This window comes from Drosophila novamexicana, unplaced genomic scaffold (genome assembly GCF_003285875.2).
Source record: "Drosophila novamexicana strain 15010-1031.04,08,12 unplaced genomic scaffold, DnovRS2.1 tig00000870-arrow-arrow-pilon, whole genome shotgun sequence".
NCBI lineage: Eukaryota > Metazoa > Arthropoda > Insecta > Diptera > Drosophilidae > Drosophila > Drosophila novamexicana.
Window position 1 is genome coordinate 1452067 of NW_020824830.1, and position 140499 is coordinate 1592565.

General features: G+C 40.2%; 19 protein-coding genes across 28 annotated transcripts; 13 read left to right on the forward strand and 6 right to left on the reverse strand.

Moving 5' to 3' along the window:
• Positions 1-2426: 2426 nt before the first annotated feature.
• LOC115764659 (protein lifeguard 1) lies at positions 2427-3615 on the forward strand. The gene has a single exon (XM_030707845.1). The coding sequence runs from the start codon at positions 2606-2608 to the stop codon at positions 3392-3394; it is 789 nt and encodes a 262-aa protein (XP_030563705.1). The 5' UTR covers positions 2427-2605; the 3' UTR covers positions 3395-3615.
• A 9500-nt stretch (positions 3616-13115) lies between these two features.
• On the forward strand, positions 13116-13663 carry LOC115764833 (the record flags this gene model as incomplete). The annotated part of the gene is made up of 1 exon (XM_030708081.1): positions 13116-13663. A coding segment is annotated over one exon (447 nt), but the record flags the coding sequence as incomplete, so codon positions are not given.
• Positions 13664-15173: 1510 nt separating this feature from the next.
• On the reverse strand, positions 15174-19167 carry LOC115764609 (DNA-directed RNA polymerase II subunit RPB2). Its single transcript, XM_030707760.1, has 4 exons — positions 19022-19167; positions 16739-18907; positions 15748-16682; positions 15174-15680 (listed from the first exon to the last, which is right to left on the reverse strand). Exons 1-4 carry the CDS (start codon positions 19041-19043, stop codon positions 15276-15278), a joined length of 3531 nt encoding a protein of 1176 aa, XP_030563620.1. The 5' UTR covers positions 19044-19167; the 3' UTR covers positions 15174-15275.
• A 557-nt stretch (positions 19168-19724) lies between these two features.
• LOC115764734 (RPII140-upstream gene protein) lies at positions 19725-20783 on the forward strand. The gene is made up of 4 exons (XM_030707947.1): positions 19725-19981; positions 20041-20206; positions 20268-20356; positions 20416-20783. Exons 1-4 carry the CDS (start codon positions 19809-19811, stop codon positions 20771-20773), a joined length of 786 nt encoding a protein of 261 aa, XP_030563807.1. The 5' UTR covers positions 19725-19808; the 3' UTR covers positions 20774-20783.
• Positions 20784-21012: 229 nt separating this feature from the next.
• On the reverse strand, positions 21013-22367 carry LOC115764733 (twinfilin). The gene is made up of 4 exons (XM_030707946.1): positions 22267-22367; positions 22125-22202; positions 21249-22024; positions 21013-21192 (listed from the first exon to the last, which is right to left on the reverse strand). Exons 1-4 carry the CDS (start codon positions 22289-22291, stop codon positions 21034-21036), a joined length of 1038 nt encoding a protein of 345 aa, XP_030563806.1. The 5' UTR covers positions 22292-22367; the 3' UTR covers positions 21013-21033.
• A 160-nt stretch (positions 22368-22527) lies between these two features.
• Positions 22528-24873, forward strand: LOC115764749 (abl interactor 2). 5 transcript variants are annotated; one of them, XM_030707971.1, is made up of 7 exons: positions 22528-22644; positions 22886-23252; positions 23317-23933; positions 24000-24087; positions 24177-24188; positions 24252-24439; positions 24506-24873. In XM_030707971.1, exons 2-7 carry the CDS (start codon positions 22897-22899, stop codon positions 24667-24669), a joined length of 1425 nt encoding a protein of 474 aa, XP_030563831.1. In that variant the 5' UTR covers positions 22528-22644; positions 22886-22896; the 3' UTR covers positions 24670-24873. The 5 variants fall into 5 exon arrangements, with proteins under 5 accessions (XP_030563831.1, XP_030563828.1, XP_030563833.1 ...); XM_030707968.1 differs by having other exon boundaries at positions 23997-24087; positions 24506-24669; XM_030707973.1 differs by lacking the exon at positions 24177-24188 and having other exon boundaries at positions 24506-24669.
• A 7709-nt stretch (positions 24874-32582) lies between these two features.
• LOC115764790 (kinesin-like protein KIF19) lies at positions 32583-35509 on the forward strand. Its single transcript, XM_030708033.1, has 5 exons — positions 32583-32693; positions 32755-34156; positions 34601-34749; positions 34816-35159; positions 35226-35509. The coding sequence occupies exons 1-5, from the start codon at positions 32583-32585 to the stop codon at positions 35440-35442; spliced, it is 2223 nt and encodes a 740-aa protein (XP_030563893.1). The 3' UTR covers positions 35443-35509.
• A 1331-nt stretch (positions 35510-36840) lies between these two features.
• On the forward strand, positions 36841-42082 carry LOC115764791 (dynein regulatory complex subunit 6). The gene is made up of 3 exons (XM_030708034.1): positions 36841-37083; positions 38978-39141; positions 39782-42082. The coding sequence occupies exons 2-3, from the start codon at positions 39058-39060 to the stop codon at positions 41543-41545; spliced, it is 1848 nt and encodes a 615-aa protein (XP_030563894.1). The 5' UTR covers positions 36841-37083; positions 38978-39057; the 3' UTR covers positions 41546-42082.
• A 3477-nt stretch (positions 42083-45559) lies between these two features.
• LOC115764834 (pyrokinin-1 receptor) lies at positions 45560-47239 on the forward strand. The gene is made up of 3 exons (XM_030708083.1): positions 45560-46436; positions 46770-46987; positions 47063-47239. Exons 1-3 carry the CDS (start codon positions 45560-45562, stop codon positions 47237-47239), a joined length of 1272 nt encoding a protein of 423 aa, XP_030563943.1.
• A 3495-nt stretch (positions 47240-50734) lies between these two features.
• On the forward strand, positions 50735-51467 carry LOC115764642 (10 kDa heat shock protein, mitochondrial). The gene is made up of 2 exons (XM_030707815.1): positions 50735-50817; positions 50889-51467. Exon 2 carries the CDS (start codon positions 50893-50895, stop codon positions 51199-51201), a length of 309 nt encoding a protein of 102 aa, XP_030563675.1. The 5' UTR covers positions 50735-50817; positions 50889-50892; the 3' UTR covers positions 51202-51467.
• A 144-nt stretch (positions 51468-51611) lies between these two features.
• LOC115764640 (neuropeptide CCHamide-1) lies at positions 51612-58207 on the forward strand. 3 transcript variants are annotated; one of them, XM_030707808.1, is made up of 4 exons: positions 51612-51969; positions 55919-55954; positions 56031-56077; positions 57223-58207. In XM_030707808.1, the coding sequence occupies exons 1-4, from the start codon at positions 51906-51908 to the stop codon at positions 57586-57588; spliced, it is 513 nt and encodes a 170-aa protein (XP_030563668.1). In that variant the 5' UTR covers positions 51612-51905; the 3' UTR covers positions 57589-58207. The 3 variants fall into 3 exon arrangements, with proteins under 3 accessions (XP_030563668.1, XP_030563670.1, XP_030563669.1); XM_030707810.1 differs by lacking the exon at positions 57223-58207 and adding an exon at positions 56187-56244; XM_030707809.1 differs by lacking the exon at positions 51612-51969 and adding an exon at positions 54205-54488.
• LOC115764641 (ecdysteroid-regulated 16 kDa protein) lies at positions 57947-62427 on the reverse strand. 3 transcript variants are annotated; one of them, XM_030707814.1, is made up of 3 exons: positions 62340-62427; positions 58730-58815; positions 57947-58662 (listed from the first exon to the last, which is right to left on the reverse strand). In XM_030707814.1, the coding sequence occupies exons 2-3, from the start codon at positions 58812-58814 to the stop codon at positions 58268-58270; spliced, it is 480 nt and encodes a 159-aa protein (XP_030563674.1). In that variant the 5' UTR covers position 58815; positions 62340-62427; the 3' UTR covers positions 57947-58267. The 3 variants fall into 3 exon arrangements, with proteins under 3 accessions (XP_030563674.1, XP_030563673.1, XP_030563672.1); XM_030707813.1 differs by lacking the exon at positions 62340-62427 and adding an exon at positions 59882-60021 and having other exon boundaries at positions 58730-58838; XM_030707812.1 differs by lacking the exon at positions 62340-62427 and adding an exon at positions 59882-60019 and having other exon boundaries at positions 58155-58662.
• Positions 62428-63894: 1467 nt separating this feature from the next.
• On the forward strand, positions 63895-76491 carry LOC115764664 (kinesin-like protein Klp98A). Of its 2 annotated transcripts, XM_030707851.1 has the most exons (12): positions 63895-64657; positions 68100-68323; positions 72229-72542; positions 72609-72778; positions 72847-73282; positions 73353-74099; positions 74161-74334; positions 74476-74598; positions 74705-74818; positions 74881-75868; positions 75933-76108; positions 76163-76491. In XM_030707851.1, exons 1-12 carry the CDS (start codon positions 64611-64613, stop codon positions 76403-76405), a joined length of 3756 nt encoding a protein of 1251 aa, XP_030563711.1. In that variant the 5' UTR covers positions 63895-64610; the 3' UTR covers positions 76406-76491. The 2 variants fall into 2 exon arrangements, with proteins under 2 accessions (XP_030563711.1, XP_030563712.1); XM_030707852.1 differs by lacking the exon at positions 74476-74598.
• Positions 76492-77387: 896 nt separating this feature from the next.
• On the reverse strand, positions 77388-79549 carry LOC115764835 (putative gustatory receptor 98b). The gene is made up of 4 exons (XM_030708084.1): positions 78529-79549; positions 78390-78466; positions 77713-77752; positions 77388-77527 (listed from the first exon to the last, which is right to left on the reverse strand). Exons 1-4 carry the CDS (start codon positions 79397-79399, stop codon positions 77388-77390), a joined length of 1128 nt encoding a protein of 375 aa, XP_030563944.1. The 5' UTR covers positions 79400-79549.
• Positions 79550-94451: 14902 nt separating this feature from the next.
• Positions 94452-95456, forward strand: LOC115764836 (putative gustatory receptor 98a). Its single transcript, XM_030708085.1, has 3 exons — positions 94452-94962; positions 95028-95263; positions 95325-95456. The coding sequence occupies exons 1-3, from the start codon at positions 94452-94454 to the stop codon at positions 95454-95456; spliced, it is 879 nt and encodes a 292-aa protein (XP_030563945.1).
• An 812-nt stretch (positions 95457-96268) lies between these two features.
• LOC115764837 (putative gustatory receptor 98a) lies at positions 96269-97573 on the forward strand. Its single transcript, XM_030708086.1, has 3 exons — positions 96269-97097; positions 97158-97393; positions 97457-97573. The coding sequence occupies exons 1-3, from the start codon at positions 96269-96271 to the stop codon at positions 97571-97573; spliced, it is 1182 nt and encodes a 393-aa protein (XP_030563946.1).
• A 14758-nt stretch (positions 97574-112331) lies between these two features.
• Positions 112332-112764, reverse strand: LOC115764838. Its single transcript, XM_030708087.1, has 3 exons — positions 112705-112764; positions 112497-112653; positions 112332-112441 (listed from the first exon to the last, which is right to left on the reverse strand). Exons 1-3 carry the CDS (start codon positions 112723-112725, stop codon positions 112332-112334), a joined length of 288 nt encoding a protein of 95 aa, XP_030563947.1. The 5' UTR covers positions 112726-112764.
• Positions 112765-127957: 15193 nt separating this feature from the next.
• LOC115764839 (dynein regulatory complex protein 9) lies at positions 127958-129070 on the reverse strand. Its single transcript, XM_030708088.1, has one exon. It carries the CDS (start codon positions 129068-129070, stop codon positions 127958-127960), a length of 1113 nt encoding a protein of 370 aa, XP_030563948.1.
• Positions 129071-133329: 4259 nt separating this feature from the next.
• LOC115764840 (dendritic arbor reduction protein 1) lies at positions 133330-136812 on the forward strand. Its single transcript, XM_030708089.1, has 4 exons — positions 133330-133400; positions 133740-133802; positions 133864-134026; positions 134124-136812. Exons 1-4 carry the CDS (start codon positions 133330-133332, stop codon positions 136551-136553), a joined length of 2727 nt encoding a protein of 908 aa, XP_030563949.1. The 3' UTR covers positions 136554-136812.
• Positions 136813-140499: the final 3687 nt, after the last annotated feature.

Here is a 140499-nt window from a genome sequence, read left to right on the forward strand (position 1 = left end):
AAAGAATCACTGAAAAGGTCTCCTCCCTATATAGCTAGCCTATATTCTTGTTACGACAAACGAGATCTTAGCAAGAATTAAGTATGCCACTTCTGATTTTGGCTTTTTAAGCCTTGATCTACAGGGCATTAAGTTGTCTTATCCACTTTTAAGCGACAATTTTAGCGACCTTCTTTTGCCCAAAAAAAAGAAGAAACGGAAGCAAACAAAAAAAACTTGTTGATAGTTCACTGGCATTAAATGAAATGCTACTTGGACTTTAAGCTAACTCTGAAACGCAACACGTGCCGTGCCACCTAGTGAATCAATTTTGGGCCGACCCTAACAAAATTAAAGTTTGGGAAGTTGGGTAGAATCGCATGCCTGCCCAAATGGTATTTTGATTGATGTGTGGCACAATGCAAAAGGCTGGCAATTGACAGACGGCATATGAAAATTCATTCGCCTTTCACAATATTTCGAATACCCTATGCTTATAGAAATGGGTGAAAGGTGTTTTATTAATTTGTGTAATAGTAGCTAACAAAAGAGCCATCCCATGATTGTACATCAGATTATCTCGGATTGTCGATCATAGAGGGTTACCCAAATATTTCTATATTTATTCGTGTTCATTTTTCTATTATTTCCGAATCGAAATAGAATAGATCAGAGATAAGACTCTGTTTTTTTTATTATTGTCGGATCGAAATAGAATGATTGATGAATAATTGCTTATAAATAATTTATTGATTTACCGAAACGTCGATATTGGCATGTAATCTTTATATTCCAAAAAGTACATTGCAATTGGATAATAGATACAACACTTTATATAAAGAGGGTTTTATCTAGTTGTGCATTTTCAACTTCAAAAATCGAATTTGATTTTTTTTTACTCAGCCGTACCCTTTGCCAACTTTTTACAGTACGACCTGTCAAAGTAATTTTTTTTAGAATATTTTTAAGCATACAAAAAATGGTAAAAGAGTTTGGCAGATAATTGTAATAATCAGCAAAAATGTTTCATATTTATTGAAAATACTAAATTAATGGGTTACTCATGTGCCATGAAAAATACGCCAATTTTTGTGGCCAGGCAATCAGAAAGTGCCAAATGCAGTCCTTGCCTAGACCAATTTTCAATTCCATCGGCCACTCAAACCGACAAAGGCGCTGAAAATACTGAAACTCATTTTGCAAGACGAACAAAAAAGCTTTGAGAATTGGCCAAAAAGAAATAAATTCCGCTGAATTGACGCAGCGCGCAGAAGCGAAACGCAGAGAAAACTTAAGAGAACGAATTTTTGCGATGCAAGAGAGTGAAAGAAGCCGTGTGCGAGGGGAAAACGAACAGCTGTTGTTGTTTTTTAGCCACTTATCAGTTGGCACATATGATACGCAACAAGCCAAGTTAACGCAGCGTTGGGCACGTTTGTAATACTCCCCATTCCATTTACCAATATAAACCAAATTAGATACAAATCTTTAAGCAGATTTGTTATGTACAGTCCAGAAAACCCAAATGCGAATTGTTGACGATTCGTTTCGACCTGCCTTTAGGTTCCGTTTGTCAGCCTGTTTTACCAACTCCACGGCGTGCCATATTAATTCAAAATTGTAATAAAACAATTAGGTTTAACAAAAATTATTGCAAGAGGAATATATTTTCATAAACTAAATTTGATCTCCACGAAAACTGGCAATTAGCAATTATGATTAGATAAATTCAATGGAAGGAGCACATTCTATTCATGCCTTGGACTGCCACAAAATATTTTAGCATAAACCAAACTATTTTTGTCAGGTCCAGCTGTGTTTTGTGTGACTAGTTTGGCTTAAGGTTCGGCTTATAAAAAAAACGTAAGTACAATTTCCGACATCGGTTTAAAAGCGATTGTATTCAAAAAAAGTCGAATACAATCGTCACGCAATAATCTAAAGAAAAATTACAACTAAGAACAGGCGAATAAAACTATAGCTTCCCTATGGGGTAAATGACTCTGACACTATAGAAAAATAAAAGTCTTTATGATATATAATTATATTGTTTTCTATTGCAGGGTGAGAGTGGGCGCAGTTGAAATAATTTAAGCTTTATCCTAGTGGAGTGTGCTAGACTTGGAAAAAGCCTACGCCAGCTCTCAAACATAAGTTCGTTATAATTAGCTCTCGAATTCTGAAGGATATGTTGATGGAACCGACGACAATCATAAATATTTATGGATTTTAGAGAAAACCAAGAAAGAACCATATTCGGCAAGTCGATGACGAAATACTCTTGTTATGGCTACTGGGGGAATAGCTTGCACAGAAACAAATGTTAAAACTGATCCAAAATATATTCTAAAAAGAAACTATATTAAATCATAGATATATCTTTCTCCCTTCAGATTTTATATGTCAACCAATTTTTACACCTATACATTCTTTGCTAGTTAATATTTAGTACTTTTCTTTAGTAAAAAGCTATTTCTACAAGTTTGTGAATTCTTTTTTGGAAAATACAAGTAGTCGACGGTAAAGTTATCCCACTTCATAACACAACTAACTCGATTAGTCTAGATTTCTACCAGACCATTTTGAGTATTTGTAAACCTGTGCACACAATCTCTGCACAACGAGAATGGAAGCGAAGGAACCCGGCCAGCAATACCAATATGCTGCCTATCGCAGTGGATACGAAGCGAATATTGCTATTGGTTATGGGGCATATGCCGATTCTGAGGGGCAGCCGAAGAACTTTTCATTTGACAACCAAACCATCCGCCGTGGATTTATACGCAAGGTTTACTTGATATTGATGGGACAGCTGGTGGTAACATTCGGTGCTGTTGCCTTGTTCGTGTTCAGCCAGGACGCCAAGAACTTTGCGGCTCTCAATCCGTGGCTCTTCTGGTTGGCCGTGGCTGTCATGCTGGTTACCATGATATTCATGATCTGCTGCGAGAATGTGCGCCGAGAGACGCCAACCAATTTCATATTCCTGGGACTGTTCACAGTGGCCGAATCGTTTCTGCTCGGCGTTTCGGCCAGTCGCTTTGCTGCCAAAGAGGTGCTCCTGGCCATAGGCATAACGGCTGCCATTTGCTTGGCCCTGACGCTATTTGCCCTGCAGACGAAATACGATTTTACTATGATGGGCGGCATACTCATTGCCTGTCTGATGGCCCTGTTGATCTTTGGCATTGTGGCAATCTTTATGCATGGAAAAATTATAACACTCATCTATTCTTCCCTGGGCGCAGTACTTTTCTCCATATATCTGATCTACGATACACAGCTGATGATGGGTGGTGGGCACAAATATGCAATAAGCCCCGAAGAATACATTTTCGCTTCACTAAATCTCTACTTGGATGTCATTAACATCTTTATAGATATACTCAACATTCTGGGCATCACACAGGATTAAATGAATTGGAAAACTAGAGCAAGGAAGATGGAGAGAAATTATGCTAATGTTATTATTTGTTTGCACAGGCATTTAATTGTGGCATTTAAATGAGCAATTGCGCAAATTACATCAACCCACAAACACACAGACAAGCACATAAATCACATACATGCAATCAAACATGTCAATTAAGTTATTAGTTACGAGCAATAAAAATGTCAACTCAATTGCAATATTAACACAGGCCGACCACACGACTAACTCCCGTACATTTTATTTTGGTACATGTGACAGGACCAAAAGACCACAGAACAGCGAGTAGACTGAACAATACAAATCAAGTGTGCTTAAGAACAGCTGCTGCCCGGCTAGCTGACCGTCCCATGGCGTACAAATTTAATTAACAATTGACAGTTGTCGACAGTTGACACTGGCACTGGATCAGGTTATGTACTATGTTGATCTCCTTCCACAGCTTCTAAGCTTTTGGCTGCCCATCAATAAAACTTGGCACGCGCATCTTATCTGCCTACGCTGCAGGACGGACCACCAAAAGTTTTTGGCTGCTCGTCTGAAAACTTTTCATACAGCCAGCCCTGACCACTCCCCGTGACCCGCTACAGTGTATTTCCGTTGCGTCCAGAAACATCATGGCACTGTTCTGTTTGTATATGCTATAGTTTTTCTACCGTTTAGGCGCCATCAAGGTCCTTGTGTATATGTGTTTCAGTCAATGCGCTCGTAACTTTTTACACGTGCAGAAATACGCAACATAAAAACACGCACACATATACATACATACACCGGCAATTGTTCTATTTTCTTTGTTTAAAATAAGCTTCTTAAACATTTGTCGCATATTTTCTTCACGATATAATGAGAAGAAAAAACTCATAAATTGTATTTTTAATATAAATATAAAATATTCCTAAGTAAAAGCCTGCCCAATGATTTGTTGAGGCTGATTCTAAGTAAATTTGAAATAAATTAATCCCACCCTAGGTATATTTATACAAAGACATATATATGTTCTTCTGTTGTAACTGCGCTTTAATTTTTTTTTTCTTATTTATTTTATCCGTTCCTCGCACAAGTTGAGTATTTCCGGCGACTACTGAAGAGTGTGCGCCGTGCTGCGGCTATAACTAACAAACATAAAAACAAACGACACCCAACGATTTCGCTAGAATATGCTGAAGTTGACAGCGTGTAAGCTCTACAGGTTAGAGCCCGGGGATACCCAGTGTCTAAATTTAAAGAATACCCTGTTGCCACATTTTACACAATTTAACACTCATTAATTGTAGTATAAGCATTTGTGCAGCCTTTACCACATAATTTAATATTTATAGCAAGGGCTCTTCACTAAAAACTAAACGCTTCCTGTGTTCATTGTCAAATCGTTTTCACAAGCTCAAGAATGTGGGAATTCAAAAATAATATAGGTAAACACATCTACAAGAAATGTTGCGCACTTCAAGATTAAGTAGAGAGGTAATTAAGTAGCATATGAGATTTAATTGCCGACTTTTCATATGTTAAAAAATATACTCTCATTAAATGGAGTTGAATGATATTGTAAAACAGACAACTTTTCAAATTTGGAGCAAATCAAATTTAATAAGCTTTCCAACATTTGAAATAACTGAAGCCATAAAGAGAAAAGTTTTTTAATTTAAAGTGTTAAAATGTTTAAAGCAGAGAAGAATTATTTTTACCATTCGCACTATCGAAACCAATTAGGCCGAACTTCCGATGAACAATTTGCAGCCAAACTTTTTTTTGTGCTCAGAAAACTGAAAAATTGCCTTGCATCCCAAATTTGTCAGTTTCAATTTGCTCAACTGTGCCAAAAATGTTTGTGATCTGAATGCTCGGCTGTTGATTTTCCCATCAAATTATTTTAGAGCATCTGCTCTCAGACTAAACTGTAAGCATTTGCAAACAACACGTTTACCCATTTCAGGATTTGTTTTCAAAGCAAAGATGCAGATGGCTAAAAAATGTCATAAAAGGAAAATCTGCAAATCTAAAAAAAAGCGAGATAAAAATGTTGCAAGGGGGGGGGGGGGGGGGGGGGGGGGGGGGATTAAACTCACAAAATAGCAAACAACGCGCAGCAAAACAACTCGAACTGCAACACAACAGCTGAACTGGTCGGAAGTACCCGACCACGAGATACCCTGTACCGTGCACCGTGTAATATCGCACGCAAGTTTGTGCCTTAACCAAAAAATAAAGCTAAAGAAACGGGAAAAGTATCGAATAGTGAAATATTTCTATACGATAAGCTGCAAGCCAATGGGAATCGCCATGTAACATACCATTGCAGCAAAAACTTCACACCCCATCTAACCCAGTTTCAATGGGTAGGCGGTATAAAAATTTAAGCGAGCTGAACCGAGAGAAAAAAATTGCTTTGGTTGAGGCAAACAAATTTGCAATCAAAGTTAAGCTATTTTTTCGACCAGAGCCGGCAAGTTTTACCGATTCCCTTTACGCCGCATAATTGGAAATCAAAACGTTGCAAAAATCAATTACAAGCGCTTTCCAAAAAGAAATTGAAAAACTATACAATGTGGCCTATTATCAACTAGATTAATGTAACCCATATATATTTCATTTAAATATTAAATGTATATGTGTTGTATTCATTTTACACTTTAAAAAGAGAATCAAGCAAATTTCAATCGCATTTTTGGTAAGCTGCTTAAATGTCTGTCTGAGCCGCGGGGATAACAACGGCCAGCATCTGACAAGTTTGACTTGGCCTTAGCAGAGACTTGAATACGGGCTGGGAAACGTGATGGGCATGGAAAGTACCATTCAAATCCACAGCCAGAATGTGACAAACAAGCAGAAACCAAGGCAAAGCTAAGGATAGGCTGTCCGTACGATGGCACTGAGCCTCTGGAGCGTGGACAATTTAACAGACTTATTTATTTATGAAAGCCAAATGCATTTGGGCCGCTCGACAATGAAGATGATGGCAAAACATGAAATTGAAATTGCCAGCAAAGCCAATTTGATAGGCACGCACGGGTAACTTGGCCATTTGGCTTGATTGACCCACAGGTCAATCAATTTTAAATTCTAGTCGGTATATAACAATTTGCGTACTAAATAAATACGACGTGTAAGTACCCATGTTCTCCCAATCAACGCATACTTAATAACTTTCTGCACAATCTCATGCTCTCCATATGCAAATCAAAACATTTGCCAACAATCAATTTGTTATAAATGCGTTAAAAATTAAACACTTTTCACACTACTGACAAAACAATGGAATAAAATCAAACAAAAGACTCGCCTAGCCAGCATATATTTAAATTTGCATATTCAAAGGAATTGATAATTTGTGGTTGATTGAGTTGAAAAACTCAACTCTCTTCCTATAAAGCTAATAATTATATTCATATTTATTTGTAGAGACCATTTGAATGCCTGTGTAAATAAGACCTAATTCAGGACCTAACTAACTCTGTATCTGTTATTTGGCTTACGTATTATTAGTATTATTCTATTATTTTTTTCCATGGGAAGCTACAATGAATTTTCCAGCATATCAAAAAGTTCCAGTTTACATTTGCACTTTATTTTTCTGATTACGCATTATTATCATTTAAATATTCAATGAATTTTCATTTTATTACACAAATAAATTGGTTGCGCAAATATGTGCATTTAAACTATTTGACACTAACAGAATTTACATGCATTACGAAATAAATGTGTCTATTTGTTTTTATATACATTTGTTATTCTGAATAAACCAACAATTTGGTTTAATGCAAATTTAATTATTTCTGTCCATCCGAATCATAATCGCTTTAAAAGATTCATAATGAAAGTGTTTAACAATGACAGGTAAATTTTGTATTAAAATGCAACATATTCTCATTACTATTTCATTTCAAAATGACTCGAAAGTGGTTCGCTTTTCTATGTGACCTATATAAATAGGTTGTAATTAAAATATGCCACCTGTATAAATTGAAATGAAATTGCAGAGCATTGAAAAACTTTTGATTGATGCGTTGGAAAATCAAACCTATTAACCTAGAACAGAGCTTAGGAGTGCTAATTTTGCAATTAGAAATGTAAGAACGTGTGAATAAAAATAGCTTGCAGCCTGTATTTAGTGCGGTAAACACGCCCAACAAACACGCCTCAAAGCTGAACCAATCGCCAAGAAAATAATGAGTGCAACAACACGCTCTGTACACGCTGCATACGTTGCACTGCAATGGCAGGTTAATAACCGAGTGGCATGCAAATTAATTGCAAAACATTTAACCCAAGTTTTACAGAGCCCAGCAGCAAGTGCAAAAGCTACAGGAAGCATAAACTCGGGCTGGTTGGCATACAAATTATGCACCAGACAGGCTCGCTCTTGATGTACCTTAAACTGACCCCATCTAACGTGGAATAATTAAAACTTTTATATAAAGTGGCAGACAGGTGAATATGGAAACTGGACTTGCAGTTTTATTTGGGCACATAACTGGCTTAACATTCGAACTTTTCGCCCAGCATAAAACCTAAAGTACCTGGTCTGTTTAACCCCTGGGACTCAGTACAAAAGCCAGCTTTAATTTGCCCTGGTAACAGGCACCAAACAATGAAGAAGGCACAAGGGAAGAGAAACGGTAGAGCAGAACCTCCCGTTGCCTGAGCAGGGACTTAAGAGTGCCGCACGCAAAATAACTTAAAAGCCGCAAAGTGGCTGGTAAAAACTATTTAAGTTTATGCGATAAGGACAATAAAAGCACAGCAACAGGATGGCTCCCACAATTCCACATTTCGCGCCCTTCACGTCGCCCAGCACAGTTGCCTTTTTCCACCACACCAACAGAAAGTGCTGCATACTTATAGGCAACCGCAATATTATCATTGTGTGCATGTGTGGCCGAGTGCGTGTGTGCAGTTATGTAATTATGGTACTTAAATAAGCACAGGCTTTTCTTTCTCGTTCCTTATTTTTGGCTTTCAAATGCTTGCAGATGATTTTCGCATTTTATCACGTAGCCGGGAGCACAAGACAAACAAAATAAGTTTACATTTTGTTGCAGTCCTTACTTATGTGGAAAACCAGACCCATAATTACCGAATTTTATATACCCTGAACCTATTGACAAGGAGTATAAAAGGTATCGTGGTTTTGGGCAAATGTATGTAACAGGCAGAAGAAAGCGTCTCCAACCCCAATCTTGGTGCTGACCATCAAAAGCTGAGTCGTTCCAGACAGTCCGAATGTCCTTCCGTCCGTCCAATTGTCCTTTCTTCCGTTTGTCCGTCTGATATTTCCCGGTTCTTATAGAAAATGTAAATCTATACGTACTATTTTGAACACGTCTACAGTTATCTACCACATAGTTAATAAAAATGCGTTAGAAGTCTACCAAATTGGGACTAAAAGTTACAATCATCGTTTTCCGGCCAGTTTAGTCTCGTGGTGAAAAGCTCTTAGCCGAAAAATAAACTTTCTTTACAACCTTTGGCTTGCATTTTCCATCCAATTTTCCGTAAACTGAAAAGCAACTCCAACAAAAAATTGTATAAATAACTTGAAAATTGAGTTTTTGGCCAGTGGGATGGTAAACAAAAATTTGTATGAAACCATTTTTCGCGATTTTGGGTTGAATTTGCCAAATAATCGTTTTATCGGGCAACTAATTATTTTGACTATCAGCACAAACAACTTTACATATAGAGAATAAATTCGCAATGTCAATAAGTAACAAAATAATTTTTACAATTATGCAAAAAAAAATCCAATCCAATTAAACATTTTTTTGGAAAATAGTTGGACCTAAGCTTAGATTCGGCTGCTCTTAAGCCAGCTAATCCGGTTTAGGATTAATTTTATATAAAATACAAAGTTGGTAATCAGACTTCAAACAATTTCGGTTTGAGCCCGGCAATTTTTTTTTTAGAAATAATCCATAAATGGGACTTGTCACTTCGTTACTCAAACATTTTTTGCATTTAAGCCCTCTGACAGCCTAAAGGCAGTTGCTTATTCAACTGCAAATCAAAACTATATTGGCCAAATATTTGCCTACGCAAATGCTATACTTTGTGTTCTTTTTGCTGATTATTTTGCAATTAAAAATGCAAATGAACCAAACATCTAGCACACACATTAAAGTCAGCAGTGGCCATTTCCAGCCCTATTCATAACAAGCTATAGCTACGGTTGGAGTATGAAGGTGAGCCCATAAGAAACACCTGATATTGTTTTGATATTAAGTTAGTTTAAGGAGCCATATAATATTATCATCAGCTTAATGATACTTTTATCTATTAACAGTCAAATTCTGCCAACTAACGATGCAAATATGCAACGTTTTCCCGGCACCTATAACACTATGGGGTACGTTTGAAGAGAATCAGTCTGACAAACAGACGGGTAGAACTCGGCAGTTGACACAGGAACAAGAATCAATTACGTTATGTCTTCTAATGATGTTGCCTTAACAAGTTTAGAAGAGCCTTTACAATGATGGGGGCGAAATAAATAAATCACAAAATAAAATTAAGTTATTTGAATTTTGAAGGGCTTTACCGTCGCAGATATGGCTTTGTTTGATTTTTAATCGCTTTCTTTCCGTTTTGAAGATCAAATTTAGACCATAAAATTAGTTGCGTAACCATTATAGTGAATTTATATTATTCACAACAAAATAAATATGTTTGCATTTTTAAATCACAACAGACACAAAAGTTGCGAAAATCAAATGTCACTAGCCTTTAGTTCGACTTTGTCGTCTAATCGCTTGGCGAGACAAATAAACCACAATATGTGGCTAATGCTGGCGCCACAGATGCCACCAAATGATGGGCTTTCACTTTTCGTGTCATTTGCAAAACGGTAGCGCCATCAGAGTCGGAGCCAGAGCCAGAGCCAGAGTCGGAGCCAGAGCTAAGTAAGGCCAGAGGCAGACCAATATGCGATAAGTAGTATTCACCTTTCACACGACTCCCCGCGCGCATACGAATGAGCTCATTAAGCGCGTCTGCTTCTGGGCGAATAGAATGAAAACGAATTCGAAACGAAAGCACAAATCAAAAATACAAGAGTGAGTAGTGTGTATGTAGTTTGAATGTATTCTAAAGAGCACCCACAGCTGTCACAGCCGTAAGCAAAACAGGTGAGAGATGCGCTGTTGCAATTATAAACTCACGATTTGCTACTCGACGTGCGCTCAAAAATGAAATCAAGCGACAATTGTTTTGATTATGTGATGTGCTACGAATTGAATTCGTAGCTCATTTCTGCTTTGCTGTTTTCATTTGGAAATAATTTCACATTTAAAGCGATTAAATTTCGCTTGTGGCCTTGGTCAGCTGATGTGCCCCTCAAAGAGGTGTGTTTGCCTTTGTCTTGCTACTTCAATTACTTGACTTTATTTTGATTTGATTTTTACTTTGTTGGCCCATGTCTCGTTGCTCGCTGATGAATGGTTTCCCATAACCTGCATACACATCATTAGATAGTGTATACACTGTTGTTAGACAAGTTTTCATTTGCTACTGGAAAGTAATTTACAGCAAATTGAACATTGTAACCCATGGTGCGTATGATTAATTAAAATAATTGAACCAAACCAAACAATAACGAAGCTAAGCTACTTGAGTGAGAACAAAAAAGTTTGTAGAATTAATTAATTTACGCGCACAAACATATCACAGGGAATGAATCAGACTCTGAGTTAATAATTTGAGCAGCAAGAAACTCATAATAGGGCAAATAATATGGTATATTCAGCTTAATTCTATTAATTTATAATCCCAACACTAGCTTACAATTCGAATGTACTTAATTTCTATGAAAAAGGGTAAATTAATATCAAGAATATGAAGTAGACGTAAAAATATGGCTAATTATGTCAATGAAATATATGTTATTAGTTTAAATAAGCTCCAAAATTGATTGAAAATTTAAGTCTTATAATCAGTTGCACTTTTGCGTGATTTTTCTTTGATTGCCAATTAGAGAATTGAGAATGTTCTATGCTTAAGTAGAAGTATTTTTGGTAAGCCAGGGTCAATCTACAAGACTATCTGCAACAGACCACAAGCAATAGGCAGCACTGCTCAGCATAATAATGATATTCAACGAATTGTTTACAGTAATGATCAATTATATGCCACTCAAATTATCTAAGCAAAGTTTCTCAAAGGTATTCGTAAGTGTAATTTGCTCGCACATCATTTGTATTCATATATTCTCGTAAGTTATTTGACATTTAACAGACGCTTCTGCCTGACCAAGTCCAGCAGGCAAGATTCAATTGCAATCAACAATCAGCCAAACTCATCAGTGTCATTCACAGTAGCCATTCATTTTGGCTAATAATACCACAAAACATAGAAATGTTATCATAATATACCTAGAGACAATAGACAAACAGACCCAGCCAATCTTTCAGCTCAGCGTAAATATTTGCTAATTAAACATTTCTACGTGAGTTTTTATGTATACATATGCATATATGTATATAAGTATTTTTTTTTTTATATACATGGGCAATAATAATAAATTTGACATCATTGCGCGTAAAAGCATAAAATGAACAGGCAAGCCTTGTTATTTATAAATGTAAACGGCTGAGCATCTGCTGGCGTGTTGGTCAGCTGAAAAAGCGCAGCTTGGCTTGATGAATTCTCAGCATCTCAGCATTGAACCTTCTGACACGGCTTAGCCGCAACGACCTAGTGATCAATTAATAGCAATAATAATAATATTATTAGCTAATGCTATTTGAACATATCGGCTGCTCCCCAAACCCCAACAGCTTTACGCATTCGCTTAGCCGTTATCTATTTACCTTCAATTTACAATTCATTTGACAGAATGCCGACGATGACGACGCTTGCGCAGACGCCAACGTCGCCGGCTTTGACTCCGGCTTGGACTTGGACTTGGTAAATGAAGTTACCTGGCCTTGTCGCGCGCCAGTCTGTGCTTAACATTTGCCCGTCGCGCTTGGTAGTCGAACTACCCGCACAATCTTGATCGCGTCAGCCAAGCTGCGACACTCGGCTGTTATATATTTTTGGCAAAGCGTAAAGCGGCTTAAATTATAGAATCCAATTTGCTTTTAAATTAATAAGCGTGCAGCGTTTCTTTTTTAGCCAAAATGCCGCTGTACAAATTCAAACCGGTAATTGCCAAAACGGGACTCAAGCTAACCAGTGCACAAACAACAATAAATTGCTCAAAAACCTGTGATTGCTTGTACAGATACAGATACAGATACAGATACAAATGCTTTGACATGGCCAAATACTAACTAAGACTAATTAATATCTGAACTGATATATTCAGATCCAATATTGAGTACTAAAATATAATAAATTAAAATGCCTAAAAACAAGTTTAAAATTATAAGTTGTATACAAATTGACTTTGCAGTCCCATTTTACAAGCTGTACATTAAAATTGATTTCATTTGACAGTTCCATGTTTTGTTACCGTTTAACAAGGACTTCCAAAGCACGTGCCAAACTGATCCTTTAATCCTTGAAATGTTCGATTTCGTTTTTGTATATTGTGGCTTGCTCTTTTGGAACATATTAAATATGTATTCAAATATACTTTCATATTATATATTTTCCCAAACGACTCCTGTTTAACAATCCTAAATAATATATAAGGATATTTCAAAGCTTAAGTGTTGCTGTATGGTTTTCGGAATTAATTCACTTTGATTTTATGTAGCCTTGACTAAAACTCCACTTCCACTTACAGCGCTTTTATGCAGCATTGCTGCTCTTCATCTGCTTCGGGTTGAACGCTCAGACATCGGTGGCAGCTCCAGTGCCACGCTTCGACGATAATCTCGTTGCATACCCAAATGCGCCGAGTGAGGTGCTGCCTATTGAGCCGCTGTTAATCTATCCAGAGTCACGCGAGGTGATTTACCAGGCACGCACGCTGGCCGGCGATGGTGAGCGAGACATTATCTTCGTAAAGCTACTGCCGGACAAGTCGGAGGGCTATCGACCCAAGCAGCAGCGAATCGCGGAGAAGGAGCAGCGCCGCAAGGAGCTGGGCCTGAAGGACATCTTCTTTGTAAAGGCACGTGCCAACGGTCAATTCAGTCACGAGCGCTTAAAGGTCTATCGACTGCCCGAGTTTTATGCGATCAGTGTGTTCCGCAACGACGAGAAGTAGTCGGGCGACGGGTAGCTCTGGCTGCTGCACCCACGATGCAGTCCGCTCTTATTATTTTTATGTTATGTATAAGCCGCTATAAATAAATGCCTCAAAAGTTGTTTAAGCGTTGCTGAAAAGCTCTTATCAGACACGCTTTGGCGCGACGATTTACATGTCATTTCAATTATCCATAACAAAGCAGCCGCCATTGTCGCTGAATGATGGGTGGCGGGGCATCAGCGCCACTACCCCAACAATGCCCCAACCAACTTCAACTTCAACTCCATGCGCTTCGCGCCGGGTTCGCGTCAAGCGGCAATTAATAACTGTCAGTCAAGTGGTTGGCACAACTAAAGCCAAGTCAAAGCTCCAGCCTCACAACAAAGAACTAATCCCTTTTGTCATTGGGCGTCGCAGACCGCAGGCCAAACATTACGTCAAATTCATAGAAAGCAAAAAATAGCAACAGAAAACCATGAATGGAAACCTATTTCCAAGCCGCTATCGAAATACACTTTCTAAACAAGCTAGTTGATAGTGCACAATAGTTTGGAGATATTGGGCACGATGTGAGCATAAAAGTAAAACCGTTCTGAAAGCGGTAAGAAATCTAAGCAATTTGTGCTTTAATACGAATAAATAGTTGTCTTGGCATTGACGAATATTAAATACCCTTCCTGACATATAACGATTCACCATTCCTCGTCAGAGGACTTCGATTAGTATAAAATGTTAGAATTATAATAATGTGTTAATTCAATTATTATATTAAATATTATATATGATTATGATAAAAACTTTCGTTGTAAAGTTTAACCCGTCACAGTTCATATCAAGAAGAGTCTCCAATTCTTATTAAGCTCTACAGACCCTTATAAAAGGAATTAAAGAAAGTTTCAACCGATTAAAACTTAATACCAATAGTTCTAGGGCGGACAAGACAAATCTTCTACTTGATCGTAATAAGGAAGATAATTAAGATTCAGATCCCAATTGGTAATTATGATCTTTATGTCTTAGAAAACACAAGAAACGCGGACAATCTACCCGACTTTAAAATCTATGCGGCCTACACGGACAGACAACAAGATAAATAGACAGACGGACAGACAACAGGATAAATAGACAGACGGACAAACAGGATAAATAAACAGACGGACAAACAGGATAAATAGTCAGAGGGACAGACAGCTTGGGATTCGGATATAAAATCAGAAATAAATATGTGTATATAAATTATAGAGTCAGAAAAATATATCATAAATAAATGTTCTGGTCTCAAGATGTAAAAAATAATAAATATGGGCTTACGGAGGTTGGTATATAATAAAATCCTATTTAGATCATCTTAAATCACTGTTGTTGAGGCAATCCAATAAAAGGAGTCCATCAATGTGTTACAAACGTTGTGCTGCACCAGAAAGACCCGTTTGAGGAATCTGCGCCATACCGACAAATTATTCAAAATTTGTTCGGCTTGTTAACTCCTAATGCAGACTTTCGCTCAACTATTTGGGTGTTCCAGGCACGTTCCCATCTTTACAATTCAGCACACGCATTTGCTCCACTTGCGAGATGGACTTAGAAGACACTAGCAATTTTGCTTGGTCTACAAAACACGCTCGTACATAGCGATTGGATCGTCATAGTTATGGAATTTAATTAATTACTAAACGAAGCACAAGCAGCTCCAAAATGATGTTTATAATATTAATAGATGTTGGCGCACGACTAGCTGACCATCAGTCGTGGTGCAATGTTCATGGACATGAGCTCCTGGAAGAGCAGCTTGGCCGCGTACGGCAGACGCACCTGCGAGATTTGCGTCTTGTTCTTGCAACCTTTGCACTCGAACGTGTTGTTGCGCAAATTGGCAATAGCAATCAGGCCGCAGAAATTGCAAATGTGTACGCGATAAGGATCAGACACCTCGAATAGTCGCTCGCGCAGGAACTGTGCGGCACCGTGAGAGATTTGACAATCGCGCTCCATTTCACCGAAACGCAGACCGCCGTCACGCGCTCTGCCCTCCATGGGCTGTCGCACAAGAATCTGCACAGGTCCGCGCGCACGTGAATGGATTTTGTCGTCCACCATGTGCTTGAGACGTTGATAGTAGGTGGGACCAAGAAATACCTGCAACAGAATAGTATCATTCGATTAACTCAAGACTAACAATAAGGATTTGCGATCTGCGACTAACCTGCGCGTTGATTTTGCGTCCGGTGTGGCCGTTGTACATGACCTCATTACCACGCAGATGATAGCCATACTCCTGCAGGAAAGTAGATATCTTTTGCACGTTCACGGCATCGTTGAAGGGCGTGGCATCACCAATTTCGCCCTTATTGGAGCCCAGCTTGCCCTGCAAGCACTCGATCAAATGACCAATTGTCATACGCGAGGGAATAGCGTGCGGATTGATGATAATGTCTGGCGCCAAGCCCTCGCAGGTGAAGGGCATGTCCTCTTGCCGATACTGTATGCCGCAAGTACCCTTCTGTCCGTGACGCGAGGCAAACTTGTCGCCGATCTGTGGTATGCGCACTGAACGCACGCGAATCTTGCAGAACTTATAGCCCTCGCTGTTCAGTGTCAACATAACCTGATCGACAATGCCCGTCTCCGAGTTACGCAAAAACGTGGAGGCATCACGCTTAGCGAATCGCTTCGTATTGCTGTCCAGCTCATCATCGTTCTCGGGCAGCGTTATTGTCTTGCCTATGACGACATCATCTCCAGAGACACGTATGCCAGGAGCAATGATGCCATCGTCGTCCAGTTTGTCATAGTGAGCGTTGCGCATGCCCTGGCATGTGCCGCGATGCGGTTTCTCAAAGTTCTCTTCCTGATCACCGACGCGTTTATTCTCGGCATCCTTGTACGAACGATAGAACACTGAACGGAAGAATCCACGCTCCACTGCCGAGGCATTCAGAATGACAGAATCCTCCTGGTTATAGCCAGTGTAGCACAGAATTGCAACAATTGAGTTGATACCCGCAGGCAGCTCACGGAAACGCAAGTACTCCATGGAGCGAGTTGTAACCAACGGCTTCATGGGATAATAAAGCACATGCGCCAAGGTGTCCATGCGCACATGGAAGTTGGTTATATAGACGCCCATGGCCTGCTTGCCTAGAAGGGAAAATGGTTAATAAACAGTTTACACAATTCGATTGCCTTCCGCTTACCCATAGCACTTTGATATGTGTTACGTGGACTCTGGTTGTGATCGGGGAAGGGTATAATGGAGGCACAAACGCCCAGTATCATGGCCGGATGAATCTCACAGTGCGTGTAGGTGGTACAATATGCGTAGTCTTTGTCCTGTTTGAGATCGTAGGGCGACATGGCAATCATGACCGTCTCCTCCTCGAGTGTGTCAATGTACTCAACGACACCAGAGGCAACCAGCACCTGCCAGCTGTAGTTGTTGTAGTCTCGCTCCTTCAACATCTCCACGTGCGTTTTCTTCAACAGCAGCGTGCCGTTTTCCACAATAAGCAGTGGGCGACATATGCGGCCAGCGTCCGTGTAGATTCTGATCTCACGATCACGAATGTCGCGAATCATGGACACCTCGGACACAATGATATCCATCTGGCGGCGCAATTTACGCAGCGTTGCCATCAACTGCTCCGGATCTCGATGAATGCCCACCCAGCAGCCATTGACGAAGATTTTGGTCGCATCCGCAATCGCCGAGGGTGCAATTTCCTCTAGATTTTCCATTGACCACTCTTCCAAGAATTCCAGAATCGGCGACGGTTGTGAACCCACCGAAATGTAGGCCATAAGTGCCAAATTCTTGACCAAACCCACAGCTGCGCCCTCAGGTGTCTCTGCCGGGCACAACATACCCCACAGGGTGTTGTGCAACTGACGCGGCTTGGCCAACTTGCCGTCGCGTCCGATGGGCGAGTTGACACGGCGCAAATGGGACAATGTGGAGGCAAATGTGAGACGATTCAACACCTGCGAGACACCGGCACGAGCCTGATGAGCCTTCTTCTGATCACCCCAGTTGCCGGTGGCCAGCGAATAACGCAGACCATCTGTAATAATGTTGGTCTTGATAGCCAGCTCCAGATTGAAGTCCTTTCCGCGATCAATGAATTTCTGTGTGTACATGCGCACCTCCTTCATTAAGTTCTTGAAGAGCCCGCGGAAGAGGAAGGCTAACAGCGGCCCAGCCAGATCCAAACGTTTGTTGCCATAGTGATCACGATCGTCGAGTTCACGGCGACCCAGCGAGGCCAGCAGCAGGCGATGCACCATGTAGCCTAGGAAATATGCCTTCTTTGTCTCGCAAAAGTCAGAGACTCCCACATGCGGCAGCATTTCTTTCTGCAGAATCTCCTTGGCGTATTTTATGCGCTTGTCCTTGGTAACTCCGGGGCGTGCTCCACGAGCGCCTATGAAATTCAAAGCGACATTTTGCTCCTGCACGACGAAGGCTTCGTCCAGTGAGGGCTTTACCATTTCCATCATCTCTGGATCGTCAAAATCGTAAATGATGTGCTCCAATATATCGCGATCAGCAACAAAGCCCAATGCCCGAAACACAATCATAATGGGTATCTCCTGCTTAATGTACGGCAGAATGGCAATGATACGCTGTCCAATCGCCGACTTCTTGATGTTCTGCGAGCCACGCGCCATCATGTTCACCCAGAGTGTTGAGGTGGGACGCGAGCTGTGTTCTAGGCATGAGCGTATTTCCGTTTTAAAGGCGTACTTGCCGTCCTTCATGCTGAAGACGTACACGGTGTTTGTAGCCATCTTCTCTTGCGCAATTAGCACTTTCTCCGAGCCGTTTATAATAAAATAGCCACCGGGATCCAGGGGGCACTCATTTAACTCGGTCAAATCACGATCCGTAAGCTGGGAGAGCAGACAATAAGTCGATCTCAACATGATGGGAATTTTGCCAATGAAGGTTTTCTGATGCTGCGTCTCGACGGGATCCATGCCCTCAACATTTTTTGTCTTTGTTATATCCACATAAAGCGGAGCTGAGTAGGTCAAATTGCGCAAGCGCGCCTCGTTGGGCATCATGGGACTGGGCGAGCCATCCTTTTCCCAATGCGTCGGCTTGGACAAGTAAATCTGTTCGAATTTCAGCGAAAACCGAGGCGGCGTCTCTACCTCGCCGGACGTATGCTGCGCCTCCGCCTGCAGCTCAATCGCCGGCGAGTCCTCCACAATGCGCTGCACAGACATTTGGATGAACTCGTCAAAGCTGTCCAGCTGCTGACGCACCAGGCCCTTTTCGTCGAAATAGGCGTTGATCACAATCCAGCAGGCCTCCTGCCACAACTCGTGCGAGATTTCCTCTGCATTCTCCTCATCGAAATTCTCTGCAAAAACCAACTATGTTCTTACTATTTCACACACAGGAACGCTAGCGCTCCCGCCGCCATGTTAGTTTTTGGCATGCGGCGTGTTTTGCAATTTTCGCCAAGTTTTCTTACCTTCTTCATTCTCGTACATCATTTTGCGCAAATAGCTTTATTATGCACTAGGTGCGCGTAAGAAAATAGTAGAATAACTTATCTACAATCTTCAAATTGTTTAATATTTTATTGAAATTGCTACGAAAAAAAAACTGCAAGCACCGCAAGCTGCGGCGATTTTGTTGGACTAGTGGGGAAACTATCGCGTCACTAATGTATCGATTCTTTTCAGTGTTTAACAACGACATATCACCTATCGATAATTCAAAAGGGGTTCTGCATCAACACACTGTGAGATATTTTTTATAGGCATTCATATATAATATATTATTTTATTTTGCCACCAACTTGCAATAATATAATATGGACAATAAAAAAAACACCAATACATATGACAACGGACGTACGTGTGTTAAGTGATGTAATCAAAACACACAAAATTAAGAAAGCTTATAGGCAAAATAGCTACCGCTTAGCCAAAATATATATATATATTTGATAATAATAACTAACAGTTGTTATTAATTTCATGGTCTACCAGCTACAGAAAGAAGTGGTGCACTACAATTTAGTGTTTTAAGCATGGATGATTATTACGTTCATCTCGTTGCGCTCTGTAGGTTTTATTAATTTGCATTTCTTACTCTGTCCAACATAACTAATCGATTATACTCGATTATATTATTCGACTCATGTTTTGTTTGCAACCATCGTGTCGATATGGCGGGCACATAACTAGCAGCTGATATTAGCTGTTTGTACCGTACATGTTTTTCTTGTTTTGTTATTTAACGCCGAACTTCACATGAGGTTTTTCACAAAAAGTGGTCGATTCTTGATTGCCGGCATTCTGCCGGGAATTGACCGCAGCGCCGACGATGTTGTCGACAAGGAAAGCAAAACCTACAAATCGTTCTTGGCCAACAAGCCAACCGAAGAAACGGGCTTGGAGCGTCTGAAGCAAATGCTAACCGTGGAGTAAGTGCTAGATGCGAAGACATGGCGCTGCGATTATTAATTTGGCGATATTTTACTAGTGAATTCGGCAGCATATCCTCAGAGCTGAACTCAATATACCAGGTGGGCTTCCTTGGCTTCCTTGTGGGGGCCATCTACGGAGGTGTTACACAATCGCGGGTCAGCTACATAAACTTCATGGAGAACAATCAAGCGACAGCGTTCAAATCGCACTTTGATGCCAAGGTAAAAGTCGCTTAAGTCGGACCATGAACAATTTAACTAGAGTAACACATTTACTTTGCAGAAAAAGCTGCAGGATCAGTTCACAGTGAATTTCGCCAAGGGCGCCTTTAAATGGGGCTGGCGTGTGGCTCTGTTTAGCACCTCCTACTTGTAAGTGAACATTAATTGTGATAGCTACCTGAAGCCTAACGAGTTGTCTCTTCCGCCAGTGGCATCATAACGTGTATATCTGTTTACCGCGGAAAGTCCTCCATTTACGAGTACCTGGCTGCGGGCTCGCTCACGGGAGCTCTGTACAAAGTCAACCTGGGTCTGCGGGGCATGGCTGCTGGCGGCATCATTGGTGGGTTTATGGGTGGTGTCGCGGGCGTAGCTTCGCTGCTGTTGATGAAGGCATCGGGCACCTCCATGGAGGAGGTGCGCTACTGGCAGTACAAATGGCGCTTGCAGCGGGACGATACCATTCAGCAAGCCTTCAAGAACCAGGCCCAAAAGGATGCGCCCGAACTGTTTACCGCGCATGATAACCGCGTGGGCGAATCGGTCACATTGGACTCAATCAAGTGAATCAACTCGTTGTAAATTTAGCTTGTTTTTATTTAAATAATAAATTGCAATAATGTCCTTTAGAAGTTATACAGACAATACAATTAGGGAAGCCCAAGTTGGCTGCTGCTATGCGTTGTTTCAGTTGATGCCTAGTGCAACTAAGGATACAGATATGACTCGGATACATTTGAATAACATGAAAATGGAGCACACAATTCAAATGCAATAAATTAAATGCTTTTGCGAGAAGAACAGGAAACAGTTTGGCTCGATGGGCTTCAGACTTCTTCTTCGTTGGAGGGACGCGTCAGGCGCTTGGCCCCGCGATTCGGTGGTCCTTTTGGCTTTGCAAAGGCTGGGCGATGCAATATCTTTTTGGGATGCAGTTCCTCCTGCAGATACTCCTCGGTGAGTTCGTCGCCGCTGTCGATTTCCAGCTGTATTGGAAATAAAAATAAGTCAAAAGCTCTTCGCACTGAGGCTAATCTCTCACCTTCTTGGCAACTTCCACGCCGTATGCGGCCAACTCTTCAAGAAATGGAGCCTTACAGCTCGAGTACATCATGCGCTCACGCACGGAGCAAGAGTATCCTGGCATGGAGTATATAAATACAAAGGACTCCATATAGTCGCCCTCGTGGGTGTGCTTAAACAAATACAGATGGTAACGCGCGTGATCTTCGGGCACCTGCTTTGGCAGATCGCGCAATTCCACATTTGCGGCATGGGAGACGTGAATGCGTTCCTCCTCCAGACTGATGCGAAACTGCAAATAGTCGTAGGTGCCGCGCAACATATCCCGCACCGCTGCGCGTGTTGCCTCCGTCAGTGGGCAGGAGATGCCGCTGAGCGTCTGGTGGCGCGTCTCCGTGGATATCTCAGTGCGCACCTCGGACCGCTGCAGCTCCTTCATCTCCTCCTCGCGCATGGTGAGCGGCGCAGGCGCGGAAAATTCACGCTTATGCTTTTTGTAGCCCTCCAGCGTGGTTTCCTCCAGAGTCGTAGCGTGCAGCTCCTCCGATATGTACGCCGAACCGAATTCGTTTTTAAGCGTTGCCTTTGTCGATGCGTAGACCATTTTCTGGCGAATGCTGGCTGTATCTGGAGTCCAGCTGATGAGCAGCCAGCCATAGCCTAACGGTATCTTTGCATCCAGACGGTACAGAATATAGCAGGGCACACTCTCCTCAAAGAGCGGAGCCAGCAGCTTGTCATAGTCACGTTCCCAATCTTTTTTCACATCAGCTGTGGCGCTGCAGCTGAGCTGTTCTGCGCGAGCGAATTAATGACCGGAAGTTAGTTAGTTACCGGATGTATATAGATATGATTATGTGTGTGATTGTATGTGTGTGCTGGATATTCCACTCACCGTTTTCAATTGACACTTTTATCACCCGTATTTTACCATTTTTGGCCTTGCCAAAAACTTTCGCTAGTTGCTCGTTGGCTGCCAATGGATAATATTGTTCTTAATAAATTGTATATATATGTGGCCTCAGTCTAGAGCTTACCTTTGATTCCCGTTTGATGCGACATGATAAACTAAAAGTTAGTGCTCTTTAAGGTCTTAATTCTAAACGGCGAAAAAAAACTGTATTACTCACAATAAAAATAGCGGTGCTGCCAGCTCTTTCTATTTTAATGGTTTACCTGGCATCACTTGGTCTTTGTTTACATTTTGCAGCGAAACATTTTACCATCTGGCAGCGCCAAATAAGTGCAGTGTGACCAGATGCTGTATCAATTACTCGAGTGTTTGACAGCACTGTGACTTACTCTGTGTTCTTTTCACGTCCGTAAAATGTAAAACGGAAACTTTATTAATTTGCATTTAAAGCGACACAGTCCACCCAAAAACATATTTCAAGTGCAATTGTGCAGTAAAGCAAGTGAGTGCACATTAAAGCTGGGGGTCAGCTAGCGTGCAAAGCGCAAAACGCTGCACGGTCTAATTACTAATCAGCACAGCTCTGCGTCCATGTCTCTTTCGCTATCTCTGTCTCTGCCGACGTCAGCGTCAGCGCCGTCACCGCCCTACTGCGAATGTTTACTTCCGCTTGTTTACAATGTGAAAATTGAAAAAAAGAAAAGAAACTGAATTGTATATCCGTGTGCTTGTGCCCATTGCAGTACCCATACCCATGTTAACCGAAGCCCCCATGGCCAGTGACAACATAATGGACGAATTAGCATCTTTGATACGCACCGAAATTCCCGATGGTCGCCAGAGCCTGCGCGACAGCTACACGAATCTGGAGCGTGTGGCCGACTACTGCGAGGACACCTACTATCGCGCCGACAATAAAAAGGCCGCCCTCGAGGCTACCAAGAACTACACCACCCAATCCTTGGCCAGTGTCGCGTATCAGATCAACACGCTAGCCTATAGCTACATGCAGCTGCTGGACTTGCAGGCGCAGCAGCTCAGCGAAATGGAGTCGCAGATGAATCACATTGCTCAGACGGTGCATATACATAAGGAGAAGGTGGCCAGGCGGTAATTCTATAACAGCCCGCAAACCTTCGGCAGTTGCTCAAATATGTTTGTTTTTATCTTAAAGCGAGATTGGCGTTCTGACGGCCAACAAGGTGAGCTCGCGCCAGTTCAAGATAGTGGCGCCCATTAATCCTGAGAAGCCCATCAAGTATGTGCGCAAGCCCATTGACTATTCAATTCTGGATGAGATTGGGCACGGCATCAATTCGTCAACCCAGCACGTTGTGAGACAGAAGCATAGAGGCTCGAGTCATGGCTCTGTGCAATCTCTGGTGCCGTCATCTGTTGGCCCACCGCCCACCACCAAGCCGCCGACGCCGCCGCAAATGTCGCGTGCCGGCAATACAGGCACTCTGGGCAAATCGGCCAGTAATACCGGCACGCTGGGCAAGAGCTCGCGGGAGTATCGCACGCCGCCTGTGGTCAATCCACCGCAGGTACCTTCGCACTATGCGCCCAACTATCCAATCGGACATCCCAAGCGCATGTCCACGGCCTCGTCCACAACCACTACCACTGGCGGTGGTGCAGCGGGCAACGAGCGAGCTGCTGGCTACAGCGCGCTGCCCATGCCACCCAGTCAGCAAATTGCTACGCACGTGAATCTGCCCTCGGCGGGCATGATGCAGTCGCTACCACCGCCGCCGCCCACCACTTATGACGACCGGAGCAGCATGCCACGTAAGTTGAGCGACTTTAATCAATTTCAAATAAAAAAAAATACAATCTCATGCGCACCCTTAGCAGCGCCCCCTTCGCCGCTAACCGTCTCGCAGCACGAGATGACCGAGCAGAGCCACATTGGCATGCATACCCTGGGCCGCAATATCAACAGGTAAGCAACTGCACAGATTATGCCCTCATTATTATCTTGTATATAACTCTCGTATTGTACTTTTAAATACCATCTGCTTGCTTGCACAGGAATCCCAATAGGTAAATTGCATGCTTCTACTGCAAACATAAATGGAATTTGTATTAATATTTTTGTATGGATAGAAATCATTTCAGCTTGAACTTTGCGCGCCCTGGCTCCCAATCGCCACCGTTGCCGCCACCACCGCCGCCGGAGGATGAGCACCAGGACTTTGGGCGTCCACGCACTTCAACTGGGCCACAATTAGCGCCTATTGTGCCGGAGGATCAGAATTTGCCTGGTTGGGTGCCCAAAAACTACATTGAGAAGGGTAAATAGCAGGGCACATGGAAGCCAAACACTCTCGTATTTTAAATTGTTCTATATATTGTTTCAGTGGTGGCTATTTATGATTATTACGCCGACAAGGATGATGAGCTGAGCTTCCAGGAGAGCTCGGTGCTCTATGTACTGAAGAAGAACGATGATGGCTGGTGGGAGGGAGTTATGGACGGTGTTACCGGTCTGTTTCCTGGCAATTATGTGGAGCCCTGTGTCTAAGCACTGCCAATGGAATTAACAATAACAATAATATGCATTATGACAAAGACGATAACGATTTCCGGATATTGATAATGATAATTATGTAACTACAGCCACAGCGCAGCTCTAACAAGTATTCCACTAGCATAAACTGAATGGCAACTAGCTGCATATAGTTAAATATGTATAAGTTGTCATCGCACACTCATACACACTCACAAATGCACACACACACACACACACTCCAGCAGCAATTGTCAAAGCATTTATATGAGAGCGCTCGCTATTTTCTACGTAAACGTAAACTATTAACTAATTAAATATCCTAATAGTCAAAAATAGCCCAAAGTAATGAAAAATTCAAGAAAACCGAGTACACATATAAATATGACCTATTTAGTATACTGACATAGACGAATTCGGCCCCCAGTCATAAAGTGGTTCAATATTTGCCAGCGCTTACAACAATTTTTGTGAGGAGCTTCTTTTTTTTGTTTGTTTGTTTACTTTGCGCTTGCAACACGCCCACACCACCCACAACTCCCGCAGTGACGTAGGTTATACGAATTTCAGTTAGCATTTAGCTTTTAGATATTGGCCAGTTGGTTATACAGTTTTTTTATACACACATACATATAATTATTTACAATACAACAATATACATATATAAATATTATTTGCGACAATGCATACTGAAGATTTAGTTAAAATTAAATTACAAACATGAAATCAAATTAAATTTATAAAATATACAAGCACATGCATTATATGGTATAATAGCTAATAAAAATTTCAATTTTCAAAGCCCTTGTAGTTTGACCATGGCACGAAGGCTTGACCTTTTCGTGCCGGATGCTCGTATGCCAGGCTAAATCTCTTATTCAAATCCGGACTCAAGTGAAAGTGTTCAGAAAAAATGCAAATGCCAGTCCTTGGCATGCACCCAGCCTAATGACTATGACTGACGCGCACTTTGATCGTGCCGCGGGTGTTATGAATGACCTCAATTAAAGGCATACAAATGCCAACACTCATCGAACTCGCGCCCAATTCTATCAATCAATCAAATTTCAATTGCGAGTGCATAAACAATTTACATTTCAATGTCGCGTCCGGAAAAGGAAATCGGGCTGCCCACTCCGCCCGCTCCGGCCAAGAAGACACGGAAATTAACGCTTTCATGCTGATATGTGGCACTTTTCACTTGCAACAATTGATTATCAAGCGCAGCCCGTTTAAAACGAGTCGGATCGGGTCGAGTCGAGTCGCTGTGGCGTGGCATGAGCTCAATGTAGCGGAAATGTTTCAACCTTCCTTTTGGGCTGGTCCTTGTCGCTGGCCAGACGCGAGACGCGAGTGGGCTTTAGAATGGGAATGGGAATAAGACTTGAACATGAAGTGATTTGCATAAGAAAGGTTCAAGTGAAGAAAATGACTCTTTGTTCGACCAATCCATACAGACCTAATTCCATACAATTGAAAAGAGTTCTATTTCAATTCTATACAAATGCTTTCTGCTCTAAAGATTGGAGAATGTTTTCTACAATTAGAACAAAAAAAAATTTTAAAAAAATATTTTAAATTTTAAATAAAAAAAAAAAAATTAAATTGATAAACAATTATTTCTTTAATTTTCAATCTATTCTTAAAGAATTGTATAAAATATATAAAAAATTTTGTTTTATTCACAGACAAAAACGTTCTCTAAGAGAAACAGAAATTCTTAGATTTTCCAATTGCTTTATTTTCCCCAAAGGCTCAACTAATATATCCATTAGTAATTTAACTACTTAAGTGCACTCAAGGACCTTAATTTGTATTTACCCTTTATTGATATTTTAGCGGTATTGTTTGCGTTGTGCGGTAACCGTCACTTGCCGTAATACCTATGAACCCTAACAATTACAAGTACACTCACATCCAAGATTCCCCGCCGCCAGCCGCCAGCCGACCCATGCCCCGAACTGGCCAACGTCAAAGAAATGTATGCAAAATGGCGCATTAGCATTTCAACAATTCGGAAAACAAGTGGAATGGAAATACCAACAACAACTGAGAAATTGATTGAGCTATGTGGCCAGCACACAACACCAGCCGGCAGTTGACGCCGCCCCAAAAACCCAGCCAGGTATACATGCTATATGCTCGCTATAATTTGACCAGAATGGGCCAGGACAGAGTCCAATAGAGCCGGCCGACTATTCAGTTCAGTTTTGTCAGTCCATGCGAACGGTTCGCTGGCAACGCGAGCGACAAGTCGGATTTCCATCGAGTACTTCACAGCGGAAGTGTCCCTATATATTTGTTAAATCTTGCATACAGTTCAAATAGTTTGTGAGTGCGGCATTTTGCAGAGGTACTGAGAAACTTTGCTTACGATTGGCCAAAAGTTGTGTTCTTTTATGGTACATTAAATCGATGATAAGTTTGGAGTTGGACTATTGTTATGAGTGGCTGTGGGGTCCGGTCCTTTAGCTGTTGGCGCATATAATTGACCTACTTGGAGGCGCTTGCCTGGGCCGCTTATCGCGGCCATCGCTACTCGCACGGGATTTACTTTTAGCTAAAGTGTAAAATATTACTTTATTTCATGTTGAGATTGGGGCCAGCGCAGCCATTTTGTTTTGATATGTGCGAAATATGCGAAAACTTTTGTAGGTACTGTAAACAATGCGGAGAAGTTGGCCCACTTTGAGTCGGGCCAAGTTCTTGAGATTGCGGCACGCACGCCTCCTTTGTACGCCTTCCCTCAACCTCTGCAGTTTTTAATTGCGGCTGGAGCTAATTGCTCAACCTGAAGGTTAAAACTTTTGCCTTCAAATGTTAGAAAAATAAAAAAACAGAAGTGAGAAACAAAATCCGCATACAAGTCGTAGCGAATGTTGGGCAGAAACATTTTGTGTTACAACTATTACCACGATTAGCCTGGCACATTTCATTTGATGGTTTCTATAAATAGCCAGCAGACGCAACTCCGACTAACCACGGTTAATTAACTATTCGCCGCAAATGCTGGCCATCAATCACCAACACTAAAGCCTTGGACTTCACAAGGATATAATTATTGTGAGTGACTGCTCTTTAAAGAGCTGAACGCTAGAAGCCTACAGTTTGAAGTAGTCGAAGAGCTCCTATATTTAAAGACCAGCAGTTGAGCCTTAACAAGACCACAAACTGCTCGAGACAAAAGTATATAATCACAAACGATTTAGAGAAATAAGATATATATTTATCTATAATGAAAACACATCTTTAAAACAAGCAATAGCTTTTGTATATATGAAAATCGCATAGAAAGGCGATATTTGAAAAAAAGAGAGAGTAACTGACAAAAGGTAGTGGAGAAGTGATTGTAAACGGGATAGATAGATAGATTGAGAAGAAGGGCCGATGGAGAGAGAGAGAGAGAGAAAGAGAGAGTGAGAAAGAGAGAAGAAGGGCCGATGGAGAGAGAGAGAGAGAGAAAGAGAGAGTGAGAAAGAGAGAGAGAGAGAGAGAGAGAGAGAGAGAGAGAGAGAGAAAGAGAGAGTGAGAAAGAGAGAGAGAGAGAGAGAGAGAGAGAGAGCGAGAGAGAGCGAGAGAGAGAGAGAGAGAGATTACTATAATGTTCTTTGCATAATACTGTATTTCGATATAACTTCAGGCTATAAAAATCGCAGAGAAAGACAATTATCAATTAGGCAGAAGAACAAATTTTAGATTCATAAAAGTTATACATTTCTGAAATAAACTAAATGAACCTACACATTAAATTACACAAACATAACATCCTGTGGGCCATTAAGTTGAAATTTTATAACTAAGATATTTGACAACAGATTTGCAGTTTCCAATCAGTATTAAAATCTACCCGCACTATCATCAACTTAACGTCTCAAGTTATGTTTGTCATATATATTTGAAATTAGTTTGAAGTTGATCGAATTTCGAACGTCCATGTTAGTCCCGTGGTGTCAAGCTAAGATCTGAAAAAAAGCTCTCGTTCAAACAACCTTCGACCCTTACATTCCATTTTCCAAGAGGTGTGAATTTTGCAAAAAGTCTGAAAAACATTCCAAATGAATTTTCAACTTTCAACAAAGATCTGTGAGTTTGATGGCGTGCGGATGATAAATATTGTTTCATTCAAACGTTTTTTCACGATTTTTCCACACTTGTGGGTGGAATTCCCCAAATAAACGCCATTGCGTGCATCTTGTTAAGGTAACAATAGTAAAACAGTAGAGATTTACATATGTATGTGTATTTTCTCATTGTTTATTCTTAACAAGAATGCCCAAACAAATGCGTCGAGTCAGTGATTTTTCCTGACAAATATCAATGAAATATGTTTACCGCTCAGCCATTTGTCAACATGTGTTCGTTGGGCTGGGATCTGCCAGAGTACATGGCAAATGAGAAATGTGGCTTGATAGAAGAACTCATTTGGAGCACGTGCCCCCACCTGCATACACCTGTACATATGTATGCATGTATATGCAGCCTGGCCACTAATGAGCAGCAGTCTGAAAAGCCGATGGAGACATACTCTAACCACATAATGGACGGCTGCCCCATTGCTTTAAGCGGGCGCGTTGTGGCTATCGCAAGTCGTAATCTGGGCTAAGTTTTGTTGGGAGCTCTCCTGACCGAAATCAAATCAAAATGCGGCGTTTCAAAATATTAAAGCAATAACAACGAGCGTGCGACAACGTCAATAAACAAAACCAAAGACATGGGTCCCACTGACACACACACACACAAACACACACACACACACACACCTTGTATGGCTATTCAGGTGGACACCAACGATATTCAGTCCATTTGCTCGCCAGATGTCGTGTCTGGGGGCAATTTACACAAATTCAATAAGCCACAACCGCAAAAAAGAAAATATAGTTAAAGGTGCTCTAGTCGGGGGTGCCCGACTAGGAGATGTCCTGTACTCATTTCCCAAGTCAAACTTTTCCTTATGCACACATGCATATCACAAACACACCTACAATGTGTTTCTTTTTCATTTACATTAAATTCATTGTTGAATCACGGCGATGTTTACGCTTCATTAAGTATTCAGCTTCTAAATATTAAATACAAATGCTCAAGGCTATATGTGCATACTATATCTTGACCTTCATATCAAAAACATACAAACATATTTGCATTTAAATTGATATGTATCGATTACGTAGAAACAGTTGAGTTATCGATTAAAAGTAAATTTTCTCTGCGTTCTTAATTTAAGTGTCTAGCTAGTATAGACTCGCGTCAGACAGGCAGAGTGACACACAAACATGATTAAACAAACATAGATAGATCTATATATTATAGATCTCGATAGATCTCTCTATATAAAACTTCTTGTTCTGACTGACCGATCAATGCACTTTCTTTCCACTCGCAAGTGTGGAAAAATCGTGAAAAAGGCTGTATGAAACTTTTTTCTTTGTCATTAAATCAGCGTCAAATTTCAAAGATCTCTGTTTAAATCCTCAATACATCCCTACTTGGTGGAATTGGGGGTCAGCGGTTAAATGAGCGAAGTTTCGGGTATAAGCTCATTTGCAAATATTAAAAAAAAATCATTTCAGACGAGATTCACACTTTTCGGAAAATGCAGATCTCACCGATGAAAAATGGGCGCTTAAAGGTTTTGTTAGGGAAGCTTTAAGTTTCGTCTGATCGCTTTAAAACTTATTTTCATAAGAACTTTATGAATACGTGTTTCAATGGTAAATTGGCGTAAAATTTGAAGCTTTTTTGTTTATCATTGAGCTTAAACTCATTTTCAAAGATCTTTATGAAATTAATTTGATAGGTTTTTCGCAAAATCCACCGCTCTAAGAAAACTCTGAGTCCAACTATTAGTTCATTATTCTAAGTTCTATAAACTTATTTACCAATATCTATGAGTTCAATATAGTACGTTCTTATTTATTTCTACCGACGGGAAATAATTGAGAATGTTATATCTAAAATTTAAGCACATGGCACATGGCAAAATCATGGGCAAGGTCAGGATTCCCTTGCTTGTAGCCCACAAATACCTTATAGGATTCGAGCGTTCGTCTTGTTAAAGCAGAATATACTTTCTAGGGCATTCATAGTTAGTACAGGGTATTAAAAAAAACTCAAACAGCATTTAACATTTGAAAGAGGAAAAACTACAACAAGCCGGCAAAAAATATATAAAAAAAAAAAAAAACGAAATAAGTATCGCCACATTTTAGGGAGCTTGGGGGACAGGATGTGAATCGATTTGAATATCAAGTTAGTTAAGGCCGCCTACACAGACTGTGGCAATATATTGACTAGCTATACAAATGCCTGGTTTTCCAATGGGGCGATGGGGCGTGTCCGAGAACTATTCGATTTGTTTTATTGACATTGAGGCACTGTAATTTGCATACATATGCATGTATACACTCTCGTTTGTCGCGCAAGTGTTTGTTTATATGTAATTTGAGGCCCTTATGATATATTTATGATTTGTGGGCTGAAACCGATTTAATAATTCATCTGTTTTAGCGCCCGAAAGTTGACTTGACTGGCCTACGCTTTATAATTAATTCGCTTTTAAGAAACTTAACCAATTTGGGGTAGTGCCAGAAGGCCAAACAAAAGGCGTCCGTTCGGCCACACACAAATTGGAAGCAGGTGTCAAACCCTATCTGTGGGTGGCTCCACCACGTGTGAGGCAACACGTAGAGTTTGGGCTTAATTTGCCTCTCGATGTGGCGATTGTTGTTGTAGATACAAATCCAATTTGACTTGGTCAGCCTGTCGAACTCATAATTAGGAAATTACTCTGGAATATTAACTATTTGGGCTTATAACAAAATATATAACAAGCTGGTGTGCCTTGCTTTTTCATGGCCAGTTTTAAAGTAAATAATTTTGCCATTTGACTTAATAAATGGTTTAATTTCAAATTGCGTCTAGATCTTAACTGGGTTGAAAAAGGCTCTATATCAGTTAGGTGACTATTAGGGGAGATTTTAAACAATTTAAATGAAAATACAATTTAATAAAACGAGAATTAAATTTATTTTCGGCCTTGCTATAAGGAGAAATACAATACATCAGTTTCCCAAGATCGCAACTGTTCAGGAGGTGGTAAAGCAGGTTAAAGTTGTTCTGTTCCTTAGGATACGATCAAACTTTATGAATTTTATGAAAATTATATCATAAGTTAAAACATATCTGATGCGAGCTCATGTACTCCGATATGTGTTTGTGAGGTGCAATCGTGGCTCTCCACAATCAAGAATTTCAGCCTCTTTCAATTGGTGTCTTCATTTGAATGTTGTCTTTGGGAAAATGAGAAAACAATTTTAAGATATTAACAAAAAGTTTGATATTTTTTATGTTGCATAATAGGAAATGAGTTTAAAGGTCGATTAACAAAGCTGAGCCTCTACTGCTTTAGTATGATTCTTCCCTTCAAGTCTGCTGTTTGACTGCAGTTTAACTAGTTAGTTCTAAGACGGCAGTTGATCAGCATGGTCACGCCGAAGGTTTTTGGCTTTTTGAACTGCCATCGAACTCGGCCAGAGTTTAACTTACTTGACTTGCATGCGGAGACACGCAGTGGCATGGAAGGTGTTCAAGTTCACGGCTTGACTTATGGCGCACGCCATCCGTAAACAAAGCCCGCAGGACTTTCACCCGCGAAGCTTTAACAACAACATCGATTAGGCCAAGTCATGCTCATGGCAGAAGGACCTTGGCGCCAAAGTTTACAGTCCATTAAGAGTAGTTGTTCATTAAAATAAAGGCGTAGGTGGAGGCACGGTATGGTTGAAAAACACCCAGTTAATGACAGTTTTACGATTGTTGACAACAAATTGACACCATTTGTAATCATTTGTTGTTGTCGCTTTGGGCAGGTTATCAGCACGTCAAAGGCACGTGGCATACTGAACCGAAGGACACTCAACTGATCAAAGATGGCGGCTAGTGCTGGTGCCAGCAGCTGGTCGGGCAGCAGCGGCGGCAGTACATCCTCTCAAGGACGTCAACTGGCTACCGCACAACCCGCCCAGGAGGAGCGCCTAGTGGTGAGTGGGCTCAAGCTGGCTACTTTAAGGAGTTACGCTTCATGAGCTGAGCTTTTCACAGGTTGCGGTACGTGTACGTCCGAGCCTGGAGGCCACCGAGCGCTGCATTGAGGTCATCTCTGGCGGCTCCCTGCTATATGATGATGGTGGCAAAAGCCGACCACGCAAATATTCCTACGACCATGTCTTCAAGGAGAACGACACACAGGAACAGGTGTACAAAACCACCACAGCGCCACTAGTTAGAGATGTCCTGAATGGTTACAATGCGGCGGTCTTTGCATATGGCGCTACTGGTTCCGGCAAGACGCACACAATGCTGGGGCCTGTGCCGCGCAAGAAACCCTCGACAGCTGACCGCGGGCCGACAGCAGCCGGTGGCTACGAGGCGGATGTTAGCAGTCAGGACATTGGCTTGATGGTGCGCGCGATCGAGGATATTTTTGTACACATTGAGGCAGCAGGGCCAGAGAGCTCCACCAAGGTATCGATTTCGTATCTTGAAATTTACAATGAACTAATACGGGATTTGCTGAATCCTGGTGGACCGCTGGAGCTGCGTGAGGATCATCGTGGCCAACGCATTACCGTAGCCGGGCTCTCCGAAATAACCACATCCAGCCGCAAGGAGGTCGTCAGCCTGCTTATCAAGGGCAACAAGGCGCGCACAATGGAGCCCACAGCAGCCAACCAGACTTCATCACGCAGCCATGCCCTGCTTAGTATTACTGTACAGACCCGCACGCCCCTGGGCACCAAGCAGGGCAGGCTCTTTCTAACTGATCTGGCTGGATCGGAGCGCGCCAAGAAGACGAAGAATCGTGGCAAGCGCTTGCAGGAAGGCGCCCACATCAATCGCAGTCTGCTGGCTTTGGGAAACTGCATCAATGCCCTGTCAGGCGGTGCTCGCTACGTCAACTATCGCGACTCAAAGCTCACCCGACTGCTCAAAGAGGCGCTCAGTGGCCGCTGCAAGACGGTCATGATCGCCCACGTCGCTCCCGAGAGCAAGCATCGGGACGAGACCAAGAACACCCTGGTATATGCGGATCGTGCAAATAGCATCACCACCAAGCTGCAGAGTTCCGTATACATTGATGAGTTCAAAAACTTTCCCACCAAGCACTACCAGAGCCTGGTCTCAGAACTGCGGGACGAGGTCACCCGCCTGCGCACTAAGATGCTAACGGAACGTCCGCGCAGCGGAGCTGCCGCCGCGGCAGCAACAACATCAGCACATCAGCCACCCAGCGAGGAGCTAAACGAGCAGCGCAAAACGGAGCTGCGATATCTGCGGGAACAGATTGTGCTGACCTTTAAGCAGCAGATGAAACTGCGACGCAAGCTGCTCGAGGCGGAGAGCCATCTGCTGGGCCTGGAACTGGATGCCGAGCGACAGCATATGATCATTTCCCACTGGCAGGGGCGCATTGGCAAGCTGTATGATGCACCTGGAGAAGATGGTGGGTGTTATGCATATTATGGATGTGTACTATTTAGAGACCACTATCAGCAGCCGGGTCGATAAATCCAGTATACTATACTATGCTATTCTATACTATGCTATACTATACTATACTATACTATACTATAATAGACTATACTATACTATACTATAATATACTATACTATAATAGACTATACTATACTATACTATAATATACTATACAATTCTATACTATACTATACTATACTATACTATACTATACTATACTATACTATACTATACTATACTATACTATACTATACTATACTATACTATAATAGACTATACTATACTATACTATACTATACTATACTATAATAGACTATACTATACTATACTATACTATACTATACTATAATAGACTATACTATGCTATACTATTCTATGCTATACTATACTACACTTTGTTTACTTCGTTTAGACGTGGAATCGGAGGGCTCAGTGGCTTTAAAGAATGCCTGGGGTGAGTTGGCGGCTATAGAGAAGGAGACGCGGCGTTATAAGGAAATTCGTGAGCATACAGAGCACGAGCTGGAGCTATGTCGCCAGAAGGGTGTCAAGTTAGAGGATGTAAGTATCCAGCCTTCAGATTTGAAAGATATTTTTTAATTATAAATGAATTGCTTGTACGGCCAGGAGCTTCCGGAACGCATTAGCAGCGATGAGGAGCGCGAGCTGCTTGCCCTTCTCTGCCGCGTCCATGAACTGGAGGCGGACAAGGTATCGCTGCAAGCGGAGCGGCTGGCTCGTCAGGCGGAGCTGCGGCGTCGCGATCTGCAGCTGTTGCGTGCCGAGCGGCAACGGCGCCTGTGCGAGGACATCATTAGCTCCCAGCGTCGTCTTATTGAGGAAGGCAACGTCGAGCTGCCGGATGAGCTGCGCGAACTCTACGGCCTGTATCAGCAGGAGATACACGCCGGAGTTGTCACGCCCAGCACAAGCGGCTACGAGAAGAAGCTGCCGCCCATATACACAGCTGGGTAGGTTAGGTGACTATAAATCCATGCGCAATATCTACGAATCAAAATCGTCGCACTTTATTGTAGCTCCGATTCGCCCAGTTCCAGTTCCAGCTCTGAATGGTCTCCCGCCTCACCATTGCCGGTTATAGAAGGTCATCCCGAGCTCATTGTCGTACCGGAGGGTCCCGATCGCCTAATGGGTCCGCCAGTGAATCCGCGTCTGCCACGTCTGTCCACTGCAGTGCCAGCGACCGGCACACGCCGCCCCTCGTTGCGTCTGGGCAAGCAGACGCATCCTTAGAGGCGGCAGCGCCAACTCTGTTCGAGTTGCTCAGGAATAGTTGTAAAGGATTAGGTTAGGATTCTAATTAAAGTAACGATCAATATGCTAATGCATTAATTAATACAAATTATGTTTGTCGAAATTTTAAGTGCATAACTTCAATAAATGCCTAGCCTTATGGAACTGCATGACATGCGTGTTTGATGTACTTATTATGGGGCAAGTTTCTTTTTTGCTAAATATTTAATTGTTTCAAAAATTAAATAGATTGTATATATATATTTCTTAACTGTGATATAAATTATTACGGCTTTAATTTTTAATTAAATTAATTTAATTTTGAAGAATTACTAAGTTTTCTGTTTTAAAGGGCTGCCACGTCGATGGAAATTGTTTGATTTTATCGTTACATTTAAAAACTTGTTTCTCAAACAATCTGGCAACGCTGTTCACCAATTTGAGCATTGCAACTTGTAGGCTTTTTTGTTAGAGTAACTCAAATTTATGTTTATTTTTTCATGTCAAATAATTATTTTGATGTGGAATTACAATTTAATGTGTTATGTTTATGTGTTATTAAACACATAAATACGCTTTATGCATTTATTACTTTAAATATAAGATTTTGTTGTTGATTTTAATTTTTTAAATTATTGTAAATATATAATTTAAAAAATACAATAGTTTAGGAACAAAAATTGGAAACAACGCATACTATATTATCCTATGCCATACATTTCAGCATAGGAATGACGTTAAGATTCAAATTCTAAATGACTTTGGCAGCTATTTAAATAAAATAAAATATTTAAAATCATGCTTGATGTTTAATGCTAGTCAAATTTGAGCTCGACATGTCGATTATAGTTGAAATTCACATAAGAAGTTTTTGTAATTGAATGTGCCAACACTTCCTACGCAACGTCTCTAAGGTCACTGCCGGCACAGAATTTGAGTTTTTCATTTTTGGATGTAGGTCAGAAGCACCAACAAACATAAACAAAACGTAACAGGCGAAAGGGAGAGAGACATAGACATAGACAGAGTGAGGTAGAGAGAGATGGGAACGAGCGAGAGTGCGAAGGAGATAGAGATGCGTAAGAGAGGGCGAGAGTGTGTCGCGGACAGAGAGCGTGAGCGTGAGCGTGAGAGCGCGCCGTAAGAGCATGCGTTGCGATGGAAAATTATCTATCTGCTCGCACAAAAAAAGTATCTGACAGTTTGATTTTCATTATTAGATACACAGCTGTGTGCCCTGTGCGTGGTTGATTTCCCTTCAGCTCTGCCGTTCGTATTAGGGTCTTGTAGTTCAAGCAGCTAGCAGGTTGCTGTCGAATAAGAAAATAAAAACCACAAGTTAAAAACACAAATCTAGTCAATCAAATATAATATATAAATAAAAAGTATATTGCACTTAAAAACGCAACAAATTCAAATCAAGAAGGGTAAAACAAGTTGAATATAAAAACGCACAAATAAATGCGTAGTTTGTAGCTGCAGCAAATGCCACACAGTAATATTTATTTTTTGATTGTTCAATGCCAAAAGTTTAATTGTTAATTATAACTATGCATTGGAATTAACTTGAACTCAAGTCGAATTGTGTTTATTAACGGTGCAATAATCGAGGCTTCTGATAGGCCCCAAGCCGAGTGCCAGGTAAGTGAAAATTCTGCAGGCACAGCTTGCCCACGTCAATTCAATGGGAATGAATCTCAATTGTGTGTGTGTGTGTGTGTGGGTGTTGTGGGTATCCAAGCGCATTGGTTGGATGCATGCATGCATGTATGAGTGGTAAAAACAAGGCTCGACGCAAATGTTGCAGTTGCCATGCAACGAGCCAGTTAAGGGCTGCTGCCCGGGCAACCAGCTCACCTGCTTTCTGGCCAAGCTTAACAATTTTGCTCAAAAACAACAATATCAACAATAACAACTGAAAATATACAAAGGCGGTGAGATTGACATATGCAGCTAATTTTTTGTTTTTTTTTTTTTTTTTAATTTCTCTGAATTAAACTCCTCACAAAAATTAATTCAAATTATTTTTTATTATTATAAATGTTCCATTGTAAAATAGAAAAACCGGTTTGCGTAATTCCAAATTATCGAATAGAATTAGCTGCTCCATTTAACTTAACTTAACTTACAATAAAACTCGAAAATATTTTCGTTATTTTTGCAAACTGATTATTTGATTAGCCCAGAAAACATTAGTGTGAAGGACTTGTCAACGTGGCAGTAAACTCTGCCTCAACCCCCTAATTTGTCCAATGTTTCTCCCTTATGATTTATTTTTCTGCATGGTAAATAGCTTGAACACAAGTTGAATTTAGCCGAATGCCCAATAGAGAGTCCTGCGCCTAAATAGTCCAACCGGATACCCGGTAAGTGAAAATTCTGTGGGCGAAGTCAACTCTCTGTGTGGGTGGCATGGGTGTCTAGGTGCATTGGATGCACACATTTATGTGTGTATGTAAGAATGGTGAAAAAAAAACAAACCAGGCTCGGCGTGATGTGTTGCGGTTGCCAATTTGAGCTGCTGCCCGGGCAACTAGCATACCTGAGGCAACTGTGCTTCGTGCCCAAGCTTAAAACTCTTGTGTGTCAGAGAGCTAAAAAGCAAAAATCATATCAATGGTCAATATATACAAAGGTGTTGATAGTAATTTTTGATTTTTAATTCTTTGAATTGAATTCTCGTTGATTATTTTTCGTGTGAAAACCGTTTAAGTTATTATCGCGTTAAAATTGCTGTTCAATGGAAAATTTTGCCTTGTACTAGTTAGTTTTCCACTGTACAATCGGAAAACCTGTTTTGTGTGTGAAAACTCAGCGAATACCGTTACCTCTTCCGAACAAACCACAAGCCCCAAACTATTTACTAAGCTTTTATAAGCTGACCCAAAGATTATTTCTATGAACTGTCAACCCAAATAATCTAGCTCGCCAATTCATTAGTCTAAGGGACTCTGTTTCAAACCCATGTCTCGCCTTTGTTTTAGCATGTAGTAATTAATTTTTAAATTACTTTCGTAACAATAGAATGACAACCGTAAACACATTTTAACAATTTTAATTGCTCACCTGCGAATTGAGGCGAATACCTGAGCAAGAGCCATGCGTCTAGATACGCACATCTGGCTGCGAGTGGAGTACAAATTTTGTAGGCAAAGCCAGCTCTCAGTGTTCGTCTGGCGCATTGAATGCATGAATGTATGCATTCATGTGATAATGGTGGAAAAGCGGGCTCGGCATGATGTGTTGCGCCTGCAATGCAATGGGCCAGTTAGGGGCTGCCGCCCGGGCAAACAGCTCAACAGATAGAGAATTTCTTGGATTTGTTTATTTCCCTGAACTTAATTGAAAGCCGTTGAAGTTATTATCGCATTAAAGTTGTTAATTAATGGTAAAGTTTTCATTATGCTAATCAGCTAATATAGAAAAAAACGTGTGTGCATTGCCAACTTATCAAATACTTTTAGCTGAACTATTTTCCTTGATTTACAAACTTACTTTAAGTTCTTAACTAGTCACCTTTCGCTGTTCCTTACAGATAAGACCGATAACTGTGACCGAAAATTGTAAAGCCCTTCACTAAACTGATTGATCAATGCCAACAATTTAATTGTCTGGATGGGAAATAACTTGACCACAGGTGGCATAGGGAGGATAACCAGAGGAGGAATCCTGTGTTTTGATAGGCCCACCGAGTCCGAGGTAAGTACAAATTCTGTGGGGCTCATCGAATGCATGCATTTTTGTGTGTTTGTATGAAAGCTGAAAAAACAAGCTCAGCCTGACGTGTTACGGTTGCAATTGCAGCCCGGGCAACTAGCTCGCCTTCTTTGAGGCAACTGAGGTTCTAGCCCTCTTCTGCATCAGAGGGGTCCAAAAAAAAAAAAAGAAGAGATATATGTCAACGATAACTTAACAAATACACAGGCTGTTTAATTCTCTGAATTGAATTCTTATCTCAATAATCGTTAAAGTTATCGCATAAATGATAATATTTGCCTTGTCGAAATCTGCCTCTGGAAAACAGAAAACCTGTGTGTGCATTGTAAACTAATTGAAAATTGTTTCCGATAATTAAATTAAAATTATTTTAATAAAATAAAATATAGCAAAATACTATTTTTCGTTGATTATGCAAACTGACTATGTGTTAAGTTCGATAAAAATCTCTTCATATTCAATTAGATAAACTAAACAGATATCAAATAAAACATAGATTGTCTAATTTGCCTTTTTTACCATTTTTTTTTTTCTGATCATGAACTAGTTACTAGTTTGAAAAATGATTTTAATGTTAAATTAAGACCGCGATTGACTAATGCAAGCCTTACAATTCTTGCAGGAGGCTAAAGTGGAGACAGAGATGGAGTTCATACTTGTACGCAACTCGCCAACGTCATTCATCGAAGAAGAGGAGATCGAGCCAATGCACATAGAACAGCTGCCCAATGATATGTGGATAGAGATAATGTCATATTTGTCGTATTTGGATCTGCAGCAGCTGCGTCTAGTATCCTGGCGCTGTCGCAACTTGGTCAATCGGCGCTACTTTTCGTCAAAAGGCAAGGTGATTGTTACCAAGGATAATCTAAAGGACATAAAGGCGCATGTGGAACGCGGTGTTTCGTATTTGAGTTTCGAGGACGTTGAGTTGCGAAATTTAACACAAAGCGCCGAATTGGAGCAGTTCTTGAGGCTGGTTGGCCCGGAAATCAAACAAATACAGGTGCGCCACTCGCCCGTCTTTCGCAACATGGATGGAAAGCTGCCAAATCTGAAAGTGCTGAAAATAGCCACGACCAGCTTCTTGGATGACGTCAACATGACCATCGACGGCATCAATATGAAACAGTTCTTGCACCTAAAGGGCTTCGAATGCGACGGCGTCAGTCTGGACTCAACACTTAAGCTTCTAATGCTATTGCAGCTGCGTCGCGTCGAGAACAAGGTGCGACTACGTCATCTGCAGTTCGAGTATCGCCGAAACAATGAGACGGCACTGCTCCAGGTGCTCAACGATCATGGGCCCACTCTTGAGTACGTCGACCTCTTCTTTAGCTGCTCGCCCGGCATCGAAACGGCACGCTGGCATGTGGCCTTCGAGCGGATGAAGCGGCTGCGCGTTCTAAAGCTCTCCGGCAATTGCCATCTCGTGCTGCTAGACGATATATTGAAATCAATTCCCCAAACGGCCCGGCTCCAACAGCTGGATCTTACCGGCATGCTATCGCTGACTAATGATATGCTGATCCGCGTGGCTGACAAATGGTATAAATCACTCCGCTCCATCGATCTCATGTTTTGTGTGCAGCTGGACGTGCGTTGCGTCCAGGCGCTTCGCAAGATGAACGGCTGTCTGGAGTCGCTGACTATGGCCTATTGCCGTGCGTTGACTGGAAGGGGACTTGTCGAGGGCCTGGCTACTCAGGTCAACTATACGCTGCAGGAGCTCTTTTTGGAGGATGTGTGCTTCATCGACGAGGCGTCCATGTGCATACTACTTAAACGGCTTCCCAATTTACGCAAGCTCAGCCTGGACAATTGCCGCCAGGCGACCACCGATCGCACCCTTTCCACAATCTTCCGCCACCAGCCGCTGCTGCGCATGCTCAGGATTGATTACTGCATTAAAATAACGGATAATGGTTTCATTGGCTTCGGCAAGCATCCCGCGCCCATCAGCCGCTTGCGGGGCTTGCACGAGCTAAATGTGCGAGGATGTCGCAATCTTACGGATCGCCTGCTCAGGAAGGCGCTGCATTTGCCCGAGCTGCGGAATCTTACATTGGACTATTGTAATCGTTTGGAGACCAAAGGCATTGCAGCGCTTAGTGTCAACTGTCCGGCCTTGGAGACGCTCTCCCTGGCCAGCTGCTCGTTACTCGATGACGAGGCGGTGGGCGTGGCCGTGGCCAACTTGAAGCGTTTGCGTAGTCTCAATATAAGCAACTGTTCGTTGCTGACGCTCCAAACATTTCACTATATTGCTAGAGATGCGCATGCCCTCAGGGATCTAGTTGCCTGCAGCATTGATGGACTTGATCAGGAGGCAGCCCAAAAGATTCTGGAGAAGCAGCTGCCTTCGCTCAAGCAGGTGATGCTATAGCAGGAGAGGCTGGTTCACTGACAAGATGAGGACAATCCCCATGCCGGATGGGGAACCGATGACGAGGACGAGCCCGAAATCATCGAAATTGTTGTTTAAGCTGGGTCAGTGCAATATGATCAAATCAACTAATCGTTTAATATTAAAGGGTATTTGCTTAACTATAACTAGTTGTTCTGAAAGAACGATGACAACAGTTACAAAAAAAACATTATTTCCCCATTTTTTTCAACGCTGCAAACTATCTTTAAGTTATTGATGTAAACTTAAATGTTAGAGAAACTGTTGTGTAAGTAAATATAAGTAAAAAGAAAACAAAACAAAGGAATGCGTTTGCATTAATTTGTTAACCACAAAACACCAACATTGAATTTGTTGATATAAGAATATTACAAGCATAACTCTAATGGTTCTCAAGTCAACAATAAAGCCAAAAGTCATAATACTAACATACCTCGATATAAAGGAAACTAAACATTTCAAAAACTTGAAACGAACGCATAAATTCTTTAAAAAATACCACAAAGCTGTATACACACACACACACACACACACATATTTATATAAATATATTTAGTAGATCTAAAATTTCCTGTTTGTGATAAAGATATTCCGGGCATAATGTATGCATTGATTGGGAAAAGAATACGAGCAAAGGCCAGACTTAAAAATTTAACGAGCTTCACAAAGACTTTTATTGTGAGTTGTAAAAACTAACCAGTTTTGAATATCTAGATATTTATATATTATACATCATATACACATATATTATACATCTTATAAATGTTATAAGTAATCAGTCAATGAATGTCATTACGATAATATAAATATTATGCATACATATTTATATACTTACGTGTCTGTATGTATTAATTCTATATGTACTTTTTTGCCGCCCATTGTGAATTTGCACTGTAAACTGTTGGCCTAATAACACATGTAAGTGTTAAATGTCCACGAGTTTTAGCCAGAAACTATCACAACTTAAAATATATAAGGTCAAATCTAATTGATGCGAATGGACATAAACGTGGTTTATACAATAATATTGCTAAATACAATATTCTTGACAGCCTAAGAGCTATGTTCTGTCAAACTGAAAAGACAAGAAAGAAATTGCATTGGGAAAGTGCTTCAAAGAATTTTTTTTCTTTTCGGTATCGTATGCTAAGATAAAGATTTAAATGTGTCAAAACAAGAATTAAGTATAGGAAAGCCGATTGGATTGGTAGTATTTACAGGCATAATATATCAACAATATAATTAATGTCTAATATATTAAAATAGATGTTTTGTATGAATTGCAATGAATATATTACATGATTAGTTCTTGCCAAGTCTTCACTGCTAAGGACATAATATTTTAGCCGTTGGTAAATGTCTATTAAATAAGTAATGAATAAAGAGGTTCCGGGCTCGATTCCCGATGAAGGCTGGTTGAATAAGTGTCCAGTGTTTTAAAGAGATATTTATTGAGTTCGTTTAACCAAATCATTGGTGATCTATATCGAGAATATATAAGTATATTCACATTTCTCAGACTTAATGAATTATAATTAAATTGTTCTAAGTTTTCCTAAGTCATAATATATTATAATAAAATTGATGTTGCATGTCTATATACATATATACACAAGTATTTCTTTCGACTATTTACACTCCATTGAAATTGTGTACGAGTGGGATTTGGCAAGGAAGAAGAAACTGTAAGTCATATATTTTTCGGTGCTATATGAACTTCATAGTCAATATTTTATTTTATTATCTCTTTAAATCTTTTTGACGTGGCTCGTATTATAATATGGGCATTATGTGTATTAGGGCAGTATATTGTACCAAAATGATTATCTTCATGGAGCTTGAGCTGTCGCTAGCAGGGCTATCTACTCCAGAGGAATATAGTGAAGTTAGTTAATGGTATTTAGCTCAACAACATCGATCAATTAACATTAAGCTTACTTATGTTAGACATTGAAGGCGATTTATGGGTTCGCTACATGCATTTACCAGCAAATAGTGAAGATAATGGGTTGTCTATAAATTAAGAATGAATTTTAATGAATAGAAAACAATTAAAATCATTTAAGGGCTGTTAGTTTTGTTATATTGGCATACATATGAAGCAAGGAAAGCATCGTACTATCAATATCTAATGCCGACAGCCCAAAATCCATTACCTACTCTTATAAAAATGTTCGTTGCCTACTTTGGGGCGCTTGGGTTTTTTAAGCTGTCAGTTGACATGTTACAGGGGGCTTACGAATTGATTAATGGTTTTATGAAATGTTTATGTTTATTAGTCAATCATATTTATGATTTTTGGGTCTTTAAGGTCTTTGTGGAAATTCATTGGAGGCGGAAAATGCACCATCTTATGTGTAAAATTGGGGACGTATGAGCTACAAATTTGTTTTGAAAACTTTGTAGGCGAAAAGATTTCGATCTTTTGATTGCAATCAAATATTTTTAGTTCAATATCATTATCTATATAAACATCTATATAGGCTAGCCTTGGCGAATTTTAAAGATTCTTCCGATTGGCTTCAAACTTATTTAAATAAGAAACTAATGAACGTAAGCTTCATAGGTAATGGAAAATTCGTTCATTCAATCCATCTTAACCCATTTCCAGGATCTTTGTAAAAATTCATTCATTCATCATATTTGGCCTTATCCGCATATGTCTGAGTAAGAAAAAAACTTGAAACGGACAAAGCCGGATAATAACCGGCATTTATATAAAATTGCCTGAAAAAAATATATGTATATTGGAATGTAAATAATCTGCTCACTTGAATCTGTAGGCCACTTTAAATGTAGCTAGCTAAGTAGCCGTTGATAAACTAACAAAAAAACGCGGTTGCACTTGCTTAGAGCTTTTAAAGCACGCGTGCAAACACTTGCTAAAGCTTACACACACATATACACACACTCATAGACGAGAAAGAACACACGTAGCTGGTGGCAGCCACCATTTTCATTCGTACGTATGCATGTGTGCATGTGCTGTATAATGGTGTGTGTGTGTGTGTGCGACTATTTCAAAAGCAGCGCACGCACTTTGACACCACCCGAGGGGGAGGGGGGGGGGAGGAGGGGGAGGGGGCAGCAGGGTGCTTGGTTAGTTAGTGTGGCGCTAAACGAAATAAAATAAATGAATGAATATATACGATGGGGGCAACAGAAAATGTCAGTCGTCAGCTCTGGCACTGACAAAACGCATATTACGAAAAGTTTTTGCCCGCCGTCATCGTGGGGTTTCTTATTGCTCCTCTTGTATTTTGGTTGGTTTTGGGGGGCTGCGCTTTTTGCGACAGCAGCGCCCAAGCTATGAGAAATTGTGTCCAAAACACAAACAAAGCCAGGCACCGAGCGAAACACTTACGAGCCGGCAGAGACACGGGCAGAGACACGGGCAGAGACACGGGCAGAGACACGGGCAGAGACGCGGGCAGAGACAGTGACAGCGGCAGCGACCGAGGCAGCGACGCGTCGTCGTTGCCTAATGTAGATACAAATCTGAATAGAATTGTCGCCGTTGCTTATCAGATAAGTTCAGAGCGCGCTGGCGTGCGGTTCGGGTTCGCAACTCGGATACGGGCAACTCGCTGCAGCTACTGCATTTAACTAATGCCACATACATGTGGCTGGCCGGCCGGTTGTAATCAAGTGAACGCAGTGCCCAGTGCCCAGTGCCCAGTGCCCAGCGCCCGGTGCTGATAGCAGTCGCTGGGCGAGCGTCTGGACTTGGATTTGGTTGCGACCTCGCTGACAGTATTGTTTTTATCGTCTGTGTGTTGCGTGCCAATCAAGAAACGAACTGAGTCGATTTGCTACCTTAAATTCTCTGCCGCTGCTGTGTTGGTCGTGACATCGAATTATAATAATTAGCATAGAGGGAGATATAGCCAATTAAGCGGTAGTCGGCATTCCACCAAGTGGAAATTTTGAATGAAACTTTAAAAATAAACAACAAAAAAAAAGCGCTCAGTTGAAGGAAAATTTCAAGCAAACATGTCGCCGGCATCGACTCCACCTGCCATCAATCAGAGCGCGGCTACAATTACCCAATTGCTTGGCGCGCAGCGCGATCCTCTGGCAATTGTCATACCTGTCACCGTGGTTTATTGCCTCATCTTTCTGACCGGCGTCGTGGGCAACATTAGCACCTGTATTGTGATCAAGAAGAATCGCTCCATGCATACGGCCACCAATTACTATCTGTTCTCGCTGGCCATATCGGACTTTATGCTACTGCTGTCGGGAGTGCCGCAGGAAATGTACTTCATCTGGTCCAAGTATCCGTATGTATTCGGCGAGTACTTTTGCATAGGTCGTGGCCTGTTGGCCGAGACATCCGCCAATGCTACTGTATTGACCATCACGGCGTTTACGGTGGAACGCTATATGGCAATTTGCCATCCGTTTCTTGGGCAGGCCATGAGCAAGCTGAGTCGCGCCATTCGGATCATAGTGCTCATCTGGCTGCTGGCGGTGCTTACGGCCATACCGCAGGCGGCACAGTTCGGCATCAATAGCTATGCGGGCGTCGATAAGTGCGTCGTGGTGCGCGTCATATTGCAACACTCTTTCCAGCTGTCCACCTTCATATTCTTTTTTGCGCCCATGTCCATCATACTGGTGCTGTACTTGTGCATTGGCCTGCATCTGTATCGATCGAGTGTCATTGGCGGCGGATCACCAACAGTTCCTGTAGCCGAGAGCAGCGCGCGGCGCCGAGAACAGCCGCTGAAGGCGGTAGCAAGTGACACAATACTCTATCGGTACGCCGGCTCCAGCTCGGTTTTGGCCAACAATGCGGGGCCACAGCTGAGTTCAGTGCGTGGACGCCTCACTCATTATGGCACGCGTCGTGTGCTGCGGATGCTGGGTGAGTTCTGCGACATTGATGGGTCCAATTATGCAAAATGTAGCGACTGGTGGCCGCAGGCTGTGAGCCAAATGTCTAATTTTTAGCTGTGTGTGTCTGTGTCAGCAAGGGGTAGAGGCCGGGCCGAAGACTTGGGCGCGTTTAATCAGCCATTCACTGGCCAATTTATCGCGTCTGTCATTTGGCATGCTCGACATTTATGAGGCGCGGGTTTATTGTGCCCCGAAAAAAATAAAAAAAAGAAATACTATGCGACACAAGCCAGTGCCTGCCATTAGCACCAATGAATATAAATACAAATACAATTGTTTGGTTTATCTGCTCGCTTCACAGTTGCCGTTGTCATCTGCTTCTTTCTGTGCTGGGCACCATTTCACGCACAGCGTCTGATTGCCATTTATGCGCCCGCCCGGGGCGCCCAGTTGCATGATCAGCATGAGCTCCTCTACACGGTGATGACATACGTCTCGGGCGTGCTCTACTATCTGTCCACCTGCATTAATCCGCTGCTCTACAACCTGATGAGCAACAAGTTTCGTGAGGCCTTCAAAGTGAGCCCCAAGCTGAGATTATATTTATATATCAACTCTTCTCATTTATACATATATTTCATTGATCTGCTGCAGGCCGTGCTGCTGGGCAAGAAGTACTCAAAGGGCATGCAGCATTCGCGCCATCAGCTGGAGTCGCGCCGCTTGCGTCGCACCACAACGCTTAATTCATCGACGCAGCGCGATTCCATTGAGTCGAAGCACACGCTAATGCAGGTCTGTCCCACTGATCGTATGAGTAATATTACTTAATATGCGATCAAAAAATAAACTATTTACATGCATTTCTCTATTCTTCGCTCACCCTCTCCGGCTGTCTCCCCCTCTCTCTCTCTCCCTCTCTCTTTCTCTTCCTCCCTTTCTCTCTCTCTTGCTCTTTTTTAGACTGCTCTGAACGAACGCCTACTGCAGACAAAGTCTCAACTAGTTCTCTAATATGCAATGCACAATTCATCTGTTTATAGTAACTTTGTAGTTTCTTTTTAGCGATTTTTATTACTTGTCACATTCGTGCAGCTTTCTGCATTTTTGTTTTAACTTATTTAAGTTTATAGATTTTTAATTTAGCCACTGTTTTTATATTGTTATACGTCTACCAAAGCGTTTAGTACAACTTTTGTTTTGTATAAGTTAATGAAGCTAACTAACTAAAACTTAATGTAATGACTTTAAATTAATGATATTGAGCTCCATGCATTTATTATTTAGTAATCTTCAGACAAACCTACAAGTTGTTTCTTTTAAGTTATTTTCTAGCAATTAAAATTAAGCAGCTGCGATGTACTTGCATAACTAGTCTATTGTATCTTAAATCTATATATATATATAAAGAATTTGTCCTGACTGGCTGGCTTATTGGTGATCAAACTGTAAGAGCTACGTGGCTTATAGTTTATTTGAAGCTTTCTCTTGAGTCAGAAGTAAGCACTACGATAGGGTTTGAACTCCAAGCGACATCATGAGCCTGCGTAACTTTAGTGTCTGTGCGTCGAGCTAACAATCAGAAAATCGCCGGCTCAAATCCAGCAGGAGATTTTTATTTTTATAAGTAACTAGCAAGACGTCAGCGACATCAGATAATTTACTTAAGCCCATAATATAAAGGTAAGCGCATGTGAAAAGTCGCTTGAAAATTAGATCTTCCAGAAATTAGAAATATCATTTTTAATTTTTTGGACCCTTGCACAATTTTTATATTTAAGAAATCTTTTTAGAGCAAGACTCCAAAGTAGACTATTTAGTAAATGAAATTCTTTAGAAACTATTAATATAATTTATATTACAAAAACATTTCTAAAAATAATCTTTCGCATTTTCAAGCTTATATGAATATACTGCATAAATTATTTAAAAAAAAAAACACATAATTTACCTCTTTTTGAATCATACACAATAGAAAATGATTCTTTATATATTTGCCTAAAATATCTCATTTTATTCACACTGCTGTGAGCTCAGCTTTTGTTATTTGTTAATTGATACAATAAATTAAAACCAAACAATGTATTAGATTGTACAAAACAAACCAAAAGTCGACATTATAATAAAATTGTTTCCAGACTTTGAAATTTGCCGAACTTTAGCTAAAGTTTTCTTTAAATATTTGTTGAAGAGTGCCAATAATACGAGCTGTCGAGGAACTGACTGATGAGCTGTAGAAAATACTTTGCTATTTTCCAAACATCAAACGATTATTCGACCGGAAAAACGGAAATTAAATGCTTTCCACTGCAAAGGCTGTAGAAAAAGTAAACTTTTGAAGACGTAGCTCTGATTATTTTTGCTGGGGCATTATACTTTTATTCATATTTATATTTATTGTGAATCCAAAATTATATATAAATATGTAATTAAACTTATTTTGATTATTTTCTTGGCAATTGCTAGGGTTTCGTCGACTTGTCTATTTTTATCTGCTAGAGACGGCGCCGTGATTTAAGCGAAAATTTGTAATTTGGATTCATCGCAATGCGCATATAAACAAATTTGTTTTATCGATTTGGCGTGCAAGCAAATGCGAGTGGAGCTGGAGTGGAGCTGGAATGGAGCGTATGCCGTCTGTTTGAATAAATAATATGATAATGATGTCCCATGCACCATGCCCATGCGCTGATAATCGCCCAAGGTCACGGACTGCAAATGCAGACTAATGTCAACGCGGCGAATGAGTAATATGGCCCAAGCACTCGCAGTTGCATTTCTTATGAAAATGCAATCAGGCAAATGGACGTGCTGGCCAAAGCACGCGGCATTCCCTGCCGACCTTGTTCAGGTGTGATTGGATTCGATCTGCGAATGGCGACTGCATCAGGGCATGCCATTTGCTTACGTATGCATGCCCTATGCCCATAAATTCTCTCATAATGCGTCATATTTAGATAAACGTGGAAATCCTAAGCGCAGCATGCCATAAACACCATAAACACCAATATAAAAAAGTTGCATACATTGAGCGGAAGTCGAAAAAATCAGCAATGGTAACGTTAGCCTTGGCAATATTTTTCACAGCGACATTTGCATACTCTAACATACCTATACGCATATAAGATTACAAGCTTGTACAATTAACTAAGGCGTTATTTGTTTGTAATGTTTATTTTGTTTAAAATCTGAATTAATTAAATTTTTTGTAATACTTTTCAAGGATCTTTCTTGTTTCACGCTTTTTGCTAAATCCACCTTTACTTGGTGGATCCATTTCCACCACGCATATGAAACGATCTTTGTAAATACGAATTTGCGATGTTTTCAGTAAATCCTCTTGGGGGAAAAAGGGGTCAACGGCCTTATGGGTTATTTTTTAAGTTACACTCGATCGCTTTCAAACAATTTTTGAAAAAAAAAGAATTTAGTTAATTTCATTTGTGCAGTAAACGGGAATGAATACACTATAATATTTAAGGTAAGCCCAAAAACATTGACCCTTCCAATCAATATTTATCGATTTTAAGGAATCTGGTATATAAGCAGCATGGCATTCTTCGGCTTATAGGCTTCATTGATTTTATTTAAGCGTAACAAACTCCTTTCAATAGTTAATATACTTTCAATAATAATGTATGCATATACTTTTCCTTCACGTACGTCACGTAAGGCTAACCAAAGCTAACAAGCCAATGAAGTAATACAGAAAAGCAAGCAGCAAGAGCAATAGATCCATACACCCACACACATACACAGCAATTGGCACACACAGCCCCACCCACTGACACACGGCTGTCCACAAAATGACGTAGAAAGTGTGAAATTTGTTGATTTACGAGCGAATCGGGAAAACAAAAAAGCGAAATTCCAGCAAAAGAAATGTTGCCAACCATTAACTCGCTACCTCCCGAATCCCAGCCAATCATTTAGTCAGTCAGGAAGCCAAACGGGGCACACATACAGGCACACAAACACATACACGCTGTGCTTAGTGCGCAGCAGTGCCAACAGGTGGCGCTGACGCTTTCAGCGTGGGAATTGTGTCAAAACAACGCGCAAATACAAAAGAATGTTAAAAACATATATACACGTATGCACACACATATGCACTTTGTACACACACACACACAACTATGCTCTTTATAACGGTAGTCTAGCGCATATTGGCCGAGTTAGTTAAGTCTGTTGAGACCAAAGTCAAAATGAACACTACTAAATGCTTTTAGAGTGAACCCAAATCAAAGTAGGCTAACCAATTTTTGGATAGAGTAGGCCTTGAAATCTGGCTGCTACTGATACCCCACAATTACAGCATACCTCAGTCTGTTTCTGGCATTCGAACTAAACGGCTGTAAAATATAAAAAAAAAATTGGTTTTTAATTTTGTAAAAAAAAAAAGATTTTTGGTAAAAGTTTGCAAAAAAAAAATTTTTTTAATTTTCGTTTTTTGTGAAATAATTTTTCCCTGGCTCAATAGAAGAATGGCTAGCGTTATCAAGAAGGTTGTACCCATGCTGGATCGCATTCTAATTCAGCGCGCCGAGGTGAAGACCTCAACAGCAGGCGGCATACTGCTGCCGGAGGACTCGGTGCCCAAGGAGATGCAAGGCGTTGTCGTGGCCGTTGGACCCGGTGCCCGCAATCCTGTTGGCTCCGGTCACTTGCCCGTGGCCGTCAAGGAGGGTGATCGCGTTCTGTTGCCCAAATACGGTGGCACCAAGGTGGACATGGATGACAAACGCGAATACGTACTGTTCCGCGAGAGCGACATCCTGGCCAAGCTAGAATAATATGGTTCAAGTGTTGCCTTCCGGCGTCTGCCATTCGATTGGCAGCACATAATACACGGTACAGACTTAATCGGGGACTAAGAAATCATAATCAAACGATACAGACACAAACAATACCCTTTGCGTTCGAAACTAAATGATTGATGAAATGTTGTATTTGGTAGCTAAACACAGAACACAGAATATTCACACTAAGCAGGCAAACCGGTACCGTCAGGACACTACAATAAACAATTGTTCAGATTGCGTTTTTTCTTTAAAGAGCATTAAACCGAGCTTGTTTTGTCTTTGAGGGGGGGGCTCACTCTGCTGCCAGCTGCTTCTCCCCACATGTTGCTGAACCTCTCGCTACGCTCATTGGCGGCGTTGACTTCGTTGTGCGTTGGCGTCGGGCTCGTGGTTCGTCTGCCCCATCTGCCTCGTGTGTTGCGCTCGCATTGGCTGTCGTTATCTTTTTGCCGTTCCGGATATGTTTGCTGCACACCGGTCTGGGCTATAAAAGCCGCCTGTCTAACGCCTTTTGGTGGCAATTCGAAAAGAGTTTTGAACACACGCATTCCAGATACTCGCACCTGCACAGCAAAACTGTTGCACAAAGTTTGTGGCAAGTGCATTTAAAGTTAAATTGAAAGTGACAAAAAGAAATTCTCAATTTATTTTGACAGTTCAAATTGTGCTTACTTCGGCATTAAATATTGTTCAAAATGTGCTACGCTAAATTTAGTTGGACTATCCTGGTATTTTTGGTGCTCTTCACGGTGGTTACAGGTAAACAACACAAAATATCTTGATCTCGAAAAATATCTAAGATATGCCGTTAAAAATAAAATGCAATATTTCTTATACTTGTCTCTGAAAAGTATGCAATATATTTACTCTGGTATTTGAAATTTTGTAACTTACATTTTATGCTTGCATATTAAACAATTGCATTTATATTTCTGCTGTTGATAATCCAAACAAGGTCAATTTAAAAACAATTCATTTGATTGGATTTTGAATATTTAAAAATTTGAAAAATAAAGGAAGGGGCAGCTATTTTTGACTCCCTTGCAAACATAAAACTGTGTAAAAGTAAGATATGTTTTTATGCAATAACTCGTTTACGCTCTTTGAAATTCTGCCATTAGAAGCTGACAAAGTTGTTTCAAGTGGACAAGATTTGGTCAATATGTTATATGTATAGATAGATACTTTCTCCTTGTTGCGGGTTTTAACTCAAAGCTTCCTTAATTTAAATTTCCAGCTATTTTCAAAATAAATAATTAAAAGTTAATTAATTAACTTACACATTGGTAACAATGTTCCAGTCGAAACTTGTTCTGGCAGGAGGGGTATCAGGCTCCTGCGTGGAAATGATGAAGAGTATCCGCCTGAAGTTCGATAAGAGATTTTGCATGGGATAACAATATGTTTAATTGCAAAGCGTTTGACTTACTCAAAATTAGGCGCCTTGTCTAGATCTCTAATAAAGAATGAAGCAGCGAAGTGTTTCTAATAAAAACTCTTAAGATTTATTCATAATTCAATTTATATTTATTTACATTCAAATGTTTTATTGACATTTCGTGAGACATTTTAAAAAGCTTTAAGCTCTAAATATTAGTTTTAAGTAATATATAATTTAATTTACTGGAATAATTGAAACATGCACATTTTTGAGGCACCTAAAAAGCCACAGTATTTTTTTTACGGGTTTTCATAAATATATTCGAGCTCAAGAGTGTGCTTCAATAAATAATTATGCAAGTCTACAATTTCCCGTTAATATGACAATGCGTCATAGCGAAAAGGCCTTCTTAGAATTTCCCACAATAATGTGTGCCGACGGGGCGCAACGGATGCGTATCAACAGGGCCATAAAAATACCAACTACCTTATTAACACATATTGTTATTTCAAATTGTAATGCGCATTATCTATTTTATGCACATTTTCCTGTTGCTCTTTGATCGCTGTTGTGCCACGCCCTTTTAGTTAAACCGGCCCAGTGGTTGGGTTTCTATAATTTTCACGTTACGTTGTCACCTGCGTCGATTGTCAGCCAGGAACGCGGCATTCAAATACCTACCTGCAAGTCCCGATGCCCCGACGATTTTAATTGCTGTCGTAAATTAATCCAAACTGCGTGCCAAATAACAACAACAGCAACAACAAGCAACAAACAACTATAACAACACAGCGGAAAAACAAAATCGTGTGAACCACTCAAGCTGTGCCGCTGCCTGCAGGCGGCAAATTGTCACCACGCTGCACTCTTGTGGGTGGTTGTGGCTTGGCTTGGGCAAAGCTTATCCCCGCCGGCTACCAGCTACATATCAGGGCAATCGTGATAGGCATAGAGACCCGAAAAAACCGGTTTAGATTGCAGCCATTGCGGCGGCAATTGCCTTTGAAGCGAATCTCAGATAGTGTATTCGACCAGGTGCATTGGGCTAGGTTCAGGTTGACAGATTACGCTTGCCTAAAACTGTTGATTATATTGAAAAGGACATTAATCATGCTCTACAATAGGCTTGTCTTAGCTAGTTTCAATCGATTAGGCCGTGAAGTAGGACAAAGAATACAATATATTAGCATTTAGACTCTTCATCAAACAGTCTCGATTGTGGTTCGAATTGCAAACAAGAATTCTAAAGATTTCATTTTTTTATTAAATATCTAAAATATCAAATAATTATAGGCAAGTACTCAAGGGTCTAGCTCAATACTTTTCCATCCCACTTTCCTTATAAGCAACCATCTTCCTTTTAAAATAATGAATACAAATGCTTTTAATTCCAGGAATTAGTAATATTCCCTGCGCAATACTTAAATGTATTTTTAAACCTAAGTTAGATCTTACCCAAAGCAATTATACGAAACAGGTTCGGTTAAAAAAGTGTTAAAAAAAGCACCAGCTAAGAATGTGTTTTTTTAATAGCCTTATTTGAGAAATGCAGTGATTCGCCTGTCAAAAATAAATGTCAACATTTATTTTCGGGGACAATTAAAAATAGCGTTACTGCCCAATGGCGTAACACTTTGAAATTATACGTGCGACTTTTGCGGGGCTATTAAAAAAAAAAGAAATTACCCGGCAAAGAGGGTCAACGCCAACGCCAACTGACCACTCGTTGTTGGCCCATTAAAGTGGATGAGCACGTTAATTAGACGTTTGGAAGAAGTCCTCTCGCTCTCGCCTTTTAATGACAGCCCCTTCGATTAGACGCCCGAGCAGAGGCTATCTCTGATGGCCTGGCCTGTCAACAAAATGCGCGCCCGGCAACAATTAATCCACGGTTTAAGTAATTGACAAATGATTACACGTCTGACATATGGCGGCTGGGAGGCGCTGGCAACAGTTAAATAGGGCGTAATAGATATAGAGTCATTCGGCTCATCGAGTTTTTTTTTGTTGTTTCTTATCAATGAGCCTAGCGCTGGGGCAGCCATGGCTTATGCAAGGGACTTACGGCCAGTGCAGCACATCTGCGTCACTTTGTTGCCAGGAGATGCTCCTGCTCGAGTTGCTGCATGTGCGAATTGCGTAAACTTATCCTGGTGTCGCAGCTGCTCTTGTGTTGATTTTTTGACGCCTCGTGCTGTGACATGTGAGCCAAGCTGAAGTCTTTTGTGTGCACGCCTGACTTGGCCATCCATTTGTGCGATTAGTTTTTGGTCACACAATGAAATGCAGCGCCAAGGACATAGCATAATAGCTCTCCCTCCTCCTACCCCTAGCCCTCTTCGTGCCCAGCGTCCTCTTTAGCTGTCCCCAGCCTTAGCTTAACCAAGCACTCCATGCCAGCTGAGAGCTGCCTTCAACGCATTACTCAGGTGTACGCTTATTACCCGCCGTAACATACGACTTTGTAATGGACTATATTTATCATAGGTCGGAGCATTATATAAAAGCAAATGCAACAGTGACAATAACAACAATGAATGGCTATTGCCAGCATGCCGAAGTCTGAACACTCTTTTTCTGACTTGTGCTATATGACACCTAGGTATATACTTTTCGTAATATCTGGGCTTGGTCAAGAGAAAAGTTTGTCAATAGAGCTACATGAAAGATTCAGCCTATTTTAATAAGATATTCCTAAAATATTAGGAGCGTAGTTAATCAGGAAAGCGGCAATACAAGTTATACTTTCTTATACAATATTTGAAGAAGTTGCTATAAAAGCTATATAGAGGGTCGATAAGATTTATCTTAATGCAAGGAGCATAAGGCCAAGTTTCGGATAGGAAATCTTAAGGGACGAACAGAAGCTAACTTTCGAACGATCGTTCCTTTAGCTATATGGCACACTATATGACATAATAGGGCAAATGGGATCTGACGGAACTATGCAAAAGCTTCATACTGGTAGCTGTAAAGCTGACGGAGAAGTTGGCATAGACACATGACTATATTATACATTTTGTGAGAAAGTAAGCTAACCCTTTAGAGAGAAGGGTATAAATGGAAAAATAACTGTACAACGGGAACGGCAGCAGCATCCACATTAACTTCTTGGCAACCTTTAACTTTTTAAGCCACCTGCCACGCAACCGCCCCCACGCGCTGTAGGCTTCTGTGATCAATGCAGCTCAGCGGGATGTTGGCAAAGAGTTCGTGGGGGATGGCGGTTCTGTGTGTCATAAATTCTTTTGGCTAGCTTAACTCTTCAGTGCCTAGTAGAAATGATGATGATTTATTAAATAAACATTATTTTATATTTACTTGCAGGCTCCTGCCTGGAATTTGGACACTCGTGCTGGGGTGGTAAGTCTAAAGTCAATTTGACGCCTAGTTAAAAGCCAAATTCAGCTGACTTTCTGTATCTCTATCTTTGGCATAGCACATGGCAAGCGCTCGGGCAACAGGGTGGCACTTGCGGCCAAGCAGGTGAGTTCCTATCGCAGCTAATTCCGCATTGTCATGAAATACATATGCTAAGCCGTCATAAAGCAGCATTATCGAGCTAATCTTATCCATAACATATAACCCTATTTAGATTTATAGCTCGATGAAATTGCGCGGCTTGAGCTAATTTATTGCTGCGTGTCAATTGTGAAATTAATTAGAACGGAAATAATCCCCCTCTGGATGGGAACACAAATTCAAACAATTAGTAACAATTAAAACTATTTTATTAAATTAAATTAATAATATCTTTTTATTGAGACCTTCGCCTAAGACTTCCAACATAAATCGGAAAATATAGATAACACGTTTCTTTTAGATAAAAACAAAGCAATCTTTCAGCTTTGCCATATACTTATCAAACATGAACAAGTTTAAATGACATTGTAAGATCTATGAGAAGAAACGAATCCCGATTCTTTTTCTCTGTTTTTTTCGTATGATCTTGCCAGATGGCTTGATTGCATTAAGAAAGTCTCTTAATGTCAAGGAAACCTGGGTTCGCTTTAACCTCTTACTCTCCTCCCTTCTCTTCTTTTAATCTTCTCTACGCGTAAAGCCCCTTTAACACGAGATATTATTGGCCTGTAGCCGAATGGTCTAACAAGATAAATATCCTCAAATGCGGGTATATTCGTAAATAGTTTATTTCGCAAAGATGATTTTAGATCTAATAAACATTTAAGAAAACTTTTGTTATTAAGCGATCTAAAGTGATTTTCTGATGGGCTGGCCTAATAATTATTATGTTGAGGATAAAACATTTATTTTCGAAGACCCGAACAAGAATTTGCTGTCATTTCAAATTTCTGCACTCTAGCTCTTGAACCCTGAAAGATATGAAGTTTTCCGATTTGCCTTAGCATTTTAATGAGACACGAGCCATAAAATAACTTAATTATTATTATATAGTAGTCAGATGTTTATATAATAAGTATACGACCGATAGTTCCAATGGCAACTATATAACAAAGGGATCAGGCTGCAAGAAAGGGCCCTCGCCTTTTGCCAGGCGAGAATATAATAATAATAATAAATAAAAAGGAGAATATATTATTTTAATAAATTAGGCTTCGAGCTCTAATTGACATACTAATGTCTTATTCCTTTTTTTAATATTATCATAGCCGTCACTTCTTGTCGACAAGCTAGCCGAGCAGCTCTACAACAACAACAACAATGAGAATTCCATTGACGACAATGGCAACAACAACAGCAATGCCAAAAACTACAACTTGCCACTTACCGCGTCCGCTCTGGCGCCACCAAGTGTCGAGGCGTCGGCAGCGGAGCGCACTCGAGATGTGAACGATGCGAAATGGAGGCAGCTGCTCCGGCAGCATCGCTACCAGCTGAGGCAAATGCAGCGGCAGTTCGATGCGAGCGATGCGGCCGAGGGCTGGCGCAAGTTGCAGCAGGCGTTGGTCGAGGCGGAGCAGCGGCAGCAGCAGCAGCAGCTGCCAATGGGCGACTTCTTTGAGCTTAAAAAGTGAACTTTGACCCGCGAATAAGAGACATTACATTTACACATAATCACACGCATAAACAAACATAAACTAAATGAAATGATGCAAATTAAGCAAAAACAATTAAACGATATTTATTCCATCATTCGAGTGATCCAAGCTCGCGTCTCATTGCATGCTGCGGCCCAATTAAAGAACTACATATATACTTATATATATATATATATATATTAATAACAAAATATTAATTAAAGGTTAAAGATCGTCGCTTGGCGATCTACACGCGAGTTGCGCATACGACGCGTTGGCCAGCAAGCAATAGATACAAGATATATGCATAAATCTATTGTATGAATAAGCAAAATTAAATGTTAATGAAAAAACGTTTCGCTTTTGTTGTTTTTAATTACTTATTCTTTTGTTAACATTATAACTATTACTAACGCGCAAATAACCACACTATATGCATAATTCTTTCTTTTACTGTATTGCGTGCACAATATTGCGTCATTGGCTGGATGCCGCAATATTGCCCAGATCAGAATTAAAATTCCAAATTTTTACTCAAATTCAATATCAACTTCATGTTCAAATTAAATTGTACTTAACCTATGCATAACACACGTTTTAATAATAACAAATAAAATTTACAAGCTAGAATGCAAAGCAATCGACTCTCTCTCTCTCTTATCTGAGCTGATCTGATTTAAGCCTTGATTTTGGCGGGCAGCTGGAAGCAAGCGACATCGCCCTGCTTGTCGCCCAGTCCCCAGTGAATCTCCAGACTGACCGTGGGATAGACGGGCAGTATCTTAAAGCTGTTCTTGTACGTGTATGTCTGGCCCGCCTTCAGTGGGCAGCCGAGCTTGTGCTCGCCGGACTCATCGTAGATGTGCGGACAGGCGCTGGTGCCATAGTAGCCGGGAAAGGGCAGTGGCACATCCAATATGATGCCCTGTATGTCTGAGGTGAGCTCCGCAAAGTCGCGCTCCGGCCTGAGCTTCATCGTGATGCTGGCCTCCGTGTTGCGCTTCAGTATGCACCTGCTCTTGGGGCAATTCGAAATGGTCACCTCGCCGGCGGACAAAGCGCGTGCCGTGGCTAAGATGTGGGCAACAAAAAACGGTTAAGAGCTGCTAAAGGATTACTTGAATTTCGGATTACTTACATTTCGGGCATTGTTTCACTTCAGTACCCGCGGCCAGACCGAGCAGCGCGACGCCGATCAAAAGTAGCGCAGAATTCATGTTCATTCTGTCGACGAGAGGGAATAAAGACTGTAAGATGTGAAGTCAGTTTTAATTATAAGTCGTAGCTCACTGTTGTGCTCAGCTCGCTAATTGATTTGCAACTACTTTGGGCTTGGCCGAAAGCTTAGCTCACAACAGAGCCAAAAAAAAAATAAAAAAATAAGCAACGTCTCAGTTAAACCGGTTCAAAGTTTGAACTGCTAGCGAAAGATCGACCTTGACTTAAAAACGTAGCTACAAAATCTGTGCAGTTAACGATAAGTGGAAGCTGCGCTGAAAATTGCAAGTATCTTTGAAATACTTTGATGATGCTGCACTAGAAATCTGCAAGATACTTAAGACACAAGACACCAAAGCATCCGATACTTATTTCGATTATGCACTTGTCAAAATATTTTAGATACTTGAAACATTGCTTGAAGCGAATGAGTTTAAAATGAGATGCAGGTATCTAAAAGATACTTCTGCTATGCAATCTATAGATACAGCAAAACAAAGCAATTGCTTTTAAGCTGTGAGTATGCATATAATATAAACAACTTGTAATTAAGATTAGATTTGGTCATTTTCGTCGAGAAATATATTTTTGATAATTTAATGAGGCTGCTCTAAATATCCTTCAGATACATCAAACCCTTCTTTTAATAATTTGTGTACAAATTAACTTTTACATTGTTTTAAATTTGAAATCAAGGATTATTCTCAGATATCTTTAGCTTTGTTTTATAATTTATAATTTATTCGAGTTAACATCTAGCACAAATATACTTTAAGCTGCGCAATTTGGATGTACATGCTAAGTATATACAACTGTCCAAAGTCTAACGAAAAGGTCTACCGACTCTGGCTCTGGGTTCGCATTCACTTTTATCTAAATAGTAAGCTATCTTTGGGAGAACGGAGAACACATATACATATAAATATAAGGCCTAGAGAAGACAAAATTTCACATTCACTTCGCGCCAGAAATTAAGCTACAGATACATCTGCTGCAGTCGGCCTTAAGCTTTCGTTTGAAGTATCTGCAACTAGTTTGCATTTAATTAAACAAATTAAAATAACATGCTTACAGCTTGTAATTGCTTGTCAAGATTGGTTTTGTTTCTTTGGTGTCAAGTTAATTTCTGTTGGCACTACACCGCGTAGATACAAATATATTTCAAGCTGTGAGCGCGACTGTTGAACGGCAACTGAGCGTGTGTCGCCGTGCACTGAAACTATATACAAAGCCAGTTCGGGCAGATCGTGTCGATTGAGCGCTAGCTCTTGGCTGACTAATCGGGCGATCTGTCCGATTTCTGGCGTCTGCTTTGTATGCGTGTGGCATTACAAGCAGAGTCTCAGTCTGGAGACTGGAGACTCGTTATATAAGCAATTTGAGCAATTGGTCGCTTACTTGGCGTACAGGGATACGTTCGCTTGGAGTAGTCTTAAATTGGGTGCATTCGTGACGTTCTGGTGTCAGTTTGATTAGCTCATTGTTAATTCTAAAAGCTCCACTCAACGGTTGCACACAACGACAGATCACTGTAGCTGCCTGTGCTGTGTATCTATTAGATGCGTTAATTTGCACTCGCCAAACAGCGCAGCTCGACTCGCTGTGCCAACCTAACAGTGCACGGCAAGTAAGTACTTCCCTAAAGCCTATTAAGGTCCGAACACTACTGGGAAGTGCTAATGACTGGCCATGGCCAAGCCCAAGCTGATTGTGTGAGCTCTCTGCTGCTTGAAACTAAAAGTTATTATAGGCCAGATGCCATGAGAAACTGTAAACACAATTGCCAGACGCAGTCTCAGCTATACTCTATAAAATGACAAAGACCTCATAGCATTCATATGCAACCCATTTAAGGAAATCTATCGTTTTTATATTCAAACACTTTAAATGCTAATTCAAACACTTCAAATTAAGCCCATTTGCGAAAGCTTTTTAAGTATTTGTAGCCACTTTCAACTTTGTAAGCACCCCATTCGATCGAAAATAATTAAATCGCAAGCGGGCGCTATACTCTTTTCAAATATACCCTTCCAGATGAAAGAGGGTACTCAAAATTATTTTATTCTTGATATAGAAGAAGTCAATTATTAATTTTCTCTCATTCTGTTATCTAGCTGCCATAGTTTGGATCTTTTCAAAATTAGGTTTTTAATTGAAGTTTATATAATTTCTTATACTTATTTTTTATGAGAAACAGAAATGTTCTTCGAGCTCTTAAGATTTGTGAATTACAGTTCAACAGATAAACTTCTTCTAAAATTAGAAAAACTTGTTCCATTTCTACTTTAAATACACAGAACATATTTTAGGGAAAACCTTTGGAATTTTAATTAGAAGACTTTAGAAAATAGTCATCAGTCAGAACTGTGACTTAATAATAATTATGTCTGGAGAAGTGAATTTATTAACAACTATTCTTTATTTCTATTTTATAATATTCTTTTTTTTCTATCAATAATAGCATTAGCCACAATTTAATAGTTTTTTTTATTGTAGATAATTATATACTTTCCCTAGCTGTTCTGATAAGAGAAATGCGAAGTTTCGTTTATTTTTCTACAACTGAAATAGTCTAAATACATAAAACAATTTCCGTTTGTTTTTCATTTATCGGTTTCTCTTTAGATATCTCTACCATGTTGATTGCCCTCTATATTGAAGTGCTCTCTACTGTATGTGTAAGGAATGTTCTAATTAGATAATTATGACGAAATGCGAACTTTTTTTCTTTTCTGACAACTGAAATAGTTGAAATGCGCAAAACATTTCCTTCTTTTTAAATTAAGCTACACTTTTTCCGTTGTCGACTCTATTTAAGTGCCCTCGACTGTACCTGTATTTATTTAAGTCTCTTCTGATCAGATAAATATAATGCAATAGCTTAAATACTTCAAGCAATTTCCCTCTTAAACGGTTTTTATATAGATAATTACACTTTTTCCGTTGTCGACTCTATTTAAGTGCCCTCGACTGTACCTGTATTTATTTAAGTCTCTTCTGATCAGATAAATATAATGCAATGCAAACTTTAGTTTATTTTCCACAACCGAAATAGTTTAAATACTTCAAACAATTTCCCTCCTAAACAGTTTCTATATAGATAACTACACTCCTTTCGTAGTCGACTCTATTTACGTGCTCTCGACTGTAGCTGCCTTTGTGACGGGTCTGTTCTGATCAGAGAAATGAAAGGAAGTGCGAACTTTACCACAATATATAGTTTTTGCTTAGTTACGGCTACGGCTGAACGCGTTTAATATGCAGCACATGGCATTTAGATTTAAGTTGAAAGCAAAAGCTACACCACCTACTTCTTCCTCTTCTTCTTCTCTGATACGTAGCTAGGAAGTTAAATAGGCTCGGGGCGTGACGATGACGTTGCTGACGTCGGACGTGCACACCTTATAAACGCGATGGGTTCAAAACAGTTCGATCGATCATCGGCATTTAGAAAGTGGGCCCAGATCTTGATCTCGATCTTGGAATGGAAACACAGCAACGGCTCGACTCGAATTTCTTAGGCTACTCACTTGGCTGGGCGCTTTAGGCGACTGCTGTGATCACAGTTTGAGATGCAACTACAAAATGGAAACTGAAAGCGAACACTGCACCAGCTTTAAATGGGAGTTTGAGAGACAAACCGACTGAATGATGACTATGGACGGACCAACCGGCCGGACTGAGCCGGTTTAAGCTCGGCTATTTTTGTCGTCAGTTTTACACACTTTACACAATATATGTTTGTTGTTGCTATACCCTGTACACATACAGTTCCAAATGGGGCATATAAGACCTATTGAAGTGTATAGAGATAGAAAAGTCCAAATTCCTACTTAATGTAAGACATATATAAAAGTTCTTCTAAGGTATCCTAAGATCAGGTGTAAATTATTGTTTTTTATGATTTCATACATACCTCGAGTGAAGAATCCTACGATAAGGTGTTTATACATATGTTTATTCTTAATGAATCTAATGACTAGAATTGTGATTTGTTAAAATCTAGAGATCCCATTTTAAACATTTTATATACATTTTAAAATATACTATGAAAATTGACAATATTTTCATCTTGAATACAGGTCATCTAGTAGTTGAGCATACCCGATAAGTGCCATTTTTTTACGATTTTGCTACGCATTTGACAGAATTGAATATTTCCGGCCTTTTGTCAAATACTATGCAATCCACTCACACATACAAAGCCATTAGTGCGTTCGTTTGTGTGTGTGTGTGTGTGTGCGCTTGTGTGTGTGCGGTCAACGTACAACCTGAAAACTAAAAGAAAAACAAAATTGATTTAGAAAATGTTTAAGGCATTTTTTATTGTCTTTGCACTTCGCATACAAAATTTAACTGGAAATTGAACTTGATTACGGGAAATGTTGAGCAGCCGCTGTTTTTAGTATACATTTTTTTATATATTTTGTTTATTTCAAAATGTGGTATCCTGTTACTCTATGTTACATTTGAATTTCCGACTGCGAATACGGTTGAAAATATTTCAAAACTTTTTATTTGTTACATATAGTTTTTTAAATTACTACTGCCGGAAGCCAAGTTAGTTTGTGGAGACGCACACAAACTTTTATATGCTTGAATATAATAGCTGCATGTCTTTTTAATTTGTTTAAGTTTATAGAACTAACGGCAACAAATGGGGTTAAATGTTTATGCTGAATAAAGCAGTGCAACGGCTAACAAGCAGTGGACGCAGTCGGTTACGTTTTGATTTTGTGCGCTTACGTTGCTCAAATCTGCGTCAACGTCTTTCGGATTTAACGAAACTGTAAAATATAAAATACTTTTACTATATTAATTTCATCACATAGAGCAACAAATAAGCGAGAGTCGTAAAACGTACCTTTCATTTATTTAATTGAAATTTGGTTATCTAATTTTCTCAATTTTGTACTCATGATAATATAGTAACACTTTTGACAGTGCTTAGTAGCAGTATTTTTCGTTATATTATACTAGTGCCGTATAACATGCCCATTTTGAGTACAACAGTTGCCTGTGCTAACATTAACATTGTGCAACACTGTAACTTTTCTGCAGTAAGAGGAAGACTCCATAAGCAACAATATCGGAACGCGCACAATACACAAAATCTATTGGAATAAAATAAGCAATATTTGTGTGTCGTGCGTTCTCACGCGCGGGTGTGTTGATTATGTGATATATTTATAATCAGTGCATCAAACGTGAAACTAAGATTAGCATACGCAACCGAATAAACAACCAATACAGACACCATATGCAGGAGCACACAGCACGCACATCCGTGAAGTCTGTGCTGCTGCTGCTGCTGCGGCTGCTGTGGACAGCCGTAAACAATGAATTGGTGCAAGTAAATCAAATAGTGTTCAATTATTGTTTTTAATATAACTATTATGTGGTGTGCTTGTTGCCGTCTGCGGCGCGCAACATGAAACGCTGCATAAGACAACGAAAACAAAAACAAACTAACAAGGCCAGCAACAACAACAACAACGATACAAAAAACGCGCAAATTCATATGTACAGACAAGAAGCAAAAAGAAGCATAACAAGAAATATTGCAACAAAACAAAGTGTGTGCAGGAAAAAAAAGAAACAAACACAATCAAAATTACGTGGTACTTAGTTAAATACCCAAACAGCCAGACGTACTGTACATGCGCTTCGTCGTCGCCCGCACGCCATCACTTTCAACATAACTGTGCATAGCAAAGGAGTAGCAGCAGCAATAACAACTACAACAACTCCAACAGCAACATTAACAGTAAGAAGAAGAGCTGCCGTAAGCAACCACCGAAATGTCGTCGCTCAAGGTTGCCGTAAGGGTTCGCCCCTTCAACTCACGGTAAGTGCGACAAGCAGTGCCCTTTGCATTCGAATCGGAATTCGTATACGTATATGCGTTCCAATTGGAATTGATAACACGCTACAATTGTGAACGCCCCTCGATTGGCCTGTTGCGCATCCCCTTCAAATCTACTAGCCTTTTCTGAAAAAAAAAACCATTCACTGCAAAACATTTGCGCTGCTGACGTGCCAATTTATTGTTGTTTTTTTTTTTTAATTGTATCTGTTTTTTGGTTTTTGGCCAACAAAATGGAAGCAAGCTGGCAAAGAACGTTGGCCTAAACTTGCCCAACGGCTACTTAAAACCGCATTAAACAAAATTTTTTATGGTGTGTATGTGTGTGTGTGTGCGTGTGTCTATCTTACGTCTGGCACAGTTACTTGGCTTAAACGTGCATGAAACGCGAAAGATTTTGGCAACGGGCAGCAGAACAAAGCAACAAAGCAACATTCATAATGATGTCATTCATCTCACACACAAAAAACAAAAGACAACAAAATATCATGTAGAAATAAGTTTGTTTTTTTTTATTTATATTTATTTGCTTTCATGACTTTCATTGTGGTAATTGCGTTTACATAAGATCAAATATTAGATAGACATAGAGCTCTCTAGAGTACTCTGGAGTTCTCTGGAGTCTCTGCTGCACGCACACACACAAGCACACACACACACACACACAGGGTGACGTCATCTTCCGTCTTCATCTGCTCTGTGTTAAACTGTTAAATTGCTGCCGGCTACACACACACACACACACACACACACACACACACACACACACACACGCACACACACACACACGCACACACAGTCATGTGCATATAGAAATATGCATATTTGATGTTTTGTTTAGCGTGAAAACAAAATTTGTAGCGCATATTTACATGAGTGTACACGGAAAGAAATGCCTTGTTACGTTTATATTGAAAAATACAAAAAACAAAAACAGGAAATACAAATAAAAAGAATAAATGTACTCGGACTGTTGTGTATTCAAATAGACCGCAAACTTTTAAACCTTTGCAAATGGAAATTTTCCTTAAATGAGATGTACTTATTTTGGTTTATTTTAAAGGCTACCTGAACCAATATATTTCTAATATGCTTGCATAATTCTAATATGCAGACTATTTTATTTAGTTCTAAGCAAATACAAGGCAATATTTTACTACCCAAACAATTTTGATAGTCAGTCCCACTTATCTTATCTTCTCTTTCTACTAGCAAGAAAACCCCGAATAAAAACAAATACAAATATAACAAAAGAGATTGTTAATTTGGAATCATATGGTTTAATATTGGATACAAATTGTGTATTCTAACTATACATACATGTGTATATGTATGTGAGCATATGCTAAAGATTTTTTACTGAACCTGACCTGCTATAAGCTTAGACTTAATCTGTAGAGCAAAGGTTCTCATACTTTGGAGAGTTAATTATTTTCTGAATTTGAGTCTTGTTAGATATTTTTATGACTTTATAAGAAAGACTACCCATAATTCTAGGCTTAATTGTTCTGTTTTATGGAGTAAACTTTATCTAACTTAAAGTACAATTGAAGTAAATATAATTTTTATTATTAGAATAGCGTCTGGAGTGTGCAGCGTGTTCTCTTTAACGAGGTAACACTGTGCTTCACATTGAAATTATGCTAATCGTCCATTAAGAATGTTAAATAGATCTAAAGATCGACACCTCAATCAGCTGCTTTAGAGCTGTTACATCATCTAATATCTTTAAAAAAAAGAAGATTCAATTGTATTTAATTTGGCATAACTTAAGCTATTTGTTGACCCCAATTGTTTCTCTCACTGTAGTCATGGTAGAGCGCGTCTTTGGCAAAAACAAACATCAAATGTAATTGCGCTTAAATACATATGCCTGAGTGCACGTATATATGTTATGTGTGTTAATACAACTCCAAAACTGTATCAAAATCTCGTTAGTATTTCAGGTTTTCGCATACACGATCGTACACATATATATATATATATATATATATACATGTGTATATGGGTGTATTGAATACATTTTGCACGCAAGTGCAAATCAACAACAACTTGCATATTCATTATGAACTTTGTTAGCGATTTATTCACATATTTTCGATGTGCCATGAGTCAGATATTTGGTCATAATCGAGGGGCCAGCACATACATTTGTCAATTTGTTTGTCTTTGCTGCGAATTGAGGAACAAATCAGCGCCACAGATTCAGATAAAGTGGAGGGGACTGACTCAAAGCGCTCGACAACAAACCAACAGATTAAAGAATTAAAACCACTCGACGGCAATGAGCGGAGGAACCGAGCACCGAGAACCACTCAGAGCCACTCGCATCAAATGCTTGCAACTGAAAGTGGAGCGTAAACATGCCACCAACAATGCGGCACGAGCAATGCGCAATGAGCCCATAAGAAAAGAGGAATGACCTAAAATTGTTGCTTTAAATGGGCACAAGACGCATGTAGATACAAAAAAAAATCAGACTTAAATCGAGCTAGTGTAGCTTGCGATGCCGACTACTGAATACCCTTGCAGCCATCCTTTCGTTATTTTTGTATGCTTTCTGCTCAATTTAAACAAATTGTTTTTCAATTATCTTCCAAGAAGTCTAAAAATACTAAAGTTTTTCACTCAATTATTGTTTTTTCTTAGTTCAAACAAATATCATGAGAACTAAAATGGCTTTGAATATAAACAAAGGTTGTTTACAGTGTGCATGGAATTGTTTACATTTTGGTCAGAGTAGACCTGCCCACCTATGCCACATTAGGTCGCAGATTTCTCCATTCAGATTTGACTAATTGCACGACGATTCTTAAATACCCTACACAAGTGTATGAAGAACAGAGATACTCGCAGCGTCTGTCTATCTGCGGGGCCATTGACTGAGTCATAGGGGCAAGTCTCTGAGTCGGGTGGCATTTGATTCTTGTTGCCGCTGGCACTTGCCACTGCGGTGGGTGCATGTTGCCCCAGCCATGTCGAGGATGATGTCGCAGTGAACCGGTTGTTCTATGTGACCGCTGGTCAACGGCTTTTCTATTTTTCTTTTTTTTTCTTATTATTATTCAAGTTTTGCAGTTTTCATTTAACAAAACCGGAATTGTTATTTGTAAATTGCCGCCTGCGAAATCATGTGACTGTTTTGAAACCTGCATTTGGTTGGCGTGGCATTATTCAGCAGTTCTCGGCGCCATTCACCATTTTCAGATCAGGCACAGCGATTAGAAATAGCAATATTTTTATGGTCAGCTCGACTCGAAAAGCCAACCAAATGGGCAACTAATGGGGCAAACTCACAACAAACGACAACTTTTCCAACTGTGCGACGTCAGTTGGTCAAATTGATGGGCCAAGGTCATTTACAGGGTATTTTTATTGAACTGTCATACTGAAGCCCCGCACAATTCTCTGCTCTTCTTTGCAGCGAAAACGATATGGACGCCCAGCTGATTGTGGAAATGGAGGGCAAGAAGACGCGACTGCTCAAACCCCGGCTGCAGTCCATACGCGATGCAGGTCGCGAGGCTTATCACGATTTCACCTTCGACTATTCGTACTGGTCATTCGATGCTGAGGACTCACATTTCGCCACACAGGAGCAGGTGTACAGCGATCTGGGCAACGATGTGGTCGATTGCGCCTACGAAGGTGAGTTCTTTGCATAATCGGGTCAAAGAGCAGTCGCCCCGATGACATCACACCGTGTTGGGTTCGCTGCCAAGTGACACATCGCTTGGCTTTCAGCTAGCTTTCTTGCTGGCCCAAAAGCTCTTGCCAGTCAGACAGACGGACTGTCGACTTGCTGGGCACTTGCACACGTTTGTTTACATTTTTGTTGGTCTTTGAATTTTCGCGTGTCTAAAAATAAGCTATTGCGCGATTCGACTCGTTTGTGCCCCAATAAACATGCAAATTTTGGGCTGACGCTGGAACTCTACGGCCACAGGGCACAAACTTGAGGCGCCTTCAGGAGATTGATTGATTGTTGACATGAGCAGCACGTGCCGCCTGGCTATCGGTTCCATCAGTGCGTAATATTTTATGCGCTTTCACTCGACATCAAGCATGGCAGAAGTCTAATTTCTTTTATTGCTGGCGAAAAAACAAAAGCCGAAAAATAACTTTCGCCCACAACTGCAACGCAACTGCAAACGCAACTGCACAAAATGCCAAGCCGAATGGAACAGCTGTTTGCTGCACTTAGCTGTTTTTGCCCGTATTGTTATTGTTTGTTATTTGTTCGTTTATTCGTTTGTTGTTGTTGCTGCCGACGCTTGGCACGCTTTCAATATCAAATTACCCGGCCAAGATTGGCCGACTGCGAATGACAAAAGTTGCATGAACACGAGTCAACCATGTGCTCATAAAATAGCAAATAGTCAAAACGAAATGCAAAAAACGGCAGAGTTGATTTTAAATTACCGACGCTTCAATACTCTTGCTCAGACAAATATTCAAAGATTGAAGTATATGATTTGTTTGTTTTGTTTTTCTCTAGCAATATCTAAAATGCGCTCACATAAGTGTACACTTATCAAGTCATATTGATTGAAGAAAAAAGAAAAAGAAAAAAGAAAAGGTCAAAACACATTAAAATTATCCCACAAAGAGAGAGAAGAGGGTTCATATTTAAATTACAGATTTTCAAGCTATAAATAAAATTCTCACTTAATTTCACACTGAGTTTCACACTTATTTTCAGATTTAATTGGTATTCATTTTGAGTAAAAGTTTGTTAGGTTTGTTTTCATTTAAAGAAGTGCTGAATTCATGCACATTCCAACAAAGCTTAGACTTTTAATTAAGTCCTTTTTACTCAATTTGACAGCTAAATAAAAGTGGCTCAATTGAAATCCCCTGGTACGTTGCATATTTCTAGACAAATGCATAATACCCCATGCAAGTGTAGCCATAAAAACTGCAAGTGATGTCCACTTGCCTAGCGGGCTGTTAGGTTTGCCGAGAGCCTGACTTTGAATAGTCGTTGAACGTGTGGCTGACTGGCTAAATGCGGCAATGACTTGGCAGTGCAATTGTCTTTGTTGTTGCTGTTGTTGGCTGTTGGCTGTTGGCTGTTGCACCACTTGTGCGGTCTCAGATGACGCTTTCGAAGGGGCCCATCTCTTGGCTAGACGGCAGCCCAACAAGCTGTTGAGGCGTTTAAACGCCGCCCAATGGGCGGACTGAACTGTCGCCTCCGTCAGCCGACACTTGAGCTGCAATTGCAGTAAAAGTGTTTTGCCCCGTTCGGATCGCTCCTCCTTCCAAACACAGGTGTGCAATGGCCGAGCAGCCTGTCTCCTGCTCACAAATATCTAAATAAGCTGCATGATCTATGTATATATAATCGTTTATATAACTTCTTACCATTGAAGCTGATTTTCTCACAAATAATCATAATTTGCAGATTAAGCGCCACGAAAATAAATGGGATTAGAAGTTAGTTTAGTACAGAAACCACAATAATTGTTTCAAGTCTTTGTGCATTACACATTCGTTTAGTAATGCAAAATATCCGGAAGTATGGGCTGCCTATTTGTTTGCATTTCGTTAGCTGAGACATTGTTATTGAATAATTCGAATTCAAATTACAGCCAAACAAAGTAAACATATATGTTGACATTTAACGCCCATTTTTATTATACCCTCTACCCATGAAAAGGGTATAATAGTATAGCCCAAGCGGCTGTAACAGGCAAATGGAAGCATCTTCGATTCCATATCTACTCTTACTGAGCATCAATAGCCAAGTCGATGTAATTATGTATGTCTGCCCTTAATCAATCAATCAAATCATGAAATCGATAAATATCGATATCGTGTAACCTGTTTCTTAACATGTCTCGAAGCTTATCAAAGCTGTGTGGGGCCAAGGGAAGAAGGGGCTCAGCTGCAGCCTTAGAATGGAAGAAAGCTGGAATCTTTGTGATGGCAGCGTGTCGCGGGGTTCAGGGAATCTTATTGTCAGCAACTCTCGTGGGAGAGTTAATTATTTCTAAAAGGTTTTGTAAAATTATTGGCATGACTCTGAAGGGGTTTATCTTTATCTGTCTGTCTGTGTGAGCGCGCCGATTGATAAGACTCTTAGAGTAACATTTTTATACCCTTGCAGAGGGTATTATAATTTTGTCGTGAAATGTGTAACGCATAGAAGGAGACATCTCCGACCCCATAAAGTATATATATTCTTGATCAGCATCAACAGCCGAGTCGATAGAGCCATGTCCGTCTGTCCGTCTGTCTGTTTCTATGCGAACTAGTCTCTCAGTTTTAAAGCTATATTAATGAAATTTTGCAGAAGTCCCTCTTTCTGTTGCACGCAGCTCATATGTGAAAACCAGCTGGATCGGACCACTATATCATATAGCTGCCATAGGAACGATCGGTCGAAAATTTAGTTTTTGTATGAAAAAACATTTTGTTTGTCAAGATATCTTGCCCAAACTCGGCATTAACTATTTTCCATGTGCTTCTTAGATGCGGGCAAAGCACTATAAGCATTATAAAAAGGTTGGGTCTGCAAGGGTATTAGATCTTCGGCGTGCCGAAGATAGCCTTTCTTTCACGTTTATATAGTCTTTGTATATATATATATCGTATATAGTCAGATCAACTTTATATAGCAATGGCTACTAATCACCACATCTATTAAATGCATAGGATTCGTATGGGATTTCGGCACGTTGTTTAGTTGAACAACGAACGTTTCATTTAGACCCACCCACTAAAGATATATTATAAACTTATTATATAAAAAACTATTTCATGGTCATTGGTGATATGCCATTCATTCTTCCTACTCCTCTCTCTGTCTCCCTTTTCCATCAATTAATATAATTGAATTTAATCTGCTTTCCTCCTTTGATTGCAAGGCATTGAATATATGTGATGTGATATATTTATAATGTGATATATTTATAATGTATAAACATTTTAAAAAAGATTTTATTATAAATAATTTATCTTATAGACTTCTAACTATTTATTCTTTGCTTAAAATGTATATAGGTTCTTTATGGGATAAAAAAACTGTGTTTGTGAAATTTAATTATAACGAAAAAACATTATTAATTAAATTAAATTTTTACAATGCATTTAATAATTTAATCTTATGCATATTTGGCTACTTATGCTTTACCTTAAATAGGATGCAAAAATGTTGTGTTTATAATTTATCTAAATTATATTTTTACAATGAATTTAAAATTCAAATAAATTAATCACATACAAATTTGTCTTTTAAAATATATTTATGTTCATTGAGGGAGAATATTTATTTAAGTCCATTTCGATTTAGCTCCTCTACCCAACCATGCTGCTTCATATTTCATTTATATTATATGGTATACTCTTAAAACCAAAACTCCAAACGTAATCGTAATCAACATGCCAGACATTAGTCACGGTTCGCCGTGCTACTCATGTGTTAGCCAATGCTCGTCAAGTGTGGCAATTGCATGCAACAATTTGGTTGGCAAGCAGCGATGCAACGTTTGAGCTGCAACCTCTTACCTTTTTTAATTGGCATTCACGGGCTTTTCGTCTCTTGACAGGTTACAATGCCTGCGTCTTTGCCTATGGACAGACGGGCTCGGGCAAGACGTTCACAATGATGGGCACGCCGAACAATCCGGGCCTGATACCGCGCATTTGCGAGGAGCTCTTCACGCGCATGCGCGTGGGCCAGGAGTCGGGCACAGGATATCGTACGCACGCCAGCTATCTGGAGATTTATAACGAGCAGGTGAAAGATCTGCTGGCGCCACAGAGCACAGGACATGCGCTGCGCGTGCGCAACAATAGCAGCTTGGGCACATACGTGGAGAACTTGTCGCAGCATGCGGTCTCTGACTTTGAAGAGATACAGGTAAGTGTTGGCATTTGACTTGGGAAACGCACGAGACTTGGCCTTAAACCGGATGATCTTTTACAGGAGTGCATTGCGCGAGGAAATGCGCACCGTACCACGGCCAGCACCAACATGAATGACACGAGCAGTCGCAGTCACGCCATCTTCACGATTACGTTTGTGCAGGCCGTCTTCATGAATGACATGCCAAGCGAAACAGTTTCCAAAATTCACCTGGTCGACTTGGCTGGCAGGTGAGTTAGTGGAGCATGAAGTTGTGCCTTGACAAACTATCGTTATTACCAACTCTCTTTTGTTGCAGTGAGCGCGCCAATGCAACGGGCGCAACGGGTCAACGCCTGAAAGAGGGCGCTCACATCAATAAATCGCTTGTGACGCTGGGCAGTGTCATCTCAGCATTGGCGGAACAAGCGAGCGCTGGCAGCGCACATAGTGCGTCCTCACTGGCCACCACACCGAACGGCAGCACAAAGCGCGTGCTGTACATTCCCTATCGCGACTCCACACTCACCTGGCTGCTCAAGGATAGTCTGGGCGGCAACAGCAAGACAATCATGATAGCGGCGCTGTCGCCGGCCGACTGCAATTACAGCGAAACGCTGAGCACACTGCGATACGCGAATCGCGCCAAGAACATCATCAACAAGCCCACAGTTAATGAGGATCCCAATGTGAAGCTAATACGTGAGCTGCGCGAGGAAATCAACAAGCTGAAATCCATGCTGACGGGCGATATTGTAAGTTGTTCAAATATTAAATATTAAAATATGTTTAAATATTAAAATATTGCTTTCTGCGCCCTATTAGCACTCATTGCAGCCCTCGCTTAAAGTGCTGGCCGATCTGCAAAAGATGGAGGCGCAGGAAAAAGTGCTTACCGAAGAGTGGACAGAGAAATGGAAGGTGGCCCAGTCTATATTGCAGGAACAAAAGAGTCTGGGCTTGCGCAAATCTGGCGTGGGCGTTGTCCTCGACTCGGAAATACCCCATTTAATTGGCATACACAATGATGTAACGACCGGCGTCACACTCTACAGCTTAAAGGAGGGCGAAACGCGCATTGGCACTGAGGATGCGGAGCTGGCGCAGCACATTGAGCTGGTGGGCGATGGCATACGACCGCAGCACTGCAGCATTATTCTCAAGGGTGGCGTTGCCACGCTGCATCCCTGCCCGCAGGCCCAGTGCTGGGTGAATGCACATCTCATAGACGAGCCTAAGCAGATCTCGCAGGGTGACATCATATTGCTGGGGCGCACCAACATTTTTCGCTTCAACAATCCCACCGAGGCAGAAAAGCTGCGCAAAGACTTGCATCGTTCGCAATTGGATATGTCGCGTCTGTCTTTGATAACCTCATCGCGGGAGAACCTGCTCACATGCAGCAACTACTTGGACGAAGATGCCATGACAGGCAGCACCTCGTCACCCTATAAACGATCCGATCGCCAGTATTATCCACAGCGCCCCACGTCCCGCGACGATCCCGAACTGCAGGATGAAAACCGCAAAATACTTGATACCATTGAGAATGCACTCAAGCAGCTGAATGTGGTCAGTAAATATTGACATATGGCTTTTGTTGTTCACTCAAATTTCACTATGCTATTTACAGGAGCGCGTTCAGATGCACGACCAATACAAGACGAAGGTGCGAAAGCTAACCGAGGAACTGAAGCGCCTCGAGCTGGAGAAAAGGGATGGCATGCAGTTATTGAAATGCCGTGAACAGGAGCTGCTTGCCCGCAAGGATATGCTGCTGTGGGAAAAGAATAACGAAAAAGTTCAGGTGCGTCCATCTGATTCAGCAAACTGCATGTAAAGCTACCAATCTTTTATTTGGCACGTGCTTGTTATGTAAATTCTTCTTGTTTGCATTATTATTTTTGTTATTTTTTATGGTTTTTCGTATGTTAAATTTTCATTTTAGATCGACATTGTGTGTAGACAAATATCAGCGTTTCAAACGCAGCTCGACTCAAAGAAATGCGATTTCTCAGAGTATGTAGCCAAAGAATTGCAGGAGCTGCACGATTGTGGCAAACTTGACGAGGTTTGTTTGGTTTTTGCTTTGATATGATTTGCTTAGAGTTAAGACTATTAAGTAGCAGATCGAGGCTTATGCTTGGCTTACTTCTATCGTTAATAATCCATTACAGATGGGTGTAAAGATTGAAGAGGGCACTCCGCTAAATGACGAGCTGCTGCTGCACGTCTCCGACTCGCTAGATTTGTTTGCAGCGCAGTTTATCAGGGATACGGTACGAAGAAATGTAAGTTTGAACTTTAAACAAATAATTGTCACTTTATTAACTTCAATAAATATGCCTTGCAGAATGAGGAGATACGCAGGCTGGACGAGCAAATAGCCGAAAAGGAGCGCATACTCAATGCCAGCACAACTAAAATAGCCAAAGTTGATGAGACCATGCTGGAAATACAGGCGCAATTAGAGCGCTTGCGCCAGGAGCGTGCTGAAAGCGAGAAGGAGTCCCAGGCGATGAGGGTCAAAAAACAGGGCATGCAATTGCAGATGTCAAGTGCAAATGATATGGACGAGGTGTCCAAATCGGACACATATGAAACCTGTGATACCTTTCATACGGCACACTCGGATTTCTCGCTGCTGTCATCGCCTACCATAACAGAGGGTCAGCAGTCGCCGCTGAGCAATTTCTCGTGCGAGGCAGAAGACGAGGCTGAGGATACGCGCAAGGATGACTTCTCAGGCAGCAGCGAGGATACATCGCGCACCTGCACTGCCGGTCCCAGCAGTGGCAGTGGCAGCACTTCAATGGCGCCCGGCTCGCAGGCCATCATGAGCGACAGCGGCGTATGCCTGGATAGTCGGAATCAGGCGCTGGTACAAAATGGTGCTGGCGGCAATTATAGGCAGACCACGCGCACCAGCGACGAGGAGACGGGCTCCTGTTCCTCTTGTGAGCTGGGACGCAACTCGGGCATGACGCGCGCCTACTGCCCATTGCATGCGCAGCGTCGCAAAATTGCCGCTCAGAAGGCTTTAATTATGAAAAATCTTGAAACAGATCTTAATAAAGTACAGCTTGATGAGCAAATTGCTGTTCTGCAGGATCTTCAACGAAGCTACATTCAGATGGAGCAGGAAATGCTGCAAACGGTGCAGGATCTTGAATCTCATGCGCAGTGCTGTGCGGAGGAGCGTGCTGGCATGGAAAGGCAGTATGAGCTGGCCAGCTCTATAATGCGCTCCAGTGCGATGAGTCCAACCAGCATGGAGGAGTCAACCTCGCAAATCTATTCGCCCAGCATGACAAGATCGTGCCCATCCATGAGGGAATTTCGTACGTATTTGCTTATGTGTAACACAAATTTCTAAACTAGTTAAGCTTAATTTTATTTTCACAGCTGAAGGCGAGCATTTCATTACCATACCAAGTTTTGTGATTCGTGGAGCTGGCAAGCAGACGCACTACGAGTACGAGGTTCGAATTGCGTTGCCCGATGGCAAGCTAAACATTTTGCGTCGATACAGTCGCTTTCGTGAGCTGCACTTGTGCATGAAGCACTGCTATGGTGCCAAGGTGAGTCGTCTGGCATGGTTAAATATTTATATGTTGATCAACCAATCATTGTAGATCTCTGCATTGCCTTTCCCACGCCGGGAACTCTTTGCCTCAAACAGTGAGCCGGTGGCAAAGCATCGTCGCCGTTTGCTGGAGCTCTATTTGCGTCGCCTGTTCGTCGTTTGCTCGAAAATTCCACAGTGTCCAATTTATGATGGACCCGGGGGGCCTGGCCTCACGCGTGCCTCGCTTGTTCAGCTGTCGTCTTTTTTCAAGAAGGGCCTGTTCGAGAACGGAAAGCACGGGACGGGATAATAGTTAACCTACTGCTGAATTATCTCCTGCCTACAGTGTGTCTATTTATTTATTTGTATTATCTGCTTAGCTATATGAACGACAACATGGACCTGTTTTAAGTAGCTAGCCCAAGTAATCCATAGAATGTAAGCTCAATTATGTATCTATATATAAGACCATGTTTGTACTATTTATGTATGTATATAAGACCACCAGTGTCCTTCCAATATGTTATTACTTTTATACCAATTGTAATATATACATACATAACTGTATAAACATTTATAATCACTGTATAGAGCTTTACCTTAAACCGATTGTAAATCTAACTGCCAATGGCATTCTTGTATTGTATATAAATACGTGCACATATTGACTTCCCAATGGTTGAGATTTATTAATACGTTTTGTTGGTTTGTTTACAAACAGCTTGCGCCAGAAATTGATATGTGGTGTATTTTAAAATAGCTAATTTTTTGCTCTAGTTAAATATTTTATACTTGTATTGTGTGTATGTGGAACTTCCATAAGTTATTCCAGTTATTCAGTCTGTGATTATCTAATGAAAGTTATATGACAAAAATCTAAATCCAAACAAAGTACGTAACTGAACATTTCACGAGAATATAAATATCCAATTAAAACCTGTATTTGTTAACCGTAAGCTAGATATAAAAATAATTGAACACTGATGGGTCATGGGTAGGCAGATGTTTAGCAGTAGGTGATAAGCAATATATAGTTTCTAAGTAACCATAAGCTGATCGTCGCAATTACAATACACTAATTATGAGTACAACTAACCGCAAAAACATTAAATGTTAATTATATAAGGCTTAGAATAAACACTTTACCCTAATGAGAATTGATCGTTAAAGTTGCTCGATTGCAATTACGGAAACAATAATATAGTCTAAATGTTACAATAAATTCGTATATATATATATATATTTAAACAATTTCAAATAACAGCATTTGGCGCCAACTCTACAATGTTAAGCTAACAGACTGTTAATTCCAGCATGGCTTTCAGTGAGCTTTTGGCTGGCTTTTCTGCATAATCTACCTCTTTGCATCGGCAATGCCCTGCAGCTTGAACTGTATCAAAATAATGGTAAAGCTGACAATAGTGACCACCATCTGCAAGGCATAGTAGAATATATATTACTTAAACGATTAAGAGATGGTTTGTGTTTAGCTTACACTGCCAAAGCATTTTAGATTAATTTCAAAGAAATTGCCGCAAGTAAAGCGCAGCTTTAAATGTTCCAATTGCAAAGCATATTCCCGCAGGCCATTGCTAAGCAACGGCGGATTAAACTTACCGCAGCGAATATTGTGAATAATGCGTTTAAAGCTGTTGTACTGTAATAACAAAAGCGTTATTGTCCAAAGAAAAATAAATATAACTGTTACCGGGCAGCCAAATTTTGAATACCCTTGCAGACATATGTCAGTGTACAATATTAAAAGTCGATCTAAGCTTTATAGAATTCAATTCTCAAAAGATGAATCATATGATATATTGGTCCGATATAGAGAAGATTTATATAGAATATTAATAAGATTCAATCGAATATTAACCTACGTGGATTTTGGTTTTGCTGGATCATTGAAAAGCTCATAACTGCTGTGCTGGGGAAAGATAGCATAAAACAAAACTTTTTTATATAAAAAACTAAGTTTTCGACAGATAGGAAAACTACAGAACTCTATGATTAAAAAGTCCGAAGTATGATATTGTTTGCTTATCTCGAAAATGAAAATGTTTTTCATGCAAGAATTTGGTTTTCTAGCGATTCTATATATCTATGGAACCTATATGATATAATAATCAAATCCGGCTAGAAAGAGAGATCTGACAGATCTGTTTGCATAGAAGCAGAAAGATGGGCAAACGGACGCGGCATATGGTTTGAGCTACTTAAGAATTTAAAAAATTTAATTGTAAAATTTAAATACTATCTGCAAGGGTATTTAAACTGACTAATTTTTTATTTACTGTGCCGATGCAGTTTTGGGTAAGCCAGCAGGGTATCAAAAGATTGATAAGCAGAAGCATCAAGTTGCCAACGCGCACTGGAATCGACAGAGATATTGATAGATAAATTGAATGTATAAATTATATCCTGTACACTTACAGAAACGACAATTGCTACAATCGCTCGGATTAAACGCCTGTATGTAAGCCCAATTGACGATGTGGAGCATGGCCAGTCCATTGTACAGGAACAGGCATAACATAGGCAGCAGGTAGTATGTCTCCAGTTCGCCGACCAGCTTCCAAACACGCGCCATCAGCTGTTTGTTGCGAAGGAGTGCCATGCACAGGGCTTGGAGCAGGTCGCGCTGATTGCAGTCGGTCAACTCCTGCTGCAGGTAGATAAGCATGTGGCGCAAACGCAGCAGCAGTTCCTGCACTAAGACCACAAACAAAACATACTCCACACCTTTCAATTGCAGCACCAGTAATAAAAACTCGGTGAGAATCTTGTCGCACCAGCTCATGTACTCCGTCATTACTGGAACCGTAATGATGGGAAAAGCAATGAGCAGAAACATAATCCAAAGTCCGATGACAAGAGCCAAGCGTTGACGAAATCTGGTATGCTTCACTAGCCCACCAAAGCACTGGGAGGCATCATCCAAGTCCAGCTCCAGTGCAGCTATAGTCATATAAATGTGACCCAGTCTTCGAAAATAGAGCAGCATGTTGACATGTATGATGGCCAGCAGGATTGTGTAGAAGATCTTCTGCACCATGCCCAGGGCACTTGTGAAATCCTCGACCTCCAATATGCGTATTTCGAAGTTAAGCGTTATTATGTTCACATAGGTCACATACATGCCCAGCAGAAGGACGCCACAACTGTAGCAGCCAAAGGCGAATATCAAAAGCCGCCTCTGACAAAGGTCGGAATCCCTTCCATAGCTGCTGGGCGGTGGCATCAGCGTGATCAGCGAAAAGAACTGCAGATAGGGACGCGCTGTGGCCAGCAGTTGACCCTCCATGCCAGACACCAACGAGACTTTGCCGTCCACTGACTAAGCTCTTCAAATGTCGGTTGCTCTCTTTTAATTAGCAATATTACACATACGCCGCATTGGCTGATTAAAGAGTTGCGTTTGAGCAATTATACAATTGCAGCAGTTTGATATACCAGAAAGGTAACGTACACTGAATCAAATAAGTTAAGCCACACTCCACGATTACTTTCTATTATATTTATATTTAATTGTTTAGTCTTTCAGATATACTAATCCTAGTATTACAAAAGCTCCGAATGGTTTCTTAAGACCTCTTATACAGCTTGTTGACCCTCAGTGGTTGTTACATTGTGCTGATTCGTGGGGCACTAGTGGGCGTGGCTATAATAAGAAGACCACTCAGAGTTCATTATTTCGTTTATTAGCGAAAGTGGCAGGGGGCGTGGCATGCTCTTTCTGTCTCTCTTATTCTACCTTAGTTAAGAAATCTTAAAAATGCCAAGAATATTACGAATTAAACGAAGCACATTTGACTTTCCAATGTTTAAAAAGATCAATAAGGACTTAATGAGATTTACTTACCTATGTCTTAATATGATAGTTTTGTTTTTTATATAAAGACGTATTTAAATTACATTTCTTTTTTGAAAATATATTCTTTTCCCTGTAATAAAGTCAAAAACGAGTATAACTTTTCTGCAAATCAAACAAATATGTTAGAATATCACAAAGGTAAATTAAATTACTGGGTGCGTAAACTTTTTTCCCTGACAGTGTTTATATTAAGATCTTTAACACTATTCGTATTGCCAGTTGTCACATTATAAGGCATGTAATTTTGCTAATTGCCAGCCAATGTGGGTTACAATTGCTATTGTCGTAAAACCGACCATATCCAGCAATCAGTAATGTCGCTGTCCAATGCCCTTTTTCTACTCGGCCTTTATTTTTCTTAATTTCTACATACGTTGCAGCAATTGCTCCACTTTCTTGCTTCATTTTCCATTTTATGCACATAATTGCACTTCTTGTGCGCTGCGTTGAGCAGAAACAGACGCAAATACATTTACACACACTCGAGGATGCATATTGGGCATGCATGCATGTATGCAGCAAACATGTGGACATGTGGACAGCCAAATCAAATGAAAACACCCTCTGAATCGACTATAGTCCTGCAGGAGCTTTTATCCGCCTGCTAATCCCAATGCTCATTCGCCTGTCCGTTAGAATTTCACTTAGGCGAATGTACGCGCGGCATTGCTCTAACAAGATTATGTGTCCTTTTTAATTTTAAACTACTTCACTTTACTTTGTCCACACCATTGAGTGCTGTGTGTGTGTGTGTGTGTGTGTGTGTGGATACGTGTTATTTCTTTTTCAAGTGCTCTTCTTTTCAGCTTGATTAAGCACTTTGTGTAACTGGAGCACATGCAGATGTTCCTTGACCCCATCTAATGGCTATATCTCAACTGCCCAATGGCATTTTTAATTTACTCGAACTGGAATATGTAAGTGTCAGAGTGCAGAGTTTCTGTCCAGGCACTTTCTCTCTGGACCTATTTTGGTTGCGAGCTCTCTTCTAAAATACAAAATTGATTTTTGCTACTGTTAGTGCTTGCTCCATTAAAGCAAACAAAGCAAACAATAATTGAAATACAATAAAATTAAATTATTTTTAACAAGCCACAGGAAAACGGAAGTACTCACACACACACACGCACACACGCGCACACACACCCATGCACGCAGGCTGTTATAAAAGCCAATCTCTTCACAACTTGCACAGATAGTTTTTTTATTACTGATTTTTATTGCGCTTATTATAAATACTCTTGGGTATTGTTTAAATTGCTTTCCGTTAAAAAAAACTGGCCATATATTTTATTTGCAAAGGTAAATAAATTCTCATAAAGGCATGTAAGCTGACTTCTGCATGGGTGTGCGAGTGTGTGTGTGTGCGTGCGTGTGTGTTGTGTGTGTTTCTGGTATGTCTGTGTGTAATAAACAAATACATTTTTAATATTTATGTATTCATGGCCATTAAACGGATATCCGTGGCCATCGCGCGTTAAATTGCAATGGACTTCGCGCCCCCGCCACCCTAGAGAGAATCTGGCCCATATACATGTATATATATATTTAAGCAAATATATATATAGTCAACTTTAATATGCGCTTCTGTGGCTACATGCAGCACTCACGTATTATTAAATTAACGAACAAATTAACAAAAATTATGCGGCGTTTAATTTAATTTTCATAATTTTTAACGTTCTGCTCGCTTGAAAATTGATTTAAAGCCCGGACAACTCGTCCAGAAAGTACTGCACGATATATGTCGATATATATATATATATGTATGTAACATATATATTAGTGATCAAATAAAAAAGCACAGGAAATCTTCCGTGTTTTTAAATTGTCTGGAAAAGAGCCAAAAAATACGCAAAATATTTAAAAAAAATTGGTGTTCTCAATTACATTCAATTTAAACACTTTACATTTTTTTTGGGTCTTAATCCATTTAAACTATTATATTATGATTTTTGTGCAATGCTCAGCAGACTTTTTGAAAATGATCCAAAAAAGTTTGCGGCTACAATAAATTGTAGAGCATGTGGCAAGAATCAATACACAAGTTCTTGCAACATCTCGAAATCGTTTTATATTGTTTGTAAATTTGGACTGTCCAACTAGGAGATACCCTATACCCAGCTTCCTTCGAAATGTAGACATTCTTCCCTTGTCAGTCCAACTAAAAATACATATTAACATTTTAAAAGAATGCCCATTTCTGGGTATGCGTATACTATGTAAGTGTCTACATACCAAATTTGGTGTCTCTAGCTCTTATAAGCTCTAAGATATGCTAAAAACGCAGGATTTCTACATGGATTTTTATCGATTTCAGCAAAAGGTGCAATTTATCTATGATTGGAGGATCTATTGGAGCACATATTAGTTTTTCAGAGTTCGACGCGTTAATGAATGGATAGCCAAATAGACATAGCCAGACCGACTCTGTTCATCGTCCTGATTAAGCAAAAATATACTTTCGGAGATACTTCCTTTCGCATTTATGTACATTTGCAGAAATCTATTTAATTTTTTACCCATTTTCAACGGGCTCAGTGTATAAAAACTAGGCACGGCCAGGGCCGAGGAATAGGCGCTAGTCATTTTATATCTAGCTTCTAATTAGTAAACTGCGGGTTAAATATATTATAGGAACTTTTTCTAGAAAGCCATTGCCTTGACAACACGAATGCTAGAGTTTCAGCTTTGTAGGATGCCTGAATTCTCAGAAAAAGGAGCCAAAGAAATAGTAATTGCCTGATGTGATGTGTATAATACACTCGTATATGTGAATGGTATTTTCATGCATAGCACTAGAACTTGTGTATGCTTAGACCGGCCCAAGTTTGGAAAGGTGGGCAGGGGTAATGTTTAGATTTGCTCGGCTCTAGTTCTTATGTATTAATTCTAATTAAATTTGTTATTCAAAACGAGAATGCGGCACGTCCACGTCAGCCATTTTGCAAGTGTTAACCTTTTGGCAGTCGGCTGTCGCAGTAAGCTCTCGCAAATGGACAAACATTGACGGCGACAATTCGCACGATGCGGCCTGAAAGCAACCTTGACATTTTTTGCCTGTTTTCATTACACTAATGAAGTCATGTGCGACTGTGTTGACAGCAAGTGTGGCAGTTGATGTGTGTGCCTCTGTCCATGTGTGTGTGTGTGTGTGTTTGTCTGTATCCGACCAGCAGCCGTTTTTGTCCAGGTCCAGGCAAACGACTAATGCCAGACACATAAAAGGTGCACGGCAGGCGCTGGCTGGCAGCGACGCCTCATTAAACCATTTTATTATGCCCAACGTCATGAGGCGGCCTTAACTTTGTCAAAGACTCCCGAGCACATACACAGCCTACACCTCATCAGCCCACTCAGACACATAGGCAAACAGAGAGAGTTGCTTAATAAGTGTAAACTGAGCACATAACGCATACGCCGCATGGTACAGCACATACATTTAATGCTTTAAAACGAGCGCATCTCGAAGTGGAACTTGAGCCGCGGGTATGCCAGCTAAATTGTAAGACGACAGAAATATTTCAACAGGAATTTACGATGCGCGCACACTAAATGCTCATTTAGTTTGCACTTTTATTTAGAAACTTGGTTTGCACGTTTGCCAAATTGTCTGCGGTAGCGAAAGCCAACCGCAGCCGCCAACAACCGGCGCAACAACAACGGCAACAAAAACAGCAGCCACAAGAAAAACAACAACGTTGTTTGGGGCAAAGTGCAATAATAATGAAGGCAGAGGCGTAAATTTTGCTTTGGCTGCAGCCAGCCTTGAGAGAGAAACGAGCTGCCGGCTGACAAAAGGCAGGGGGAGAGGTGAGAGCAAATGGAGACTCCTGTGGCTCCTGCCAGGTGAGCCATGTTGTCAGCGGAAGGCAGCAACAAATTTTCGTTGCGAAAGCTTTTAGTGAATTTATGGCAAGAAATTTCCTCTGCTCGAACTGCAACTGCAACTGGAGCGGCCTGCACTGGCCGTTTGTTTATGTCTTAGCCAGGAGCACTTCCTGCCACACGGATTGCGCCATGCTGCTTCACAAACTTTCGAACGTAATGCACTCGTGCTTATACAACAGTATTAGCTCCCAATGATCCTCAGCCCGATAGACAGCTGCCTAATTGAATGCATAAACGTTGAGAGGTTTCATAACGTGCGCGCAATTAATTTGTAAAATATTCACGGCCGCATCCTCCACCCAGGAGACGAAGTTGGCACACAATTCTCAAGTTATGCACCATATGTACATCAACAGCAATAGACATTTGTTGGCGGGGCTTCACTTGTGACGGCAGCATCAATTACCTGGTTATTTTTTGCGAATTTTCAAACAACCTCCAAGAATTCCGCCAAGTTTTGTTGAATTGTGCGAGCACTCGGCAGTTGAATGGAAAAGTTGCACACGCCACGCGCCTGCCGCTGTTACACAATACAAGGACTCTTGTTTCGTATCTTCTTCTCCTCTCTTCAACAAAGTTGACTAAAGTTTATTCAAAAATAAATTTAACTTTTAAATCATCAGCCGGCTGCAGCTAGGATGGCAATTTGCCACCATATGTGAAGATCCTTGACAACTATAACGCACGGCCCAGTCCACTCGACACACAGTGGCAGATATTACCGTATAATTGTATTACAACACAAGACGACGATGCTGCTCCATATGCTGAAAGACCTACGATATCTCAGTTACCCTGTGCCCATGGAAGCGGATGAAATAAAGAATGGCTAATTTGTCGTGTTAAAAAAGCAGACTTATGCTTCTCTGTTGGGCACTTGTCTGTTGTTTATAGAAAAACTTAATCACCAGCGCAGAAATGTATGAAATTAAACGTGTTCGATTTACAAACGTTTACCACCTTAAACCGAGAAAATCGAGGTACAGGCAAAATGTTATATGAGGCTTAAAATATTTGTAAATTAATATATATTATTATAATACATATATATGTAGCCATTATACATATATAGAAAAATATATATATATTAGCAAGGAACTGTATTTACCACAAATATAAATACTTTCGTCGATTGTATTAAATAAGTACATAGACAAATTTTGAACGTATCTGTAAATTTGATAATGTCTGCCTCAAAATTAAAGATAAAAACTTCGTGTTGTCGGATCACAATTAGGATTTAAGCAAAAAACAAGGGATTAAAGCGATTGTTCAAAAAAATCTATATTTATTTTAAGAGGTATATAAACACTGCGTACATTTTATGCTAGCTTCCTTATCTGCCTTGCCAATGCTTTTAATAGCGCTATTTGTTTTTATAAAAAGTTGATTCTGCGATACTTGAATTTAGTTTTGCAGAGTATTTCGATTTTCGATGAAGAAGATTACTTCATTGCTTGTTTTTTCATATTTTATCCAAAATATTATCTGAAATACTTCGTTGAGCTGACTGCAGCAGAGGGAAGTTAAAGGCTGTGAGCCGCTGGCGTGGATGAGTGCATGCTGGGATGGGGGCTTGGGGAGCCAAGACACAAGTCGAGTTGCATCCACATTCGTTGTCAGCCATTGTGGAGCTTGCAGTTCGACTGTCGGCCTGCATTTTACCGCAATGTCAGGCAACGTCTTCGACCGTATTTGCATCCAACTTAATTGCGTTTTAAGTAGATTTGCGGCGACATGTGGGCACATGCATGTACATACTTATTTGCATGTGTATTGTTCTCGGTGACATATACGACGACAGGCTGAATACTCGAAGCCTGTCGTCCATGAAACTTTCTTTTACAGCGATTTCCTTACAAAAAGCGACAACTATGCAGGCATCCGCTATGCCCGTGAAACAGACTCGTGGGTGTGTAAAACAAAATACTTTACCTTGCTTTCAAGCTAAATAATACAAGAAGTGGCATTTATTTCGTGATATTATTTACTTTCGTAATCTGATTATTATAAATTATATAAAAGCAATATATTAGTGCAAGTAAATCTTTGCAGCATTTGGAATCAAGCAAGAAATACAACATAGTATAAATGTATTAAATATTAAAAATATTAAATTAATCAAAAGTAACAAGTGAGCAAAAAGTAAGAGTTACATGTGTCAAAAAAAAGGGCAAATATAAATCTATAAGTCCGCAACAAACATGTATGTATAGCATAATGCAAGTCCCTAGACATAATTTCAAAGAAAATCTGCGAAGTTAGCGGCCTGCTTGTCTGGCACGCGCTGGGCTCAGCAGCTTTCTTTCTTTTACTTTTCTACACGTGTCAAACTAATTTCGCATTTTGTTACCTTTTATACTTTGGCGCATTCGTGCCAACAGCTCGCGTCCCTCCAATCTGCTTTACGCTGGCAGCGCCGCGCAATGCCGGCGGCTCATTGAAATTCATAAAATATTTGCACAGCGAAATGGGCCACGATGAGCACAGGCTACAGGCACTGTATTATGTGTCAAGCACGTTTGAATTTAAATTCAAATATTTGCCATAGAAGGCAAACAAATAAGCAGAAATATGGTAAACAGCAATAAGCGACAAAGGCAATGGCAGCATCAACAGCAATGGCAATCGAAATGGCAAATGCGAACAGAAGGTAAGCTAAGTACTCGACTACATGTGTACCTACCTGGGAGTATATGCAAAAATCTGTTCCACTTAGAAATAATGCGACAGCATGCAGAAAGCCAACTGCATATGGCCAGATACAATACATTCGGAATATCGGAGAATACCCATAAATGCGACTTCTCTCGGACCGAAATGACAAATGGCCAGTTCCATTGATGGATGGCTATGTCAGTCAGAGGCCACAAGTGAAGAACCGACAACTGGCAAATGCTAACATGGCTAATCCTGTCTGCGTAAATTGTGGTACTTGTACTGCATAATAAGTTGACCGCCAGTACAGCTAAAGACCATGCCATGGCCAAGGTTAACATTTAGGAAAGTAGACACAAAACAAGGCACAAGTTTTGTGCTCGACAATTACAGTTTCCAAGGCTAAGCAAGAGTCAAGAGCGACCGACTAAGTGATACCCTATACACAGCGATGTGAGATATATGCTAAAAAAATATCACCGATATCTATTGATATTAAGGAAATGGAAGACGGGAAAGGGATAAAGTTGCTTAACAACAAATATTTCAAATATCTTTTCATTTCCGATGTTAATGCGTTCGTTCAGACGGACAGCTTGGCATGACTAGAAAAGACAAATGAACATTTAGTTTGTCATTCTGATCTTGATTATAAACAGGAATACATATTTATCTCTCTTTATGTTGCTGCCTTCTTTTAACCATTTTTATGAGTTTGCCTAGAGCTTTACTGTTTTGTCACGAAATGTGTAAGTTGAAGAAGGACATATTTTCGACACCAAAAGGTATATTTTTGCTTGATCATCAACAGCCGAGTTATGAAATAATCCCTCAATTTTAAAGGTATTGTCATACAACTTAATGAAATTGATTTTTGGTTTTCAAGATATCTTTCTTTTGACTATGTTCAGCACCGATGATATTTTCAGCATCGGACCAATATATCATTACCTTCATTTTTCCTTTCCAAGACTTGATATTTGGAGTTTTTATAGAGAAAACAGTTCTTAAAAATAGCTTCACCAAATACAGGAATTACGGGCCTCACAGTTTTTCTTACAATTCTGCAAAACAGTATGTTTTAAGTGTCTACAAGGGTATTTAATTATGAGTGCAAGAAATAGTTAAGAACGTGCTTGGCATTTTTAGAAATACCCTTAGTCTAAAATATAGGACTAAGTCTATACAGGCGAAATTTTTATTTTTTGCCGGTCGTCTTCAAACTTTTATTTTCCTTTTCCAACGATTTTAAAAGTCCACACCACATGCAAATTAATGGAAAATTTTTACTTATGTGGCAGTGGTAAACTAAAAACTTTCATATACTTGTTTTTTAACAAATTCTAAATTTGGAGCCGATCGGACGAGACGTAAGACTTTGCTCAAAAAATGTTTGATCCGCAGTTTCCACCGAGGAATTTTGTTGGATACTGTGAAAATTGTGAAGCCCGGATGAATATTGAGTTTGAAATTGAGTTTGAGATGGTAATAAAAAATTGTCCTACAACCGTTTCCAATCAGTCAGTCAGTCTGTCGGTAGGGAATAACAGTTTTATACAAAGAGATTATAATTTGTCTTAGGCAAAGCAGAGGAGTATTCGCTTTGTATATATTCTTATATACAACAAGTAAGAGGCTCTAGTCGAGAGCTACCGACTAGGGGATACTCTGAACCCTCTTCTTCCAACATCAAATGCATATATATATTCTATTTTAGAAGCTATATGTCAAGTTTGGTGACTCTAGCTCTTATTATTTACCAAAATTGCCCAAAAAACATGATATCGATATCGATTTTTATCGATTGCTTGGATACGGAGTAAGTTATCGATTATCGGAAGCAAACTCGATCTGCGCAGGCACTAGGAGGACCTACATTTAAAATTTCAAGTCTCTAGCTCTTATAGGTTATGAGATCCTTGCGTTCATACATACGGACGGACCGACGGACGGACAGACAGACGGACATGGCTAGATCGACTCCGCTATTGATGCTGATCAAGAATATATATACTTTATGGGGTCGGAGAAGCTTCCTTCTGCCTGTTACATACATTTGGATTTTGCACAAATACAATATACCCTTATACCCATTTTTAATGGGTTCAGGGTATAAAAATATACTGTTCTTTTATTTATTTTTATAAGTTTCCCTCTGCTCTGAAAGTAAGTAAAAGCATTTTTATTAAGATCGTCTCTCTCTCATTTTATTTCTCTTTCTTTGCCCTGCTGTGTTTATACATAATCTGTCTACCACCTAGTATACCTGAAGCGTGTAAATATTTCCATATATATTTATATATAAATGAGATAAATCACATCATATGTTAAGAACATTAAACCCTGGGCACGGGTTGTCGCCTATGGTATAATAAACATAACAAATATACTCAGGAGATTATATGCGATATCAGGCTGTGTCGGGCCTGCCGCCATTTCTATTGAGATTTGTGGCAAAAGTATGGCATATGACGCTGGCTAAAAATATTATTTTTTTCTCTTTTGTGCGGCTAAGTGAACTTTGTCTGTAAGCGGGCTTTTAAAGCCGTTGGCCTTCGTCCGCGTGTTTGTATTTGCGCCACATTAGACTAGCCTAATTGCGGCGTCAGCCAGCCAAGAGAAAGAAAAACAAGACGCAGTTAGACCCAAAGCCGCTATAATGCCTCGAATCGAGCCCGATGTTGTTGTAGTCTATATGGGCCAATATAAAAATGGTCTTATTTTTATTGTTTTACTGACCTTGGCAAGAGCCAGCCGAGCCATCAGAGATAATAAAGCGTCTTCTCAAATATCAAGTGAATTAAAGTCGATTTCGCCCGAGTGACAACTTTTCACATGCCAAACTTGCGCAGTTAGCCCTTCGCTTAACCTTGCCAATTAATGTGAAAAATAGCGTTATGCATTGAAATATTGCAAAGCAGCGAAATTGGCAATAAATAGCTATACAGCGAATACTTCTAGCCATGTCTCGAACACTCCCACCCAACCGTCTCGACGTGTCCGTGTGTCTTTGACTTGGGCAACGCCTCGCCGTTGGCTGCCTGTGGCCAGTGAAGATAAATGATGTTATCGAAGTTTGTTACAAATGCTGCACATCTATGAGTATATGTCTGTATGTGTGTGTGTGTGGGTCTGGGTGTGTGGCTGTCTGACTGTGTGTGCTATCATTGTCATCACCTGACTTTTTGCAATTGTCTGTCCTGATGTGAACCAGCGTGACTTTGGACTCGTTTTTCATGTCGCTTTCCTCACATTCCTCATCATAATTATGTGCTTGAAAAAATGCAATTAATTTTTATTTTAGTAGAAGGTGCCATGTTTGCATTTCTCTCCAAATGCCACACATATATCACATGTGTGTCCACGCCCCCTGGCATTTTTGCAAGTCAACACACACAGCAACACATAAAATTTATCGAGCCAGACTGGGCCCATATATCAGGCGCATTTGTCAGCCACTGCCAATGGCTTTTAGGCTGGTTTTGGATCTGGCAACGACTCCAATTGAACTCTGTGATTATTGATTTCAAGCACAGCTATGTGAATGTGTGGGCTTGTGTGTGTGTCCCTGGGTGCTTGCGTGTGTGTTGCCGTTGTAATTTTGGCAATTTTAATGTCATTAAAAACAATATCCAAAAAAAAATCGCAAACGATGTGCAAAAGATGGAAGTGGAAGTGTTCAAGTATTTATGCAATTTGTGGCAGCTGCTTGAACAATCATAGCCACAACAACAACAACAACAACAATCACAGCGACAATAATGGTTACAACAACCATAAATGCGACAACGATATGTGCGTGGCAACAAAAAGCTCTGGAGTTTTCAATTAAATTGCAAAATCAATTTTCACCAAAATTACCATATTTACATATACGCATTACGCATTAGCATATTTGTAATTTGGCGCCTTGGAGTTACACAGGTCAACAGGTGCAAAAAGGTAAATTGCGTCAAATTAAAATCAGATATGATCTAATGACTTACAAAGAGCATACTCATACGTGTGCATATATGAACGAAGGCTTGCGCCTTCATAAACAGCTGTGCCAAAGATCTCTCGGCTTACATTTAGCCAGCAGCCGAGTTGGCCATACGGAGCGAAGCCACAAAAGCCAGTTGGAGGTGCTTCTCCCTTTGAACCTCAAAGTCAAAGCGGGACCTCAAGTCAGCATGTGGGCATTTCTGTAGGCACGTGCAGGCTGCTTACAAGTGTAAAGCATGATACATAAATACATGCATAGTATGCGCATAAGTATGAGTAAGAGCACGAGTATATAGAATACTTTTGCCAAATATGCCGATAATTACATTTGGAAAAATTGTTTCCTTTACTGCAGAGTGAGGGATGAACTCGTGCGAGGGCAGCTATGAAAATTCCGAGTGCAATAATTAAAAGCTAACTTTGCTAAGGTGCTCAGGTCTTCAAACATTTGTATTCATATCAAAAATATATTTAAATACTTACTTAGCTTACTTAGCTTTTAAATTTAAATAATATCAACAATGCTTAGCGTTTTTTGTAATATTGGGTAAAAATTCATCGAATATAGTCATAAATGACTTTATTAAAAGGGAACAAATATGATTGGAAACATTCTCCAAATATTTTAGATAAACTTAAAATTGGTAAATAAAATTATTTATTTAAATTAAGAGTACACCAAATTTTATAAAAAATATTTTATACTTAGTAAAATATAGCTTCTGAAATATGATATTTGTATTAAATTTTAACTATTAAAATAATTTTCTAACATCAGATTTGCGAATAACGAAGCATTGTTACTTTGATATGAAACCTGAGAAGGTTTCATAGTTTAGTTTAGTTTAGTTTAGTTTTATATTTAAAATGTAAATCTTATAATAAAAGATGAAAAGTATTTAGGATAAACGTGAAGTGCTCACTCAAGCACGCAACAAGTAAATAATTATGAAAACTGAAGCCAGCTGAAGGCAACTTATTTGTTGAGATTTATCAACTTTTATGTGATATATGTATATACAAGAAATAATAAATAATAATTTTAGTATTTGTATATTTTGATAATTCTTTCTAAGGTTTGCAGTTTTTCTTACCTCCCTATATATCATATGCGCAATATGCGTACATAAATATATATTTATATATATATATACGCAATTGTACCTTAATTTATTTATACATACACATATACGTATACTTTTCATAGGGAAAGTAAAATTGTTCCAGCTAACTCCAGCTAATGCAAACACACATGTGTGGCTACGTTTTGGTATACAAATTACAAAATTATACAAATCAACGCCACACAATTGCTTCAATTTAGCCAAGGCCCGCAACCTGGCCCAAACCTCCGACATCCGAGCCGCGCCTGGCAGCTGCTTACAGTACTTTAAGTGTCCCAGTATTAGCACAAAGGATAATGCTGCTGCTGTTGCTGGCACTGCTGCTCCTGATGATTACGATGTGGCTGGCAGAGATTAGAGACGCACCAGACGCGCAATCAAAGACAAAGCGTTCTCGACACCTGCAAAAATTATGAAGCTCAATTGCAGACAGGCATCCGCGATATAACGCTGCCGCATAACCTAAGGGGGTTGCTCGATGGGTGGCAAAAGTAAAGGGCTTGGCAGTAGCGGCAGCGTGGCAATTAAGTCATTACCTCAAATAACTGGAGGCGTGGATCACCATCGTCTACTATAGGTGTTTTACAAGTGTGCAAACAAAGTGCCTCAGTGGTTGCATAAAGCCAGTATCGTATATGTGTGTGCATGAGAGTGTGTGTACATGTCTGTGTGTGTGTGTGTGTGTGTGTGTGTATATTTGTTGGCCTGCCTCTCTCTTTGAGATGCAATAAAGGCATGCAAATTTATGTACAACGTCTGTGTGTTTGTGCTTGACAGTCACCCCGGCTCCGACCCCAAGCAGCTTCCATGTTTTTGATAAGCAATTTTCGTCACTCTTTGTGGTTGTTTTCCTGTGTGCTACGGTGTGAGTGAGTGTGTGCGTGTGTCTGTAATAAAATTAACAAATAATTCCTCTCATGGGCTGATTCCATGTTGTTGGCGTCACTTTGATGGTAATTTGAATGGGCCAAATGGCATTTAAAGCGATTACAACACACTCTTATCAGTTCGTCCAGCCAGGGCAGATGAAAGGCAATGTATCACTTCAGAATTTGTAGTCTCTAATTTTATATTACTCCAAACAACATATTTGTTGGAAAGGCAAAAAAAGACAAGTGTGCTTTAGGCCGAAGTGCCCGACTAGGAGATACCTCGAACCCAGCGTCGAGCTGACGTAAAATATATTCAGGGCTTATTTTCCGACCTTTATGAAAACTTCAAGGCATAAACAGTACATTTAATTGTGTATATTTACCGTAGTCCAATGAATATTTAGCATCGGATTAGGATTTCCTCATTAAGCAATTTGGTTGTGTCGCTTCCAGCGTATTTGATGTACATAAAGAATTTAGGGTCCACTATAAGCTTCGAGATATGCCTAAAAATGCCAGATTTCGATATTGAATCTTATCGATGTCACGCAAACGAGGCCAGATATCGATTTATCTCTCTAGCTCTTGTAGTCTCTGTGATTCTTTCACATATTCAGACAGACAGACGGATAAGCAGGCAGACGGGCATGGCTTAACTGTCTCTTAATCTTTATTCAATCAACAAAATTCTCAAGAATCTTCATTGTCTAATTATTTTTAGTGGATATAGTTAAAACCAGACAAGAACTATATTACCGACTTCTGCCGCCCGTACACATATACATTAGGTCAAATTTTCCGGCCTATAATTTTCGATTCATGATGTTATCAATTTACATATCATTAGCTCACTTTATATGTAATGCGAACACTTTTATTAAGTATATCGTAATTATTTGTAGAGTTAACCCATCTTGCCAATCTTTTTATATTATATTTACCATTGGCTATCATAGCTAGTAATAGAACTGAATGAATAAGTATTGAATTGAATTCAAAAAGAAACAGAGGTATACTCATTTTTAAAACACAAGATAGTAAGTTAACTAATTGTAAATTTAATATGTGCCGAGTCCTTGTCACCGTGGACCGCCGCAGTCATGTGGCATGTGCCGGGCGAATTAGACGTCGTGGCTCGAGCAAAAGGAGTTTAATGTCCTTGAGAAAAGGAAGCATCCTCGGAAGCTACAAAAGCTAGAGAATTTCAAAATTGTAAATACATATTCTTGTACATATATATAGTTTTATGATATCTCCTGCTAATTCGATAACATGAAAAAATGTCGAAGCTCGAAAATTATAACACTTAGATATACCAAATTTGGCATGCAACTTTTCGTATAGTATGCATAGATATGGAAAGTATATACATATTAAATTATTTAAAAATTGTCAATTTCAAAGCGAAAGCTTTGCAATTTGAAATAGAACCAATTTGCCATATTAAAGTCCTAAAAATTTAATGAGAATTGGAGCATAAGCAGCGAAGTTATTAATTAAAACGAACTTGTGATAAGTTACGCTGGCTCATTTAAAGTCCATACAATAATCATATCATTTTAATTAGCCAATTAGTTATTGATTTTTAATCCCTCAGTCAAGGCGCGAACACTTTGCAATGACCCCTCAGTCATGGGTTATGTGTCAATTAAGCTACACGACTCTGCGCTTCGCTTGATGCAGTTCCTAATGCGCTTAGCATTAATTGTGCCACCACGGCAACATCTCCATCTAAAGTTGCTTTACAATGGAATTGCGTTCGTATATCTAGCTCTAGTATTTCGCTGGCGTTTTGCGTTTAATTACAAAGTGAGCTACGATCGTCTGCATGATCATTATTCACGCATCATCGATTTAATAGACTTTGTGGCCTTAATTGTTTGCCATTGTATTGTATCTACGGAGTTGCTCTGGAGGAATCGCAGCGATCAGATTGAGAAGCAGTTTCTACAAATGCAAAACGTCCTTAGCGAGACAATTGGTCGCAAAGTCAATCTCCATCGGGTTCGGTTTAACAGCAATCTTATTTTAAGCTTTTTGTTTCTGCGTGTATCGGTGATCTTCGGCATGACAATTTACAACAATTTAGCTTCGAGCACCTCGGTCCTGCTCATTGGTAACTTCTACTCGGAAGTCGTGCTTATTCTGCGATGCAGCGAATTTACATTACATTCAGCATTCGTCTTGGCCATCTACCAGGAGTTGATTGATGCTGCCACGAGTGTAATTTCGGAGCTGGAGAGTATACATTTTAAGATTTGGTCTCAACGCCGTGTGCCCCTCAAACGCATCGCCACTTTACAACAGTTGCATCTACTACTCTGGAAAACTCAACGCGACATCGAGCGCAACTTTGAACGAAGTCTCGTCATGGTGCTGCTGAAATATTTTATAGATATTTCAGTTCTTCCATACTGGGCGTATCTGAACAGAATATATGTAGACAATTTTCCAATGCAGATGTGTAGGTAAATACATATCTAATGTGTCTCGTCAGCTCTTATAAGTATATACATATTTCTGTTCTAGGGTGTACAACTGAGGAAAGCGGAAAACTTTTAGAGATCTGTATTCCCTGTTGGATTTGTACGCGTTGCGATCATCTGCAGCGCAAGTTTCGATCTCTTTTTCATGGAATATCAGTGGATCGTCGCAATGAGCAGCTAAATACCGCCTTGCTAAGAATCTCTGCTCAACTTGGACAAGAAACCTGTCAGCTAAGAGTTGGCGGTTTGGTTAAGATCAACAATGAAATGTTAGGCAAGGTAATAGCTACACATGTAATTGAAACATATTTGGTATTTATAAAAGTTATGCTTTTTTCAGTTCCTATTCGGCGTGGTGAGCTATATTTTTATTTGCGTACAGTTTCGGATTACATACAATTTAAAGGTCTTAGAGGGAGAAAGTGAAGTGACCGTTGCTTTGAGTCTACTAAATCAAAATCAAACAATCTGACTGCAACTATTGACAAATACAAACACTTAATTTTATAACTTTGTTTCATTTATAACTTGATGCAAAATTGTAGGTGCTTGAGAAATGTCGGTTAACAGATTTATACTCAACGGAATGAAATTGTCAACTTGAATTATAGTCCATATAATTCGTGAGCCGCAAATCTGTCAAAAGTATTTTCAGTAACATTTTTGGGAAGCTCGATCGGATGGCGTAACAAAAAGTTTCATTCACCTGACCAACATCAAAGTTGTAAATTTTACAATGGCCCCCTGTGATGTGGGAGCACACAATGATGGGATTTTGGGATACTCCACCCACAAATTCTGCTAAAATAACACGGTTGTATGAAAGTTTTTTTTGTTTACCATCCGATCGCTCTGGTTGTAATCCACCTGCAAATACAATAAAATAATAAATAAATAAACACAAATAAATAAGAAGAGAACATCTCTAGTTGAGAATATCTTCAAGAAACGCATAATTGGTCTGTAGTTTGGCTTCCACGAAACAGGTTGAAGAGCTGTATTGGACACCAAACTAGATAACAGGTAGACTTCCATACAACCGACTTCACAGGGGCATCTACTTCCATCGATATTAATATCTATCTAATTTAATTTGTTAATTAATTTTGAGGGGTACGTTTTATCGAACAAATGATTCACCAAACTAAGTGAAGGATACTTTAAAGTGCAGCGCCGCATCGAAGGCGATTGCCCGTCTACCGATAAAGCGCTTGTCTTTTCAATTAGCCAATTAGCCATTGATTGCGATACTATGTACCTGAATAGATGCGAGCTACTTCAGTCATGTGGCATGCACCTGGAAAATTACACGAAGCTTCTCTGCGCTGCATGAGCCGCTTAATGCAATGCATATTGCTGGTGCCGCCACGCCCTCATGTGCTGCTAAAGCTGCTCTACTCAATTGGTTTGTTAATTTATCTGGCCTTTGTCTTGCGTTGGCGATTTAGCTTCAACTACGGAGTTGTTTACGATCGAAATGATAAGTTCTCACGTGTCGTCGACCTATTGAACTTTGTGACATTGACCATCGCACACTGGATAGTCGCAATGGAATTGATCTGGAGAAATCGCAGCGACGAGATTGAGCAGCAGCTGGAACGAATGCGGTACATTCTGAGAGTCCAGTTCGGGCATAAGGTAAACCTGGTCCGCTTGTGTCGCTATTGCAATACCATCTACTGTCTATTGCTAATCTGCTGTCTGACCCTATTTCTGCTGACTATATACAATCACGTGGTCACGGATACGGCGCTGTTGCTTTTCTACGCAATTTACTCGGAGATGGCGCTGCTAATGCGGCTCAGCAATTTTACGTTGTATGCGGCACTGATATTGGTCTTCTATGTGGAGCTGCGTGAGGTCAGTTTCAGGCTAATCTTGGAGCTGGATAAGACACGCTTTGAAGTGGGGTCTCTGCGGCGTTTATCGCTGGAGCGTTTGGCCATGGTGCAACATCTGCACGGGCTGCTGTGGAAAACAGTGCGCTCCATTGAACGAAACTTTGAGCTGAGCTTGGTGATTGTGATGCTAAAGTACTTTGTGGATACCTCCGTGTTGCCCTATTGGATACTTGTCAATAGGCACAACCATATAAATATTTCCACTACATACTGTGGGTAGCATTTGCTGTTGATATGTTGATTTCCTGATCTTGATTCATTTTTGCTTGCAGACTGCGCAACTGAGGAACTTTGCAAGCTTATGGGCATTTTTGTTGCCAGCCTCATCTGTACTCGATGCGCACTGCTGCAGCGTCAGCTTCGATCCATATTCCATGGCTTGGCCACAGATCGTCAAAATGCGCAGCTAAATGCTGCTTTATACCGTATGTCCGGGCAGCTGGGTCAGGAGAGATTTGAATTTAGTGCGGGTGGCTTGATGGTTATCAATAATGAGACACTGGGAAAGGTGAGAGAATCGATATACCTAAATCATTTAAGAGAGTTCATGGTATTTACGTTTTTGTTGCAGTTTATTTTTGGCATGGTTACCTATATAATAATTTGTTTACAATTTCGCTTGACTATGATAGGCAAAAGCCCTACGGAAGCCGTTGAGAATTTCGTAACTGATGCGCAGCTCCCATAAGCCAAATTCCATTGAATTGCGCATTCCTTTCGGATGGTTACTACGCATTTTCTAAGAAAATCGCTAATAAATTACTTGAAAGCCGCCCGAGAAACATAATTAATGAAAGTGGTATTTCAATAGAAGGTATTAGAATCAGCTATAAGGGATTTGGTTTGCTGCGAGCTGGTCATCGATAGGCACAGCCTTGCTGGCTCAAACCCATCCGCCATACGCTTATTAAATCAAAATCAATCAAGTTAATTAGTCAATTTCGAAAAATTTAATGCCAGCTCGTGTATAGTTGGAATATGAACATGTGCATTTGTAACAACGAGTTCAGGCCCATCATCAGCTGGACAGAGTCTCGTGTACCTAATTATTCATGTTAACAAATTCCATTATAAACTTTAGCAAAGCTTGGCATTTTTAGCGTCCGATAGTCACGCATGGCTGGCCATCATAGAGTATGTTCTGGCCTGCCCATCCCGCAGCCACAACAATGAGAGCCGGCTTTATGCCGCACGAGCTCACTTGGGCCGGCCTTGGCTAATTTGATGTTGATGTTGCAACGAGCTGTGGCCAATGCGGCAAATTATAAATCTCGTGGGTAGTTCATTTACCAGAAATAGTTTTCACTAAATTCATAGTTTAATTATCCTTAAAGTTTTCACTTAGTTATCAACTTTTCAATTGTGTCTTAGGGTCGGACGGCGTCAATTATGGATACTTTGCCTGTCTATGGAACATGATAAGACTCTTGGCCACTTGATTGCTCGGAATGCTGAATGAATCTGAATCTGAAATTCTGACACATTTCTAATAAGCCAATTTTCCGAGCAAAAAACTTGGATTACTGGCCTTAATATTTCATTTCGTTGACACTGCATTTGTCAACATTCGTGCGCAGACTTGCAGCATCGATGCCACTGACAGCGACCTGTCTCCAAGTGCCTGAAAAACGTCAGCTTATTATAATTGTAGTTGTAGTTAAAAATTACAAAATTTTGCGGATACGTAATTAATACAAAAGTATTAAAGCCACGCAACAGTTGCACGAACCAGGCAGGTCGCAGTGCTTACATTCGTAGCCGATTTCAGGAGCATTTTCATGTCACAACACTTTAGCTCAATGGCAAATAATAAAAAGCAAGCCATAATCGTCTCGTAAAAATCAGACGCGCACGCACACTAATGCAATGGCCCCCTCTGGCGCTCCCTCTCTCCCTATCTCCCACGCTCTCTCTATGAATGGGGCAGCGCTGTGCGTGCTTTGACATAGACAATGGCGTCTATGGACTATGGGCTATGGCTGTTGGCAGTGACAGCGATGGCTGACGTCGCGACGTCAAGGCTTTAACAGTTAGTCACACACGCAAGCACACACATACTGAATCGCACACTCACACACTCGCACATTCACAATCACTTTTATAGCGACACGTAGTCAAGCACGCTCAGAAGTGCAGGAATCTTGCGTCTTTCTCCTTCTCTATCTATCTCTATCTGTGCATGTGTGTGTGTGTGTAGTTATTACTTTTATGAAGCATGTGATTACATTTTATTTTTAATGCTTTTAGTAAAATGAGGTTAGTACACACTTGGTTAGCGACAAATTACATTTTTTGCCTGCCTGCCTGCCCACCCGCACATCCGCCTGCTCTCGTATATGCGTATATGCTGAGTGTGGCTGCGACTTTAGCAGTTTATTGAATTTTGGTATTTACATTTAAAAGGATGGCTACCAGTTTGCCCTGCATTGCAAATAAAGGCGTTGCAGTTGGTAATGCTAGACTGCGCAATGTTCTGTTCCATACAATTTAGGAACCAATCAATATTATAGGACGGAGGAATTGAAATATGGCTTGATCTGAAAATTAGGCATTCAAAATTCAATTGAACCAATTTTGAAGCATGGCCAAAAATACTATTGACACGGACATAATATTTAGACAGGCATGCGAACAATACACAATACCAATATCTATGTTTTTGGCCCTTTGCAAAATGTGTTTAAAAATATGGCAACTGTTTTTCCCTCTCATTCTCGCCCTTAATTGTTGTTGCCATTAGGCAAAATGCTTAAACAGCCGTTGACTGCATGAAACATGCGCACAATTAACTTCCGCTTCCGGCATTGATTGAAACCAGCGAGAGCTGAATCAACTTGCCATGTTGCACACACAATATAGACACATACACTCACACACACACACACACACAACCAGACGCACACCCACACACACACAGGCAAGCACACAAAGCATGCACATGTTGTAGTTAACTGTTTGCATATTAATGACAAATAACCCGCCATCCATGCCCTCCACTTGCCCCACGTATTAAGCGCATTTGATGTGTGCGCACACACACTGAATGAACGATAAATGCTAGATAACATTGAGATGGCTTTTCAATGGTGAGTAGCGTGTGGCGGGAGCCAGCTCGACTGTCCCTAGCTAACTGAACTAATTTGCGGCAAACAATAGCAGCAACAGCAACAACAATACCTTTGATTCTCTGTTTCCATCGGAGATTCTCGAGAATTGGCGGTTTTATGTAACTGACAAGTGAGAGGATATGCAATTTTAGATCTTACGGCTTGCATTGCGCTAGGTATGTTTTTGATCTGGGAATGTTTTGAGTAAAGTTCTCGAAATAAGCAAGTATCCTTAAGACTTCCGAAATAATCTATGTTGATGATAAGCAGAAGATTGAAGTCTGTTTTGCACAAAATTAATTAGGTTTAGTAATCGTATCTATATAAAGCTTATTAACTGAATTTTATATTTTAAAATACCATTCATTAACAGACATAGTAAACATAAGAGATATGTGATAAGATATCCAACCTTTCCTTATTACTGTGACAAACATTATTTTTCGCTTACCTGATTGGGTCATTCTTTCATTTGACACGCCTAAAACATCGGTTCGACATCTGACATTTGAATGTAGATCTAAACTCCATTAACTAATTTGTAATGAAATATATTGAACTATAGACGGGTTGTCTTCATGCCTAATAAAGAAATTGCTGATAATAATATATCTGTTAAATACACTCGATTTTTTACACTAGATGCAATTTTTTTGCACACTTGGTATAAAAAGCCTTTTATAAAGAAATCACATTGCAGATAAAATAGCATCATTAAGTGCTAAGGGAATCCCCGGCATATTTGCGATTTCAAGTAGAATAAAAGCTGTTCTTTCAGCATAGTTATAGATGCGTTGGATTGAATCGGATTCAGTGAAATTTGTGTGGATTTGTATGGTTTTGGGTATATCGTGAACAAAGTGTAATGAATAGCATAAGGAATTGGGTCAGATGGGAGTTGAGCCCACTCTTATTTTCATTTGGTGTGTAAGGAGAACAATTGTCTTGGCATGTTTATAGATTTATGCTCAATAAGAGGCACATGAAACCCACTTTCGTAGTTCCTGTAGTTGTTGTTATACTTGTACTTGACTGCTCTTGTTTATATGTCCACAGCAGAGCCAGAAACTCAGTCAGCATTTCCAGGATTTTATTTGTGCGCCTTTTGCTGCCTGCGCTCCCAACGCTTCTAACGCACCCAACCAAACAGCCAACTCTCAATACACAGCAGTCAACAAACAACTACAGCTACTTTGGTCGACTGCCAGCAGTAGGAATGTGTGCAAATAATAAAAATGTTGGGCAATATTTCAGTTTTGTGCTTTACGGCCGGAGATGTCTTAGCTGTGCCGGGCTGCCGCCGGCTTAGCTACCCTTCCGGTTTATATCATAAATTATAAATAAATGGTCGAGCAGAGCCCAAAGTCCGGGCAGCACCTGATTTGTTTATTTGTGAACCATTTTTCACATTTACGACAGTTGACAACGCACATTTGGCCAACCTCTTGTTGCTGCCACGTGAAATGCTGTAAGGACAGTTTTTAATTCGACAATATTGGCCAACTGATGAGTCCATTGCCCAAACAAGTTCTGCAATTGACTGACTTTCAATTTGGCAAAATGTTATGCTGCAGGCTAAACATATTCACTTAACTGACAAACCCACCTGCCCAACTGTAATGCATGTTTGTCAAGCCCATGCCAAACCGCACCAGATTCTATAACAACGACAGCAAGAGCGACAGCCACTTTTAGTTGCCGTCTAAATATTTGCCAAGGTTCAGCTGAAATGTCCTTAAAAATGCCTACACGTTGCACGTACTTAATTATTTGACAAGTAATTGTGTGCACAGCAAGCAAGCCAAGCATGTTGCATGCCGCATGGCCATAGCATTCACATTCGCATGCACGCTTCACACAGGCAACATGTTGCTGCAACATGCCAATCGCTTCTACTAAATAGTACAAATGACTCGACTTGTATTCCATTTCTTTCTTAGACAAAAAGAATTTCTTTTTAGATACTAGCGGGTATGCCTGAGTCGCAGTTTTCACTTGTCTTCAATATAAATTGGCCAGCAATGGCAGTATATGTAGTCTTTGGCAGCAGCTCGCTACAGATTATAACCGTCTTTTTATTTTTGTATTTCGCTAACTATATGTTTGAATTTTTTGCTTGTAGTCCTTGGTAGATGAGTTGCTTGAGCGACAATACTTAGACTATTGAAAACAATGATCTAAGTCCAAGTTTAAAACTGGATAGATAATTTATAATAAGAAGTAGTTGGGACTAGCAGACCCCGACGAAAAACTGCTGTATCAAACATTGAAACTTTTTATAACAAAACCGAAGTTTTGGTACATGCTCAAATATAAAATGAATTGGTTTGTTTCAAAACCGGCTGGCAGGCTTGTTTCCTATGCAAATACAACACATTTAGACAAGGGCTTATAAAAATTAAAGTTGAAATGGTTGAAAAGCCATTCATAACACATATATATATACATAGCCGAAATGCATTTTAAGCAATAGAAGAAGAGGACTTAAAGCTCTACAACATGCTATAAATACTAGAGTCTTGTTAACTGTATTTTTAGTACCTTCAAACTTTCCGCAGCATGTCCACGCCCATTAGAGTGCAGTCAAGCTCCATGGGATGCACAAAATTATATATACTCGTATTTACGCACGCCTTTCTGCTAGTCGGAGCCAGAGGCCATTAGCATTAGCGCCGCTAAATAGAGAATTTGGCACGAATCCAGGCGACACCCGCTGCCAAACACTTTGAAAGCAATTTCTAAGAATTTGGGCAGTGGAAAAACTGTTGCCTACTTATATAGTTGCTGCTCTAGTTCGGCATTTGTGCTTTAAATGTTTTAAATTCGTTGAGCAGAGCTTGAAACTAATCAGGTTCTGACTCTTCCACCACACTTGAATGCCGAGCTTTTCAGCTCTAATTAATGTTTGAACTGCTAATTTTGGCAACACCATTCACCTCTGCATTTGAAAATGTTTTTGGCCAGTCAGTTGAAAGGCCACAGAAAGATTCTTGTAATAATTTCAATCTGTATATATGTACGTTTTCTAAGCGCCCTTCGAGTGTGTTGGATGTATCAATTTAAGCAACATTGTGGCGAAAATGCAATGAAAAGCGCCCGTTGCACGTTCTTCCGAAAGAGTATTTCATATTTTTGCTTTTGCTTTTATGATATTAAGTTAAGAGTTCGGTTTAGGGTTGATTGAAGTCTAACTGACCTCAATACAACACACTTTCCGAGAAGTGAGGAATTGAAAAAGGTATTTGAAATAAAACCGCTTCATAAGCTAAACGAAACTCATTTGGCCAAATTGTGCGAATACATAGCCAGTCAAGGTAACCTATATGTATACTTATATTGGCTGTTGGGGGATCCGCTGTACATGGCTTGAGTAATAGGAAACTACACTTTAATTCCAATATCTGGCATCTAAAAGCTTTTTGGGCTTCACCCTTTAGAAATGATTGAACTAATTTACATGGCTTTTACGCTGGCATCCCAAGATGGCAACAGCCATTTTGCCCCGCCATCTCCCATGACCCTTTCAATTTGCAACTGAGTGTCTTACACTATTCTATGCATTGATATTGTACCTAAACAAGCGTGGTCGTTCGCATTCATAAACAATGTAACTTATGCATATTTACTAACACTCGATTGTTTATGCAAACGGATTATTTGCAATTATCGATTTTCGAATATTCAACAGAAGAATAAACACTACAGATTGAAATTTGCGGATATGCACACATTTATGTTAAGTTAATTAAATTGAAACAAATTAAATATTTACTACCAACAGCTTGCATTGCATTTTGAAAAAGAAAACTCTTGAACCATTTTACAGCCAGTCTGAATATTTATAAAAATCAATTTCATAAATTTATTTTACAAATATATATTGGTTGCGTACACACAAATGCGATTGTCAAAAACAAATGCAAGGCACTGCTTTGAGATCTTGGGCGACCAATTTTTTAAATAATAAATCAATATGTAATAAAGAAATCTGGCCAAGACCAAGTCGTACTTCTCGTTCCATTAACTGCATATGCTTTTAACCAAACCGAACAGCAGAAAATAAATGGGTTGGAAGCTGTGTTCCACAAATAAAATGCTGACATAACATTGTCATAAGTCTGTCTGTTTTTGTTCAAGCCGAAAGCCATGCGTTCTCCACCTGTCGAGAGCCGGGCATTGTCAATTGCCATTGGGTGGCTTAAACCAGAACGGGCCAAAGCCAACGATTGCCCCTGCTGGCAAGAAAAGTGATATTTTTCAATATTGTTTTCCTTTTGATTGAATCACAAACATTATTAGCATGCTAGCCAATACTGTACCGCACAATATGTGTACAGATATTTATTTATATAAAGACATTTACTCAGAAATGTGTGTTTTGAAGCGCCCACAACTATAGTCCTTCATGCAAATATATGGAACATAAATAACCTAATACGATGCAATGTACTTGGCACGCCAGGCGCACTTTCTTAAAGCCCCTCCCCCCAGACATGTATACCTAATATACTCGCATACAAATACAACTACAAGCAACAACAGCTGATGATTTCCTCGGAGCTGTTAGTGGGTTACCACAAACCTATTGTTGTTGTTCTTGTTATCATAAAGCAACATAAAATAAAATATAGCCAGGGTATTATCTGCGTTAAACTTTTTTAACTCCTACTAATTGCATAAAGAAAAACGCTTTTGTAACTGCACAAAGAACTTGTATTATTTACATAGAAAAGTCTCATACACAGATGTTGAGGCTTATTCATATAAATAAGTAACTGCATTTGAAATCTCTTTATCAGATTTAGAAGACAATTTACATACATATATAACTGCAAAAGCTGCAGATGGGTCTGTTTGTAGTAATAATTGTAGGGTATATATTTCACGCACAGTCCATCAGCTGCTGTAATAATAATATGGAAGTATATATGAAAATGATCCCTAAGTGCTAGCCCCATCATCTATTTGCTGTCTAATGGCAATTTGATGCAACTAATTTGATAACAAATTCAATTTAACAGTGACAAAACTGTGTTACTCCGAAGGATATGGTCGCAGACTGGGCTCAGGTTTTCAACTACACTACCAGGAACGCAGATGAGGAAACATTAGCACAGAAACTTTAAGATACGCACAAACACACACATACGCAAGCGCACACATATGCAACCTCGGTGCCCCGTAAATAGCATAACAGCATCCGTTGGCAGGACTCATGTAATTTACAAAAGTTCAAAGTTTAACAACATGTTATGGGAAATGCAAATGGCTTAACTGGTAAATATACTAAGCCAACTGTGCCTGGGTTATTTTGCGTGTGTGTGCGTTTCCCATTGGTTAGGTTGTCGGGGCGTATACGCAATCAATTGTTTTGAAATCAAAAATAGAGAAGAGCACTGAATTACCTTTTGTTGTTACCTTTTGAATTAAAATTCCTTTTCAGCTCAGTGCTGTTCCCTCGCATTATTTTTTTTTTCAAATTAGAGCATTTTTATGAGTTCGGAGCTTCAATATCGTCCCCTGATCCTTAACATTTGTAGCTTAGCTGCAAAAAATTTAAAAAATACTTGTGAAAAGAATGATGATAATAAAGAAGTTATAACAGTTATATACTGAGTGTCGAAGAGTAAATACCCTGTACATCTTTTTTTTTTATTCCAATCATTACCTAACGGATATTTCATACAGTGACTAATTTGTCAGCCGCTTGTTTCTATGAAAGGGAAATTATGATTTATTTCGTCATTATTTTGAGCAAAAAATTCAGATTCAGAAAGAGTACGGTTAATCTTTTGCGATTTAAAAAAAAGTGGTGTCATGGGGTTGTTTTGACTATGCGACACTTTTCCACATTTTCTACATATGCTTATTGTTTATAGTAATCATTCGGCTGTAGTAAACTAAAATATCGTAAAGTGAATATCCTCTCAGTTTAAATAACTGTCACAACTAGTCAGTGGGTGCGTAATAAATTTTATTGGCACAAGTTTGCAAACAACCTTTATATATTCAGCAGCCTTTAGAATTAGGACATACATCCTGCATGCAAGAGTCATCTATTATTTACACTGAGAAAATTGTAATATGATGTTGAAGTTTCCGCCAAACTAAAGAGCTGCGAGTAAAAAATAAATATCTTCAAAGTATGTCACGGTAGCTGCCAGGATGATTATTCGAATACTGGAAACAAGCACTCAAGTGGGTTGCACACACACAAAGGAAAGAGCTGCACTCAAAATCGAGCAAAGAAACCATCAACTTAATTTCCTGCTCAAGCCAATTCAACTTTTTTGCCATTTGCCTTGCAAAAACTTGAAACTTTGATTGCCATTGAAACAAATAAAACTCTGTGTACGAGCATAGACTATTCCGGATTTTTATAAATCTAGCCTGAAAGCGTCACAGCGCTTCAAAATAGTAAACGTCTTGGCACCTATACCAAAAACTTTGTGCCTTTGAAGCATTGTGATGCATTTTATGGATTTCCCATTCACAGCAGCAATGACAGCTCCAAAGAGAAGAAGCATATTGTCCGACTATACAATACCCTTGGCCCATGCTTCATTGGAACACATTCAATCCATTACGAAGCAGAATTTATTTTTGCATTTTATATTTATATTTATAAATAGCCAAAAAAAATTGACTTTATAAAATTTTCTAAAAATGGAAGGATCACTTAATTACTTGCAGATATGTCAAGATATGTTAAGTTCGAAAATGCTGAGATATCTTGAGCAAATGATAATAGTTCTATATATATAGGATACGATTGGAGCATGGTATGGATCGTAAACGTCCGCTATATTAACCCTTTACTGTCCTTATAGCTGGGTATTGGAATGAAGAAGTTTTCACACATATGCCTTCGCTTGCTTTTTCTGGTCTCCGCAGGTAACCACACCTTTTGGCTCTGAGTTCTTTCAAATTTTTCTCTCATAGGGCAAAGTGTATTTCATGCAGCTCTGCGTTTAATTGAATTGCACTGGTAGAGCTCCAGGGCAGGCAGCTTCTTCGTTACTTTAAAATTGCCCCGTAGCAGCGGGCTATGAAAAAATCTAGGCACGGTCAAAGGCAAAAAGCAAAGTGGAATACGAATTTTTCGTGTAATATGAAACCAATTGCGAAGATGTTGTCAAACGCGGCCTCTCAATAAATCGTGACGTGTTTCGTTGTCAACTCTGCATTCGTTCACAAAGGCAGCCATATTCGGTGCACCAGGTAAGCCACGACAAAAGGAACGTTCATTGTGTGTTCTCGTGCGTGTGTATATACATATATATTAATCAAATACGCATGCTCATTAAACTTTTTCAATTTGAAGCCTTTGGCTGTCAAGTTTTGTGGTCTCGTGCAACGACTCATTAAAGTTGCATGGCAACAAAGTTTCCCACAAGTTGTACTTTTTATACACTTACTCGTATACACTTCAAAGTTAAGCCCGAATGGCATGCCATAAATTCGCCCCAGAACATAGCTCAGCTTTGCGAACAACATTTTCATAATTATTAAATATGCAAATGAAATTACTGAGCCCAAGCAATGGCAACAAATTAAGAGCTCAGGTAGCTAGCTAGCCCGGAGCTAGAGACGTGCTCGGTCCGAGCGGAATGATCCAATATTTGGTCAAATTTGTAAAGCAGATGCATATAGTTAGTTGGCAGCACAAGATGCTGATGTAAACTAAGCCTGACTAAGAAGCCTGTAAACAAGATGGTTATGCATATTCACAAATCACATTTTTTGTCAAAGCTTACAGTCTGGGGCAGGATAATTTCTAATACTAATGCTAATTCTATATTGCTACATTTAATTTACTGCTGCAATTGACAGACAGTTAATTTGTAATTTTAAGAAAAGAATGTACCTTAAACGGAAATCGATAAGCAATTTAATTTCTTGGTAAAATGATGGAATTATATTCTTTGATTAAATGTTTAACAAAATTGATTGTTAAAATTAATGTAAAGTGCTAAGAGAATTCTGGAATTTGACAATAAGTTAATTTGCCACATTGACATCATGTCATCACACTCAAGAATTTAAACCTTAATGAAAATACGGAGCATATGTGTACAATTGTACATGGCAGCAGACCCTTTACGTATACACGTGCATTTCTATTTAAGCTCTGCTCAGGTAAGCTGGCGCTCTACAGCACAGTCACAGTCGCAGTCAATACTATCACGCACATTCACATATTTAGGCCGGGTCGAGTGCTAGGTGGCAGCTGGAACCGTATCCGAAGCCGGAAACTCATTTCGCCTGGCTGTGATAAGAAAGTGTCAACACAAACGTGACAAAGCTACAAATGTTTAATTTTTATAACTGTGGCCTCGTGGAGGATGTTGAGCCTTGTGGGTGGGTTGTGGGCTGTGGGCTGATTCTGTGGCGTGCTTTCCTCAACTTCTCAACTTATTTGTGGTTGGTGAAGGGTTTGGCCTTGGCCACATTTGGTCAGCACCAGCCGGGCCCAGTTTTTGGGCCGAAAATCACGTTTTTACCGTAAACATGTTGCAAAGTTCGCGCTCGTTTTATCTTTTGCATACTTCCGGGCGCTTCGCAACGACAAACGGCCCGAAAACGAGCAGGCCAAAACGTCAAAGACGTGTCGCGTGGGTAGTGAAAACCGACTGCTAAAATATTTAAGTTTTGTTCTTAAGCCAACGAACAAAAATACATTTCGTATACATGCAACGCATGCAATTTTGGTTTTCCTGTTTAGTGTAACAACTTCTCTGCTAGGAAAAGCCTTACCACAAATTAAACTTGGAATAGTTTCATATTTTCACCATCAATAGTTTCCGCTCGTCATAAGTTTTCTTCTAACAAAATTATATATGGGTTCAAATAGTTTTAAAAAATTCTCTGCTCATATGAAAAAGTTATGCAATCTTTTTTTTTTTTAAATATATAATAAACTCGACTCTAGAAATTATTAAGTCGACGTGAATGGTGAATGAATGAATTAATCTAATAATAAATTAAAGTGTTTGCATAGCATATTTATTAGAAATTTTATTTCCGTAAAATGAAAGAGCAGAATACAATTGAATTTGATTGTTGCCAGAACGTGCTAATGGCTATCCATAACCGGTGTGTTTCTATTATTTACAATCGTTACCTAAGAGGGTGCCCAGAGGAAATGAATACTGGAACAATGTGGAACAATATTAATTCAAGCTGTATGCTTAAATATATTCGTAATATCTGCAGCTGATTTAAATATAAATTTAGACAGCTTAACTTTAGCCCTATTTTAAAATTTGCATGTGTGAAGGGTATAATAAGAGTTTGTACAACAAATAGCTGCGAGACATGCGGCATAACATTTTATTATATTTTCAAGCATTTTCCCCTTGGCTAACTTAATTTCTATGCAAGTTTTTAGCTCGCCGGCGACGCTGGGAGGTGGCTTTATGTTCGGCTAAAATTTTAATGCACATACACAAACACAAACACAAATACGCTCACACATACAATCGCACACACGAAGGCGCATACATTTGGGCATAATGAATGTGCAGCAACATTTTTGATGGTGCCCACTGACAACAATAAATTACTTTTGGCTTTAAACGAAAGCCATTAGCATAAAACTCGGCATCATCAGTAGGAGTAGGGACAACAAAAGCCAACCAGCAGCATCCTTTTAACGCGTATTCTAGGCGTATGCGCAATATTTATCTGGCTCGAATTTTAGCCGACAATTTGCCAGCACTTACATGATTAAACTGCGTTGCGCTTGTTGGGCGAGGCGAACTTTTCAAATATGTGAACCTTTTAATTAACTCGCTTGGCTCAAAGTGCGCCGCCCACTTTATTTTTAATATACGCACACACTCGCTCTCAGCCATGCATAGCCAAATATTCTTTTTAGCGCGTTTTTATTAAGCGGTTCATAATTTCATGCAATAAACTTGCTAATTGCGACACGCTCGCTTCCTTTCTTGGCACTCAGCTCGACGTGCTGCGCCGCCCTTTCTGTGAAGTGGACAGCTAGCCAAGTCTTGAACCCACAAAAGCTGCCAACAAGAAAAACGAAGTGCAACTTAGATTTAAGAATCGCCGAAAATGAAACACACTTTCAGACTCATAGCTGCTGAGCTAAACTATCTGCAAATCAAATGTGGCATACTAGATATATAATCACAAATACACCATTTAGTGCGCCGACTTAGTATCTGTTCTAGAGATGAGACTATATATATATATAGTGTGAAAATGCGTATTTTGTGACAAAATCATAATACTTCCAGTAAGGGCATAAGAGATCCAAAAGCTGAAGCGCAGCAAAAAACGAAGAGGACAGTGCCAGAAAATTAGTTGCTCCAAAGTGTTTTCCGTTTTTAATATTTCCTAGAACTTGGTAAAAAGTTTATGCCGGCCACTTGGCTACGGCTCGTGCTTGGTCACTTGCTCAATTTCCGTTTTTAATTAAATGAGCCATTAGATTGAGGCTGCACAATGCTATTGCATGCTCTTAGGCATTCACACACACACACACACACACACGAACATGCACGCATGTGCACACAAGTGCATGTAAATTTTGGTTTAACCAGCCGTTTGAGCCCGACCTGGTTATGTTTTCACATCGTCTGCTAAATTGCGCGTAAACTGCGCGCCAGTCGGTTTAAAACTTTAAAATTAATTTTCAGGCTGCTTTTGCATGGATGCTCCAGTTCAGTGTTTTAATAGCTGTTAATATTTATGAAGCCAACTATGGAAAAGTGCCAACAAACAAACAAACAGTACGAACAACTGCTGCTGCAGACCAGCCGAACACAATTGGCACGCATTGTTTGCCCAATAAGCAGCTGCCAATATTTAATGATGTTATGGCCATTGCATTTTGGGTTCGAGGGTGTTAGCCATAGTGTTCAGTGTTAAGTGTTCAGGTTTCCACGGGCATCAAGTGCCTTATAATTATTGAATAGCTGTGCAATTATTATGTGGAGCTGCAACAAATATAAACGCAAAAGTTGCAAAACTTTTTAATGCAACTATCGGTTGATGCGGCGCAAAGGCCGCTACTGTTCCCACAGTAAATGAATAGCTTTGTAAGTTGAGCTCATGATAATTATTGCTTCTATATATGCTGATAATGCCAATTTCATTGAGTGAGCGCTTAAGTACTAACAGTCTGAGAAAGAGCATGGCAACAGCGTGGAATTCAGACTCTTATATTTTACGCGTAATACAAAGCGACAGCCACCCACATCTCCTCCCATTCAGGGTGCTAATGGTATTAGCAGAAAGTAGATTGTAAGACGACAAACGTGGAAGAATGAATGGCCTTTTAGTACCATCAGCCATGAGCATTCTGACAAGGTAACCCGCTCACTGTCAGCACTCGCACCATCGCTTCCGTTTAGAGTGATCCACGCTTTTAGGGAAATCTCCAAGGGAGATGCCTAAGCCCATACAGAACCAGAAGTGTCTTGATGTTTTTTGCCCAAAAAGAAACCTATCCGCGGTTTCTAAAAAGTTAAAAAGATAGTTTTTAGACAAGATTGCTAGTCCTTATATCGTAGAGCGCATACTATCCTTGCAGCCATTCGGCTTTCACCGATAGGATAGTTCAGTTATTCAGGAAGCATTCGAAGCCGAAATTCAAAAGTGACAGAGTGTGTGGCTTCGCTAGAAAGTGTTCCAGAGCCTGACTTATAAACACTATTTACTTGCGGTATGCTGAATGAGATGTGACAAAAACCGATGCGCTGCTGAATATGCTATTTATGATAAGTGCACATAACACAGTAATATTAGCTGCATACAGGGATCAATGCCAAAGACGAGGTGCAAGAGCATATTTTACTTATTCGGGAGTAGAATGTGGCATGTGGCATATGAAGGTGAACGGCGCCAGGTCTTCCAGTGTCCTGTTAACACATCAACTCAAAAGCGGCTCAGGTGTTTATTACAATAGATAGCTTATACCCCAATCTAGAAATAACAGATATCTTGCTATTAAGCTGGACAAAAGACTGACTGGGCTTCCATATTAATCTCTAATAATAGCTTATTGTCCTTATAAGCTCATTATGTTTGCATTGTAAGCAAGTACTATTCTGAATACTTACATACTATTCTGAATACCTATATTCTGAATAATTACTATTATGAATATTAAAACCAGGAAGGTACAGTCAAGGTCGTCTAGATGCATCTACGGCTTTGTCGACAGGTAAAACTATAATCTCATGGTTCTTATATAACAAATACTTTTATTAAAAGTTGCTATTATTAATGGATGCTAAAATTGAACATTTTTAACTTAAGTTTTTATCTTACAGGTTTTATTAAAAACTGAAGTGTAGAAAATAATCAATTATTTTAATTTATGCACGTTACGTAACATACAAATATAAATATCATCACATCCAATATAACCAAAATCTTCAGCAGGTTGAGTTGCATTAAATGCATTTGCCATATATTGACATCTGCAGATAAATGTAAATAAGTAGCTTTTGTTTGTTGAAAAGAAACTAATCTTACCATCTTGTTGGAACCGATCTTGCAGTAGCGACAGTTTCAGCTCCGGAACCATTTCCCGTTTGTCAGCTAGTGGATAAGCCCAGCTTACAGTGCCAGCAGCATAACCAATCTGATCGACGCGATCTATACCCATTAAAGCTATCTCTAACGGAGCTGTCTGTGATGTTGTTAATTAGTATTCGCCTTTACTTTACGCTTTGGCACATACCTGCACCAGAGACACGTGCATTGTTAGCGATAACAGAGCAGAGATAACAAGATTAAAGCAACACCTCAACATGCCTTTCGCGAATGATGGACTGCTTCCACTTACTTAGTATGATTGCACCGATGTGAAATATTTTTGGCCAACAGCTGTGTAAATATTTGAAACAGCTGCGTTGCCACAGACGATGTAGACTTTGTATTAATTCGAGTAGGTTTCTTTGTTAAAAATTTTATGAATTTTAATGATAGCTTATCTTTTGTTGCGTGTTGAAGTTAAGAAGTTGAATCCAGAATTTGTTCAAGAAGTCATCATGGAAGCGGTGTGCTGATAGGCGTTTCCAATTCAGTCGCTAGCCGCAAGGTTGTTATTGCTGTTGGGATTTTTGTTGTTGGCACAACTGTTGGTGTTGTTGTTCCTAGCTGCTGTAAGTTACTCGTTGGCGTTGTACTGCGTTGATCAATGTCTATGCTGCCATCACTATCGGCGACGCTAAAGCTGTCTACCAGATTCAGCAGTCCCTGAAATGCACGAAGAGCTCACAATTTAGCGCCAACATCGATTGCGCTACTTGCATTACCTGTCTGAATTGCTGCCAGAGACCGTCGAGCGTGTCAGTTGCATATTCGAGAGACGTTTCCATTTCATCAAAAAATCCCGACGACGATGGCCTCATCGTGGCTGTTGATGTCTCGGGGCTGGTACTGCCTTTGCGCTGGCTGACAGGCTTCAGTCTTGTAGCGTCTGCCTTTCCGCCAAAGTATCGGTTTAGCCCACTTATTGCTCCGCCTAGGAAGTCATCGATAGTACCATCATTCGCTGGTGTTGCTGCTGTGTTGCCTGGCAGCTCCAAGAACATGCCGCCGACATTATTGCCAACGAAGCACAGCGAACACACCCAGATTAACAGTCTCATGTTAATTTTAATTACAAGTGCAGAACAGAATTTGCTGGCTCGTGCGATAGCCGTCCGTTGTATGGCCCAAATGTCTAATGCTTGGCATAGACATTGAAGTTTTGTTCGAGCCTTGCTCCGGTTGTCAATAGATAACGACAATGGCACTAATTGAACGCAGCTGTGCAAATGTATGCCAAAGTCGAAGTATAATTGGCAACGTTATTTGGAAAAGTCAAAGCAACACAATGAGTACGGATATTCCAGAATCACGGATGAAGAAAGCGAATGCACCTGCTCATATATAGACTCAGTGTTGAATTCATTACCTAACCACTTCCCCTATTGCGCTTGTTCAATTTAACAAGTCGTACGGTCAATTCGTTGTTTCTCTTGTCTTACCCTAGAGTATGCAAAAAGGGTATAATGAATATGACCAGGTGTAACAGGACAAAGTAAGCGAAGCCTCTCATAATTATCGGACATTTTTCCATCTAGAAATATCTTTTCTTTCGCAGATATTTATCTTTTATTATGATAAGCTAAACCGACTTTTTGTCCGCTTAGAACACACAACTCCCGCTTTAATTAACCTTGAGATACTTGAAAATATGAAAATCAAACATGGAAATACTAATTTGTTAACCGATCGCTTATAAAGAGCTCTATGACATAAAATTCCGATGCTAATTAAAGTTTGTCATATATTGGAACAAAAGCTTGCTAATAGCTCGAAAATAGCTTAAGCTTTTTAGATGAACCCATGCAAAGAATTACGACAATACTTCTAAAACTTAGTTTATTAAATAAAACATTTGTCTATATATGTATGTATTGATGAATATACTAAAGACGCCCACAGCCTGTTACAGGGTATCTGCTATTCGGGTACCTTTGACTTAAGAGCTCATCTCTGTTTTTTATTATTTTTTTGTGTATAAAACATACAAAAACCGTCTTTTTCAAATTTAAAACTATTTTTAAAGAGTAGCAATTGCCAACTAGCAGATTTAATAGTTTTTGCGAACTGTGCAAGCTAATACAATGTAAAACATTAATTTTTATATGGCATCAATATCGAGATGGGGAAATACAAATTCGATTTTAACAAACAAACACTCGTATCGAAACATAGGGTATCTAGGGATACACTAAGTATATGTGGTATATGTGGCATGGCCTCCTCCAGGTCTTCGCACTTGCCTTTCCATAAATAACATTAATTTTGTGATCTCTCTGTGTCTGGCTAATTGCCACTAATGCCGTTGTCAGCCATGCTTATGCGCCACTTAACATTAAGAGAGTGGTGGAGCGATGAATATGACATCAGGGCTTTGATGTGACTTAGACAAATGCATGAGATAGAGCCTGTGAGATGCATCCCGGCTTAAGCTTTGGGGTGTGCCGACAGCGGCTCAAGTGCATCGAATTGTAATCACGGGAAAGGCATTCATTAAATCCAAGCGTGCAGCCAAACGTTTTAATTCACTCACAATAAAGCGGCAAGTGGCAACTGGCAAGTAGCAAGTGACGGGGCGTATGATGGACGAGGGCAAGCGTAAAAGGAAATGCAGTTGACATGTAGAACGGCGAGGGGTTAAAAGTGCAATATGGCCCTGAGTGAATGGCGCTGATGTTTGAGTGAGTTTCAGTTCATATGTAATTGCATTGATGCTGCTCATGAGCTGGCGTCAGCAGCTCGTATGTCAAACAAAAGGAAATTGTGCGCGCAAGTGTGTGTAGACTAATTAAACGATTGGGCAGTAACATTGCACGCTTTTTGAACCTGATTGCTTTTGATGGCATTCGCTCGAGCAAATCAATTGCTCATAAACTGGCTGCAAATACCTAATAAAAACTAAACTCAACAAGAATAAAAAAAACGCAGCCAATGCCAGAACATGGCCCGCGGCGCCTGCTACTGATCTATGGTGCTGCAAGTGTCACATAAAATACAACCGGAAGCATCAAAATGCTGTCAAGTCGCGTCGAGAGGAGGGACTCGAATTAAGTTGAGCTGAGTCGAAAAGGATTTTCATGGCGCATTGTCGCAAGTCAGGCCCTAGACAGGCGGCTTGGCGTTTAGTTTTTCCCATTGGCACTTTGTCTTCATCAGCTGGTGGCGGTCTTGGCATGGCAGGGGCTTACGGAAGCACGGGTGCACGGTGGTCACAACAAGCTCATCATTGCCATCGACGGCAACATCATCTAGCTCGTCGTTGTCATCATCGTACATTGCTATAAACATCAATTTAGCAGCGAAAATTGGTTTTTTGATAGCTACACACACACACACACACACACACACACGTATAGCATGTGCATGGCATAGCTTCATAGCTGAAGAAAAATTGTTTTTCACGTTAAGTGACAAGCAGCAAAGGCAACGAGAGCTCCGTCTTATTTTTCGTCTTGGCTAGTAAATTTTGTCATGTTAGGGCATTCGACCGGAAAATAATATTCAAAAAATAAGACACAGCATATAAGTAGTGTATATATGTTCTGTGTAACGTATTATTTGGGTTACTTACAATGAAGGGGTTCTGGACATAGCCTAATAGTGAAAGGGATTTAAATAATGCGTCTAGTTGCTAGGTTGCAAGGGTATGTCCTTTGGAGTCCTTTGTGTCCTTTGGCAATACCCCTCAATGTAAATACCCTTACAAAGTCTTTCGCTTGTTAGTGATTCGAGAGATAGAATTGATAAAAAAAAAATATTATTTGTGTCCAATTAAATTGCATTCATTAATACTTTTGAGTATACATTAATTGCAGATGTAAGTTTTGATTTTGGAATTTTATGCTTAAAATAATAAAACCTTATACTTCACATATCAAAAGAACAGGAAATAAAACAACATGGAAACGACTTGTTAGCGCCACATAGCTCATAAAGTATCACAGAATATCAGGAAATGGCGTGGAATTGAGACATCAAAATTCAGCTCAAAAGGATTTGTTAGGACAGCAGCGTGAATGACTAAAGGCAAAAAGTATTAAGAGAATCACAGCAGCAACTAGTGTATGATAGTTTGAAAGCCTTAAGTCTTGACTGACAACAGAAAGTCTAGAGTTGTCTTGAGTAGGGTGACAACCCTCCAGACCTGATGGCAGCCAGAATATTATTCCAAGCCGCTGTCATCAGATGCCAACTAAAGCAGGCATTTGCCACAAGCACATGCACACACATACAAACAGATATAGATTAGTACCTAGACAGACACATTTCAAAGAGCAAGTTGTAAAAGCAGAATGCAGAGTGGAAATTATTTAAATTTATGCCGTAAAAATAAGACCACAAGAAACCACGCACGACGAATGGAGTAAAGTGCACACACATACACATACACGTTCACGTATGTGTGTCAAGTGAAATTCGCTTCAATTTAATGCAAACCCTCAGCAAATTGTCATTAAAAGGGGCACACATAAACAAACGCACACACACACACACGTACACCCAGTTATATACGGGCAGACCTAACCGTAAACAGCAACGCCATTTGCCCGGCCATATTTATGACGTGAACGACAAGACAAAATGGACTTCCGGACGGTAAAGGAGGCAACGCGCCGTGGGTTTTTGCATTTTAATAGACTGACCCAAACGCTGTTAAAACCGCATGCAAAACGCGAAAAATGCTACAGCAAACAGCGAGTTACATGTGTGTGTGTGTGTGTGTATGTGTTTAGGACATTTGCAATGCAAATTTTTTGTAAAAGTTTAAAAATTTATGCCGCTTTTATGGCACCTGCCGAGCGGCGACCTGCGACCTGCGATCTGGCATCCAGGCAGAGGACCCAGAGTCCTGGCGCTAGCCAGACGGGACCAGGAAATTATACACTTACTAAATAGCAAAATAATTTTTGGCATTTGCGCTCCTCATTTTTGCCCTTTTCATTCTCAGCTGCATTAAATGCAAATTTATGCCTATTTGCAGCAAGAAACTGTAACGGAACTGCCTGTCCCCCCATTTTGCTGTTTTCGTTCCATGCAGCCTGCTTGTTAAAATGCCATAAATTAGAAACAGCCAAGCACTTCGACTTCCACATCCAGTTCGACTCCGGGTCGGACTGACAGTAAACGGTGCTGACTGTTCGAATGTTTTATCAAAGGGGCAAGCGGCGCATTGGTAATGCCAAAACTATTCCAAAACTATCGACTCTTGCCCTGTGCATTCGAGCAAGTTGCCGCTTGCCACTTGCTGCAACTTGGAACTTATTGTTGTTATCGCGCCTTGCACTTGTCTGGTACTCTTTTTGCTTGGAACGCGGGCCAAAAATCTCTCAACTTGGCTAAATACAATTTATGGGCTCTGTTTTTATTTCGCCAAAAACTCGACATGTTGCTGTAAAATGAAATATCAGCTCGCAAGTTGGCCAAGAAGTTCTGTCGTTTGACCAAGTGCTACCAAATGTGCACATAATTAGCCAGTACCAGTTGGCGTTTGAAATGTTCTGTTGCCTACTTATGAGCGCCCGTTAGCTGAATATCTCGGATGTCGAGATTATCCTGACAGATATCCTTCAGGCGCGGTTACATCAGCATTTGCTTGAAACGCTCAATAAAACGATTTATGTTGCGACAGTAGAAAACCTCACATTTTTTGGCGCCTGCCAAAATTTGTTTAAGGCACTTTTTGTCCTTTGCTATTCGCTGTGCTTATTATTTAAGGCAGTTTATTTGTGCAACATTGTCTTAACTTGCCACTTGCCACTTGCCAGTTGCTATTTGCGGTTGGTCTTTGAAGCACATAAATTTTGCAGTGGCCAAGGGCAGCAGCCGCAAGCAAGATTTGGTCACAGCTCGCAAATAAATGGTTGGATCATAAATCCTTGGCCGCAATATAATAAAACCATAAGTGCAACATAGCTAAACATGACGTGCAACATGCAGATAGATTGCACAAAAACAGCCTTCTGATGGCCCAGTGTAAAAAATTGCAGCCTGGCCAGGCCACCCATCGAAGCAGCAACAGACGGCGTCACTTGGGCGTAAACGGAGTTTGTGGGCGTGGCTAATGCAAATCACGTCGCAAGCAGCTGCGCAAATGTTGCGGCAATTGCTTGCCCCTGGCATCTGTGCTGTCACCTCTTTTCCCCACAGAGGCGCCTGGTGTATGCTGCAATTTTTGTGCATTCCCGTGCATATTTTATCATTTATTTGCGCTCATTATAAAATATCATTATTAACGGGCTACTACAGCAAATATGAATAATTAGAATGCTGTCGGCAGCTGACGAGCAGCACGTGTTGCGCACACATTTGAATGCGCCCGCAGTGTTAATTTATTTATTCAATTCAATTTATTTAAATAAATAAATATAAATTAAATAAATTGGTTTAATTAAACATTTACCTGACATTTATTGTGAAAACTATCAGTGCGTGAATTACTTTATGATGTCTTCTTAATCAATTACTTCGCTGAGAAAAACAATATTTATTTATCCTATCTGTCATTTGAGAGGTCTAGGTTTATACAGTTTATTGTTGATAATTTCAACACTCAATCAAACATGCCTTTGAATATGTATTTAAAAAAATAATATGTTATATATATTCAACATTAACCTTTTTGTTTGTTGTTATTGTTTTATTTACCTTGTGTTGCTTCCCTGTATAAACTAATCAAATGCAAAGTTAAAGCACAACAATTGCATTATGCAAGTGACTGCTAAATGTAATTGCATAGTCATCATTGAGCATATACAGGAGCGACTGACGAGTAGTATAATTATACCGTATACGCGATATTTTTACGCCAGTCAGCCGCAACGTGAACGCTGCCACTCGCCGTCAGTGTTCGATTTGTGGCGTTTGTGACAATATGTGGGCAGTAGATATGGCAATAACCATGCCCACCGCAATGCCTCCCTTTGCGCGGATGTCATGCGTCACAAAAATCGAACACCGATGCTGGCGACAGGCGCAATTTTGGGGCTGTAGCTGTAATTGCGTTAGGCCGCAACAGCTGGCTGGACGAGAGAGAGTGACGGAGTGAGGAAGTGTGTGTATTGGTGTGTGAGTTAATTGCTATGTTCGAAGCTGGCACACGGCGAAAGGCATGGAGCGCGTTTACATCACGGTCATGTCACATTATGTATGTAAAATGGCCATGCCAAGGCAAAGCGTTCGGATAGCACAATGAACTTATCGCCGGCTTGGACTTAATCAAATTTTGCAGCACAAAATGACAGCCAAGCTAAAATGGATTGGGGCACGTTTTACAGGGAACTCGCTGCATACTTTGGGCCACGCTTCATTTAGCTGAAAACTGGCTGGCAGTTAAGCGAAACGGGCGGCAAAATGTTGAGCTTGGAGCAAGAAGTCAACGTGTTGACACACTTATTTAACAGCTGACCCGCACTCATCAGTCGCCAGGCCAGCCCACTTCAGCCTGCCCCAGCGCGTGCTTCATGGCACTCCAGCATCCCACTTATTTATTTTTTTGTGCGCTGCGCGTTGCCTTGGCTTGTTGCACGCTTCACGCTGGCGCTGGCACGCGGCGCATAAATCAATGGCAACGATCTTTACGTGCCTTGGCCGGCACTCCAGCAGCCCTGGCCCGCTGTCAGACTGCCCACGCTTTGCCATCTTTATTGCGCATTGTGGCTTCCGCTCGCCGGATGTTTGTATGAGAGTGTACATTGCATTTAAGTTGAAAATGTGGCATTAAAATGCATTTCGCTTTCAATTTTGCCTCGCACTTGCGTTATAAGTATTTTCATTAAGAGTTTTCACTTAAGACATTTGGCCACGTTTTATTTAACTCACCTGCGCCCCAATTCGTTGGCAAAAGAGAAAACACTACAAATTATTAATTAAATGTTAAATGGCTCGAAGTCGACGAATGCCTGCTGATTGGCTATAATTACACACACACAGGTTGCGCAATAATATTAATTAATAACCAATTAATTATGAGCTCATTCACACTGATCAGGTGTTTGTCATCCGTGACACTAATTGGCCGCATAAAAGAAATACTACAGAGGGCGACGCCAAGAAACGAAATCAAGTAAAACAATCTCAAAATAATACAAAATCGCCAATTGCCTTAAAAGTCAATGAAATACACATTCAAGAGTACCTCATCAGTAAATACTCTGCATCTAGGCTTTAAGATGCTGAAACCTTTCGGAAAGTCGATGAAATTTATTCGGAAAAGCACGTTTCTGACTCCTATTGTGTGTTGATTGGGTACAGTGTATAAATACTATAAACGGCATGTACTTAACGTAAAATACATTGATTTTATTATTGCTTAAGGATGCTTCTGGCCGAAATACACACACACACACACACTCTTCACAAATTCATTAATTTTAACAAGGCGGACGTCCAGAACAATAACAGCAACAACTTGAGCAGCAGCAATTCGGTTTGGCGACATAAAAACAAATGCATTTACGATTGCAATGCAAATGACAATGCCAGAAATAAAAAATTTTTGACAATATGTTTCTTTTACACTTGGGCACACGAATACCCTGTACACAAATGCTAATAGTGTTCTTATACTTCTTATACTATATTGTTAGTTTTCAACTATACCCAATACCACAATAATAAAATAATGAGCTGGATAATCAAAGAATATATGAATATGTAGTACATAGTAAATCTAATTAAATTTGTTTTTATTTACAGATATATTATAGATACAAGTATTACACACGGTGCCAATGCTGGCCGGGAACACAACAAAAGCCACACAAATTAGCTTAAAATAAGCTAAAATAACAAGTGCATGAAAAAATAATGTAAATTAATAGGTACACCTCATAATGTTAACAACTTCATAATAAATGCATGCAGTTGAAATTCTCAAATGTTTTTTTTCCAGGGTACTTTACTCTGATTTACATGAAGTTCTCTTCAAAGTATGTATATGTGTGGATACATATTTCATAATTGAAGTAGTATACTCTACGCAAGAGTATTACAAAGTGGTGCGTCCGCATGTATGGATGGTAGATGATTTTGCATCCGGCATCCAACAGAACAGAAACATGTGTTTGGCTGACGTTTTTGTGGGGTGGCGTAAGCTGTTTTCACATATACTACTTCCCCCCCTCACAGCCACACTACTAGACCAGCACCCCAGTTTCAGCTTCAGCCTCTGCCCCAAACCTCATACTCGATGAAATGCTGCAAATGCGCTTGTCACTGCTGATCCCTTTAGCTGTTGAATTGCAAATTGTTTGTGTATGGCGTCAGGCGTTTTGTTTTTTGTTTATTTATATATATATACATTTTTTTTTTGTGTTGTGGAACTTGTTTTTCACTAGAAACTCTGTGACAAAATGTCCGCCAATCTGTCACTGCAGCTCCCAATTTTTTTCATGCTGAAATTTGTATGAAATTCAGTTGTAGTTTTTCTCCCTCAGCTGTTGCTGTATGGTTGATTCTACAAATTCAAAAGCACAGCAATTGCAAAAACTTCATAGCCGACACAAAACATTAAACGGCAAGGGTATCTATAGTACCCCCGGAATAGTTAGTCCAAGAGATGAGTTAAGATCAGGCTCAATTTAATGGTCTGCCAGTGTAATTGGAATTTTTAATTGTTTGCATTGTGCATTAAATACTTTGGTATATTCTTTTTTGTTTCCGTTTTTGTTTTTCTTTTTTCTTTTTGATTTGGCCATCAGCTGCATACTATTTGAATTTACATATGCGCATTGCCTGCAACGAATTGTAATTAATTGAAATTGTGTGTAATACTAAACTTTGCCGGAAAATGCAGGCAGAAAATAGATCAATGAGTAACTGCACGGGAATATGTGCGCTACAATGCGTATGTGATTCAGTTTACTTATGCATATATTTGCAATTTCACTATCGTATGACAAACTGCAAATAATGAAATGCAAAGCACATTAATTTATAGCCACGTTTATCTGTTGCAGCTGCTGATGTTGTTTCATTATAAAAACAAAAATCTGCATAAATAGTTACTATGTGAGTGGGTGCATGTCACACTGTCGGAGGACACGCTAAACGAGTTTGATTTTGCCATAGGTTCATGATGTTCATTTTCCAAATATGTTCGATGACCCAGGGCTGTTCGATGTCTATCGGTAAGTGCAATGCACAAATTGCGTGCCGAAATCAAATCCAAATAAAATCAAATTGCAAATATTTATTTTTAACCGGGGCTCAAAATTTCGTAAACTATTTGGCTAGGTGCGCAGCTCTAGAGCAACCGTTCGGGGTTAACTATTTTGTAGCCGTCTCCCAGTCTCTCTTCCCTCTCATTTGGCAAAATTAGCTTCATTAAAATTAATGCGCCGAAAAGTAGACCATTCAAAATTTCAAGCCAACTTTATTAGTGCACACAAACAGACACAATCGCACTGTTGTGCTGTTTGTGTTTATGTGAGTTGGTTATTCAAACAGTTTACGCTGGAAATAAACAGAGGCTTAGGTTGAATGCACATAATAATGTTGAGTCGAAGCAAATTAAAATGAATGATACAAATCGATGTAATATTAATATATTGTCTAATCTATCGCAAGCGATTGCTGTAATATTAATTGATTCTAAATATATATTCATACAAAACACACAGATAAACTGGCTTCTTGAGAAAAGCAGACTACGCAGGAAAAGAATTTTTAAAACAAATATTTTAAAAGTGAAAGGCAACAATCCAACAGAAAATCCCTTTTATTCTTGTTAAATAAATGCCTTTCTGTTGAATACTTTTGCTGAGATATATCTTTTCATATTACTTAAAAATCAAAAAAGGCCTATTTGCTCAAAAATGTCCTTTTAGGGAGAAAAAGAAGACTTGCCGTATTTTGGGACCAAAAACAAATTTAAGGACTTTGGACAGTTGGTATTTAAGGAACCCCTCTGTGTTCTGGTCGACGATGACGCCACTGGCAATGACAATTACAAAAACACACAATCTCGAACATACAGACACACAAGCACATACACAGGAACACGAATGCACAAACTAACACATTAGACGACGTTTCCTTTGCCAAAGGAGCGGCATAAAAGTTGCTTGACTTCATTTGGGGTCGTCGACGTTGCCGACGACAACATCAACAACAAACGAACCAAAAGAAACAGGCAGACAGACAGACAAACAAACAAATAAACTGACAGACATTCGTTTCCGTTTTCAAACAAAACAGACGCCATATTTAAAATTCCAAACGGCGCACAACAGAAACAACAACAACATCAACAAAATCAGTAAGCAAATGAAATAACAGAGAATTGCCGTTTGCGAAAAACTTCTCGCGCTACTTTTCCCAGTCCACGCAGATTTCAATTTGTGGGTCGCGCTTTGATTTTTGAGACGCGGCGACAGGCTCATTGCATGGCCGCGGCGCTTGGGAAATACGCATCCATGCTGCTTGCATAGCGGCTAATTGGTGAATTATTCAAACAAACGAAAAAAAAAGACGAAACAAATGAAAATCTAATCATGCTTCACGGTGCACAACAATGGAAACACAAAAGTTCCGAAAAGCACACGCATCCGCCAATGAAATGCCGCCCACACAGATCAGAATCAGCATTCGGCTTCAGCTGCTGGCATTTGGTATTTGCCATTTATTCATAACGAGCAGGAGTGAAAACTGCTGACCGCCTGGGCGTAATTTCCGTGCAACAAAAATTTAAGATTTATTTCAGATTTGCATGATGAGATATGTACGAGTAGTGGGCTGGCTGTAGTCCACACAATAGACACGTAGGCAAATAAAAATGCCTCCGGTGTTTGTTTTGCTCTTCAGTTTAGGTTGTATATTAAAATGATTTATGGGCTCCAAATTGCTGCACAGGCAGAAGCGTAAAAGTTCTGCATTAATTTCATGAAATATGAATTTCTACAAAAATAATAAAAAAAAATTAACCAAAATTCATCGAATACCCAATGTGTTATAAAGGTCAGAAGAAGGTAAGAGATGAAATCTTGCAAAATATTTTGCAAGTTTGAATGCCAGTTACTTCATCCGTTATCTATCTACAGCCTAGCTGAAGCAAAGGCAACCTAAAAGGCAGGCTAAAAACATATTAAATTTAAAGGAAAGTCTATAAAATATTCTACAAAATCAGCTCAGCATATCATTTCTCTGTATAAATGGTTTGTAACGACTGGCTGACTAACTGGTGACCAACGCACAGCCCTGTAGTAACCTCTGGTGTGGAAAATAGCGAAAAACACTTGTTCACGTTTTCCAAAAACTTTAATCAAGTTCATTTGAGAAGTGTTTCCCACTTTTCGCAAAGTTTACCCCTACTTGGGGGAAATGGAAGTCAAATATTTGGTGAGCGCAGTTTCTAGATTTAACTCATCGCAAAGGATCTTCATGAAAATTCATTTAAGACATTAAGACTACAGTTGTAAGTTTTACTAAACAAAAAATATTTGTAGGATAAAAATCAACCACATGGGTCTAGTGTGTTTTACTAACTGAATTCTTCTATTTTTGTCATTCCTTAATCCTTAATCCTTAATTCCTTAATAATTAAGATGCGCTTAAAAAAATATGAATGATGACCCAAGTATAGCGAATACGGCTCGCAAGTTATCATATCGCAGTGCGAAGGCATTTAAAAAATCTATAAAATAAATTGACCGACAGGACGGGCGCCACACATGCCAATAAAATATTTTATCAGATGTACGTGTTGCTATTAGACGTTAAAGCATCGACACCATTTTTCCCCCCTGGCCAGCACGTCACGCACGCATATCAAATGACGGCGTTGGAGTGTTGAAAGCTGTGACGAGACTAAAAAATGGAGCGACGGCGGGGTGGTGAGCTAACCCTTTTTTATGGCTGGTCAGTAGAGGATCTGGTCTTTGATTATGCGTCGTGCGGCCATAAATTTATATTGAAAGACGTGCGTTGTTAATCAAATTAAAGTGTTTGATTAAATTTTAAATAAAACGTTGTGAGTGACTGCTGGCAAAAAAAAAAAAAAAAACGAGAGAAGAATTAATTTGAGCACGTGGCGCATACACGATATTCAATTAATTTATGCGTGCAAATATTTTGCAAGCACTTCGACCTTTCTCATAATCCTTACATACCTCAAGGATTTGCCTTGCCACTACAAATATCCAAAACGTGTCGCAAACTGCGTGGTTATTTAAAACACGGCTGGTTAAAGCGTTGCGCAATTTAAAGTACCAAACGGGCAGCCGAAGTTAAATAACAATTTCACTGCCCATTAACCCTAATTTGTATGTAAATTTTGGGGAGCCCTGTTCGGCGCCCCTTTTCTCTTGGGACAAGCAGCCTTGCGTCCGCCATTTTTAAAGGATTTCAGCGACCGTTTGTTTTCGTATGTTTTAACTAATGCACACAACAGACAGCGGGCACGGGTACAAGCTCCTTTCGGTAGTCGACTTTAACTGGAACTAGCCGAGAGTGCTCAATTGCAAAGTTTTTCGCTCCAAGTAGATCCCCAGATTATAGGGCAAAAGTGACTTAAGCCCTCCTGGCTTGCAGCTAACCATTTACTACAGGTTATGAGTACATAGAATAACAAGTAATATTTGTCTATTGCAGTCTCTATATTTTTTTCAGTCTCACTAATTTATGAACCATATTAAATATATGTTTATAACTTTAAGAGCTAAGTGCAGTGCATAATGTTCGGGTACTCGAAATAAGGATCGTAAAAATATTATGGATACTTAAATATTTTATTAAAAAACTATATTATTATTGATTGGTCACTAAATTTTATATTGGACATGGCTTACTCAATAATGCATATATAATTCTCGTTAAAGCACCGAAGATCATTTTCTTTTCCTTTTCTCTGTATATATGTATATGTATATGTATATGTATATGTATATGTATATGTATATGTATATGTATATGTATATGTATATGTATATGTATATGTATATGCATATGTATATGTATATGTATATGTATATGTATATGTATATGTATATGTATATGTATATGTATGTATATGTATATGTATATGTATATGTATATGTATATGTATATGTATATGTATATGTATATGTATATGTATATGTATATGTATATGTATATGTATATGTATATGTATATGTATATGTATATGTATATGTATATGTATATGTATATGTATATGTATATGTATATGTATATGTATATGTATATGTATATGTATATGTATATGTATATGTATATGTATATGTATATGTATATGTATATGTATATGTATATGTATATGTATATGTATATGTATATGTATATGTATATGTATATGTATATGTATATGTATATGTATATGTATATGTATATGTATATGTATATGTATATGTATATGTATATGTATATGTATATGTATATGTATATGTATATGTATATGGATATGTTTATGTATATGTATATGTCAGTATAAAATTGTTACTGTGCGATACGTGGTTGGTAACACGTTACGTATTCCTCTCGCGCCATCTTCCATTAATTCATCCGCCAGCAAATAGACAAAAGGCCTTGCAACAAAATGGACTTGCGGCAGTCATTATTGGGATGTTATTGTTGTTGCAAGTGGCAGAGTATAAAACAAAAGTGAGCATTAAGCCAAACAATAACCAACTGGCAGGAAGGCAAATGGAAAAAGACTGAGAGAGGGATAAGGACAGAGCGAGAGAGCGAGGGAGACAGAGAGAAAACAAAAAATGGCAACGTTCTCGGCGCCCATGCAAATTCAATAAATTAAGGCAACGGCCATTAATTATATTTTAAATTACAATGAATATACAAACAAACATGGGCAGCTTGGGGCTTTTGCCCAGCCTGACAGAGAGAAAGTTGCACCCATTCAGCGGGCAAATTGTCGCTTTTTATCTCCATGCACCAACAGAGCGACAACAATGAAAGCAACGAAAACAACAACAATCTGACTGTCCTACTGCCAGCCCGCCTGACTGCCACTGAGGCCATTGTTGCCACTGGAAACCACTTGGATGGCGCCATGCAGCCAAGCAATATGAACAAAAAATAAAAACAAGAAAAAAAAAGAAAGAACTTTAATAGCAACTTCAACTTCAGCTGGGCAAAAGCTGTTGCAGTTGCCGCTGCTGCTGCTGCCACCGCTGCTGCCACTGCTGCTGCCACTGCTGCTGCCACTGCTGCTGCCACTGCTGCTGCTGCTGGTAGTGGCAGGTTCAGTGTGATGGCTGCTGGCCCATTAGCAGCGCGTAAACAATGGCCAAGGCTGTTGACAATGGCGGCATGCCATTAAGGCTGACGTAAGCCGTTGACCGCTGACGCGTTAACTGCAGCGAGCCAACTTTTTAATTGGTTTTAAGGTACAAGTTGATTTCCATAAGGCAAAGATGGGTTCAATTGTTGTTGGATTGCATTTTATTCGTTTACTTTTTTTGTTTTGGCCGCCTGCCGCGCTTTGGCTTCTTCTTGAAGGGTCCCAGGCCGCGTCGCACCATTGTGCCGCGCCACCAGGCCTGTAATTTGACAGCGCACTCGATGCGATGCACCTGTAGTTGAAGCAGGCGCTGCTCCTCCTGCTTCTTGGCGGAATACTCACGCACAAACTCCAAATGCTGCGCGTTCAGCTCGCGGTGATGCGCTAGAGATTTGCTCTGCTCCAGAATGCGCAGCTCCCATGCCTCCGATTCACGTTCGACGCGCCGTAGCTCGCTAACATAGCGCTGCTGCCAATATGCAATCCGTTCCTTCAGGTCGGCCAGCTCCCGATTGCGAAAGGCGGCAAGCTCCTGGCTGACGCGCTCCTCATGTTTCAGACGCTGCTTGTAGTCGAGTATGTCGCGCAAATAAGCCCGCTCGGCATTTTCGCCCCAAATCTTTGCCTGAGTCACGCGTGCCGCCTCCCAGCGCTCTACCAGGCTGTACTCCAGATCGTTAACGCGCGAAACACACTTTAAATTATACTTGGCATCGGCAGTGCGCTCCTCCAACTGCCGCAGCTGGGCCACACCGTCAATCTGGACCTGCTCCAGTTGCGCTTGCAGTTGCTTTATCTCGTCTTTGGATTGCTGTAGCTGATTGAGTGCCACAGACTCTTCGCTATTACTTCCGCTTAGTGCGCCAATGGCGAGCTCCAGGCGACTTGGATTTTCACTTTCCAGCTCCTCTTTGGTCATGTAGAGCTGTTGGTTAGCAGCTGTGAAAAATGAGCGCAATGCATCTATATCATTTTCATATTTCAGGGCATTTAGCACACACTCGTCCACCGTGTCGGGCTCCTGATCCGTGTCGCCTAGCAGCGACTCCAACCTGGGCAGCTTTTTGCCCGTGAGCAGAACTCGCTCAGACAACGCCGGCTGCCCAATGGAGGAGCTGCGTGTGCGATTTTTACGCGGGTTCGGCTTTTGCATATTCAAACGGTGTGAGCGCTGCAACAGCATGAGCTTATCAATGGCCTCCTTGTAGGTGACAGCCAGCATCAGGCGTTGCCATTCCGCTTGCTCCTCCTCAGTCAATGCAGTCACCAGCGACGCTTCCATTAGAACTGGCTGCAAGCCGAGGCACAGCTACTTGACTGGTTTATCGATATCAAATATTTGACGTTGTCATGGCTACCGTTCGTTGGCCAAAAGTAATGCAACACTCTCTCCCGTTCAAAGTTTCTATGTCTCCTTCTGCTTGGCCAAGCGCCAGTAAGTATGCTACGCATTTGCTCTCTTTGTCCTCTTGCCCTGCGCTTACGTGCAAAAATGCGAAACTCGTACTGGCGCCTTTATAGGACAACGGCTGCAGCAGGAGCAGTCATTGAATTTATTTGCCAGCTCTTGTTCTGTATCCTTTCCGGCTTTTCCTTTGGGTTCATTCACTTCTTGGCTAGCCAACTAGCATGTGAGTCTGTGTCTTCCTTCTTTTCACTACCTCGTTTGCCCCGCTCTCTTCTACGTTTAACCCAATAAATGCCGCGCTGATTGCAACTTAAATTATTGGCACCCAAGACGCCAGACCCGCATTACAATTAAATTATCGCATTAACCACAAAACCTGCTCTCTGCTGCGCGTTGTTCGTCGGTAATTTTTTCACCGTGCCAGCAGCGGCAGGGCAAAAAATAAGTACAGATAAGAAAACTACGCGTGTGCGACTATTGAATGCCCTGCAATTGGATTCATTAGGATTCACTTAAGTTAATCGAACTGACTGAATTCCGTTTAAGGCTGAACGATTCTGGGAGATTTAACCTTAAATTATATTATAAAATATTTCAGGATATTAATATATAAATAAATTTGTTATAATTTGAGTAAGCAGTACTGAACATCGCTGAAAAAAAATGGGTAAAAGTATAAAAGTTCTCAGTTACTTTTTTATTTATATTTTAAAATGCATTAGCAGTAACTTTTTTATTTTTTTTTAACATTTACATTAGCAGTTGCTACTTTAATAATTACCAGAGCTTTTAATTTTTGCTCTGCTCTACAAATCCTCTTATTATACAACTAGCGGACATTTCTTCATCATTCCCGGCCAGAAAGCTAAAAGCCATCTTTCAGATCACCTTTCGACTTGCACTTAGCCAATGCGTGGAAGGATCGTCTTTCCGTTGCAGATTTAAAAATGTTATATATATATATATATATATATATATATATATATATATATATATCCATTGTGAATTGGGATAAATTCAAATTAACAAACCCATATTCATTAATGGAAAGAAGGCATAAAGCATAAAATTTCAAATATATTTAGATTGAGCCATAGCCCTATTTATGCCATATATCACTTATGTATATATTATATAACTCAATACCTTATATATTGAAATATATATAGGAATTTTCAATTAATTTCTAGTGCTTTGCCCCAAAGAGGCACAATTGCCCTACAGTTCAGATAGGGGCATTAAAAGGCAACCGCAAATGGTCATTGCAACGGCAGCGTCTATGAATGGACCGATATGAGAAATTACCCAAAGTATACACATATATATTAATTTAATGCCAGCTACTGTCTTGCGCACACACTGAGAAACACACTCGCACACATACTGCTATACACATGGCGACTGCATGTGGCGTCTTTCGCACTTGGCGAGTGGCTTCGCTGTCAGCGGCCATTATTTTTAATAGACTGCAAAGAAAAAGTTTTCAGTTTTCTGCTTCATTGACTGCAAATCGGAAAAAGGCGCAGAGTTCGCCTCTTCTGCTGAAATTAAATGCGCCAAAAAGTATGCTGTGCAGCGACTGATAAGCAGAATATACACACAGCCATTCATACACACACACACACACACACACACACCATAGACTCACAAAGTCTGGCATTTGCAGCATAAAGCCATACACATAAATTCGCTCTGGCCAAATATTCAATTTTCCTTTAGAACCCCACAAAAGTTTCCATGCAAATTTTTGGCTAGCACCAAATCGTGACATATACAAGCGGAAACTGTGTAACTATAGAATCCAGTTGGACTTAATGCAGGGTTAATTCTGTGACCTCTTAGTAACCTCTGCTGACGATTGCTGCCCAAATTTCAAATAAATATTGCGCGTCATGCCCAAAATATTCAATATTCAACTCAAATATGTGTTTTAATTTTTCGCATTGATATCATATGGCGGTTCATTAACTCTTGTTGCTTAGCAACAACTATATTTGGTTGGTCAATTATATGAAAATTATTGTACAACAAATTCAGTTCATTGGCCAATCACGTATTAAGTTTGACAAAGGAAAAGTATACGTTTTAGAAAGGAATAGAAAATGACATAGATAACCATTTGCAGACTCACAATTTAAATTTAGGGTTTAATCTATGTAAATTAAGGCATTTAATGAAAGGTAGTTTCAACTTGAGTAAATATTTCACTATTTAGTTTTATTTCGAACTGTGTACAGATATATGTTATGTATATAACAAGCTTCAGGGAGACTTAGCCTTAAGGCATAAATACAAAAATTCACCAAGCAAACCTCAAGGCATTTTCTTTTTATTAAGGCTTTTTAGCCTTATGAAGTACTTCAAAAAACATTTAACAAATATTTAAATGTTAAAAATAAAAAACAATAGTAAAGGTTATTTAAATTTATCACGCCGAAGATTAAAACGCTCTTCCTTTCACATATTAGAATGTATTAGATGTAAGCATGTCATTGTATGTTAAAAGTGTTGAGCTGCGAAGATAATATATCGTACAAAAATTAAAGTAGTTCTTAGCAGAATCCAAATTTAACCGATCGTTTCCACGTAAAATTCAATAAATTTGTTTATTTAATCGAGGGTCGTTATAGGTAATCATATTGAAGTACGTACTACCCCTAAAGGCTATTCCCCAATATATGTATGAGACACACACCCAGAAAGGTGGACACATAACCTCATACTCTGCATATCCGTACATAACCAGCCGTACCTATGCTGCCTGCTTCAGTTTGCCCAAAAATTTTATATTGCGAGCCGCAACCACGACACCGTGACGACGACAGCATATGCCAGGCGAAAACCAAGCCGACCCATTGTGGAGGGGGGTAATAGGAGCAGGCGGCGGTGTCCGTGTTCACCGACTGATGATGTCGCGGCTCTGGCCATGATGGTGACTGTGTGAATATGTCAGTGCGTTGTTGTCTGCGGCCGGCAAGTGATAGACGCTACCAATAATTCACATTCAGGTGCCGCACGCTTGGCTGCCCAACTTTAGTGCGAGTGAGCCTGTGTGGGTGTGTGTGTGTGTGGGAACAACATGTGTTTTTGCCCACCCTTAAGAGTGGATTGCGGGGGTATATGATGCTGCAGAAGCTGCGGTCGCTCGTGCAGGCAAATCTCGTGCAATGCATGACAAATGCGCTGGCTAGCCCCAACGATTCTCAGCATTTTCCTGGTGGGGCGTGGCAAAAGTTTAAAAAATGCCCACCCAAAACTGACCTACTTGCTGAATGTGTAATTAATGCCCAAGCCATTGTGCTGCTTATTCAGGAGCATGGGCAATTCCTGAAGCGCAAAATCGAAAGTTCGTTTGCTGCTCTCATTACTTGCTGCATTGTGTGGCAAAAGCCAAAAAGGGCCAAAGTAAAATCAATAAGGGCAGGTCACTCCGCAGTCTTGTCGCCGGTAGCTAGTCGCCTGTCGCCCAGGCCAATGCCAATCAACCACCAAAAAAACAGAGCTAAGAAATGAGGTAGTCATGACAACGCGACTCAATAAACAAATGCCAAACATACATTAAACAAGAAAGAACGTCAATTTCCGGCACGTCGAATTTTAAATACCCTTAAGGCTGTGTGGCTTGCGGCTTAGCAAATATGTGAGGCGAATTTTGAAGCCCGTGAAGCAGGCATCTTCGGCTATGTCTATACTTAAACTCATTTTCTACCGATTCTTTCTATTGAGCTATAAAGATAGTACTCCGATTTTGACAAGCTTTAGGTGATATGTGATTAGTGTAAGATAACCCGTAAACGTCAAGTTTGGTTGAGGTATCTTACAACTTGTTGGGACCTCTTATAGCTACGCAAGGCTGCATCATATGAGTCGGAGATGTTTCCTTTACACATTTCATGACAAAGTTAGAATACTCTCTAGAAGAGTATAAAAAGGTACAGGCACACACAATGAGCACACACGTGGACACAAACTCGTTTTATTCTGCTATTCAAATAAAGTTGCTTTAAAAATAACTCTCAATGCCGCGTTTATTGCGCTCGGTGCCACGCAAACTGTGTCAACAGTGGAGTGCAGTTTAACAGTGGCAGTTGGACGGCGAGAACGAGGACGACGAGTCTATATTTCAGAGCGAGATGTTTCCCCAGGCCGAGCTGGAAAACTACAAGCTGCAAGTGGAACTGCTTCAGGAGAAACTTCGTCGCAGGTCTGTGAAACTATTAAATAATTAGCATTGAATTATTATTGAGACAGTGAGAATCCTCAAATTCGAATTTGTACGAATACATAAGTAAAAAGGCATATCTGCTGCTTCCCAATCCAGTAGAAAGTCAGACTGGGAAATACACTGTACAGCGAATCCTCGTACCAGACATTTTCTTTCTTTTAGCTCTGTGGCATATTCCTTGATCGTTTTCGTAGAAACGGGAAAAGTTATCGATACTTCGAATGCAATTTTAATTGTTTATATCTAGGTCAAAATAAGATATAGATACGAGACTCTGCTTATTTAATGGACTGTTTATCTCGTCGTTCTTTTTCGCAGCGAGGACAATCGCCAGCAGCTGGAGCATAAATTGGACAAGGTACTACAGAAACGCAGCGAACTGTAAGTAAGAACTGCCTTATGCATTGTGCCAATACTGATATCGAGAACTGGTCTGCTTTAGCGAGAAGTGCGTGCGACAGAAATCACGTCAGAAGTACCAGGAATTTTTAGAGGAGCAGAGCAAGCGCAACGAACGAAACAAAAAGCTTGTACAGATGCTGGAACGTATTGATGAGCAGACTGCTCTGATGTCGCAGCGCAGCGAGCGACTTAAAATGATGAAGGTGAGTCACAGGTGCAGTCAATAAGTCAGCCACCAGAAACTTTAATTTATGTCCATGTGTTTGGCTTTGTCATGCTCTTGCCCATATCGACTTGCAGCTGCAATACCAAATGTACTTTGCAAAATTGGTTCAGAACCAAACGTTGCGCTGTATACAACAGACAACTACCACAGGAGGCACGCCTTTGTCAATTCCTGTCCTAATACAGCCACAAGCAGCGGCTGTGTCGAATCCAACAGCAACAACTGATGCTTCTGCTCAGGCACCAGCTCCTAATCAAAATCAAAAGCAACCTCTGCTTATTCCATTGACGGCTGCATCGCCACAGCAATGGGCTTTCGCCATGGCCACGCCCACACCCACGCAAACTGGTATGTTATTAGCTACACAGGCAATGCCTCAGCCCATTTATATGCCCTACCCAGATCTGTATGGCGGGGCTGGAGCTGGTGCTGGTGCTGGTGCTGGTGTGAGCGGCGGACAGACGCTGGGCACCTCCAATCTGTTCGACCTGCGTGCCACATTGCGCGCCCTGGACAATGAAAATGCTGATTTGCCGGAGCGCATGACGCACTTTGATGTGGCTGCTCTTTCAGCGACTGAATCTCAATATGGCAATGCTGACAGGGCAGCGCCAACAGAAACAACAGCCACGACGACAACGACGACGATGTCAACACCATGCTCACCGAAAGACATGAGTGCACGGGAGCTGAGTAGCACATCCTCAACATTGGCAACATCCTCGTTGACATTTGATAAATTGCCAAAGACGGCAGCGTTGACTGAGCTGCCGGCTGCAGCTGTCGCTGGCAACGATGACGTCGACGACCGACCGCAAGAGGCAGCGCAGTTGTGTAGGGAAAGCCAGCCAGGACTGGAGCAGAAAGCTTGGCCAAATTCACGCGTGACTAGAGGCGAGCATGAAATATCGCCAAGTGTCGCTGGCTATAATGAGCCACGCCGGCAGCCACAGCAGCAATATCAGGAGCGAAGGCAACACGATTTGGACGCATACTTTGGCGAGCTGAAAATCGATGAGCCCTGGCATCCAACAACAGCGCCAGCAGCAACAATAGCACGGCCAATGGACCAGTTTGAAGACAAAATGGAGCTAAGCGTGCGTCCGAGCGAAATGAACACAGTTGGAGGCGGTGGCGCCATTGGCGGCCTCGTTGGTGGCATCAGCAACGATTTGCTTGACGAGGTCAAAGCCAGTCGTGCAGTTCTGGAGCAGGCAGCGGCTGCGGTTGATGAGCAGCTAGCACGAGGTAATCAATTGTCGCCACTGGCAACCAATGAGCCATTCGCTAAGCCCAGAGTGTCGATTGAGAATATTGAAAATGCCATTTACGGCGAACGTTTGACAGGAACAACCACTGCGATATCAGCCAGAGCAGCTGCAGAGGCGGCAGCAGCAGCAACAGCAGTGGCAGCAGCTGCAGCAGCACCAGCACCAAAGCAGGGATTATTTGAGAATTTGGCAACCAACGCATCGCAGGCGCAGCAGCAGCAGCAGCACCAGCAGAATCAAGGTGAGCAACATGAGGGGGAACAGATGAGTGCTGTGGAGGTAGAAAAGTTGCAGGAGCAGCAGCAACAGCAGCGACTAACACCAACACATGATGGGGCTCAGATCGATTACGGGCAGTACGATGACAATAGCTATATGGAGCCAGGTGAGCCTAGCTATGCCAGCATTGAGACCACCCAACAGCAACAGTTACCGCAGCCGGCAAGCGTCACGGGCGAGCCGCTGTACAGTGAAATCGGAAATCCCGCAGACTATCAGCAGTATGTAGCGGATGCAAATGCAGCAAGCGAGGCCGAAGCTGAGGCTGCGACAGCCGCAGCACAACAGGAGTACTCCAATATGGATTATAGCAACTACGATGCCGCTCAATACACAGCTGGCTATGATCCCAATGCCTACCCGGGCTACATATACGATGAGGCAACTGGCCAGTACATAGCCGATCCCAATGCCGAGCAGTATGCCCCGGATGGCAGCTACGCGGGTCAGGACTATGATGTCGCAGCAACAAATTATGACTACTATGGCGAGCAGCAGCTGCAACAACAGCCTCAACAAGAGGTACAACAGGAAGCCGCCTATCCGATGTCTGACAACAACAGCGCAGCGGCCGAGCTGGTTTTGCCACAGGAAGTGGAGCAAGCCCCGTCATTTGGAGGGAACGACGCAAAAACTGAAGCCACTCACTCACCAGTGGCGCCCGACACCATCGCCAAGCCGGTCAAGCCCACATCGATACTTGCGTCGACAGACAAACAAGCGACGCCTAATGATACGCATCAGCAGCAGCAGCAGCAAAAGAAGAAGAAGCGCGTTAATTTCGTTGACAGCAGCGAAACGGATGATAGCTCAAGCGCGAAACCAGCCCAGGAACCAACCGCGCCCACAGCCACCCCGAACATTGGTGCACCCGCGGGAGCAGCGACCGCCGCATCTGGAGCCGGCAGTGAAAGCGACTTCGATTTTTCAACAGGCAGCGAGGCGAAGAATTAGAACAAGCGCAAAACACTTCACTTCTAATTTGCTGCCATTTGGGTTAACCATTGGACGACCAATCTAGCGACCATTCAATGAGACCGCATTCAATTTATGTCCATCTCATTTCCCACTTTTAGCCTCCCCTCAACGTATGCAGAAGAAAATCGACATACAATGGGGAACAAACACATAATGAAACACGGAAACGGAGACAAGAGATTTTAAAAGCTCTGCTATGAGCTTTGAATTGAATAAAGAGCTCTATAAAATAAATTTAAGGAATTTTAAAAACATTAATCAATGTTTATATACATTTTTCCCATTTATGAACAATAAAAAAAAAATACCTGCTGCTAATTCAAAATAAATACGTATTTTAAGCTAGCTGGCGCCTTGTCATTTTAAATAAATATTTCACGCATCTTAAAAGTTAGCATTGTTAATTTTTGATTTTTAAAATTAGTTTTGAATTAGTAATTAATTGCTTGGAAACATTGATGATAGATGGTTTTTTAGTTAACTGCACAGAAGTCGATCGATAGAGCTTCGTGACTTTACTGTGAGTTACTTCTCCAGACTTTAATGATTTTCATTAAATAAAAAGCCGCTGTGAAATTTAATTCAGTACCTTCCAATTAAGCGAGAAAGAATTTTTTCCAATACTTTAAATACATATATTGAGATTACAAATGGATATGCTCTCAGATCGATACTACATTTGTATACCCTTCTAGAATAGTTAATATGTTGTAGCTGCTATAAGAATAATCGGTCAAGGGATAAGTTCTTCTTTGAACAATTTTTTCCATATTCATATCCACCATACCTTATAATCTGAAGGCAAAATCGGGTTTCGAGTTTTGCATGGGAATATGTTCGGTTTTTCTAGATATAGATTGACCAGCTGCACAATTCGCCTAGCATATCTGCAAGGCCATGTGTCTACAAGGGTATTTCATTTTTGTTGCTTTAAACCATAAAGGTTTCTCGGCTTACATTTTATTATATTGCAACCTGCGGTGCACTTTGCCATACATACACAATATGCAGTACACAATTTTGTGAGTAGTTGCCTCATACGTATGTGCTGGTATGTATGCATTATAATATTGAATTTTCAGGCTTATTAATAAGGTTTACAGATGCCAGGCCGTGAATTGTCAGAAGTGCAATTGTCACTGGGTTGATTGTCTGTCAGAGAGTCAGCAAAGGTGACCAATATATCCCGCAGGCAATGATGCTATTTAAATGCGGCGATCAACGACAACCAGGACGCGTTGTTCATATACGTAGGTGCAGGACTGGGCAACCAATTGGGAGAGAATACAGCTGACCAGAGTGGCCCACTTAATTGACATTTTGTTACCAAACAACAATATGGAGTATGTATGAGGGAAAATTCACGAGAAAATAAAAATATATGTGAAACATATATATTCATGTATAATTAGTTTGAAGAGACGCAGAAATAATAAGATATTCATTTGAAACTGAATTTTAATAAGACACATCTATAGATAGCCCGTTATTCTATCTAACAGTCTTATGGCAGCATTAACCATAATCCCACATCAAAACTGTCTTGTCCGTTAAGATCTTACCCCAGTTCTTTGAAGCGAGCGGCCCAAACACATGAATCCTGGGACTCTTCTTATATTTATATAAACTACATTAGCTCTCAATATTTTCGCACTGTTCGGGGATATTTTGCTCTTATATAATGCTATAAAAGGAGCTCGATAAGGCATTATTTTAATTCGTTTTAGCAAATACAAACTTATTATTCTTATGTTAACTATTATGGTTTCTGTTAATAATTTAAAAACATCCAAGCCGTGGGCTTGGATTCGCACCTGGTACTTCATGCTTCAGTTGGTTCAATGGAAAAACATTCGAATTCGTTTTTATTTTCGCTTTTCGATTAACTCCGGAAACCTGTTGTTGACATTTTTCTCATCAATTTAAATGTGGATGAAAAATTGACTTTGTTTTTTATCATCATTGTATTTTCGATAATTGTTGCTCATGGCATATTTTTTATTAATTTTTAACGTTGTTTTTATACTTTTTTTAATTACTCTTAAAGTGAAATAAAAGTTGCTAATTTTTATATATTTTTGTCCAACTTTCTGTATGGATGGAATATAATTAATACACTCAATTTGCCAGTGACAACATCAACACGTGCACATATCATATAGAATATTAAACGCTCTTAAAGTATTTAAACATTTTTTGATATTTCCCTTCTTAATGAGCTGATCATTTAAAACGGGCCGAAAGGGTAAAAGCGAAAATAATCTCGAATGTCAGAAGGCTTAGAGTGAAAATTGTTTAACAAATATTTGTAATTAAATGTTAAACCAGAAACCTCAAGGGTATTTTGCAAATAAAATTGAAATGGACCACAATTAAATGCTCTCAGTCAAACGAAATGCAGACAAAATTCTCTTCACTTCAAATGAACAATTTCAATGTGGACGGAAGTTTTGCGCCAGCCAGTGGGAGTGGCAGGCCCAAGGTTTGAAATTCGAGCCAAAAGACAACAACAGCAAACATTTCAGTTTATTTTGTGCTCAATTTACATGTACAGCAATAAGTATCGCAACAGACGCTTTTTGAAATTTAATCCGAATGCTGAATAAGTGGCGCAGCAAATCTAAAATTGATTTTTGCCGAACATTAGCATAAACATATAGCGTATAAGGCGTTTATCAGACCAATATTATATAGATGACTTATGTGAATCTAAGCTTAAGCATAAGTGATAAGCATAGAGAGAGACAGAGCGTGAGATTAAGAGAGACAGAAAGTGAGTATGTGTTTGTTTGCTGGCATGTTTTAACAATAAATTGCAAAGCAAATCAAATCAGCACGTCACAGGTATAAGGATAAAGGATTACGAATATAGCTTCAGCCACAACACGAATAATTGAGTGCTGCTTATTTATGCACCCCAGGCAAGCAAATGAAGGATAGACAGAGAAAGCGCAAACGAGTTCGAACAGCAAGCTAACCGTACGGTGAATACCCCACGGGAGCTGAGAACCGAAAAATACATATACATAATCAGTGCTGAAATTCAATTTTGAAATAAAACGCAAATCGAGTAGCGAAATTCTCAATGCCGTGCCACTTTGCCAACAGAGTCTTTGTGTAGAGGTGGTACAGCGAAAGAAGGCGGGATGGCTTTGGTGTAGAAATAACGAAAAAGCCATACACGAATATGTTTGTGTACTTTTGTTGCCAAGTTATGCGGCACAGGGTACACCATTTGTGGTACACTCGGCGTATGATTGACATTTATGCAAATGACTTGTTGGGCCGCGCGTAGTTTGGGTGTGTCGTCTATGACAATATTTATACAGCAGCTAGAGCATAAATACAAACCCTTTTTTATCTTTATGTAACAATTTACATACTATGTAGCGCACAAAGGAATATTACTGGGAGAAACTACTCAATTAACTAAGGGGCCAGCTCTCTTGCACCATTAATAAATTTAATTTGTTTACCTGCCAGCAATACACAAATGGAAACTACGTTAAACATATTGATTTCAATGCTAAAACTTAATCCAATATAACCCGCAAAGTTTACCTGCGAACAATTCATGCATTCCAAGCAAGAGTACTCGTTGCATTGAAATTGATTAGAGTTCGAGTCAATTAAAATTGCTAGTTAAATATTGTAATCAATACATGTTATCGACCGCCCCTGGCTCCATATACGATTTCAGTTCAGCGTCTCGCTGACATTAACGCTAATTGAAAACATGAAATGCGATATATCGCAGCATAGACAAACAGACTGTATATGCGTCACACTTGCCGTATACTTATTCTACCTGTCCTACCCCTAAACACGGTTAGTGCACGTTCGGGGCCCTCCGACCATGCCACCCAGCTCCACCCATTTTGTGCCGTTTTCATGGTGAAAAGATAACAAAAGTTTTCGCTAT

Bases quoted from the DNA above. Each gene is read 5' to 3' on its own strand.
- LOC115764791 (XM_030708034.1), top strand. From the start codon at position 39,058: ATGGGAAATAACTTGACCACAGGTGGCATAGGGAGGATAACCAGAGGA. The intron at 39,142-39,781 runs GTAAGTACAAAT...CAATTCTTGCAG, and splicing joins ATAGGCCCACCGAGTCCGAG to GAGGCTAAAGTGGAGACAGA.
- LOC115764733 (XM_030707946.1), bottom strand. From the start codon at position 22,291: ATGTCGCATCAAACGGGAATCAAAG. The intron at 22,025-22,124 runs GTGAGTGGAATA...TCGCTCGCGCAG, and splicing joins AAAAGTGTCAATTGAAAACG to AACAGCTCAGCTGCAGCGCC. The intron at 21,193-21,248 runs GTGAGAGATTAG...TTTCCAATACAG, and splicing joins GCGTGGAAGTTGCCAAGAAG to CTGGAAATCGACAGCGGCGA.
- LOC115764640 (XM_030707808.1), top strand. From the start codon at position 51,906: ATGTGCTACGCTAAATTTAGTTGGACTATCCTGGTATTTTTGGTGCTC. The intron at 51,970-55,918 runs GTAAACAACACA...ATTTACTTGCAG, and splicing joins GCTCTTCACGGTGGTTACAG to GCTCCTGCCTGGAATTTGGA. The intron at 55,955-56,030 runs GTAAGTCTAAAG...TCTTTGGCATAG, and splicing joins TGGACACTCGTGCTGGGGTG to CACATGGCAAGCGCTCGGGC.
- LOC115764840 (XM_030708089.1), top strand. From the start codon at position 133,330: ATGTTTCCCCAGGCCGAGCTGGAAAACTACAAGCTGCAAGTGGAACTG. The intron at 133,401-133,739 runs GTCTGTGAAACT...TCTTTTTCGCAG, and splicing joins CAGGAGAAACTTCGTCGCAG to CGAGGACAATCGCCAGCAGC. The intron at 133,803-133,863 runs GTAAGTAAGAAC...GGTCTGCTTTAG, and splicing joins CTACAGAAACGCAGCGAACT to CGAGAAGTGCGTGCGACAGA.
- LOC115764609 (XM_030707760.1), bottom strand. From the start codon at position 19,043: ATGATGTACGAGAATGAAGAAG. The intron at 18,908-19,021 runs GTAAGAAAACTT...TGGTTTTTGCAG, and splicing joins GATGTACGAGAATGAAGAAG to AGAATTTCGATGAGGAGAAT. The intron at 15,681-15,747 runs GTTAGTCGCAGA...ATTCTGTTGCAG, and splicing joins GACGCAAAATCAACGCGCAG to GTATTTCTTGGTCCCACCTA.
- LOC115764659 (XM_030707845.1), top strand. From the start codon at position 2,606: ATGGAAGCGAAGGAACCCGGCCAGCAATACCAATATGCTGCCTATCGC.
- LOC115764664 (XM_030707851.1), top strand. From the start codon at position 64,611: ATGTCGTCGCTCAAGGTTGCCGTAAGGGTTCGCCCCTTCAACTCACG. The intron at 72,779-72,846 runs GTGAGTTAGTGG...CTTTTGTTGCAG, and splicing joins CTGGTCGACTTGGCTGGCAG to TGAGCGCGCCAATGCAACGG. The intron at 73,283-73,352 runs GTAAGTTGTTCA...GCGCCCTATTAG, and splicing joins CCATGCTGACGGGCGATATT to CACTCATTGCAGCCCTCGCT.
- LOC115764834 (XM_030708083.1), top strand. From the start codon at position 45,560: ATGTCGCCGGCATCGACTCCACCTGCCATCAATCAGAGCGCGGCTACA. The intron at 46,437-46,769 runs GTGAGTTCTGCG...CTCGCTTCACAG, and splicing joins TCGTGTGCTGCGGATGCTGG to TTGCCGTTGTCATCTGCTTC. The intron at 46,988-47,062 runs GTGAGCCCCAAG...GATCTGCTGCAG, and splicing joins AGTTTCGTGAGGCCTTCAAA to GCCGTGCTGCTGGGCAAGAA.
- LOC115764837 (XM_030708086.1), top strand. From the start codon at position 96,269: ATGTGGCATGCACCTGGAAAATTACACGAAGCTTCTCTGCGCTGCATG. The intron at 97,098-97,157 runs GTGGGTAGCATT...TTTTGCTTGCAG, and splicing joins AAATATTTCCACTACATACT to ACTGCGCAACTGAGGAACTT. The intron at 97,394-97,456 runs GTGAGAGAATCG...TTTTTGTTGCAG, and splicing joins ATAATGAGACACTGGGAAAG to TTTATTTTTGGCATGGTTAC.
- LOC115764734 (XM_030707947.1), top strand. From the start codon at position 19,809: ATGAGGTTTTTCACAAAAAGTGGTCGATTCTTGATTGCCGGCATTCTG. The intron at 19,982-20,040 runs GTAAGTGCTAGA...ATATTTTACTAG, and splicing joins AAGCAAATGCTAACCGTGGA to TGAATTCGGCAGCATATCCT. The intron at 20,357-20,415 runs GTAAGTGAACAT...CTCTTCCGCCAG, and splicing joins CTGTTTAGCACCTCCTACTT to TGGCATCATAACGTGTATAT.
- LOC115764749 (XM_030707968.1), top strand. From the start codon at position 22,897: ATGTTAACCGAAGCCCCCATGGCCAGTGACAACATAATGGACGAATTA. The intron at 23,934-23,996 runs GTAAGTTGAGCG...GCGCACCCTTAG, and splicing joins CGACCGGAGCAGCATGCCAC to CAGCGCCCCCTTCGCCGCTA. The intron at 24,440-24,505 runs GTAAATAGCAGG...ATATTGTTTCAG, and splicing joins CAAAAACTACATTGAGAAGG to TGGTGGCTATTTATGATTAT.
- LOC115764641 (XM_030707814.1), bottom strand. From the start codon at position 58,814: ATGAACATGAATTCTGCGCTACTTTTGATCGGCGTCGCGCTGCTCGGT. The intron at 58,663-58,729 runs GTAAGTAATCCG...CCCACATCTTAG, and splicing joins AGTGAAACAATGCCCGAAAT to CCACGGCACGCGCTTTGTCC.
- LOC115764642 (XM_030707815.1), top strand. From the start codon at position 50,893: ATGGCTAGCGTTATCAAGAAGGTTGTACCCATGCTGGATCGCATTCTA.
- LOC115764839 (XM_030708088.1), bottom strand. From the start codon at position 129,070: ATGGAAGCGTCGCTGGTGACTGCATTGACTGAGGAGGAGCAAGCGGAA.
- LOC115764835 (XM_030708084.1), bottom strand. From the start codon at position 79,399: ATGGAGGGTCAACTGCTGGCCACAGCGCGTCCCTATCTGCAGTTCTTT. The intron at 78,467-78,528 runs GTAAGTGTACAG...TGTCGATTCCAG, and splicing joins TTGTAGCAATTGTCGTTTCT to TGCGCGTTGGCAACTTGATG. The intron at 77,753-78,389 runs GTAAATAAAAAA...TTGTTATTACAG, and splicing joins CCCAAAACTGCATCGGCACA to TACAACAGCTTTAAACGCAT.
- LOC115764838 (XM_030708087.1), bottom strand. From the start codon at position 112,725: ATGCACGTGTCTCTGGTGCAG. The intron at 112,654-112,704 runs GTATGTGCCAAA...ACAACATCACAG, and splicing joins TGCACGTGTCTCTGGTGCAG to ACAGCTCCGTTAGAGATAGC. The intron at 112,442-112,496 runs GTAAGATTAGTT...ATTTATCTGCAG, and splicing joins AGATCGGTTCCAACAAGATG to ATGTCAATATATGGCAAATG.
- LOC115764790 (XM_030708033.1), top strand. From the start codon at position 32,583: ATGGCGGCTAGTGCTGGTGCCAGCAGCTGGTCGGGCAGCAGCGGCGGC. The intron at 34,157-34,600 runs GTGGGTGTTATG...TACTTCGTTTAG, and splicing joins TGATGCACCTGGAGAAGATG to ACGTGGAATCGGAGGGCTCA. The intron at 34,750-34,815 runs GTAAGTATCCAG...TTGTACGGCCAG, and splicing joins AGGGTGTCAAGTTAGAGGAT to GAGCTTCCGGAACGCATTAG.
- LOC115764836 (XM_030708085.1), top strand. From the start codon at position 94,452: ATGCAAAACGTCCTTAGCGAGACAATTGGTCGCAAAGTCAATCTCCAT. The intron at 94,963-95,027 runs GTAGGTAAATAC...TTTCTGTTCTAG, and splicing joins CAATTTTCCAATGCAGATGT to GGTGTACAACTGAGGAAAGC. The intron at 95,264-95,324 runs GTAATAGCTACA...TGCTTTTTTCAG, and splicing joins ACAATGAAATGTTAGGCAAG to TTCCTATTCGGCGTGGTGAG.